General features: G+C 44.9%; 1 protein-coding gene across 1 annotated transcript; it reads right to left on the bottom strand.

The window, feature by feature from the left end:
- Positions 1 to 51,238: 51,238 nt before the first annotated feature.
- On the bottom strand, positions 51,239 to 132,302 carry LOC144798119 (maestro heat-like repeat-containing protein family member 2A). The gene is made up of 11 exons (XM_078668877.1): positions 132,200 to 132,302; positions 132,026 to 132,087; positions 130,104 to 130,223; positions 127,635 to 127,742; positions 125,678 to 125,798; positions 123,510 to 123,550; positions 123,054 to 123,195; positions 112,875 to 112,982; positions 77,824 to 77,943; positions 76,780 to 76,878; positions 51,239 to 51,322 (listed from the first exon to the last, which is right to left on the bottom strand). Exons 1-8 carry the CDS (start codon positions 132,300 to 132,302, stop codon positions 112,903 to 112,905), a joined length of 777 nt encoding a protein of 258 aa, XP_078525003.1. The 3' UTR covers positions 51,239 to 51,322; positions 76,780 to 76,878; positions 77,824 to 77,943; positions 112,875 to 112,902.
- Positions 132,303 to 144,179: the final 11,877 nt, after the last annotated feature.

Raw genomic sequence — 144,179 nt, 5'->3', positions numbered from 1 at the left:
CCATAAAATCCAGAATGCAGCAGCCAGACTGCTCCTCAACCTGCTCAAGATGGCACTTATCACCCAGCATCTGAAAGACCTTCACTGGCTCCCCATCCAGAAGAGATGCCAGTTCAAACTCCTGACCCACGCATACAAAGCCCTCCACAACCAAGGACCAGACTACATGAACCACCGCCTGATCGTCCACCAACCCCCAGAAATCCCCGCTCCACACACCTTGCGCTCACTCAGACACAGCATATCCGCCACTCTGAAGGTCACTCCTTCTCCCATCTCTCCGCCAAAGCCTGCAACACTCCCACACCTCCGCACTTCTCCCTCGCTGAACCACTTCAGGAAGGAACTCAAGACTTGGGTCTTCACCGTATACCTTCAGCACAGCACCTGGATACCCCCCAGAGGGATTAGCCGTGCTATACAAATAATTGATTGATTGATAGGCAGCAGATTTGGAGGGTCCCCAGAACTTCAGTTAATGGTCCCTAGAAGGACTATTCTTGACAGTGTGTCTTCAGTTCATCATATGCTTCTAAAATATAATAAAATACGTTAAATGAGTATGCTCCGTATTAAGCTAGAAAAGAAATGCTTTTCCTAATGTGTACTTCAACCCATATAAATGAAGCAATACTAGAAAATAAAAAAGAGTCCGTCAAGGCATGTAGGAATTTTAGTGCAGCTTTGCGGTACCTGGCATTATTTGCAATGAAAAGTGGTTTCAGATAAAATCATTGCAGTCCATCATAAAACATCAAAAAAGAATAAAGTGCTTAGTGCTCAGCTTTGAAGTGCCATCACATGGGCATGGGGGTGACATCGCTAGGTCATTGTTTCATTACTGGAAAGGGGACTAGAAAGTGCACAATTCAATTTCCGAAGCCTGGTTAGAACAAATTGGTGCTGGGAACATAAGACCATAGACTAATACAGTTGGAAGCCTTCTCCGGATGCAATTAACATGTATAGGGTGACCATATGTTTCCTACCCTCAACAAGTGTCCTATTTCCAGATCTGGAGCCTTAAAGAGCTTTTAACTCACTTTTATGCAGGTTAATCACATTGTATGGGGATTGAATTATGAGGGAGTCATTAAACTTCTTTAGCACATCATTAATATAGGAGAGCCAAGGAATGTTCAAAACATGGTCAAGTGTATGACAATCCATGATGATAGATCTAGTAAAGGTCATTTCAGGCTTAGCTCAAATTGACCGCCAAAGCAAGATCGGCTTTAGTAAGAGTAAATGTTCTAGATAGCTAAGTCCCACCTCATTATGGGTAATGTATGTTGAGACATAGGTAGGTATTCTTAGCAGATGCTCGAGGAAGGCATTCTCCTCTGTCTGTAAAGAGCCACTCAGAACATATCCTCAGATGCCTCCTCCATACAAGCCATCAGCCTGTGCTTTGGCTTCATATATATTTATCATTTCTCTAGTAGGATGACTACTGAGCTTCCTTGAAGATCTAAAGACACCCATGCAGACCCCACTTATTTTTAGCCTACCACTTTGTATGTGATTGACCCATGAGCCATTGCTGGCAAGCGATATACCCAAATAATTGAATGTATTGATCCTTGTAATCAGGGAATCTGTGATATAGATGCTTCTGCTCCTCTAGGTCTTTTTACCATATGTTCTCGTACAGGTTTTGGTAATAATGATCTTCAATTTCCTCCTCTCCATAAAATCGACAAAGGTGTCCATAGTCTGTGCAGGCCGACGGTGTTCTTGACATCAAAATTGCGCCACTGGTGGAAAGTTCCACAGGGACCAACCGGCGGGCGACAATAGGCGCGTTGGCCTGCAGAGCCCTGAGAGCATCATCAACCCCATTGATGTAACGGGCAAAAAGAAACAAGCCAGAACATAACCCTTCCTTATCCCTTCTTGACAAAGGAGTGAGTACATTCCCAGCTTGAGCCAAATCTATCAAATCAAAGGCACTACTGAGGTCAGCAAAAATAAAGATAGTGAGCCAGCTTTGACCTTTGTAGATTTCCAGAAAAGAAGGTCCAGGTTGGCAAACTGTTTTAAGGTCCCCCAACCCTTTCTTAAAACCAAACTGGGCTACTGACAGGAAAGAGTTATCGGTGGCCCACTGCTCCAATTTTTGTAGGAGAGTCCTGCTGATTAGTTTGGCAGAAGAATCCAGTAATGAAATAACGAGGAAGCACTTCGGATCTGATCTATCCCCCTTCCTAAAGATTGACACTATAATAGAGTCAGCGCAGCTAGTGGAAATCATACTCTCTGCAACTATGTCAAGAAAATGAGGGCCCCAGAGTTCTCCCACAGGCCATTTACCCCTGCACTGTGGTTGAAGGCCAAAATAACTTCCTCCAGGGATGTTTCTAGGGGACTCTTAACAACTCAGCTGCCGATCGGCTCTGTGTCACTCGCTAGAGAGCCAAAAATGTCTGAATAATGCTCAACCCATGTATGGGGGGGACATGCAGAGTGAGCTCTGGAACTGTTTCACCTTTCAGCAATGGGGCATTAACAGTATTCCAAAACAGAGTGGCATCATTGGCCTCGATTGCCTGGGTTATATTTGCCCAAGTCTTTACCCTGAGAGCCTACTTACTATTGCCTGAAGCTGAGTTGTAGTTCTTCCTAAGTATTTTGAAGACAGTTTGCTTCCTTGGTGAAATGTGCAGTGCTGTCTGCAGCACTTTAGCATCCTGAATGTATGAATGATGAAACCAATCATGCTTTGCTATGGGCCAGGTGTCTAGGCTTTTGGGTTAAGAAACATTAAGTGGCCTAGTAATAGCTTCAAATGCAAAAATGAGTAACATATCTACCTTGTCACCCAGGCAATACTTAAACTCTGCTTCATTAGTAATTAACAGCTTCTGGAGCACAGCTGGATGATCTATCCCCGTCTACTTATGGCATCCATGTTAGCAGTCTTGGAGCTAACCCTCTGCTTTTCAGTCTACCATAACAAGAGACAACTAGCGGCAAATGGTCACTTAGTGCACTTGGTATTATTCCATGATCAATAACAAGGTTCCTGGTTGAAAGGAAGACTAAAATGATCAATAATCATACTGGCTCCTCTACCAATAAACGAAGGGATCTGGTAATTTATTTAAAAAACAAACAAGTATATCCTGAGCTAAATTCCAACACCAATCAATGTTCAAAATAAATCAAAGTCGTCGCAATCTTCTCATGATTTTTATTTTTTTAATTTATTTTGAAGGTTTTATATAGCGAGAACAAGACCCTTGAAGGTATCAGAGCGCTTTACAGGCATACATAGTAAACAAACAGTTCAATGAGAGCACACAATAGAAATACAAGTGAAATACAGAGTTCATTTAATATCCTTATTCAATGGTGATCTTCAACTCCAAACCTAGCCAACACGTGTTTCGTCTTTCGTGGTAACAACCACAGACTTCGTCAAGGCTAATTCTTGTAGGATTATAGCGTAAAGCCAATTAGTAGTTTTCAAATTCATAAAATAGGGAAAATTCCAGTTGTCGTGATTTTGCACTATGTTCACTTAGCCATAAAGGTGTGTGGCCTTTCCTAATTATGTGTTAAAAGTACGATCAGCATCAAACCGATCAGAGCAACATATTCAGCGTATACGTGTGAGTCGGCGTTTCATTTCCTCTGTAATTTTCTTCAGTAATAATCAATCGTACTTAAAAATTAGGGATTTGAGAGGGTACCCATAGGAGTTAAGTGAAAAGTGAGGGACTCCGTCTCCTGCTTACGGGTTATACCACACACCAATTTAGCAGCAAGCATACATGTCTGTATATTAAAATCCCCTGTTAATAAAACAAAACAATTTGAAGAACTGGTTTGTAAAAATATATCTAAATCCGCCTCTAAATTGTAATTGTAATTGTGCTTATAAAGCGCATCATTCATCCTGGGTAGGATATCACGGCTTCTAAAGAAGTAACAACCTTACTACATGTGGAATCAAAAATATTATTATAAAAATTAATTAAAACCAGGTGAGATCTGACTGAAAAGGACAGTCAAACAAGCTTCCAATAGGGTGAGGCAGTAAAGGATCTCCTAATAACAGCAGGTAACACATTTGAAATTGGAATTTAAAGACCACCTTTTGGCCAACCTGATAATGATGGAGCAGCGGGCTTACAAATAAAAGAGAATCCTTCCACGTAGTAGGGGACTACATCCCGGGTTTCCTGAAGACAAATCACATGAGAAGTGGAGGTACTATAGACTCAGCCTGGGGTATCTAGCTTGTTTCTAAAACCAAATATGTTCCATGATGTAAAAAAGATATTCCTTTATGTCCCACTGATGCTAGTAGTGGGGATGCTAGACTAATTTTCCTAGGGAGGTATTCATTAAGTCAAAATCTATGAACATGGTACACATAGAACTCAAGTTACATCGTAAGTGTACCCCAGAAGTTTAATCTCACAGTTATTATAACAGGAACGTTCCAAAACAGAAAAGTGGGTTGCTCCAGGGGGAGTGTGGGAAATGGATTGTGCTCGTGAGAATAGAAAAGAAAAGATATATAGGGAGGGAAATCTGAGAGTAGTTAAATAAATTACACATAGTAATGTCCTTAGTAAGTCATTGTTTTAACTACTGTCTGGTTACCCCATTCCCCCTGATTGGCTGAATCCCCAATGATGTTATGTCATTCTATTACCTGTAACTCACTTAGTGCCATAAATCTTTTGGATGAGGAACCGCAGGTTGACAATCAGCCGCTGGAAATTGGGAAGGTGGATCGGGGGCTGGCACCCTGTGAGAGTGATGCATGTGGTGATAGAAATACCCCAGTGCAGAAGAGCTATGTTATTAGGATTGTTACTAGGCATGGAGACCTTGACAGATTCTCACCTGCTACATGGGGTTCTTTAACATTTATAGTAACACAGTCCCCCTCGATACTTTTCCTATTCGGTCCAATCCACTCAACCCTTCTTCTCATAATTATTAGGTCCTCCCTCACTGTATGAAAGAGACACTTAGATTGTAACCAATAGAGGACCATAGTTGGTGAGATGACTCAGCTACACCCTGGGGAAAAGGGGGTACATTAGTCATTATTGCCGCATACAGGAAACAGGCTGGGGGTAAATAATGGTAAGATTGTTAATTATCTCCCACGCGGAGCTGCTAGTCTTCCTTGTTTGCTGTGAGGCACTTCTTGGAGAGATGCCAGGTGTACACACAATGTCAAGGAGAATAAACAAATTGTCAGCTCTAGTCCGACCCAATTGAGCAAGGCATGAGTCCATAGAGGGGGCATTAGTGGTAACACTGCTGGATGATGCTCAACAAAAACACTACTGGATTTGTCAACCCCTCTTCTACTTTTTCAGAACGAGCCAGAATCGATGCCTGTACACTCGTAACACATTACCACCCCTTTCATATTTCTTCTACCTTGTTCGGCACAGTTACCCTGGGCTTACCCATATTGTGACTGCTGGGTCACAGATAGGGCTGGGTCTCGGTCACGCAGATGCAAAGATAGTAACAGGCACTAGAGCGGCATAAACCCAAATCAGTTCTCTGCAATAAGCAGTGTGCTCTTTGTTTCTCATGTGCTTTGCAGAGATGTAAGTGTCATTTATTTGGCTGCCCTTGAACTCTTTCCTTAACTTCCATTTTTCTTAGAGTTTTTAACTTGTGATATTCAGTATTTCAAATGTTCCAACTCTGATTTCTCCACAAGAGATGAAGAGCTTGAGTCGAAAGAGTGCAACTCCCTCTGGCCCATAAAAGTAAGAATGTTATGGCATGTGTTTGCAGGTCAGTGCACTGTTTGCAGTCAAGATTGCATGCAGAGGGTATTCTGTGACATGTTATGAGACCCAGAGAGGCTCTTTAGACTAGAGTCCAGCATGAACATAACATTGTCTGCGTACAGGCTAATGCGGTGCTCCCCCCTCCATGGGGATCCCCTTAATCCGGCCATGGTCTCTGATGTGCTGGGCGAATGGCTCCATGTATAAAGCAAACAAAAAGGGCGATAGGGGACATCCCTGCCTAGTGCCTCTACCAATAAGGAACTTTTCAGAACTCACCCATTGACTTTGACAGACACCTGTGCTGCCTTATAAGCACTAAAACCAAGGACCGAAAGCATTCCCCAAAACCAAAATGCTCCCGTGTGCAGTGAAAAAAGGCCAGTGGACCCGATCAAAGGCCTTTGTAAGTAACATACTGAAGCCTCATTTACGGTGATCTTTGCCGATGGCATGTAAAAGTATTTTGGTGTTGTCTGTGCAGAGTCTGTGTGGAACAAACCCGGCCTGGACGGGGTGTATGAGGCCCTGCATGAGAAGGTTAAGGCAAGATGTCAGTTTTCCTGTGAAGAGTTTAGAGTCAGAGTTAAGAAGCAAAATTGGATGATAGTCCGCACAAAGTATGGGGTCTTTCCCTGGCTATGGGATAATGGTTATGGTAGCATCCAGCAGGGACGCTGGAAGAGAGCCAGAGTCAGTTATGAAATTGAAAAAGTTGGTCAGGATTGGGGCACGGTCAGGGCAGAAGGTCTTATAAAACCCGGCGGGAAACCCATTTTGGCTAGGGGACTTCAGCAGCTTCTGTCTGGCTAATGCCGAAACGACTTCCTCCACTCTAATAGGGAAGTCGAGTGATGACGCCAAGTCATCAGTGAGCTTAGTAACAGTAGAGGTAAGCAGATAGTCAGTAATATCGTTGGATGAAGTGGTCTGTGCAGTGTATAGGGAGGAATAAAAGAGTCTAAAGTGCTCAGCAATGGAATCGTCCTCTGTAAGGTCAGTACCCCTCTCTGTCCGTAACGTTCATATTATGTTAGCTAAGCGTTGGGCATGCAATTTAGCAGACAAGAGCCTACCACTTTTGTTACCGCTAAGATAATACAAATGCTTGAGGTGAAGCAAGCTGAATTCTGCCCTGTCTAAGTCCAACCCCGCCAACTGTTTCCTGGCAGCTTCCAATTGGCGCCACACTCTTGGGGCCCCTGTGCGATGATGAATCCCCTCCAACTCCCTAACTTTAGATTGGAGTACTGCCTGTTTCCATTTCCGGTCCTTATTGTCAGCAGCTGCCAAGGAGATAAATTCTCCCCTGACAACAGCCATCATTGCGTCCCAAACAACAGCCAGAGGAACCTCCGGGTGTCATTAGTGGCTAGATAGTCAGTGATAAGTTTTCTGATCTTCCCCTGGGACTCTGGTTTGCTTAACAAGGTCTCCTGTAAGCACCACTGTCTTCTAGCCTGTTGGTGGAAGGGGTTCTGAACTCCAAAACAAGCACGGAGTGGTCAGAGAGGGTGTGCGGAACAATCTTCACTGAAGTAGAAAGCCTAAGGAAGTCCTGAGAGCCATGAAGTAATCAATTCTAGTGTAGGTCCAGTGTGCATGAGAGAAGAAGTGAAGTCCCTAGAGTTTGGGTGGTGAACCCTTCAGAGGTCTACAAGTCCAGCTGCCTTCAACCAAGAAATGCCTGCGTTCCAGAAGGCCCCCGCCCCGCACTCCCTGTGGGGCGAACGGCCCATGAGGTTGTCCATGACCAGATTGAGATCGCCACCTATTAGTATGAGGCGGTCATGCGAAAGCAGTGAATAAGCCAGAGCGTCCCAAATAAAACGTTCCTGCCCCTCATTCGGGGTATATATGGTGCCCAATGTCAAATGCCAAAAGGCGACCCTTGAGTTTTGCCAGTTTTGGACCAATGGAACCCCTAAAGGAGTGGGGAAAAAGGATAGCCACCCCGCCCTTCTTATAGCCAGAGGAGGAAAAGAATTGTTGCGGGAATTTCCTGGATTTAAGCCGGTGTGCGTCCCCGGTCAGGCGGTGAGTCTTTGGCAAGTGACAGATATCTGCCCCTGAATTCTCTAGAAACGGGAGGATGGCCCTCCATTTAACCGGATTGTTTAGGCCCTTTACGTCAAGGGAGAGAACCTTCAGCCAACCATGGGGCGCCATAGTAAGGGAAAGAGAGTATACCATGTCAAGGGGCCTAGCCCTCAGTCTGCCCTCTCAGCAAAGGTACCCCATGAGTACCCTGAAAACCACAGAGCGTAACCTGAGGTGTCTGTAGGTGTGTCAAGCACCAGTGCTCGGTGCAGAGGTACTTGGTGTGGAAACAAAAGACATAAAAAAAACCCCCACAAACATGACCAAACAGTAAGAAAAATCGAATCTCTGGGAGGATAGGCCCTGGAAAGGGGTCCCATACCACCAATGAGGAAAGGTCCGGATGGGGTCGATCATGGCCATAGTCAGTCCGAGCGCTGCTCAGCCCTCGGGCCCAAACTGCAACCAACAGGCCTCCGAGGCCCTGGAAATGGGTCCTGTAGGATCAGTCTGTCCTTCCCACCGAGGACCTTCCGGTAATGCTCTCCAGGACTGCCTTGCGTTCTTGGATGATGACCTTGGGCTAGACTTTGAAAGTTTCTTGCCCCTCCGTCTCCTCCGCTCCGTCTCCCAGCACCCACCTCCCGCCCCTGGCTCATCCAAGCTCCCAGCTTGAGATTCTGGCTGTGCGATCTTAAGGAGGGCATATGCTGCTTGGTGCGAAAGGTTCTGGCAAGTCTGACCTTCCCAGTCGAAAAGTAGATGGAAAGGGTAGCCCCAAGAATAATGGATGCCAAGGCTGCGAAGATGCAATGTCACTGGGCAGAATTGTCGCCGCTTCTGGAGGGTTACACCAGAGAGGTCCTGAAACAGTTGGAGGGAGTGACCCCAAAAGCTAATGGAATCGGACCCCCGGACAGTTCGCAGGATATGTTCCTTCATGGGGAAGCTGTGGACACAGGCCAGGATGTCCGGCGGGGGCCTGTTGGAGGCACGGGGGAGTCCGACCCGGTGCACACCGTCAAGGCGTATCTCAGAGACGGGTACATCCTCCAAGATCTGTGCATAGTGGGCCTAGACGAACTCCTCAACCTTTTGTCATGATTGCTCCCGTAGCCTGCAAAATGGCGGCTTGGCAACGCGCATGCGCGAGGAGGTCAGGCAGGCTTAAGAGCCTGACTTCCCCTTAACGCAACGCTTTGCGTTCTAGCCTTGCCGCGACCCGTCACGTCCATGTTCCTGGACTACCTGTCTTCCGACCCTCCTCATTTCTTTGGATCTACTGAATTCCTGATTCCGTTTTACCGCCGCCGTTTTTGTGTTCAGCACTGCTGTCACGCTACAGGCGCCCGGTTTTCCTAGTTATTTTCCCCGCGTTTGCAGTCTCCCCGTGGCCTGACTCCTCCCCTTTGAATCACCGCGGGGCCGGCCGGACTGTTCCCTGTCTGGTTCCGCCCGCCGGCTGGACTTGTGTTCCATCGGCCGGCTGGACTTAGGCTGGGTGGTTCCGCTGGTTCTTTGGTGGTCCTAGGGGTTCTGGAGTTCTGCCCGTTTGTTTGCTTTTCCCCCGTTTTTATTTAATTATTGCTTTCCAAGTAGGAGCGTTTTATCCTGTTCTCTGGCCATCTACGTCACAAAGCCTCCTATCCAGTCTGAACCCATCATCAAAAACTGGTAACAGCGCATAGCGCTGCTTTTGCTTATATCTTTCCACGTTAAAGCCACAATGGTTATTGGTTATTTCCCTTTTGTGTGACTTTTAGTTCTGGCGAAGAAGCCCTTTTCTGGCACAAGGACTGATCCTTTGCAATACCCCTGTATGTACTAATGGTGAGAAGATGTTTAGGAGGGGAGTTATAAGGGTATTATCCAGCTTATAAGCCTAAAGGTCTTCCTATTTTCCATGATTATAGGATCCTCCCTTCATACCTGACCCCAAGACTACAAGTCAGATTTCTCCTCGACTTATAGATTCTGCACACAGAGGAAGAGTTAGGTAGTTATTCTGTAAGCACGTTCTTCCTGTACACATTCATTTCCCTTTTTTCTACCTTTGTAATTTGTTCTTTTCCTTTCAGCTCCTGTCAAGGGCCAAACCAACCAGTGGAAGGGATTCGTGCACCGCCAGTACAGGGTATCGCTTCACAGATTCGTCCCCAACCTTTCCTTGTTTTGTTTCCCTGCTTCCCCGCAAGCACACTCGTGATCTAGTGTTTGATAGTCACGTGGGTGTTGGTGGGAAGTTGTGGACCTGTCTTCGGTTCCTGGACGCTCCTGCAGAAAACCCAGGTGAGATCCCTTACACATTTCCTGCCTCCACTGAGATCAGCACATTTTGAATCCTCACATTGTTGCGTCTGACCTGTTCTTCAGGTCTTCAGCATGTGCCTGTAAATCAATCTGTCTATCAGAGAGGCAAATTATTTTTTGGCGGAGAACTCAATTTCTTCACCCCTAGCAGTGTCGTTGGATTCCAAGGAGTCCACTCAGTCCCCAATCTCTGAGACATCCTGCGGGACGGCCTGCAAGTCCTTAGCCAGGTTGTTCTTGATCTGCTGGTGGTCCTCCTTCAGCAACAGGAAAAGTGCATCAAATACAGGAGCGAGTGATGGGGATTCCCCATCTAAGCCTCCCTTCGGGGCCGAAGGTTCCGCACAGAGCGCTCTTGGGGTGGGGGTTTAGCAAGCGTGTCCTTGATCGTACACTCCTTCTTAGCCCAGGCAGTGGTCATCTTGGAGGCTGAGTTGGGCTCCGAGAGCGCAAGGACGACGGACAGGTAATTAGTCCAAAGGGAGCATGGAGCGTTCCAACCTGTGAGGCACCAGAAGAAATCACCAGCACAGAGCTCACCTGCAGGAACCCGCAAAGCATCTGTTTCCAAGGGGAGCCCCAAAGGGAGAACCCCCTGAGCCACCACAGGCAGTGAGAGGGTGCAACAGCCTGGGCCTCAGATAAGGCGTTAGGAGCCAGTGAAGCATTAGGTCCCCTCAGAGTCCGGTCCCACCGCCGGGGCACTTCCAAGCTCGGCCACATGCCATCCTGCCACACAATGCCGCTGAATACTGGAGACCACTAAGTCAGCCCTTCCCAGGCCCTCAGCATGATTCACTAACTAGCACCTTTCTCTGGCAGTAAGGGCCAAGAGAAAGGGGGGAGGGGCAGAGCCACGATCCTGTTATAGCCCCCAAGCCACCTGGTGTAGTCACGGCGAAGTAAAGAGCCTTCGTGAATGAGGGGGGCCGGCCTCAGGTCGGGCCTCCCACTGCTGATGGACTTGGGAGTGTCTTTAGGGGGAGCACAGCGCCGCCCCCCCTGGGGGCTATGGAGCCAAGCTGCCAGATGTGCGGTAATGAGAGGGGGGGGACCGCTACCTCCAGGAGGATCCGCCATACCTTCAAAAACCGGCAAGGAAGGCCAGGCGCCGCCGCCTCTCCGACGCCTCTAGGCCCCGCAGGAGAAGGCCAGTGGCAATGCAGATGCAGGTGTTTGTTCCGACGACGACCCATCCTCCGTGGGCCGCCGTGTGAGATATGGATGGGGGCCAGCGAGCAGGCCTGGACGTCGTGGAGGCTTCACACTCAGTCGGCTGGGCCTCAGCTCCCTAGTCCCACGCCATTCGCATCCCACCGAGCCACAGCGGAGGGTGCAGCCAGCCCTGCTCACTCAGGTCCAGGCGAACCGGCTAATTAGCGCTGGTGCTTCGTCCGAGCCCCCACAACGGCCTCCAAAAACCCCTCCGGGCCGTCCAATGCAACGCAGAATATCCAGTGTCGCAGCTGTAGCAGATGGGCCCCCCCAGCACCCGGGGTTCAGCGATGTAGGTGCAAAAATCCAGGGCCGGAGCGGAACGGTTACAAAGCACTTATGCTCACAATGCCATCTTGGCCACGCCCCCCATTTACCTCCTTAGAAAAAGTACACTTCCTCACGCTAGGTAAGGTAGTACATTCCTTTAATGTAATTCTGAAAGGTGAAGCAGTACGAATAAGACTACATCATCTGGACTATTAGTCCACAAGGTGTCTGGTACATGGGACAGATCTGCTTCCCTAACAGAACCAAAAACTCTACCTGGTGTGGGCATCCTTACTTCTAATACTGTCCTCAATGGTATGTCATTTTGAAAGACGACAACTGTTTTCATGGAATCAACACAAAACAGTTGGTCATCCATTTTTCCTGCTTCAATGAAGATAACACATACCCATAAGACATGATTATGGTCACTGGCTGTTAGAGTGCCATAAGTTGGTATCACCTCTAAAGCCTCTATTTGCAGTAATAATTCAGCAATAGGCATCTAAGAGTCTTGCCAGTGTTGCCAAAATAGAAATTCTTTAGGTAACTCTTGTGTCTCTGCAATGATTGTATATACTGCCATCGTAATTGCATCCATATATGCAGGTCATGCTCTGATCTGACCTTCGGTAGAGGAATCTACTCTTAATGCCATGATACTGGAAGGTACTATTACAAGATACTGGGCTAATCCATACAAAACTCATAGGACCTGGGTAACATGTGGTATGTAAAACAGTATGGTCCTACTGGTACATGAGCAATGACCAATACAACATTTAATTTGAGCTTTAGGTGAGCACAAAACAAATTCAAACACAAAAGGCAACAACATAAATGAAATACATTTAATGAAGAGTCAAACAATGGGATTCAGTTTTTGTGTCAAGATTCATTAGTTATAATTCAGCAAAGGAATACATGAAATTTATTGTATAACGGTTGCTCCAAAAAGAAAAGATGTGTTTCAGATGGTGCTCAAGTGCGCAGTGATATGGAAAAGGTGAAGAAAGGATTAATACAAAGGTAGCCTGTCTACAGGATTTAGTACGGTCTCTTATTTCTCCTTGTTCAATAATCAGTCCCGGCTTGTTAGTCTAAAAAAGTCAACGGTTAGACCCGACTGTTGCCTAAGGTGACTTAGATCCTAGCATACCGGTCTTTATCAGGACAGAGAGAAGTGCGATGAAATGTAGGGCAACCTCACAATGGTGCAAGCGCTCCATGTGATGCGGGAGGTGTAGAATCAATGTACATTCTCCCCTAGCAATTTTCAAGAGTGGTAGGTGTTCACCTTAAGTGCTAATTAAATGTTGCATTTGTCATTGCTCACGTACCAGTAGGACCCTACTGTTTTATGATCCTGGAAGGTAGCACTCCAGGGGTAGAACAATTCATTGTACCATCAGATTCAAAATGAATAGTCATATTTAACTTGGCCTTAAGATTTCTCCCTAACAAATTGGCTAGGGCAGCTGGCGATAACAGTGAACAGCCATTGATGTACCTCCCTCCTACTTCCACCTCAACTGGTTTAGTAAAGGAACCCTCAATACTTCCCCAAAGAATTCTTGAGTGTCCAATGGGCTTTTGGAAATCAGAGTGTCTCCCTCTCTAATACAGGATCTTGTTGCTCCTGTATCTATGAGTAATACATACCTTTTGTCTTTGAGAGCTACTGTCACAGTGGGTTCCCCATCTGGCCTGTATGTCACTGACAATAATTGACACTTATAAATACTCTGTGGTTACCTTCCTTGTGTATTTCCTCACACAGAATTAATCTGGAAAGGATTCCCTCCTCTCATAATGACACATCCTTGTTCACGTTGAGGTGGAGTCACCATTGGGAGTGTTTGGTAGTTTTGCTAAGGCGGCACCTGTTGTGCTTGAGGCATTACTGGTGGCTGCATATTTTGTGATGGCGTCTGAGGTACATATATGATTTGCAGATTTGGCTGTGGCTGTACTATTGTGGTTCCTGGCTGATTGTAAACTCCTGCTCTTCTATTTTGCTCATCCCATCTCTTAGTTCTGAAGTCTCTAATGAAATGTCCATACCTCTGACAATAATGACCTACTTGATCCATCCTTTGATGCCGTAGCCTACCTCTTCCTATTCCTCCTTGTCCTCCTCTAATACTTCCCTTTATCCTTACATTATCCTGTTGTTGAGGGTACTGTTGTCGAGTAGTCACTGGGACCAATCCCACAGATATTGCAGTCATCCGAGTCGTGACTGCCACTTAAGCTCCTTCTATTGCTCCTTTCTTTGCCAACTTTTGCTGCACTAATTTAGCTGCTGATTTTTATGTCACCTCTTGTTTGTCCATTTTTCTTTCATCCTATCAAGGAACTGCGCGGGATCCTCATTTTGCTACATTGATTGAGCCATGAGAGATCTAATGTCTGGCCTATCAGGATACACTTTCCTCAGCTGATACCAAACCACTGTTCTAACCAAATCAAATGGAGACCAATCATATCTGGTGTCAGTGAGGGCAACGTTTCTCACTCCAGCTTTTCGAAAATCAATGTCTGTTTCATCTTCTATAAGCGATCTAAGAAGACACTTTATGCACCCTACTGCCAAGGTGATACCGCTAGTTTGCTGTTCCAAAGCTCAAATCCATTTCCCTGCCCCCTCTGTAAGCAGCGGTAGTCATTTCTTGGGTCCAAGGAACAGAACGAGGTGCCCCAGGTCCCCTGCTTATCAGGGCGCATCTGTAAGGGAGTGGTAGAACGCTGGGGATAGTGCTGTCTAGCATATTTCTGACATACAAAGGAACATTTCAGCATGTAGGGATAATCCCATTCTAGTTCTCCCTCACTAAAAATAATGCAATCCTCAGCATTCTCCATATCATATGGATCAAACAAGCCTTCCCTTCTGTGGTCATGGATTCATCTGTGAGGCTAACTTTTCAGTCCCATCTACTAAATTATCCCCATATGGCACACCACTGTGCCAGCTATTTTCTTCTCCTTCAGCGACTATCTCACTAGGGGTGGATCTGTGCTGTGCAAAACTGATTTAAAATGAATTTGCTGTACTGGTCAATCATGTAGTGTAAATCCTGCAATGGCCCCACAAGATCCCATCCTGAGCTCTGGGTGGCCATGTGTTCCCTGAAACTGCAATTGCTCGAGCTCTGTTGCTCAAGTTTTCCTAACTCTAGAAAGCATTTTCTGCACTCCTTCTTTAATATCAAGATGATTAGGCAATGGCCTTGCACTCTTTGTGTGATCCAAAGCAATAAGGGTTTTTTTCTTGAATATTAACATCATAGGTAAAGTGCCTAGCCTTTGGTGGTTGAAGCATTTCATCCATTCATGTTTAACGCCCCTCATTAATTAATGCCCCTCATTCATTTCTGCAAGGTACCTCTGTCAAGCAATTTCTATTCTGGTCTCTAGCGCTTGGACGCCTCTGGGCAGCAACCGCGCTCTACGAATTTAGTTTTCATTTCATTCATTTCATTCATTTCATTCATTTCATTTCATTTCCATACTATCCACACGCTTATGTATATACTCTTCCATTTGTTATTCGCCCAAGTCTTCCCTGAATCTGTCCTAAAAAATTATTGTGATATCCCTCTCTCCTCACTTCCCTTGCCTCTCTTCTACTCTCACTTCGTGATATTCATTCTTAAACACTTTATGGTGAAACTATTACGTTCCTCTTCTGCCAAGTAAGTAGACTACCTTCAGTCCTATTCCTTTCTTGGGATACTGCCCATTGCACCTTACCTACAGCCCTATGCACTAGTCACTATATCGAACATCATCTCCATCTCTTTGCTGTGGATGGACATCTTCTTCCTAACTGCCCTTCCTTTTGTGTCTCTTCTGTGCAACAAAAGCAATGTTGCTGATGAAACATGTAACTGGTCATCACTATCTCATGGTCTTTGCTATTCGCTTCTGTCTTCCTGGGGAGAAGCTGGATCTAAATGTATGTTAACTGTGTTTCTAGGTGTCCTGAAAACTGGTAGTCACCTACCCTTACTTGCTGCCTAGATATACTTGCATGTTTTTGCTTTGGCATTTGTAGAGTAACATTAGAGGTAACTTTTAGAGATTGTAAAGGGGTCTCAATGTCGGGGTTCTCAAATACCACTGAGGTTTCCTGGAGCTGCACCAGTGAATAAATAGCAGGTACCTTGGGAGAGGTGTTCATAGGATCATATAGGGGTGGGGGAATAGACGGGGTACTATGGATATCAACTTTCGAGGGGTTCTTAGGCTTCTCACAAAAATCTTGCCATAAAGCTAAAGTGGCTTCTCGCTTCTGTAATTTGGCTCCTGCATATTTACTTCTGAGATGTGTACCAATATGCTCTAGTATTTTGTCGTCAAGTCTCCCTTCTTTTGGCCTGGGATTTGTATGTTTCTGGGAGGCTTTAAACCGTTCTAAATAATATTTTTGCAATTTTCTCTGATCATTTGGAAATATCTTTTCTATATGCACTAAGGGAGTCTCCATGATTATTCGTATTTCAAATTCTTCTACAATGTAATTTTTTTTATCTTTCTGGTCAAATATTACTCTTACTTTAAAAATTACACACGTTTTTTAAAAACAAGAACGTTCATAACTTTGCCTTTATCAATTGTGCAATACACATGAAAATAACATTATGCAACATTACACATCATACTGAGGCCACATTTTATTTATATACACACACACGCACTCACCAACAGCATAAGAAATATGAACACTTCAACTACTTCTAAATGTTAATCAGCATTATTGTACTCTAAACGATAAATACACCTAGCAACCACCGGTCATTTGCCTCTGCGCTCAGAGAGGATAATCTTTTCAAACCATGTATCTCTTTCGAATGACTTCTGGACTTAAGGTCCAGGGCAGTAATTTGCGTGTTCAGATCGTACCTGCAGGTAAAGTGTGGCTACATCAGCTTTGCATCTGTCCCTGTATGTCAAACATTGGAACACATATTGGCACCTTCCAATTTCAAATTTCCCATATTGACCAATTCCAACTTTATATTGGGACTAACAAGGTAACCAGTTATGTAGCGCCTTTCCTGACATTGTGCAACACATGTACACAACCTTGCATGCAATACCCTTATGTCTCTTATAACCTTATATCTCGTATATCTACATCTGTGTTTACTATTGCCAAGGGAAACTACTGATACAATATATACAAAAACAAGGACCATTGTCTGCATTGTCCTCACCTTAAAAAGATGGCACTCTCTGGATACTACCAGTCCCCCATGTACAGCCAGGAATTCAAAGAACACGGTGGCTGCTTTCCTTATCAAAAGGTGTGCAATAATCTATGCAGCAGGGGTAGGTGGTCTTACGGCTTTAGCAGTCAGGTGAGGGCAAGAGGGACTTCCAGGCTGGCTTGCTAACTGTTGCAGGGTGACTTTAAAACTTAACAAAATTAAAAAAAGACAGACTCCTCTTTTACAATGTAAAGACAGCTTTTTACTGTTGTGACCTGGGAATCGACCCTCCTCACACAGGCAGGCAGCCGGTCTCAATTTGCTGGTTCACAATCAGCTTCTTATATACAAAATAAGAAAGTACTTTATTACAGACCAGCAAATAATAATTGACTTAGGGCCATATGTAAAATTGACTTCGCAAATGCCGAAATTGACAGAATTTCGGCGTTTGCGAATGCAATTTGGACTAATGGTATGTATCAAGCAAATCTGCTTGAAAAATAAGGAATCGCAAAAATTGCGATTCCTTATCTTGCGATTGCATTTAAGGAATCGCAAATTTTGCGATTCCTTAAATGCAATGTAAGAAGCCCAAAAAAATAGCTAATTGGCCTTAAGGAATCGCAAATTACCACCAACTTCTAGTTGGTGGTAAGTTGCGAATTCCTTTCAAAATGCATATTTTTTAATTTTTCAAAGTGCCATGTGATGCACATACATGCCCTTAGGGCATGTATGTGCGCCACATGTGCACCCATGCAGATTTCAGGGGTGCAACAGGGTGTCCTTTGGACACCCCTGCACCCTTGAAAATATTCTCAATTTGCGATTCGCAAATTGCGAATCGCAAATTTCCCCTTCATTCCTATGGGCCTCCTCCTTCCTTTATTGCGATTAGCAATTTGCTAATCGCAATTAAGGAATTTTAAGGAATCGCTAAAAAAAGCGATTTTCTACATACATACCATTTTGCGATTTCTAAATAGCGATTCCTTAAAAATCGCTATTTAGAAATCGCAAAACGGAATGTTGATACATATGGCCCTTAGTAGTTACAGATTGAAAGTAGAAAGCATTGAAATGCACGTGGCCCCGTAACCTCAAACTCAAAACTAATTCTCTACCCAGTCTTTATTGCAGTTCCCAACAATGCTTAACAAAGTAACCAGTCTTCATTCTTGAATGCATGTATATTTGTGGTAAATACAATTTTAGTGGTATGTGTGCTTTATCATCGTGCCCCTAAGACCTTAGTATATATTTTTTAAGAAATTTTATCTCCTGCTCTTACTGTCTAGTCAAGCTTCAATCTATTTGGAAATACAAAATAAGTGCCAATAAACCAATGTGCTAAAGCCATACAGTTCTTTAAGCTTGTTAAATACGAGTTGCCTTTTAACTGCATCGCTTTCAAGTTATTTATTATATTATGTCCTCAAGTGAACTCTTCGAATATATTCTTTTACTTCGCATGCGTTACATCGCATGCCTTTACAACGCGGTCGTTACAACAACCGCGTTGTTACAACACCAACTATTACATCACTAGTCATTTCAACGACTTGCTGTGGGGGCGGGCTGGACTTAGGAATAGTATAATTTACTATTCCTACTTCAGTTTGTGCAACAGCAGGGAAGGTGTTGGATTCTAAATCCAACACCAGTGCGCCCCCTACAGCAAGTCGTTGAAACAATTTGCGATGTAATGGTTCACGTTGTAACATTGTAAAGGAATGCGATGTAAGGCATGCGTTGTTATGGCTGTTTCCCAAACTCTTCACCTCTCTCTTGTCTGTACAACATTTTGGCCCACACTGTTCTCTCACTATGTATGACTGTGCAATGCTTTCTGCTGGTGTTTGTTGTTTCGCTATGTTTTCATATTTCACATTTTCCACAACAGTTGTCTCAAAGTGGTTGTAGTGGTGAACCCCGATCGAGAACATCATGACCCATTCCCACACATAGCATTTGACAAATTGCCACTTAACTCACTATGAGAGAATCATTTTGGCAGCAGAAAATGTTTCCATCAAGAGATGTAACACACTAAACCCATATTATCTTTTGCTGAATCCAGAGGGAGATGATGAGGGCAAATGTTACCACAACTGTGCTAGCATTACCAAGTTTTTGCACAAAACCGAGACCCGACAAACTAGATGTACCTCTTCCCGAATCTGACCGCACTCCTTTTGTTGATGGGTCCTGCCTAAGAGACCGACATGGTATCTTAAGAGCCGCTTATGGTGTATGTACCCTAGGTGGCGTCTTGGAAGAGTCCTACCTGTGCCATGTAACTTCTCCACAAGTAGCCAAACTGATTGCCCTGACAAGAGCTTGCTGTAATTCAGAAGGTTCACGAGTCACCATTTACTCTGACAGTTACTATGGGTTCAGGGTGTGTATGACTTAGGATGTCTGTGGTCACAGCGAGGTTTCATGACCTCTTCTGGTTCTCCTGTTTTGGCACTGCATAAGTACTTTACACTTTACCCTAAAGTATGCGCGCCTGCTCTGTGCCACAACTACCAGGGGGTTGAGTTCAGGTTTATTTAGGGACTTTATGGTTTACCCTAGCCAGTTACTGTCATTATTCCTTGAAATGGGCAGCTGCCCTCCTCAAATAATAATCCACTTCTTATACTAGTCTCCTGAGGTGATGGAGCATCAGAAACGTCTCTTTTAAGGTCGTGCAAGTGTACATACATAGTATGGTAAGAGCTTGTCAGTGGCGGTTAGGAGTAATAATGCATTCTTACAAGGGAAGGGAGAGGATCAGCTCATCTGACCACTTTCAGTTCCAATTTATTAAACAAAATGTGGGGTCCATCAGATTTATTAAACCACTACCTGACATCTTGTCTGCCTTCTCAACTTCCCTCTGGGCATCCCTCTGCATACCTCCCAAAGAAAAGAGAGCTTGTACCACTTTCTTCTCTTTGTGGTAGGTCTGTAGAGTTCTGCCCATTGTTGGACAACTATTATGTACATAGGTCTACAGTTGAGAGGGGTCTTACTTACAAGGATACTGGCACATTAAGAGCCCACTCAAAATGGTCTCTGTGCAACAACATATGTTTAAAACAAAATTATGGGCATGTGTGGAATTCTGCATGTGCAAGCTGAGACTAAGAACGGATGTATGACGTTACAACGCAGGCTATTACAACGCCTGTCTTTACAACACGGTTTTTACATCGCATACCATTACAACGCATATCGCTTTTGGGTGCTGGATAGTGAATAGTTTAAATTACTATTCCAACTCCAGTCCCCGTGGACACTAGGGAAGGTGTTGGATAGTAAATTAAACTTATTCCCTATCCTAGAGCGCCCCCCAGCGCAATGCGTTGTAATAGTTTGCGTTGTAATGACCGCGTTGTAATGGTAGTGCGTTGTCAATCAATCAATCAATCAGGTCATTTGTAGAGCGCACTACTCACCCGTAGGGTCTCAAGGCGCTGGGAGGGGGGGGGGTGCCGCTACTGCTCGAACAGCCAGGTCTTGAGCTTCCTCCTGAAGGAGAGGTGGTCTTGGGTCAGGCGCAGATTGGTCGGAAGTGAGTTCCAGGTCTTGGCGGCCAGGTAGGAAAAGGATCTTCCTCCTGTTGTCGCTCTTCGGATGCGGGGGACGGCGGCGAGGGCGTGGTTGGTTGATCTGAGGAGGCGCTTGGGAGTGTAGAAGTTGATCCGGTTGTTGAGGTAGCTCGGGCCTTGGTCGTGTAGGGCTTTGTGCGCGTGGGTGAGGAGCCGGAAGGTGATTCTCTTGTTGACCGGGAGCCAGTGCAGATCTCTCAGGTGTCCGGAGATGTGGCTGCGTCGGGGGATGTCGAGGATGAGTCTCGCCGAGGCGTTCTGGATCCGCTGGAGTCTCTTCTGGAGTTTGGCCGTGGTTCCGGCGTAGAGGGCGTTGCCGTAGTCCAGTCGGCTGGTGACGAGGGCTTGGGTGACCGTCTTCCTCGTCTCGGTGGGGATCCACCGGAAGATCTTACGTAGCATGCGCAGGATGTTGAAGCATGACGAGGAGACGGCGTTGACTTGTCTGGTCATGGAGAGGGAGGAGTCCAGGATGAAGCCCAGGTTGCGTGCGTGGTCCGTCGGTTTGGGTGCGGTGCCCAGGGCGGGGGGCCACCAGGAGTCGTCCCAGGCGGAGGGCGTGGAGCCCAGGATGAGGACCTCCGTCTTGTCTGAGTTCAGTTTCAGGCGGCTGGTCGTCATCCATTCGGCTACGTCTCTCATCCCTTCGTGCAGGTTGGCTCTGGCGGTGGCGGGGTCGTTGGTCAGGGAGAGGATCAGCTGGGTGTCGTCGGCGTAGGAGATGATGTTCAGGTTGTGTTGGCGTGCGATGGCCGCGAGGGGGCTCATGTAGACGTTGAAGAGGGTTGGGCTCAGCGAGGATCCTTGGGGTACGCCGCAGATGACTTTGGTGGCCTCTGACTTGTACGGTGGTAGGCGGACTCTTTGTGTTCTTCCGTCGAGGAAGGAGGTGATCCATTCCAGTGCCTTCTCCTGGATTCCGATGTTGCTGAGGCGCTGTACTAGGGTGCGGTGGCAGACAGTGTCGAAAGCCGCGGAGAGGTCCAGGAGGATGAGGGCCGCTGTTTCTCCGTTGTCCATCAGAGTTCGAAGGTCGTCGGTGGCGGCGATGAGGGCGGTCTCGGTGCTGTGGTTCGCTCGGAAGCCGGACTGTGAGGGGTCGAGGGATCCATTCGTCTCGAGGAAGGCGGCCAGCTGTTTGTTGACGGTCTTCTCGATGACTTTGGCCGGGAACGGGAGGAGCGAGATGGGACGGTAGTTCTTGAGGTCGGTGGGGTCTGCTGTGGGTTTCTTGAGGAGAGCGCTGAGTTCGGCGTGCTTCCAGCTCTCAGGGAAGGTGGCGGAGTCGAAGGAGGTGTTGATGATGTCCCGCAGGTGGGGTGCGAGGACAGCGTCGGCCTTGTTGAAGACGTGGTGAGGGCAGGGGTCAGTCGGAGATCCTGAATGGATGGAGTTCATGGTGCGGATGGTGTCTTCGGTGCTGATCGGAGTCCAGGTGCGGAGGGTGGTGGTGGGTGGCGTCGTTGCGGTTGTGGCTTGCGTTGGTTGGTTGTTGAAGCTGTTGTGTATGTCCGTGATCTTGTTGTGGAAGTAGGACGCGAGGGAGTTGCAGAGGTCTTGCGACGGTGTGATGTCGTTGTTTCCGGCGTTGGGGTTGGAGAGCTCTTTCACGATGTTGAAGAGTTCCTTGCAGTTGTGTGCGTTGTTGTCCAGCCGGTCCTTGTATTCATTTTTCTTGGTGGCGCGGATCAGTTGGTGGTGTTTCCGGGTGGCGAGCTTGAGGGTGGTCATGTTGTCCGTCGTTGGTTCCCTTCTCCAGGCTTTCTCGAGGGCTCGACAGTTCTTCTTGGAGCTCTTGAGTTCGTCGGTGAACCATGGTGTTTTTCTGCTGCAGGATCTGCTGGGCGGGGTCCTTAGAGGGGCGAGTTCGTCCGCGCAGTTGCTGATCCACTTCGTGAGGTTGTCGGCGGCCTGGCTGGGGTTCGCTGAGTTGGCGGGAGGGTGCTGGCTCAGGGAGGCGGTGAGCTGGTCGGCTGTGATCTTGTTCCAGCTTCTTCGAGCAACCTGTTGCTGGCGGTGGTGGATCGTCGTTCTTCTGAAGGTGAAGTGGACGCAGCTGTGGTCCGTCCAGTGGAGTCCTGTTGCGTGGCTGAAGGTGACGTCTTTGCTGGATGAGAAGACGGCGTCGAGTGTGTGTCCGGCGAGGTGGGTGGGGGTGGTCACCAGTTGCTTGAGTCCGAGGTTGTCGAGGTTGTCGAGCAGGGTGATGGTGTTGCGGTCGTTGTTGTTCTCCAGGTGGAAGTTGAGTTGTAAAAGTTTCGTTGTAAGTGATGTTTACCACTAAGAACCTGTGTGATCTTGTGCTGTAATATGCTGTCAACCTATGAAACCCATGACCATGGTAAAGTATTAGAACCCAAAGCTGTTGACAAGGATACCAAATTGATCTTGTGGGTGCTCGCTCCTTCTAGGCGCAGAACACCACCAGTTGCTAATTTTTTGTTCTTGGATTGGGAGTCCCACTCAGATTACATGGTTGGACCAGGCTTTCCTGTGAATGATAACAGCAGCAATCAAAGCAAAGGGGATGCGGCTAACACATCAGAAGTGCCAAGGCACAACCTGCAGTCATGTCTGATTTTCCCTATAAGGGGGAGGAGGTACTGGATGCCACGGTGATTCTCAGCTACACTTGGCTTTTCTCCTCTATTCATCTCACTATCTGATATGTGATGAACATCTGTTTTCCCTAGGTGAGACTGCAGCTGGGCCAATTGTTCTCCGATCATAGAACCGGAAGTAACACTGGGAACAGGTGCAAACATGGAGAATCTAATACTTGTTTTTGGCTGTGTTTCTTGCTACTGTTTGAGTTTTTGCTTCTTTTACGACTGACGTGACTTGCTCAAAGCTAGTAAAACAAGCACTGAGAGACATTCTCGAGGGACGAGTCTCAGTCATGACATCCAAGACCAAAGAGGGAGCATTTCTATTGTCTTCTCGCGTACTTCAGCCAACAATTGGCACTCCAGAATTGAAAGCATGTTGAACAGTGCAGATATGATGATCCAGCCTTTTGACATACTCTCTTACTGGAACATCTCGATAGCTCATTTTAAAAATTACCTATCGGCTAATAAAGAGAAAGATCTATCCAATAGGCCTATTCTACCACCAAAAGGCCTATTCCATTTCACCTGGTGGGGGAGAAATGCATGAATGTTCTTCACTCTTCCAAACAAACGCTGGGGTAATAATTACAATGCCACAATAGCAGCCATAAATGGGCAGCACAGCACACAGTCAAAATCCGACTGCGAGAGGTTCATTGTCAAACTAAGCAAGGTCTGGACAAAACTATAATCTCATTCTCAATCTCTTCATGGAGAAGTGTGGCTCACTGGTTAGAGAGGAAGACTCTGAAGCAGAGATCAGGCCCAGGACCAGGGTTCAAGTCCCGACGCGGCAGGGTCTTGAGCTCAATGTCCGCGGACTCGATAATTCTCGCCTCGGTGCCTACTCTAATCATGGGTCCCACGCTGCAACTCTGGCAATAGCTTGCTTAATCTCCACAACGGCCCCATCAACACTGGGATGCCTGGCTTCACCTCGGGGGTGCCCAGGAGGGGCTTCTCACAGGGAGAGCCAGGAAGGGTTCCACAGCGTTATACAGCGCCGGGACGCCCCGTTGGGGCAGCTGTGCGCTTTACAAAATACACTACATACATACATACATACTTTCTATGTTCGCCTGTGCAATCCTGCCAGCACACCTGAGCTAGACCACACAGATGAAGAAATTCGAGCTGGAATAATCCAGGTCTGCTGATCGCAAAAACTAAGGAGAGAATTCTACACCAAGTGAAAATGACACTACTGGCTATGCTCACTCTAGAGCATTCTCTTGAATTATCAGAGGTGGGTGCTGCTTACGTGGTAGCCTCTCTAGCCACTGCCCCATCAAAATAGAACTGGTTAATCAGTGAGCAAAGAAAGTGATGTTTTAGTCAAGATGCCTATCAAGTAACCTAATATATTCTGCAGTAAATATAGCAACCCTGAATATAGGATGTTAACTGCCAGCAAAAGGAAAAACTGTTTGCCAAAGCCTGCCGATCATCAAGTGACAGCAAAGTTGAGATGGACTTTGTGTGTTTGCCTTTGCTGGTGGTTTATTGTTTTCTGGTTTGTTTATATTTTTATTGGATGGGGGGTCCTCTCTCCGGTGAGCTTTTTACTTGTGGCCCTTTTGGGAGGGTCCATCCAGTCACATCTGTCTGTGTGGTCCCTTCCATGGTCTGTCCCCCTATCTCGGCTCCATAGCATAAGACATATATCCCCATGGTTCTTTACAACCTGATGGAAGTTAAGGTAGTAGCTATAATGTCGGAGGCCTTATCAATCCTACCAAGCGGAGGGCAGTGCTCTCCTTACTCGAGCATTCGGAGGAGGATATATTTTTACTTCAAGAAACCCACCTGCTTCACAAAGATAGACAGCGTATGCAATCCAGGGGGTTACCCTTGCAGTTCTGGTCTTCAGGAAAGAGTAAGAAGGGTGGGGTGGCCATCCTGTTTTTCAAATGCTTTAGAGGTTCCATAGAGGGCTCAGTTGCAGAGATTAAGGGGCACCTCTTTGCGATGAGGATACAAATCAGCACCTACAACCTCACAATAGCCTCAATCTATTCCCCAAACGAACATCAGGAGAAGTTCCTGACTGAGGACCTGGCCGAGGTTCTCCACACGCCCGACTCCTTGGTTGTGGTGGGTGGCAATTTAAAATTGGTCATGGATGCAAGGAGGACCGCTCTAACCCGAGGACTGGGGGGCAGGATCTATGTCAGGGAGTGGTAGGGAGTGGTAGGAGGATTGTGGGATCAGGGACGTATGGCGGAGCCACCACCCCAGTGATAGAGACTATACACATTACTCGATAGCTCATAAGTCTTACGCCTGATTGGACCACTTTCTTGAAACCCAGGCCGCATGGGTATGCACATCTTTTCTGCACCTCAAAAATTATTTTTTACTTGAAGTTTGGGGCTGCTGAATGCCAGCTACCCTTTGTCATGTGTGGAAATATGGAAATTGGTGCTCTGTGATCTGTCAGGAAAAGAGATGCTGGAGCCTGCCTTGAAGAATGCAGCTGGCTGACTGCTGAGGAAGAGTGCTAGAGGTACTCTTGCCTGAAGAAGATCATACCTATAAGGAGTGAACTGTGAGGAACTGGGAGTGGAGCAACTTGGAGATGTGTGCTGCTAAACAGAGAAGTATCTGCACCTCAGGCTGTGTGGAGAGGTTTCGAGACCCCAGCATTACTGCTTTGTGTCCAGGAAAGTATCTCCTGTAGATGAGACATGCCCAGGGATACCACAAATGTATTTTGTGGTATCCCTCCCATGAAGACATAGAGCCTGTGATTAATTGGACGGAGAAAATCGTGATCACATTTGACAGCCTTATCTGAAAGTGCCCTAGGCAGCTTAGCACTAGGTCAGACCCCTCTCCAGAATCAGTGGTGGCCTCAGTCTCTATCTCCTGGTCACTGCTGCGACATATGGTGGGCTGGTTGTTTGGGTGGCTGGGTTGTGTTTGGGTCCGAGAAAGATTGCCCCAGTGAAAATTCAATGGAACACAACCAGAGAGCAGAGTGCAAACTCCTCATCGTTGATGGTGGTGCTGCCTGTCTTTGTCAGGAAGGGGCAGGTGCACCACATGCAGAAGGCTTGGTCTGAGGAAACATCAACTGGGCTGAGGCAGAGCAACTGTGATCGCACTTGTTGGGTTGGTAGGAAACACAACATTCAATAAGGTCTCATGTTCTACTGGCACTCACAGCCTTGGTCTGCCTGAGGAACAACAAAGATAGAAATTTAATGTCACCCAGGGAGAATTTCATTGGGTACTATCCACGATCCACCTTACCACAGTTACTTGAGGACGAACAGATGGACTTAAAAGAGTACAAATAAGAATTGTACCCACCACTTATTCAATGAGGGCTAATGCCCTAACTTTCATTTTAGAACTATGTTATACCTTTCTCAGAGGAGCGGCATAGATTAGTTCTATGAGTCTCAGCACACAGCGATTATTGCTTTCACAACTTTGTATTATTTGTTTGCTCTCAATTGTTTGAACTGTTTAGATTTCTTTGTTAGAACTAGGACTTTTCATGTGCGCCCACTGCTACTTTGCCAGCCACGGCACAAGGACCAGCACACCAACCAGCCCTACCCCGAACACATCACAGACACCACCTGTACAAAAACCAATTCGCATGTGCCCTTCTCAACCCACGCTTACTATGCAAGCATTCTTTTGAATTATGTGACCTCATCGCCTCCCTCACACTGGGCATCCATTCTCCACAACAAAACCATACAGTGTACTAGCACCACCGACAAAACCACCACTCCCATGGAACATCTCAATTTCATGCTCCACATGGATGACAAGACAACTATCAGAGGTACCCTCACATTCTGACCCATGGCCCTGCCTCCAGTTTCTGCAGCACCATCGCCGACTACAATGAACCCCTCTTCTTCGGCGACCTAAATTTCCACGACTCCAATGACAAAAACACTGCACCCCCCCGAAATATGAGCAGCCTCTGATTGACCCAGAATGTCCACCACCCTACACACACTGCTGGACACACACTGGACCCAATTTTCACCTTCAGCAACCGTATCAAATACAGCCATGTCATAAAATTCACATGGACCGCTCACTCCATCATCCACTTCAGCATCTCCAGCCCCCGCACCATCACCCCCAAGATGACCAACACCATCCACTGGAGGTAGAACAAAATCTCTGAGACCCGCTGTGCAAATGCCCTCAACACCTCCAAGCTTACTACCGACACCAACCTCGCACAGTGAGTGAAAAACATTAATGCATGGATCACACATTCCACAGACAGAATCATCCCTCTCAAGAGTAACATCCGGAGAAAAGGCCAGATGGTATATCCAAGAAGTCAGGACAGTGAACTGAGACAGCAAACAGTTGGAGAGAAGATGGTTCAAGGACACCTCGGACAGGGCAGCCTTCAAGCCCTCCCTCAACCTCTACCACCACCTCCTGGGGGCAACAAAGGAGACAGCTCTTGCCGCACACATGGAAACCAGCATCAACAACACCAAGGAATCTTTCAACATTATTAAGGAATTCTCCTACCTGTCTGCCAGCAAAAAACAACATCACATCATCACAGGAGCTGTGCAACAACCTCGACCACTTCTTCATTGACAAGATCGCAACCTTATACAGGAACTTCAAACCCAAACCCACACCTACGGACTTCCTTGACAGATACAACACCACCGTAACTGACACAAACCACACACTGACCATCTGGAATATCCTCTCAACCCATGACACCACCTCCACCATGAAATCCATCCACTCAGGAGCTCCTACAGACTCATGCCTGCACCAAACCTTCAACCTCATAAACCAAAGGTTTAGCCAGGAACTCACCATCTTACTCAATACCTCTATCACTTCTGCAACATTTCCCGACACCTGAAAACACGCAGATGTCAGCCACTACTCAAAAAACCCTCCGCTGACCCCAGCAAACTCAAAAACCTCTGGACAATCTCTCCCATCCCATTCCCAGTGAAGGTACTGGAAAGGATTATCAACAATCAACTCTTGACACACCTGCTACTCGACTCCTTCCAATCTGGCTTCCGCAGCAATCACAGCACAATCGCAAGCACTGATGACAATCAAACCCTGCTCAACTATTGAGAAACAGCTGCTTTGATCCTCCTTGACCTCTCAGCAGCATTCTTCACCGTATCCCACCACACTCTGATCGAAAGGATCTAACATATCGGCATCTAAGGGGACGCGCTCAGATGGATCATCTCCTTCTTCACAAAAAGAACCCAGAGGATCCACTTCTCACCTTTCGCCTATGAACAATGTTTGCACCCCATATGTTTTTAAGGAAAAAGCGCCCTCTCAGAGGCTATTTGAGATAACCAAGCAGCCATATTAAGATAACAAACATTGTGTTTTATTGAAAAAAAAATGTGTTTTTCACCAAATTGTTTCGGTTTATTCCTTGATGTGTTTATCACAAATTTGTTTTGGTTTATTGCTTGATTTGCCTTACTTCTTTGTTGGTGTAAACAGCATGATTTATTTTCATTTTGTTTTCATTAGCAGATCTTTTTTTTCTAAGTTAGTTTAAGAATGATTACTTAAGTCACATGGTTCTCACACGTTAGGATAGTTGTACGGCAGGTTTGAAAAGGTTGCACGTGCGGTGTTCACAATGGGGCTTTGGGGGGGTGGCTGTCCAGCAGGGAGGCTCACACTCTTGGTTTTGTTTTGCCATGGGTGCAGCCCGGGCCCAATTTTGCTCTCTTTGGGCTGCATTTGGGCTTCGGGCTTGGGTTTTAGGCCAGACATATTAGGGGCTGTGTAACCATTTTGTAAGCTGACACTGCAGCCAGCAGTTAGGGACAGTTTTCAATCACAGTTTCCAAACATTGAGATCTACCGTTTAGTTTTATGGTAGTGAGGCAGAGTGAAATCAAGAGTTTCTGGTAAGGTTATATGAGCGTATGGGTCAAAAGTAGGGGCCTCAGGCAAACAGGAGGGGGTACTCTGCGGGAACGAGTAGAGGAGGTTTTAGGCAGACGGTTTGGGGGGGCACTGACACTTACCTGAAGAACAGTACAGGTCCAGGGGGTATTAGCAGTTGTGCCCAACCCAATGGGAGACAGGGACGGATAGGGATATTAAACCCTGCCCGCCGGACCTTGCCATTTCATTGTAGGATCAATGGGTGCAAGAGGCACACACCTCGGGTGAGCCAGATGCTGCTCCGCAGTACCAAGTGGAAGTGATGGCAGGGTCTTGGAAGGCCAGCCGGACCACAGCCAGGGACTACGGACTCAGTGATAAGTGGAGGTTTGATATGGTCACGTTGTGGTGACAGCCCGGTTGGGCCGATGCGGCCTCTAGCTCCGCGGTGACATGGTCAATGCAGAGACAGAAAGAGGTGGCAGAACGGCAGCGAAAGCTCCCGCCACATGTGGAGCACAATTTGGAGGAATTTATTCAGCGTATGCGACAGTGTGCTGAAGCACATTTGGGGGAGGAAATAGAGCAAGATGGGGGCTATGGGAAGAAATACCATTGGATTATGAAGAAGATAGCATAGAGGAGGGGGAGATAGTAGATGAAGAAAGGAGGGGACAAGTAATTTTGCGCCTAGTATGTTGCAGGACACAGAGCAGGAAGTGGTTGTCCCGGCCAAGCCTCATGCAACTCAACCCTCTGCAGGACTGGTTAGGCAGCGTGATCCAGTGAGGATGACAACCTTGAAGCCTGTTAAGAAAGTGGGCAAAAGGCTGGCCAGTTAGTCCAAGGTGGAAGGTGTCCACGGGAACTGAGGCATGAGGGGAGGACGGGGAGATCAATCTGCGCAAAGGACAATGTGTACAGGACGCAGGGGTAGGTACAGAAGGGCGTAAGACAGAGGGGGAGACAGGGTCTAGTGGAAACACAAGGAAGTGAGCTTTCCCGCTCACTGCTGTCTGAGCGGGAAAGCTCAGACAGCAGTGACAGAGATGGATGACACAGGAGATGGCAAAACAGATGGAGGAAACTGCCAAGCGATGGGGGCCAAAGAGAGCAAAAAGGTATTTTTGCCTAAAATCAACTAAACCAATGAAACCAACTAAACGTTTGGGAGCATACATCATGTTAGCCACAAAAGAAAATATTTGGAAGGGAGAATATGTGGATATGTTGAAGCTCCTGCATAGGGAATTGCGGCCCAAAGAGAGATCGAAAGAGGATCATAGAAAACTGGACAGCAGCTTTTCTGATTTTCGCTAGTGTATATTGCGAGAAATACCCAGACAGGTGTGTGTCCTTGTTTAAATACATGGACGTGGGTAGGAGGGCACAGGTGACATATGGGGTTATGCATGGTCGCACTACTACAAAGAGTTCCGAGCCAGACTAGTTTGGGATCCCGAGGCAAATTAGGAAGGTATTGTATCACCAGATGATGGAGGCAGTCAACTTTGGGAAGACAACGTATACGGCCAGTGGGCTACATTTAGTTTTACCGCCCTTTTCAAAAATCACCCCACCAGGGGAGGGGTAGGATACACACCGAAGGAGGTGGGGGGGTCCAGGGGTATGTTGGGATTACAATAAAGGAACCTGTACGCGGGGATATTATAGATTTCGTCATGAATGCTCAAAATGCGCAGGAAGGCTCCCATTGGTGCAATGCTTCGGGCAGGATTGCAGGAAGGGGACAGCAAGGGCGGGCAAGGTTTCCAACAACAGACTGCTTATAGTGGACAGCAGGGACAACAGGGGGCTGAGAGGCAGCGGAGGAAGAGGGGCGCAGGGTTACATGGGCAAATGCTCATACATCCATTAAGAATGACTGCATGGATGCCTGGCTGACATTCTACCCACAGGAGCAGGATGCATAGTTACTGAGTAAGGGTTTCAGGGAAGGTTTTAAATTGGGGTATGAGGCCCCTCGGACAGCAAGATGGGCAGGGAATCTGAAGTCAGTGGTGGCTCATACATCAGTGGTTTGGGGAAAATTGAAAAAGGAAGTTGAAGCATGGCGCATGGAGGGCTCATTCGCTGTTAGCCCGATAACGGATTTGATTATTTCTCCGGTGGTAGTGGTGCCAAAGAAAGAACCAGGCTAGTATTGGTTGATTCAGAAATTGTCATGGCCACAGGAAGGGTTAGTGAATGATTTCATATCGAGAACCTGACATTAGTTTCCTATTCATCAGGGGACAAATCGAGGGACCTAGTGGAACACGTTGGCAGGGATGCCTAAAAGGCAAAATGTGACATTAAGGCTGCCTTCCATCTGATGCCAGTATACCCAGAGGATTTTCAGCTGCTGGGCATCCAAGTGGATGGGAACATATTTGTGGATAAGGAGTTTCTCATGTGCTGTTCAATATCATGTGCCTTGTTCGAGAAGTTTAGTTCCTTCTTGCAATGGGTCTTCCTTTGGAAAACGGGCAAAGAGAAGGTGACACACTACCTTGATGACATCTTCCTGGTGGGATGGCCTGGTTCGTTGCACTGTCGGCAACAGTTGGCATATTTCCAAGAGCTCAATGGGGCACTAGCTGAGCTCCTGGCACCAGAGAAGACGCAGGGTCCAAGCATGGTGTTGTCATTTCTAGGTATTGAGTTGGATTCGGTGGCCATGGAAGCGAGGTTCCGGCGGATAAGAAAATGCATGTGAGATTGATTATTGATGACATGTTGGCCAAGACAAAAGGGATGGTGAGGATGGTACACGTGCTGCTAGGGCATCTGAACTTTGCATGCAGGGTAGTTAGGTCAGGAAGGGCATTTTTCAGGAGATTGAGCAGGTCATTAGCGGGATTCATGTTGCAACACCATCACATGTGACTGTCCGCAGGGACGAAAGAGGATTTACACATGTGAGGCAAGTTCTTAGAAGAATTCAATGGCATTCCCATGTCCGCACCAGAGGAGTGCGAATGGGACGTGCAGATATTTTCCGACGCTGTAAGAGCATGCCGGTTTGGGATGTACTGGCAGGGCAGGTGGTGCCCAGAGGTATGCCCGGTGCTCAGTTGGTTTCGTTCTTTTCTAGCCAACCGCCGACAAACGGTCTGGGTCTCCCCTGGATCCGCTGAGATGTCGCCTTTGGGAGTCGGAGTTCCTCAGGGCTCGGTATTGAGCCCTACTCTATTTAACATCTTTATGACCCCTTTGGCGGCATTGGCGGAGTCCTTCGGGGCCCAGATCGTTTCATACGCCGATGACACCCAGCTTCTCTTTACCTGCCGGAAGGGTGAAGAATTTGATGGTGAAAGTATCTGGGATTGCCTTGGGGCTGTTTTTAATTGGTTCCAACTGAACAGCCTCAAGTGCAACTCAGACAAATCGGAGATACTTTTCTTCGGATGTCCATCTGTTCCGGATTGGCACGGGTGGTGGCCCGCCGACATGTTCCCCCCAGCTCATCCATCCCAGTCAGCTAAGAACCTGGGAGTTAAAATTGATAATGGGGTGACACTTAAACCCCAGGTGCTGGCTCTCACTGGAACATGTTTTGGCATCCTCAAGATGCTCCAGAAGTTCCTTCCGTTACGTTCGGAGGAACATAGAAGAACAACAGTTCAGGCCCTCATTGGATCCAGATTGGATTATGCTAACATCTTATACCTTGGCCTCCCGGAGTACCTCCTACAACACCTACAGGTGGCCCAGAATGCTGCCGCGCGAGCCATCTGCGGCCTCCATAGGCGAGCCAGTGCTTCGAGCTTATTGCAAGTTCTTCATTGGCTCCCCATCCGGAAGCGGATAATATTCAAGGCTATGACGCTGGCCCACAAAGCCATGCATGCCACGGGAGCTCAATACTTGCAAAGGAGGATGGCTTTTTACCATCCAGCACGATCCTTGAGATCGGAGTCTCTTTCGTTTGCGGTAGTTCCCCGAATAAAAAAAGCCCGCATTGGAGGACGGTCATTTAGGCTGTAGGCCCCTCAGCTGTGGAACTCCCTACCTCTGACCCTGCGTTCTACGCCTAACTTATTAGCGTTTAGGAAGGGTTTAAAGACCTGGCTCTTTACCTGTTAGAGACTACCCGCCTTGTTCTAGGATCTGCGACTGCTGGTCTCTATTTTCATTGTTATGTTTTGTCTGCTCCTTTCTAGGTCTGATAGTACAAAGCGCCGGGACACTCCTTGGAGTAGCCGTGCGCTATAGAAGCCCTATAATAACATAACATAACAATGGAAGAATGGGGGCAGGAGTATTGCTTTCTTGGAGATGTTTCCTTTAGTCATAGCGGTCACAGTGTGGATGCAGAGCCTAGCGCATAGAAACGTCATTTTCGGGGTGGTTAACGTGGCAGTGGTGCAGGTGGTCAACAAGCAGTCAGCAAGAGATGAGCAGGTCTTGAAGTTGATGAGAGTATTCATTCTAAGTTGTCTGAAGTGTGATATACAGTTGCGGCCGAAGCACATCCCGGGAGTGGATAATGACATTGCAGATGCTTTGTCTCGTTCGCAGTGGGGGAGGTTCCAGGATTGGCCACGGAGAGGGAGTTTCAGAAGACCCTGGTGCCTGCGGGGATGTGGTCCGTAGGAGACAAAGGATGCTGCAACTGGTGGTAGGGTCATTAGGAGTTTTTACGAGACGGGCATATGGCCAGGATCTGGCAGGCCTTTATAACAGTAGGGGCAAGGAGGAGGACAGGGACTTGGGCCGGACAGGAGGATGTCATACAGTTCATTATGTCTCTGATAGGGGTTTGGTGAAGTTCACTGTTGCTGCCAAGCTAGCGGGGATAGCACTCATGGACAAGTTGTGGTGGGGATATGGCCCTTCGGCAGGTGAATCAGGAAAGTGTATGCTGGAAGGTTGGGCCAGGTAAGCAGGGAAAGGACAGCGGGCCAGGATGCCGGTGTCAAAAGCATTATTAGGCAGGATGATAGAGGAGCTACCCAGGATATGCATTAGCTTATAGGAAGCAGATTTATTTGCTGCCTTAATGTAATGGCTGTATTTCAGAGCATTCAGAGTATCAGAGTTGTTGGGGAGGAAATGGATTGCAGGCCTTCATTGAGGGAAGTACACGAAGTGAAGCGGTCATGATCCTCCTCACACACTCGAAGACGGACCAAAGGGGTGTGTAGAAGACAGTATTACTAGGGGCCAATGAAGAGGCTTTGATATGTCCCGTTCGATGGGGGTACGTATTACAAACATGGACATGTGTCTTTTCAGGTGCAGTAGCAGGGCCAGAGTCGGAGGCGCTAGCCATTTGCATAGTCTAAAGATCTTAAGGACTGTCTTGCAGCAACTTTTAATTGGATGACGAACAACCATTTAAAGTGCAACACCGGAAAAACCGAAATCCTACCCATAGGGAACCACAATCTTTTTTCCCCAACAGCGTGTTGGCCAGTGGATGCCGAAGTGCCCCCCAATACAATTGCATCCGCCCGCAATTTGGGCATCAAATTCGACAACCATTTATCCTTCAAACCCCAGGCTGTAGCAGTGGCATGCATGTGCTTTCAGATCATAAAAGCACTAAGGAAGTTCTTTGATCTTCTCCCGCTATCGGCGAGGAAAACAGTCGCAGTGGCCTTAATAAGTTCTAGGCTGGACTATTGTAATGGACTATATGTTGGAGCTAACAAAATCGTTCTCCATAAATTACAGATGGTCCAAAATGCGGCAGCCCGCCTTGTATTGCGCCTGCCCCGTAAGTCATCAGCCTCAGCAGCTTTAAACACCCTTCACTGGCTGCCAATAGGTAAAAGAATCTTGTTTAAACTTCTTTTAATCACCTTTAGGGCTTTTCACCAGCGAGGCCCAACCTATTTATGTAACGGGTTTAAAAGATACCATCCAACGCGCTGTCTGAGATCTGCGAGCCAGAACTTACTTACTCCTCCTCACTTCAAGTTGGCCACAAAAGGTGGCAAATCCCTTTTCGTATTGGGAACTAAAGCCTGGAACAAACTTCCCCTTTTCTTGCGGTCTTTTTCTCAAGAAGCTCCCTTCCAGAAGGCTTTAAAAACGCGGATTTTTTCTTTGCCTGACGTTATCTGTAGGACCCTAGTGTAATGTTTGTGTAGAATTCAGGACACCCTTTTTCCTTCCAACTCCTCCATCTGAGTTGTGTGAGCGCCAAGATACTCCTTGGAGTGAAAGTTGCGCGTTAGAAATGTCCCTTACATTACATTACATTACATTACATTACATTAGTCGGGCATTCATTCGTCAAGTTGGCAGAGAGACACTAGCTTCAAAAAGGGAAAGGTGTTAACTTAGGATTGGAACCTGCCTTGTTTAAAATATGTTGGCATGGGAAAGGGGGTTTGCGCTGGCACAAGCTCAATCCCAGTTTGAATAAATTGATGCCAGAATGTTCTAATAATTAATTTCGGGGAGAATGATTTAGTGGTTTGCAAGGGATTGGCCCTACTAAAGCAAATGAAAAGGGACTTGAGGGAGATTAGGCAGCAGTGGTCGGGATGCTTTGTCGTTTGGACTGAATTCTTTCCTGGAAGACAATGGAGGGCGCCGCCATTGATAAAGCCAGGAGGAAGATAAAAAGGGACATGAGGGTCTTTTGTGGTGAGTCAGGTTTCGGTAGAGTGGAACAACCAGAACTAAGATATGCTGCAGTGTACTTTTTCAGGGTTGATGGCGTTCATTTGTCTCACTACGGGATGGAGATTTACCTGATATACAAATAAAGGAGGTTTTAGACAAAGCACTATACATACGAAGATACCCAAGAATAGCCTAGGTGATGGGGGGGGGGGGTTGGCAGGAAAGTTATAGGGACTGTTTCTGAGTGGCGTCTGGTAGCTGGTTCTGTACAGTTTTCCTGTTCACTTTATGGTTGGGAACAGGTTACTCCAGGAGCAGATAATAAGGGTAGGATAGGAGTTACTTAGGGGCCCGTTATGATAGCGGATAATCCGCATCCTCCGGGCCGTCGGAAGCCACCGCCGGCCCGGAGGATGCGGATTATCCGCTGCGGACTGAGAAAAGACCCCCCGCCAGATTAGGATGGCTGGGGCATCTTTGTTCAGTCCACCGCTTTTCCGCCGCGGTCGCCTTCCGACCACAGCGGAAAAGCTCTAACATGGCTGGCGGTGTCTATCAGACACCGCCAGCCATATTAGGATGGCTGTGCTCCTATGCCTTTCCACGGCGGCATTTCCGCCGTGGAAAGGCATACGGTGTTTACTTTGGGGGCCCTTTGTGGGCCCCCATTGGTGAAGGGGGGTGGGGGGTACCTATGGTACCCCTCTGCCTTTGCTTTCACAAAGTGGCAGGCACCACGCGGTGCCTGCAGCTTTGTGCATGCAAAGGTAAACATGCCTTTTTTAACATTGCGGCGTGTGCTGCTTCAAGCAGCACCCGCCGCAATGTTAAATATTCAGGATGTGACCGCCAGGGTGGCGGTCACATCCTAATTAGCACGGAGGGACCGCCGCTGCCCCTGCGCACGGTCCCTCCTCCTCTGGGGTGGCGGATGGACGTAGGTCCGTCCGCCATCCTAATAGGCCCCTTAGTTAGGTAGATATTTAGACAGGTAGAGAAGATGTTACAGGATTTAAAGGAAACAACAGTGGTCCCATGCATATGTAATAAAACACAACCAATAAATATAGATGAAATCGCTTCTATATTTTCAGAAGGACATGTCCAGCCGGACAGAGGTCTTTCAGGTTTACTTAATAAACAAGATTCATCAGAAATTAGAAGTTAGGAATACCTTCCACGATGCCCCTATGTGGTACACAAGCCTGTGCCCAACACTCACGGGGTGATTACAGTTGGAGAAAACAGGAAAGGTTCAAGGCAAAACAAACGTTTTTCTGTTTACATACAAATTACACAGAAAATATCAAGCTGCACCATTACATAAAATCAATCAATCAGATTTGTATCGGGTGCATGAGCAAGTCGACGGCGTTTCGGTTCCATTAAGGAATCATAGGAACCATCATCAGGACAATTAAATACTTTGCCTTTACACTAAACCTCAATTTTGCCTATAAGAAGAGATAAAAAGTATACTTTAGGTACAAAATACATAAAAGAATAAGTAAAGTGACTCTTTGTGCACAGTGCACATGCTCATTCGTCAGGAAGTGAGGTACTACTCATAACAAGGTTGTCGCGGCAGTGACCTTAATCTCAGCTATAAAGCATGCGTCCAGAGTTGCTATAATGTGTCTAAGGGGCATTAGTGGTTGCGTAAGAATTTTGAGCGGAGTGTCCGTGAGCTAAAATTGTGGTAAATGTGTACTTAACACTCGCCGATAAGTGGGACTATTTCAGAATAAGTGGGAGGCCCGCACTGCTTACCGAGGCAGAACGCGTTAGGGCACAGATAGATCAATACTTCTTGATGCCCGGACCAGTCACCCTGAAAACGGATAACGCATGTTAAAACAACCAAGGGCTTAAGACATACCGGCGGTCGGTAGGGAAGACCATGCAAACAATCTTACCACAGTATGGCGTCAGGTTAGCCAGTTTACGCGATCGTAACCGGACGACGCCAGGGCAAGCCTAAGTGAAATAAAGTCCATTTTAGAAACGGAACAGCGGGCTAAAATATAGAGTTACTCCTCAGTCACGGTGATAAACTTACCGATTGCTTCGGTCATGGAGTGTTTCCCTGGCGTGCTCGTGTACTGAGACCAGGAAGTGAAAAGGGGTTGGGTGCGCTGTGATTGGGCAGTGCACGGGAAATGGGGGCATAAGAATAAAGGAAGGACTAAGCTCCAGGGGCCATCTTGAGGTGAACCTTACGTGAGTAACATGCAGAGTGACTTTAAAATACAGATTCATTTCAAGGAAACATTATCAGTGAATCGCTCGTTTTTGAACAGCGTCAGGAAAAGATTAGGTCAATTCAGATTAATGATGTCCACTCCTCTTGCAGGTTCAAGCCGGAATTCAGGCTATCCGTCTTCAGTATCCACTTTAACTCCTCTTTGTTGAGCATCCGACTCAGGTCACCACCTCTAGGTGGTATAATGATCTGTGTGATGACAGTCCAACGGATCTCATTTTCAGTGTGTCCCTTGTCCAAAAAATGTTCAACCAAGGGAGCGTTGGGGGTTTTGCACCTAATGCGACTGCGGTGCTGGGATATCCGCAATTTAATTTTTTGTTTTGTCTGTCCGACATAAATGCAATCGCAAGGGCATAAGATCGCATAAACAAGATTACAACTGTTACAGTTAGTAAAGGTGCATAAATCATTTTTTACATCCCTGTACAAAAATTCTTTTCCCTCTATTGTAAAATCACAAACTACACATGAGCCACATTTAAAATGACCCCTTACGGGTGGTAATGACCAATGGTCATGCAGTGTAACATTCTTCCCCGGTGTAGCTGGTAATGCTGCCCTCACTAGTTGATCTTTCAAACTTTTGTTTTTCTTGAAGGCAAAGAGAGGAACTTCCCAGTTAAGGGGGCCTGAATTCAGAATATGCCAGTTTTTCCTTATGCATTGCGTTACCCGATGAGAAATGGCAGAGAAAGTGGTTACACATACTGTTTTCACATCAGTAATTTTTGGTTTAGGCTCTAGCAAAGTGTCACGAGGACAGTACCAGGCCCTTTTCATAGAGTTCTTGACCAGGCGTTTGGGGTAACCTCTGAACCTGAGTTTCTCTGACAGGGTGTTCGCCTCTAGGAAATAGTCCTCTTTCTTATAACAGTTCCTTCTAAGCCTTAGGAACTGTGAGTAGGGAAGGCTATCCCTTAGAGCTCTTGGGTGACAGCTCCTATAACTAAGCAGGGTATTCCTCTCTGTGGGCTTACGAAATAGGGATGTGTATAAAGCCCCCTCCTGATGTTGAATGTTTAAATCCAGGAAAGGGATACAATTTTTATCAGAGGTTAAGGTAAATGTCAGCCCATTGCAATTGTTATTAAGCCAGTGCGTCAGTCCTGAAAGATCTTCAATAGAGCCACCCCAAATTAAAAAGATGTCGTCTATATAACGTTTCCAGAGTAGTAACCCTTGATGGAATGGGTTACTGCTAGAAAGAATAATGTGAGTTTACAACCAATCCATATAAAGAATTGCCAGAGTTGGTGCAAAAATGGCTCCCATGGAGCAGCCCCGTACCTGCTGGTAAAATTCTGAGTCATAGAGAAAGAAATTTTGAGTCAAACAAATTTCCAGAAGCTGTATAATGAATAGGGTGGGGACCCTATGGGGACGTACCCTGGTATCCAGAATGCTTTTCATTACAAATAATGAGTCTTTTTGGGGGATATTCGTATACAGCGACTCTACGTCTAATGTACATAGAGTCTCGTGTATAGGATCAAAGGGATAGTTCTCAATCAAGCTGATCACATGCATGCTGTCCCTAATATAGCAAACAGTAGTCGGCACAAAATCCCTCAAAAAGTAGTTTACATAGTGGCCCAGTGGTTCCAGAACCACTATGTAAACTACTTTTTGAGGGATTTTCTTTCTCTATGACTCAGAATTTTACCAGCAGGTACAGGGCTGCTCCATGGGAGCCATTTTTGCACCGACTCTGGCAATTCTTTATATGGATTGGTTGGAAACTCACATTATTCTTTCTAGCAGTAACCCATTCCATCAAGGGTTACTGCTCTGGAAACGTTATATAGACGACATCTTTTTAATTTGGGGTGGCTCTATTGAAGATCTTTCAGGACTGACGCACTGGCTTAATAACAATTGCAATGGGCTGACATTTACCTTAACCTCTGATAAAAATTGTATCCCTTTCCTGGATTTAAACATTCAACATCAGGAGGGGGCTTTATACACATCCCTATTTCGTAAGCCCACAGAGAGGAATACCCTGCTTAGTTATAGGAGCTGTCACCCAAGAGCTCTAAGGGATAGCCTTCCCTACTCACAGTTCCTAAGGCTTAGAAGGAACTGTTATAAGAAAGAGGACTATTTCCTAGAGGCGAACACCCTGTCAGAGAAACTCAGGTTCAGAGGTTACCCCAAACGCCTGGTCAAGAACTCTATGAAAAGGGCCTGGTACTGTCCTCGTGACACTTTGCTAGAGCCTAAACCAAAAATTACTGATGTGAAAACAGTATGTGTAACCACTTTCTCTGCCATTTCTCATCGGGTAACGCAATGCATAAGGAAAAACTGGCATATTCTGAATTCAGGCCCCCTTAACTGGGAAGTTCCTCTCTTTGCCTTCAAGAAAAACAAAAGTTTGAAAGATCAACTAGTGAGGGCAGCATTACCAGCTACACCGGGGAAGAATGTTACACTGCATGACCATTGGTCATTACCACCCGTAAGGGGTCATTTTAAATGTGGCTCATGTGTAGTTTGTGATTTTACAATAGAGAGAAAAGAATTTTTGTACAGGGATGTAAAAAATAATTTATGCACCTTTACTAACTGTAACAGTTGTAATCTTGTTTATGCGATCTTATGCCCTTGCGATTGCATTTATGTCGGACAGACAAAACAAAAAATTAAATTGCGGATATCCCAGCACCGCAGTCGCATTAGGTGCAAAACCCCCAACGCTCCCTTGGTTGAACATTTTTTGGACAAGGGACACACTGAAAATGAGATCCGTTGGACTGTCATCACACAGATCATTATACCACCTAGAGGTGGTGACCTGAGTCGGATGCTCAACAAAGAGGAGTTAAAGTGGATACTGAAGACGGATAGCCTGAATTCCGGCTTGAACCTGCAAGAGGAGTGGACATCATTAATCTGAATTGACCTAATCTTTTCCTGACGCTGTTCAAAAACGAGCGATTCACTGATAATGTTTCCTTGAAATGAATCTGTATTTTAAAGTCACTCTGCATGTTACTCACGTAAGGTTCACCTCAAGATGGCCCCTGGAGCTTAGTCCTTCCTTTATTCTTATGCCCCCATTTCCCGTGCACTGCCCAATCACAGCGCACCCAACCCCTTTTCACTTCCTGGTCTCAGTACACGAGCACGCCAGGGAAACACTCCATGACCGAAGCAATCGGTAAGTTTATCACCGTGACTGAGGAGTAACTCTATATTTTAGCCCGCTGTTCCGTTTCTAAAATGGACTTTATTTCACTTAGGCTTGCCCTGGCGTCGTCCGGTTACGATCGCGTAAACTGGCTAACCTGACGCCATACTGTGGTAAGATTGTTTGCATGGTCTTCCCTACCGACCGCCGGTATGTCTTAAGCCCTTGGTTGTTTTAACATGCGTTATCCGTTTTCAGGGTGACTGGTCCGGGCATCAAGAAGTATTGATCTATCTGTGCCCTAACGCGCTCTGCCTCGGTAAGCAGTGCGGGCCTCCCACTTATTCTGAAATAGTCCCACTTATCGGCGAGTGTTAAGTACACATTTACCACAATTTTAGCTCACGGACACTCCGCTCAAAATTCTTACGCAACCACTAATGCCCCTTAGACACATTATAGCAACTCTGGACGCATGCTTTATAGCTGAGATTAAGGTCACTGCCGCGACAACCTTGTTATGAGTAGTACCTCACTTCCTGACGAATGAGCATGTGCACTGTGCACAAAGAGTCACTTTACTTATTCTTTTATGTATTTTGTACCTAAAGTATACTTTTTATCTCTTCTTATAGGCAAAATTGAGGTTTAGTGTAAAGGCAAAGTATTTAATTGTCCTGATGATGGTTCCTATGATTCCTTAATGGAACCGAAACGCCGTCGACTTGCTCATGCACCCGATACAAATCTGATTGATTGATTTTATGTAATGGTGCAGCTTGATATTTTCTGTGTAATTTGTATGTAAACAGAAAAACGTTTGTTTTGCCTTGAACCTTTCCTGTTTTCTCCAACTGTAATCACCCCGTGAGTGTTGGGCACAGGCTTGTGTACCACATAGGGGCATTGTGGAAGGTATTCCTAACTTCTAATTTCTGATGAATCTTGTTTATTAAGTAAACCTGAAAGACCTCTGTCCGGCTGGACATGTCCTTCTGAAAATATAGAAGCGATTTCATCTATATTTATTGGTTGTGTTTTATTACATATGCATGGGACCACTGTTGTTTCCATAAAATTGTTCCCCGAGGTCCCTGCCTGACTGAATTGGGGTCCCTTGTTGTTAAAAAGGTACAGGATTTAAAGGGTCACCAGTTATTGACTGAGTTGGGGTTGTTAAATAGTTGCGAAGAAAGGAGAAGGGCGGGGAAACTTTAGGGGTGGGGGTGGAGGATATGTAGATGAAAGATTTATAGCGGGGTTTAGTCTTGTGAGGCATAGGACAAGGTTATGTTTTTTGTAAGATGCACCTGTTTTCAATAAAGTGTCCTTTTTCACACACCTTGAGATTTGATTGTGGTCCATTCTGGGCATGTGGCCCAATGGGGCTTTGGGGAGGCTCGCACCCCCAGGGTTTTTGGGCCAGTGGTGCAGCCTGCGACAAAATGGTTTCTCTATGGGCTGCACTTGGGCTATGTGCTTGGGTGTTTTAACTGGAAGTTTTAGAGGCTGTGTTACCATTTTGTAAGGTGACATGGCAGCCGGAAGTTGGGACAGTTTCTGATCCCCTCCTACCAACCCTTTAGAAGGTAAGATGGGGGGTTATTTTGGTTATTATGGGATGGATGGCCGAATGAATTTGTTGGGTACAGGTGCATCGGGGGAGTGAAAATGCATTGTAATTGGTTGTCACTTGAAGCAGTTTCATGGCGTCTGGAAGCTAGTTCTGTTCAATTTTACAGTTCACTTTATAGTTGGGAACAAGTTACTCCAGGAGCCAATAATAAGTGTAGGATAGGAGATACTTAGTTAGGTAGATCTTTTGACAGGTAGAGAAGAGGTTACAGGGTTTAAAGGGACAACCGTTATTGACTGAGTTGGGGTTGCTAAATAGTTACAAAGACAGGAGAAGGGAGTGGAAACCTTAGGGGTGGTCGAGGGGGATACGTAGATGAAGCATGTATAGAGAGGTTTAGTTTTGGGAGGCAAAGGCCAAGGTTATGTTTTTAGTAAGATGCACCTGTTTTCAATAAAGCAGCCTTTTTCACACAGCTTGAGAGTTCACTGTGGTCCGTTCTGCGCTTGTGACCCAAAGGTTATTCTTTCAATGCGTTACAGGCATGTACTATTTAACAAGCGGCTCCACTGAAGGTTGTAAGGCTGAGTCAGAGATGACTAAAAACAACGTTCATAGAATTCTTGAGCTGGGTGTTTGGGTTAGGTTTTTTATAAATAGTGTTTGATTTTAACACAGGGTTTATTCACTTTTTGTTTCATTCACTTTTTGGTGCTTTATTCATTTTGCGGTGTAAAGGCACATATGCATAAATGAACAGCATGGGTAATTTTTCACTAATTTTCAATTTTAAGTAATTGATAATAGGCACACATATTTTGATAAAATATATGTTTGAGTACAATATGCATAACATTTTACATTAATTTTGAAGAGTCTAACAATTTATACATGGTTCCTGATGGGTTGTTCTAAATTTCCAGTTACCCCTGACGAAGGGCCTGTAGCACAAAATGCATTGGGTGGACTTTAAATCTGGTTACTCAAATTGAAATGTGATACACGGAGCTGTTGGACTAAGCCCAGACGGGCATTCTTGGAGCATTGAAAGATTTTAAATCACATTCTCCCTGTCTGAGCTTTAAATTGAACACAGATAAAAATAAATGAAAAGGATTACTCATAAGATTACTGGATTTTTTACTGAGACAATTGATTGTCTGTATGCAGTGCAGCTGTAAACTGGTGCATGCCGATGCCGCAGGTACTCTTTGTAATTGAATTTGTGACTCCTGAAAATCTCATTGTATCCTGTAACCGTTATAGTCAATGAATTAATCGGGGTAGGAGTAACAAGTGAAGTAGGCCTGCTGAAGTCTTAGTTCATGAATACATATGGTCTCAGCTGTCAGTAAACATGTATAACCTCTTGTAGAATGTTCTTGCTGACCACTAATTACTGTTGGTCTCTTGCTAGGTGAGAGGTGTATTCCACTAAAGCTGGTCATTGCTGCCTGCTAGCATTAATAGACTCACCCACCATGGCTCCATGATATGTGGTAACCCTCCCTGGTATTACTTTGTGAGCTCTGAATATGCTAAGAGAAGCTCTTTGCATTAGTAAGGATGATTTTGGGCAGGTGTAATAGCAAGTGATTTTTTTTTCATCAGGTGTTACTGTCAGCTGCAGCTACAGTTACTCATTAATGATAGATTTAACAAGTGAAGATGTCCCTATAATGAATGAGACCTTTTCTTCTGTCAGCAGGATCTCTATTCCCTGTCAAGTAGATAGTAACCACAGGATACATTTTCTGTGGAATATTTACTTCATCAGCCACAATTTAGTAACATTCAGGTACTGGTTCTTATCCCAGGTTTCTTTTGTATCTGTTACACTTAAAAAGCCCTAAGGGATAAGGGGACTTGAATCTATGGAAGATTTATAAGTACACATGGGTCTTCCAAACACATTAGTATGTCACTCAAATTTGAAATTTGTAGCAACCAGTGAACTGGCCAATATAGGGTACCACTGGTTCATATCACTCCTTTCTAAAGGCACACCTGGCTAGGTTTTGCTAGTACCCAGAGCAGTAGGAATATGTGTGCGTTACTGCAGGTAAGGGAAAGCACACAGTCATCTCATACCCGTCCCCGAGGACCATACACATTAGAAGAAAGCCCATTTGTGAGCACACCTAAACGAGTAGTTGGAGGAACCATGATGTGCCTACCCCAATTGTTTCTACTCAATTCATTATATAGGCAATAGATAATTAATATAATGGGTTTTTATTAAATCCTATCCTATAGTATTATCTAAGTATTACAACAGTCATCTCAACAAGATCAGTACTAACAATGTCACAATAAATTTGGGATAAAAGAACAAAAATACTAAATATTATATTTTGTTAGTGAATTCAAGCCTACCATGGTTGTCAGATCAGCAAAGCTATGTAAAACCACCTGCACTCCTTTTTACGACCCAAGAATGGCCTCTACCTCATCAGATGGGATGTCCTATGAACAAGTACTGCTCCCAGTTTTCTAGAAGCCTTTCTCCCTCTCCTTTCGCCTGGTTATGGCTGTTTCCTCTTTGAACGGCATGCAAACCCATTGTTTGGTGAGTGAGCCTGGCAACCTGTTGTTGGGTGAAGCACTTTCTTTTCAGTTTTATATAGGGCACACTTGAGCCAAAGGTATCAGAGCTCCTCACATGAACACCAGTTGCATTACAGAGGGACACATTCATTTTTTAAGGCACATGGAGATTAGGGGCCAGATGTAGGAGCCGATTTCGGCCGTTACCGACCGGTATATAAGAATTGGCATGTAGGGGCATTTATTTTACAGAATCGGTAAAATTACCGAATCGGTAAATTTACCGATTCTGTAAAATACCGAATCGGTAATTTTACCAATTCGGTAAATCCAAATGTAGGTGGAACTCTTCTGAGTCCCAAAGGCCATACAGATTCGGTATTTTACCACCCAATTCAATTGGGTGGTAAAATACCGAATCCAGGTGTGCATGCACATGTGTGCATGCACACCTATGCCATGTGACAGACAGACATGCCCTTAGGGCATGTCTGTGTGCCACATGGCACACATGCCTGTATTTGGGGTGCTAGAGGGTGTCAAAGTGACACCCCCTGCACCCTGGCAGGAAACGGTATTTACCGATTCGGTAATTACCGAATCGGTATTTCCCATTGATTCCTATGGGCTTCACAGCCCATAGGAATCAATAGGAAATACCCATTCGGTATTTACCGAATCGGTAAATACCGAATATTAAAGATTCGATATTTCAATTTCTAGAAATACCTACATCTCCCCCCTTCATATTTACCGATTCATAAATACTGAATCGGTAAATTTCGGTATTTATGAATCGGTAAATACGAATTACCTACATCTAGCCCCAAGTGAATAAAAGTAGCACTATCATATTGTTATGACAATTTTCACACAATCAAATCTCCTTAGGCCTTCAAGACTTGTACCCCAAGAGTCAGTTAGTAAAGGCCTTTAGTGAGGCACTATACCATATGACATGAGTTTTCATGTATCAAGTAAAGACGAAGTAATAAGGGGCATCATGAGGAAGGAAATCCCTCCAGAGATTGTAGTATTAAGCCTGCCATAAAAAGTACCAAACCCTCATCCTGCTTATCTGATCCCATCCCTTCCACTTTTGCTAAACAACAAGCAAATTCTCTCTCACAAAGGACATTTTGAGACACACAGTGGCAGGGGTTTGTTTTCTAAATATCTCGTCTCTGACCTGTGACAGAGAAGTCATGTGACCCTGAGGTATATATCTTCCTTGTTAGAATGAGTTAGGAGTAGAAAAAATAATTTGGGGTAAAGTTCTCAATCAAGTTAGGGGCTTGTGCACAGATTCACATTTTTTAGTTTTGTCCTTTATTTATTTCTTTAAGAAAGATGTATGTTTAAATAGTAAGATTCTTTTTGTCCGTTGAACACCCCAAATTACAATGATCATTGAGAATAGCCAAAGAAGATTCCTAAATGTGATCAACATGGAATTTATTTTTATAGTGGTTTGTGTAAATGCGGTTTCCTAGATTCTTAATGGCTGGCATAAGCGTTTTCGTAAACAAGGGACAAAGTAGCAGGCCTGGCCAGAGTTTGCGGAGTGACCAAAATACTCTCCACGGAGTTCCGCAAGCGATGGAGTGAGGTAAGTTGCACTGCTGATTTTTTGCTCAAAAGGGTACATCCTTCTGCTACTTGAGATGTTCTACTCGAGTGGCAGCTTCGTCAATGCAAGTGGCAGGTTTCTCAACATGAGCAGTAATGACCTATCGCGACCCCTCGCAATGAGAAATCTCGCCGGGAGATAGTCTAGCATTGGATTTTCCTAGCTCGCTCTTGCTAACTCAATATTGGCGAGCCATGAGAGAGGAAAGAATCTGCTGCACACCAATATGCTGAGATTTTAGAAGCTCCGCGGTCCATGCGGAGTGCAGAGTTAGAATAATTCCACAAACTCCTCAAGGGGAGCAGAGTTTACCGCCCAGGCCTACAAATTGGTCTAATGAACAGAATTGCTTTTTTCATATTGCTTCCCCTGCACAGATCTGAGCCAAGCGAACTAATAGACAAAGACCAGTGGGTCTCTGTGTTTCAAACTTTTGAATGTGATTGAAGAAGCATGTTCCATCCAAATCCTAAATTCTGCTTAGAAAAACATTGCTGAGAGTGATTTTTCAAGAGTGACGCATTGTGATGCAACATGCCCCACACCTACTTAGTTTTGAAACTCTGTCTTGAAGGATTATGCCAGTCATGTAGCCAAGAATATATGAGAGTCATCATTAAAGACGAGAGTGATTTAATTTTTAAAAATTTTTATTTACTGCCAAGGGCCCTTAAATTAAATCAAATTACATAAAATAATGTACAATGTTCACATTCCGAGAGTTTGCACAAGAGCATTTGCAATACAAACATGTTAAACAGTAAGATTTACATTACAAATAGTAAGCAATTTAAAATTCACCATGGCTGTACAGTGTCTATTGAACAATTGCTTAATATTGCTCAAGTTATTATGAGCTAACATGTTATGGATGATATTGGTGAATGATTTGATGTAGGAGCACCAGACCAGGGGGAAGTAGTACTTCGTCATCATTCGAAGTGATCCTCAGCCATACTCCTGAGATGCGGTTGTCGTCCTTCGCCAAATCACAAAAGTCAAATCTTCATGTTTCTCTATGGCTGGTATAGCTTTACTGTTCAATGATTTCTAATGGTTCTCGGGATGTCCTCTGGTGGGATATTGTGTTTCAGCAATGAATGTTTATGAGAAAGGGAGATGGTTAGGTATCCTCAATACATTTTGTCAGTGGTATCAGTCGCAGTGGTCGAATCAAAGACCAAAGAAATGGTAAGTAGGTTGAAACCTGAAAGTTGAAAAGTACAAGGTCAGATAGGTCAAGTAGGCAATTGCCCATCCTCACAGTCCAGCAAGCAATGGAGGCACCAGGAGCTCATAAAATATATTTTGCTCTGTGTTCAACTTTGGCTTACAAAGAATTTGAATAACGTTAACCAAGGTGACGGGGGAGTCAGCACTGAAGAGATTGTGACTCTTCAAACACGACGAGAGGTAAGGCAGTTTATAAAAATGTCTGCCATGCAATATTGTACAGGTGCCTCTTGTCTTCTCCAGTGTCACACCCTGTTGTTTTGAAATCATACAGATTATTTTTAACAATGTGAAACAGGCCTGATAAGTGTCAGTCCTAGGGGTCGATTACGATCTCGGTCGAAACGGAAGCTTTCCGACCAAGATGGTTGGTTTCACTATTGACCCCCTAAATACAATTTCGGTTGTCGGAAATGAAACTGGCCAGTTATTCCAGCTGGCTTCCAAAAGGCTCAAGGAGCCCGTCGGCCTGTCGGAGTCTGGCCCGTAATTCATATGGACGCATTTTTATACCGTCCATATTATGATTAGGGTTCCCTGATTTCCGCTTTGTCTGATTTTTACAGATAACCACAGGCAGAAAACACTGTCTCCCCTGTCTGTATTTATTTTTGAATTTGGAAAAATACAGATAATTTAGCTTCTTTTGAGTGATTCATCATGCTGAGATTAATCACTTTCAGGCCATTAGCTGTACATAATGACAGCAAGGGGAGCTACAAAACTCAATGATATGTCCTTAAATTACTGCATATCTCAACATGTATATGTGTTATTACACTATTTCTTTAATGTGGGTTTATTATGTTTATATTTTTTACTGTGTAATGTGCTAAAACCTGACAGGCATTTAAGTATGAGTCCACATTTATCTGTTAAATAAATGCAGAAATACACGAATTATCACCTCATCTATTTAAACAACACAAATTAAATATGGATAAATACCAATAGGCTGGCCAAAAAATAAATATGGACAAATACAGACGGGAATGTTCAAATAATAAATACCATAAAACCGTGAGACCTAATTATGATGTACGGTTTCCGGGGCAGACTTTCCATGCCGGCTTCCGACAAGGAAAGCCTGTTGGAAAGCGTGTTTGGGGGCCTCTAGCAGGGCCTCTTCTGTTGCGGCCTCCGGTTGGGGTCCAATGGGGCACGTTGATCCCAGCACTGTGTGGCAGGCACCTTGAGGTGCCTGCCACGTGGTGCAGGGAGGAACACAGCCTCCCATTTCGCTATGGGAGCTTGTGCTACAGCTGATTTAGAGCCACAACACATGCTCCCATAGGGAAATGTAAGTATTTGACCGCACCATGTGTGGTTGCATCATAATTAGGCGGTCGGGACTGCCAACTAGAGGTCAGTCGGTCCATGTTTCCTTGACAGTGTTGGGCGGACTCAAGGGGGCAGATAACGATGCTTACTCATGGGCCTCCCCTTTGCATCTGTACCACATTTGCAGAATTATTTTGCTCTTCTGTGCAATCACAAAGCATCCATAGAGGAATTACAGCCAAGCTCTTGGTGGCTCTATTCTCATATGATGAATCTCTGAATTGGTAAAGTAGTTCTCTTCTAAAAGGTTTTACACCCAATCTTCCCCAAAATAGAGGTGTTTCTTTTATGATGATGAGTGATTTGGACAACCCTAACCCGAAATCTCTCCTCCTCCAGCACCAATGGTATGTGATCGCTCAGTCTCGCTAGTTCCATTGTTGGTTACATATTTTCCTAGGCTCTTGAAAACCTATGTATTTCGTTCCTTTTCAACCCTCATAACTATAATGTAATTTAAAACAGTAACCAAAGGCCTTATATTATAAGTGGCTCTGGAATTATGAGACTAAGAAGGGCCGATTGTACTCTTGAACGTCTAGTACAAGAATATCGTGGCACAGTAATACTGTGGACAAAATATCGAGGGACAAAATATCAAAGGGTAAATGCACAAAGGGACATATACATTTGCCATTCTTAACTCCAAATAAATAAAGATATATGTATATGTATTTTGGTACACATATGTTGAATTAGGTACAGAAAATCTTTACATACTTACCTTTTGATATTTTGTCTCTTGATTTTTTTATCAATGATATTAGTGTCCCACAATATTGTTATTCATGAGACACATAGGAAGGCCAAATTATGGAACACAGTGCAATTTATGCAGCATAATGTAGTACATTATTTGACAATACTATTTTGCTGTTTTATCAAATAATAATGCTGTTCTCGCAAAATGTTTTGCCTCTCTAGTGCCAGTATAACACATGGGTGATAAATTCAGGTGAGTACTTAACGTTTGCCACAGAGCAACACCATGTGTAATTTTTGATTCTTCTAAACTAGCAAAACATTTATTTGTAAAAAAACTGTAAACTATGTAGCATAGGGTGGATTGTTTGGCAAGAATAGTAAACCCATTATTGTATGGAAGAAGTGCCTGGAGACCCTCACGGGTGACAAGCAGCTCTCTACAAATCTACCCTACATTTACATTATATTCCAGTGACCCCCATCAATAAGTGATGGTTTGTTGTGTGATTCTTTTAGTCTGATAGTACTCACACTCTCACTCACATTGACAGGAAAAAAGCATCAAAATCTTACCTCACCCTACTTAGAAAGTATGAACTCGCACAACCTGAGAGTGCTTTTCATCATTTTGATCATGTCCTCAAGCTGGTAGATAGAGAGAATGGAAACAAGAAGGCTATTTAGACATGACAACATGTATAACAGTTGACTTATTTTTCTCAAAAAACGCAAATTGTGGGCATTGCCAGTAAATGTTTGACCCCAGGAATAGGAGCTTTTTTCTCCATTGATTCAAGCCAAGGCCAGCCAAATTCTTTGTCTAGTCTAGAAGTGGGGATAGAAAAAGCTAAATTTGCTCCTATTGTGAAAGGGAATTTTTAGCCCATAGATCCTTGCTCGCCCACAAATTGGATCAACCCCAGTGTATTTTATTTCGCAGAAGAGGTTAGTCTAATAGTCAGAAGGGTAATTGTTTTAAATAATCTCTTTTTCCTTCAGGAGATAAATTCCACCTCTGTACATTTACACTGTGCACTAAAACCAGCTTTGAAGTTAAGACATCAGCTCTAGCTCTCTAAGGGTACCAGTGGATGAGAGACGGATTGAGTTGCTACACCATTCACTCCTTGTTAATAACGTAAAGAATTCCTTGTGTTTCTGAGAATGGAGTATAGTTTCCATGGGAAGTTATTCGAGTGATATCATGTGGATGTACTTTGTTTGTGAAGATGGTATGGAAGAAACAGAATTCGAGAGAGAAGGCACATGAACATGATGGTATTGTATTTTAAAGAAAACTCACATGTTTCTCAGGTGAAAAGTTGGGGATGTGGAAGTCATCCCTGTATTCTGGTGGTGGTACTTCTTCAAGCAGATTGTCTGGATCCTGAAAATATAATAAAAAAGATCAGCAATACCAAGACCGTTGTAAACAAATGTAGACTGTCATGAGTCTTGAAGATGAAAGTCGTGAAAGGCTGCACACTTCAAGCAAATAAAAAACATATGTACAAGAAACAGCATACTATGTTCACTCCTATTTTGGCATTTCACATCCTTAGCACCTTGTACTCATCACCTAAAAGCAGAACATATGTGTGAGTGAAATATTGCTTTTATGAGTAATGGATCAAAGATACAGTAACAGTGAATAATAGTGATTTAAAAATTGGTTCTGTCGGAGAATGAACAATTTCTTAGTTACACAACATATATTCCTATAACTTTTTTTACTTAGTTATACTTGGAAATATTTGAATAAGAAAATCACACACCACACATTTTATATAGATATCAAAAAAAGAGAAAGGTTGTTATTCATCAATCCCTTTACAAAAATAAATTTTTAACATTTAAAAAATGGTTGTCCATACAATAGAATGTCGAAACAAAGTGCACAAGTGAATAAATTGTGATCAAGTGATTTAAGTGTATAATACAGTGAAACAATTTAAGGCTAAAATTAAAAGAAATACAGGTCCAACATTAGTTTCAATTTCCACAGACAGTACAATTATTTCTATTTTTCTGCTGGGATATAACAAGGACCAATTGGTGAATTAACGTCGACGTTTCGACCCTGGGGTACGGTGCTGTCTTATTAGCGACCAGTTCGGGTCTTCATCAGGACGGAAGAAAGGAAGGGACAACCTGAAAATTCGTTTTTTGGGGGGGTGGGGCGTCCTATTTCTGCCTCTACGCAGGTTATTCTTGTGTTCTAGCGTTGGTTCTCAAGGATTTGTCACCATCCGGTGGACAAATTGGATCTGGAAGCTGCAGATCGGTTAATATCTTTTTGGAGGTTAGATCACGTAATCTAGGATTGAAACTGAGTCAGACGCGAGTCGGCAGTAAGGATTGGCTCGCGGGATACAGACAGACGGCTGCTGTTACTGCTCTTCAAGTGATCGCGGCTGCGGCACTACAGACCCGAAACTTTCACCGGACGGTGGCGTTTCATACCAAAAGATCCAACGTCCTGAAAAACCTCCAAAAAGATATTAACCGATCTGCAGCTTCCAGATCCAATTTGTCCACCGGATGGTGACAAATCCTTGAGAACCAACGCTAGAACACAAGAATAACCTGCGTAGAGGCAGAAATAGGACGCCCCACCCCCCCAAAAAACGAATTTTCAGGTTGTCCCTTCCTTTCTTCCGTCCTGATGAAGACCCGAACTGGTCGCTAATAAGACAGCACCGTACCCCAGGGTCGAAACGTCGACGTTAATTCACCAATTGGTCCTTGTTATATCCCAGCAGAAAAATAGAAATAATTATACTGTCTGTGGAAATTGAAACTAATGTTGGACCTGTATTTCTTTTAATTTTAGCCTTAAATTGTTTCACTGTATTATACACTTAAATCACTTGATCACAATTTATTCACTTGTGCACTTTGTTTCGACATTCTATTGTATGGACAACCATTTTTTTAAATGTTAAAAAATAATTTTTGTAAAGGGATTGATGAATAACAACCTTTCTCTTTTTTTGATATCTATATAAAATGTGTGGTGTGTGATTTTCTTATTCAAATATTTCCAAGTATAACTAAGTAAAAAAAAGTTATAGGAATATATGTTGTGTAACTAAGAAATTGTTCATTCTCCGACAGAACCAATTTTTATTTAACATTGTCTACCCAGGTTCTGAGGGTTACTGGGTTACCCCATTACAAGTAATGAATAATAGTGATTTGGCAGTGTATACGTGTGCTGCTACCATAAGTGCTCACTCTGCTCTTTACCTAAGAAATCTTGTATGGCTCTTTCTAAACAATACAGTTTCTACCTTATCTGATAAATACCATCCTGGCTCCCAAAGGGCTCGCCTGCCATTGACAGATCACTCACCTCCACTACATTGTAAAGAAATCAAGAAAGAAATTACTGGGGGGCGTGGCCAAGCAGCCTAAAATGGTAGCCGCATTGTGAGCGAGCTACATGCCAGCTCCTAGAACCTTGCTGAATCCGAACCTTAGGTGACCTATTTTCAGTTGCAGGCACCAGTGCAGTGGCCCTATAATCACCCCCTTTGGCCCACCCGAACCTATCCAGGGAGCCCTGGATGGGAGAGCCAATTTCTGCAATCGACGGCCTGGGTGTGCATACGGCCTTCCTGTAGATGGGCCTGCCAGAGGCAAACACCACCTGGAGCTGTGAACCCACAGTGGCAAACCCTCTCTGCATCGACTCCTGGAGCGTGAGAGGGAGAGAAGACAGGCGCGTGGCTGAGGTGTGGCACATTGCTGCTTTCACTTCCAGGTGGTGTCCCGTAACAATGTAACAGGCACCTTAGAGAGGAGGAGATGGACTGGTCACCACACGTGGCTAGGACTGAAACTGCAGCCTGGTTGAGCCAACTATGGGGCAACCTTTTTTTGGATGCAAACATCCATGTGGTGCCCGCTACACTTGTGCTCTTTGGCCAACCTAAGCCCATGTAGGGAGTCGGGGATGAGAGAAACTTATTAGGCAAACAACGACCTGCCAGGAGATGGACATGCCGCCAACAGACACAACCTGGAGCTGCAATCTCACTGCAGCGACTTACCTCTAACTCTGCATTGACTCTTGACTCACAAGGGAGAGGATACAGCCACATGGGAGGGGAGTGGTAGGGACCACCTTTCATTTTAAGCACCCCCATCGGCTTGTGACAGCCCAGCTGATTTGGTGGCCCAGAGTAGAAAAGAGGGGGTGGGCAACATGAGAGAAATTAACCACAGAATACTTCAGAACCTGCATCATGGATTGTGAGCTATCCTCCTACTTCATTCTGGAAAGGGCGCACAGGGCACTGGCCCTAAGGCCACAGCCAGGGAGACCGCAGAGAGGCATTACCATCAGTATACTCTACCTTATGGACAGACTATATTCTGCGGCAGGCACAACAACGTCCATTGCACCAACTCTATGGTTACGCTCTCCCCCGATTACGCAGGTAAAGTGCAGCCCCTTCTTACATCTTTCTTAGAGGTTAAGTGAAAAGTTAGGGCTAAGGACATTCAATATATGCTGATGTACCCTGCCAAACTGAAAGTAATGTATCAGTGGAGAACCATTTTGTTTAAGAGTCCGGAAGAGCTCTGGGACTGAGCGGCGGAGAGGAAATAACTGCCCATATCAACTAAGGAGCCAATGACAATTTGGGAGGCCGAAGGGGGTCAACCATACCACTCTAGGAGGAAACTCAGCAGACTGATAGGAGGCCAACTGTGGTCACAACTGGAGGACAGACATAGGGCATCCTCCTCAGAGAGCTCTGGTGATCATGGGGGAGGGGACGCTACCAGTGGATGATGAGATGTTATTCAGTGGTATAGAGTTTGGTCCCTTTCCTTCCTTTCTTCCATGTAGAGCTACAATTTTATTCTCATTTGCTGACAAAGAAGAGACACATTGCATCTGTAAAGAGGGGCTGTCTTGGGGCAAATCACTCCCTGCTACACAAGACTATGGTGATTACTTTATTTTGATAGAGTACTATGTTGTCTTGTATGTTGTTCCTATTCAGGTTGCTTGTTTTTGGGGTGACAGATGCTTCCTCTTTAGAAGTGTTGATTAGAGGGTTGTTGGGGGAAAAGTTGGGTACTTTAGGGTTGAGTTAGGTCACAATACTACGTCTCATGCAAGACACATTGCACAGGCCCTATGTCATACAAGCTCTTTTTAGGCTCTATTTATTTACAGCACTATTAGAAAGTAGACATTGCACTTACTGCTTTTTGTGCGTGACAGCCCGTCTCTAATATACGTCTGGGGTGGGTGACAGCTACACTTTGTGTATTCAAGCAAGACCGCCACAACACATAAAGGATAGATGGATCTGAGTACCCATCTAAATATATCTGCATTCTGATGGCCTTGCTTGGGCGGGGTGGAAGGGAGGGTTTAACACGTCACTTGAATAGGCAGTGTCCTGTCCTCACAAAAAGGACAGATTATCCATGATGGACAGGACTGAGTTGAAAGGAGAACCTATGCACTTCAGAGGGCTGCTTTGAAGTCACACCCTCACATCAAAGGCACTTTTGGGTATAAGTACTGGGTCTTTAACCCCCACCCCGAAAATCAGACACTTCTAGATCTTGAATTGAATCTATCAGAAGGACTGTTGTGGTGCTCAAATGACTCATTTTTAGACTGCAAGCTTGAAAGGCCTGCTTCTATCTTGCAATGCCCTGCTGTCTGCTGCTCTCGGACTCTGCTGAAGGAGAGCTTGACTCTGCCTTACCGCCAAGAGATCCCCAGGTGCTTGTGGCTTGCCTCCTGTTGCTTGAGACTCAGGGATAACAAAGTCCTTACCCCTGCTCCTGTGCCTGAACTTACTGGAAGTGGTCCGGTTAGAGGCTACACGCAGGTATCGAACGGGTGCCAGGCGTTGCGGGCGGTGTGCCATTTTCCCCCCTCCCGAGACCTATGGGGCGTGGATCTTTTATTTTTCAAACTATACCGGTTCCTCTGATTATGAGGTAATTTTCCCACAACTTGTTGGTTTGTTCATTTTGCACCTTTTTTACACTGATTTTTAACTTTCACGTCCTCTGGTCAGGGTGGGCCTTAGCGTGCCCATACCGCCGAGGTACACTCCCCATGGTCGTGACGAATGCCCAGTAAATCACACATCAAGGGCAGAAACATGTTGACTCCACTTTAAGTGGAAATAGCCAAACAATTAACTTGGCAGTTTCCTAAACACATTGCTTTTAATATGTCAGATTGGTCACAGAATTAAGTTTTTATGTGAGACACAATCTGGACATTTTTAAACCCTTTTCACATTTACATAATCTTCACAACTAACCAGCTCCGCAGTAATCCTGGCGTTGTAGCACACCAGGAAGGCATTTGGCTTCTCCCGGTGGGCCCGATGATGAAGCATGTCACCAACCAGGGTGGTGAGTGAGGGCTTTCTATACAAATCTAATAAGACATGCATACTCATCTTCTCTCCTTTTGTGCTTCTGTACATTTATTGATTTACACTCTTTCGTTGTTTGAAGCTTACTGGAAGTGGCCCAGATACTTGCAACATGGAATTTGGCGCATCTCCTGTCTGTGTGTAATAGAACCGGCGATCAACAGTGTTACTGGAGTTTAATTGCCACATCACATTTGAACCAGCACTTTGCCTCTAGAGATCAATGCATCGGACAGCGCATCTCCGCCACTGCAGCTTGGTGAGATCGAGGCATCCCCTCGACTGTGTGGCAGAATCTGGTGAGGCACATCACTCAACACCTCTCAACTCAAGCACCCATCTTCCGAACTGACACATCGCCATCACTACGTGGAACAGATCAACCCATCTCACTGTTTGTGACCAGGAAAGGTACTTTGATCAATTGGTCCTGCATGGGTCCTGTAGCTGGCCTGCCCTTCCACGCGGTCAGCCTGAACGTTGACTTTGACCCGGTCCAGCACGATGTAAAGTAACTTTTTTAATGCTACTTGCTTCTAAGCGTTTTACTGCATGTATTCCTTTAACATTTAATATCTCAACTTCTATACATTGGATTTTTGTCATTTTGGTCATGTTTTGTTTATAATAGTGTTAGTATTTCTAAACCTGTATGGGGCATTCTTTCTGTTGCTGTGTGTTTGTGTGTTGCACAAACACTTTACACGTTGCCTCTTTATATAAGCCTCACTGCTCTGTGCCAAGCTACCAGAGGGTGAACACAGGTTATCTTTTAGTGTGGATCTAGCTTACCCTGACTAGGATTACCGCTTCTGCTTGGACAGGCTGCATTATTTTGCCAACCAGAAACCCAATTTCTAACACATGAGACTCATAGGAAAGCTGGGACAGGAATATGACCCCGTTGACACGCAAAATTAAGGGAAATAGGGTGAGATAGATCTCCCCTCGATCATGATGAAGTATAGAGCCAGTCAAGTCAAGAATAACTTTATTTCAGCTCAGAGAACCATGAAAAGATTTACAAATTAATATGATTAAAATACAATTCATACACAATTCATCATAAAAAAGTTAAAATCTCTGTACACATTTTACTCCTAAGGCTATCTGATCGCAATGGAGTCTCTTATGTAATTAGCTAATGCAAAACAGATTTCAGCCGTAGTCAAAGACGGTAAGAAGTTAAAACCATCAATACGAGCAAGAGTGAGTATTTCTTAGTAATGGGAGCAGAAATCTAGTTCTCTCTGATTTATACAATGTGCAAAATAATACAAAGTCCATAGTTCTTTAAAATGAGACATTATCACATGGGCAGAGCATAACCTTGTTTGACCACCCTCCTTGGCGAGGAAATGCCGGCAACAAAGTGCACAGTGCATAAACAGGGAGGGTGGAGCCTGACAGACCAGGGAGAGACTAGTTTAACCGATTAAACCAGACCTCAATCATCGATTATATTTTTATTGAGGCTAGGCACTGGGATAGGCTGCATGAATTTAGGGTTATTGAAAGGCTTGACAGTGACCACAATGCCTTAGTTTTGTCTCTAAAACCGGGGAATTTTGGTCTGAAAGCCTCAACTTCGGTTGAGTACTGTCTAACTGTGCCACTAATAATAACAAATTGTAGGCGTAGGGTTAAATGGCCTGATTTACAAGCGTCGATTACTAAACATGCTGAATTATACGAGACCATTATCCCGCTCATTGAAGAGATGGGGAAATCTGGCCATTTGGGCAGGGCAACTGAGATACATAACCAACTGGTTGCCATATTGAAAGATATCCTTTACCCTGTTAGAAGGGCAAACAATCCCCTGACTTTGACTTCCCAATGGTTTAACGCTTCCTGTCGGAAGGCCAAAAAGGCCTTGCTCATAGCACTAAAACTAATGATAGTGAGGCCATTAAGGTGCATCGCACTACATATAAAAAGGCAATCTGTGAGGCGAAAAGGGAATGGGAATCCACAATGTGGGAGGAGATGGGATCTGCACTTAGGTGCAAAGATTCCAAATTATTCTGGTCCATAGTTGCAACTGGACTCAGTGGGCATACTCAGGCGCTCGCTCCCAACATTGCTCCCACAATTTGGGAAAGTCACTTTGCTGCTCTATATGGTATACCTGACCTCGATGCCCTGCTTGTTAATACTCCTGAACCCCAGCAATTGCATGGTGTCGATGGGGCTGAGGAGTGTGGGCGGTTGATTGAAGCCCCTACGCTTCTCGCTCCAATCGAGCCCTTCACTTTGCTCGAGGTTGAGACGGCCATAGGTAAATTGCTCCCTAATAAGGCCCCAGGATTGGATAAACTTCCTGGGGATCTATTTAGGACACAACCTAAAATCTGGGCTCCTTATTTGGTCGTTTTATTTAATGGCATTTTGCAGGGAGATGATCTGCCCCCCACTTGGTTAGGAGCAGAAATTGTCCCTATATTAAAAAAGGGCTGCCCGTTAACCCCCTCTAATTATAGACCCATCAGTTTAATTGATACATCACAAAAGCTGATGGGGCGGGTCATCCTTGATAGGATTCTTGGATGGATCGAAGAGAATGGGATCCTTTCTATATTGCAGGCAGGCGTTAGGTCCGGCATATCTACCCTAGACCAGATATTTCGCCTGCAGGTTCTGCACTGGAAAACAGCAAATTTAGAGGGTGGCAGCCTCTACCTTGTGTTTGTGGACCTGCGGGCGGCATTTCATCTGGTTCCGCGTGATAAACTGTGGAAGGTGCTGGCAGACTTGGGACTTCCCCCATACCTATTAAATGTACTATCTAGGCTTCATGTAAGCAACTGTGCCCAGGTCAGGTGTGGTAAGCACGGCGAACTCACAGACCAATTTCCTGTCCAAAAAGGAGTTCGCCAAGGGTGCGTGTTGGCACCCACACTATTCAGCCTCTACATCAATGGCCTTGTGGAACATTTGAATGGTGTGGTTAATAACGATGCCCCCAAGTTGGCCACGGGTAGAGTGCCTGCTCTGATGTTCACAGATGACACTTTGTTGTTGTCTAGAACATCATCGGGCATTCAAAAAACACTGGATGGGTTTGTGGAGTTCTGTGAGCTTCAGGGACTGGAAATCAATTTGGGAAAAAACAAGTTTATGATTTTTAATCCCCCTAAGCGGGTACGCCCAAATCCGGTTTTACATGGCACTCCCCTTGAAAGGGTTAAAACATTCGTTTATCTGGGTGTTACCCTAACTGAGAATTTTGATTGGGACGTGCAGACTGCTAAGTCTGCACTTAAGTTATCCCAGCTTGCCGGAGGTATAAGCAAAGTTTTTAGGGAGTCAACCTTTAAGCAGGTGTCCCATGCTCTGGAAATATATTGCCGCCAGGCTAGAATGGCGGCAATCTATGGGGCTGAACTTTGGGGGCATAAGCAGATAATGAATCTTAAAACGGTAGAGAACTCTTTTGTGAGAAATCTAGTTGGGTTACCGCCTAGTACGCCCCTGATCCCTCTTAGATTGGACCTTGGCATGGTCCCAATAGAAGAGATCATCAGTGCAAGGCCAATTATGTACTGGAAGAGGTTGTGGTCAGTCCCTGAACTGGCCGCCTACAGAGCGGAGTTCTCTGAGATTTTGCCTATATATATGTATATATATATATATATATATATATATATATATATATATATATATATATATATATATATATACTTGAAGATGAAGGATCACAAGAAAACAACAGTCAGCCAGGGCAAAAATCTGGATCCCAAAGGATACAATGAGTCACATCTCAAGAACTCTCAGGACTGCATTGATTCCACATTCCAAATGGAATCTTCACTCATGATGCTTTTTGAAAATTCAGCTGTGTCATCTGTGCAGCCACTGAGCTTACCATCTTGAAACTACCTGAGGAAGGCGGAAGCTGAAACGTTGTAGTGGAAATATATTTTTGTTCTTTGGTGAATATATCTGTTTGAGTCACTTCTTTCTTGGATATATATATATATATATATATATATATATATATATATATATATATATATATATATATATATATATATATATATATATATATATATATATATATATATACATATATATATATACATATATATATATATGTGTATATATATATATATATATATATATATATTCTCGCTCTCTGTCCCACTTAGTAATCAGGGCACTCGCGGGTGGGTGCGGTATGCGGTAATGGGCCACCGCAATAACACAGCGCTCAACTCCAGAATCGTTATTTTCCAAAGAACCGCACTCGTGGAGTCAAAGTTTCTCGTGCTCACACCATCAAAATTTAATCACACAGATTAACAGACGCGTTTCAGCGTAAAGCCTTCGTCAGTGTCAATTACATTGCGAGGGTTAGCATGGGTATTGTAGCAAAACATTCATAGACATGGGTGACGGACTATGTGTTTTCTAGGTCGCGCCATCTTGAAGTGTGTTTAATACATTAATGCATTATAATACGCTGCGCGGTCTATATTACCTCAAGTATTCCTTGAATAACTCTAATATTGCCGTGTATCGGCCTAGCTCCCCATGATAATCGTGGGGAGATAAAAAAGGGGGGGGGGAAATTGTGAAGCCTCGCAATCCCCAATCTCAAGGTTCATACTTGTCCATCATGCCATGTATTGGCAATAATATAGTTGTGCACAGCAGCTCATTATCACCCGGTGCAAGATCACCCTCCACCCGTGCAAACTTATAAATTCAAAGTTCTTGATCAGCCAAAGTACGTCCAATGAATATATCACGTAGTTATCCAGAGAAGAAAGATTCCCTAGTTAGACTGTCTCAACTCATTGATTCCTCCCATTCATTCCTGAAAATTTCAGTGTGATTAAATTTTGATGGTGTGAGCACGAGAAACTTTGACTCCACGAGTGCGGTTCTTTGGAAAATAACGATTCTGGAGTTGAGCGCTGTATATATATATATATATATATATATATATATATGTATGTATATATACATATATATATATATATATATATATATATATATATAAACAGAACCTGGTTAGATAAAATCAGAACTGGAACTTAGTAGAAATAAATACATAACATTGTGCAGGGGCAGGAAGCAAACAGGGGACTCCAATATTGTAATGTTGGTAACTAATAAGCCTATTGCCCCTGGTACAGTATGCCTCCTTGAAAACTCCTTTGGCATTTAGGGGAATTCCTTCAGGGTTTTCAATAAAGTATTCCAGACCAATCTCATGGTAAATCCTCTCCAAATATTGAAACCATGGAACCTTTAAAACATTGTCTGATTTTTGGGAATCTTTAATAACATCACATGAAAATATTAAATCCTCAGAGGTCCCTATCTTGGCCTATAGAAGAAAAGGGGCTCTGCCTATACCGTCTTCCATAAATTCTAGTTAAGTTCTGTATGGCAAAAGAGGTAGGAACACTTTTTGGGAGCATCAGTCATCTTTTCATGAATTTATTTTCGATTCCTACAAACTGTTGGTTTTTAGCGTATCCCCAAACCCCAGCTCCATACCTGGCAATAGAGAGACATTTGGCTATAAAGGGTAATTAGTTCCTTCACAGGCTTGTGCCCCAATGTATGGTTTAAATCTTTTATTAATTTTCAAACAGGAAAAAAGACAAGACCCCCAGCTCCCTAGGGACAATGCAATAAAGACAAAAAGTTGTCCCCAATTTAGAAGCAAAACGGGATAGTGCATCCATCACCCTACTTGTCTGCTGTGCTCTTATGGTTAAAAGAGGTTCCCATCTCAACAGTTTGCTAAACAGATTGCCCAAGTATGAGAAGTTACTGACCTTTTCTGTGTAATGTGCTAAAATCTGACAGGCATCCAAGTATGTGTTTTTTCCTCTTTACTGCCATATCTTACTATGACTGTGTTACCGGAGTGACGACTGGGGAGTAGGGTTACTAATGCTTTTTCCACACCCATATGTTCCAACATAGCCCATAATTTATCTCGGTTAACAGTGTCAAAAGCACCAGATAGGTCCATGAAGGCCAGATGGATAGAACTCTTCAATGACCTTCTGTGCTTATTAATGATTAAAGATGAATTAAGATATTGTTCAGTTGTACCCCGCCCCCTCCTAAAACCATATTGAGTATTGGACAGAATCCAATTTTTTGATGCCCAATCTTTCAAGCGTGCAAGGAGGACTCTGCCCAAAACCTTATCTGTGGCATCTATCAACTAAATGGGCCTTTGGCATGCCAGGTCACGTTTTGCACCTTTCTTTAAAGATTGAGACCACTGTTGCTTCCTTCCATGATGAGGTTGTATAGCCCTCTTCAAAATGGTGGCATTGCCACAGCTGTTGCATGTTTTGCCACACTAGCTCCAGAAAATCCTTACCCATTGGTTTACAACCCTACAGTTCAACATCAATAGCTACAAGTAGGGAGGACCGGTGCCATTAATCTCTCATAAGGAGTGCATTCAATCCTTTGCGATGGCGGACTAGGGGCAGTTGAACAAGTTACTTACCTTCGGTAACGCTTTTTCTGGTAGACACAATATCTGCCTGTGGATTCCTCACCTTGTGAATATCCCCTTGCGTCAGCAACATTCGGAAATTCTTTTCGTAGCTTCACGTCGACGTGGACTTGGACGTCATAGAGGCACGGCATCGCTCGCGACTCCGCTGACGTCACCGACGCCTATAATAGGCCCACGCCGATGTGATGACATCAGTTCCGCCCTTTTTTCCGTGCCTTCGAGGCACACGGACGGACCAATGACAGTAGACATATACACAGTATACGCAGTACAAATATCAAGGTAACACACACAGTGTGAAGCAAATGCAATAAAATAAAATAAGTACATAATAGAAAACTCTGGCATAGAAGAGTGGACAATGGGGAGGCGGGTAGGTCAGTGAGAATTCCGCAGGCAGATATTGTATCTACCAGAAAAAGCGTTACCGAAGGTAAGTAACTTGTTCTTCTGATAGATACATCTGCCGTGTGGATTCCTCACCTTGTGAATAGAGTCCCACAGCAGTCCCCACTCCTGGAGGAGGGTGTCCACTCTTCTAGACCAGGAAATCCTGGAGAACAGAGCGTGCAAAGTGACCGTCCCTCCTCACCTCGGAATCCAAGCAGTAATGCTTCGCGAAAGTGTGGAGGGAAGACCAAGTTGCCGCCCTACAAATATCCTCTACAGGAACACCTCTAGCCAATGCAGAGGTGGACGACTTAGCTCTAGTAGAATGAGCCTTTATACACTCTGGAGGTTCCTTATCGGCCAAAGAGTAGCAGATCTTTATACAGAGGACGATCCATCTTGATAAAGTCCTTTTATTAACCGCTCTTCCTCTCTTGTAGCCAGCAAAGCCAAAGAAGAGCTGGTCATCCAACCGACAGTCTTTAGATCTGTCCAGATAAAAAGACACCGCCCTCTTGGGGTCCAGACGGTGTAATCTCTCCTCCTCCTTGGAAGGGTGAGGGGGAGGATAAAAGGTAGGGAGGGTAATGGATTGTCCTAGGTGAAAGGGAGTCACCACCTTAGGCAGAAAAGCAGCCCTGGTCCTAAGAACCATTCGATCAGCATGAATGGACAAGAAAGGGTGCTTGGAACTAAGAGCTTGAAGCTCACTTACCCTCCTTGCCGAGGTTATTGCAAAGAGGAAAACTGTCTTAAGAGCGAAAAGCCTCATAGGACTTTTGTGAAGAGGCTCAAAGGGAGCACCCATCAGAAAGGTCAAAACAAGATTTAAGTCCCACTGAGGCACAATAAAAGGAGTAGGAGGGAACTTATTCGTGAGGCCCTTCAAAAACCTTAAAACCACAGGAGATTTAAAAAGAGATGGCTGGTAAGGCAAATAGAGAAATGCCGACAGTGCTGAAAGATAGCCCTTCACTGTGGCAACAGCAAGCCCTTGTTGCGCCAGAGAAAGGGCAAACTGGAGAACATCAGACAAATGGGCTCTCAAAGGGTCAATAGATTTCTCCCCACACCAAGTGACAAATTTCGACCACCTATAAGAATAGATGGACTTAGTGGAGTCACGCCTGGCTGACAAGATGACATCCACCACGTCAGGTGGGAGAGAAAAAGAACTCAGGTTGCCCCGTTCAATCTCCAGGCATGAAGGTGTAAGGTCTGGAGGTGGGGGTGTAGAACCTGCCCCTCCATCTGGGAGAGGAGATCTGCCCTGTGAGGGAGACGGAGTGGCGGGTGAGAGGAGAGGTAGAGAAGGTCTGAGTACCACACCCTTCTTGGCCAATCCGGGGCGATCAATATAACTTGGACCCGGTCTTGGCGAATTTTCCTCAGAACCCGAGGAATCAAGGGTATGGGAGGAAACGCGTAAAGGAGTTGAGAGCTCCAACTCAACTGAAACGCGTCCCCCAAAGCTCCTTGCATCGGATACTGGAGACTGCAGAATACGGGCAGTGAGCATTCTCTTGAGTGGCAAAAAGGTCCACCTGAGGAGTTCCCCGCGCCCGGAAGACATGACGAACTACCTCCAGATGAAGCCTCCACTCGTGGTCGGCAGAGAACTGCCGACTGAGACTGTCTGCACGAACGTTCTGAACACCGGCCAGATGATTTACCATCAGACAAATCTGATGGTCCTGAACCCAGGACCAGAGACGCAGAGCCTCTCTGCAGAGACACTGCGACCCCACTCCTCCCTGCTTGTTGATGTACCACATCGCGGTCGTGTTGTCCATCAGGACTTGAACCGACCGACCGCGAAGGGAAGGGAGGAAGGCCTTGAGCGCCACACGTATCGCCCTCAACTCTAGAAGGTTGATATGACGCAACCTTTCCTCTGGAGACCAAAGACCCTTGACCTCCAGGTCCCCCAGATGAGCACCCCACCCTAGAGTGGATGCATCCGTTATTACCGTGGCCACCGATGGAGGAAGTTGAAAAGGCTTTCCTTGCGACAGATTGCCTTCCACGCTCCACCAAGACAGAACCGCTGCAGTTTCTCTGGAGATCCTCACTGACTCCCTGAGATCTCCGTTGTGTTGATACCACTGCCTGCGGAGGCACCACTGGAGTGCCCTCATGTGCCAGCGTGCATGGTTGACCAACAGAATGCAAGAAGCCATCAGACCGAGCAGGCGTAGGACCTTCAGGACTGGAACAACCGCTCCATTGAAGAATAAAGGAATCATTTCCTGTATGTCGCGAATCCTTTGAGGAGGAGGGAATGCACGACATACAGTAGTGTCCAGTACCGCACCTATGAACAGGTTGCGCTGGGAGGGCACCAGGTGAGACTTGGGTACATTTATCTAAAAACCCAACCTGTGCAATAAATGAGTTGTCTCTTGCAGATGATGGAGCACCTTCTCTGGCGAATCCGCTTTGATCAGCCAGTCGTCCAGATACGGGAATACAGGAATACCCGACCTCCTGAGATGTGCTGCCACCACTGCCATCACCTTGGTGAAGACTCGAGGCGCAGTAGTAAGACCAAACCGAAGGACCACAAACTGGTAGTGTTGCGACCCAACTGTAAAACGGAGATACTTTCTGTGCGACTTCAAGATGGGAATATGAAAATACGCATCCTGCAAGTCGATCGACACCATCCAGTCCTCTTCCAGCAGCGCTTGAAGAACCTGTGCAAGAGTGAGCATGTTGAACTTTTCCTGTTTCAGGTAAAGGTTCAAGATCCTGAGATCCAGGATTGGCCGAAGTCTGCCATCCTTCTTGGGGATCAGAAAATACCGGCAGTAGCATCCCTGACCCCTCTCCTGCTCCGGAACCACCTCTATCGTACCCTTTCTGAACAGTGCCAGGACTTCTTCCTGCAGGAGAAGCAGGTGGTCCTCCGAACAAAAACCCTGGCAAGGAGGGTAATTTGGGGGAAACTCCCGAAAGGGAAGAGCATACCCATTCCCCATGAGATTGAGAACGCAAAGATCCGATGTTATCAATTCCCAATCTCGTAGGAAATGGGTACGCCGGCACCCCACTGGGCCCACATGATACGGAATGGCGGATTTAGGGCTCTGCTTTGCTGCGTTGGCAGGGGGCTGGGAAGGGGAAGAGGGGGAAGAGGAGGAGATTTGATGGCCTCGAGAACGGCCTCTTTGTCTGCTCCTATAAGACCTGTACAGCGTGTTTTGCTGCTGTTGCGGCTGCTGCTGCGTAGATTTGTAGGATCGAAAGGAAGATCTGCTAAATCCTCTAGTACGCCTTCCAAAAGTGCCCCTGGTCTGAAGGCCCAATGACTTGGCTGTCGCCCTGCTGTCTTTAAAGCGTTCTAAAGCAGCGTCTGCCTTCTTGCCAAACAAACCAGGTTCGTCGAAGGGGAGATCCAACAAAGTAGATTGGACATCTGAAGAAAACTCACTCGACTTGAGCCACACAGCTCTCCTCGTAGCTACAGAAGAGCCCATGACCCTTGCCACAGAGTCCGCCGTGTCCAACCCACTTTGAATCACCTGCCTTGCTGCAGCCTGAGTGTCAGAGATAACCTCCTGGAAATCCTTTCTATCCTCCTCAGGTAATTTGAGTACCAACTGTTTTACAGTGTCCATAAGGGCGTGAATATAACGTCCCATCAGGCAGGTCGCATTTGTGGACTTCAGTGCCATACTAGCAGAGGAGAAAATATTTTTAGCAGCCTGATCCTGCATTCTCGACTCTTTTTCAGCTGGAACCTGAGGAAAAGCTCCTGTTGATCGTTTGGAACAGGCAGCCTGCACCACCAAACTATCAGGCAGAGGGTGAGTGGATAAAAACTCTGGGTCATCTGGAGCAGTCCTGTACCTTCTGGCAACAGCTCTAGACACAGCAGGAGCTGACCAGGGTTTCTTCCAAACCTCTAAAATAGGATCCCTAAGGGCATCATTAAAGGGCAGCAATGGTTCAGTCACAGATGATGGAGAGTGAAGAACCTCCGTGAGCAGATTTGACTTGCACTCAGCCGTAGGTAAAGCAATGTTCAACAAATTTGCCGCTTTTTTAATCACAACGTGGTAAGGAGCCACATCTTTAGAGGGTTCGTCTGTTACTGAAACCAAATCCCACTCAGGGGACAGTTCAAGACCATTGGCCACTGAAAGATCCTCATAAGGGTCCTCAGGATCCTGTAGCTCACCCTCCTCCAAATACTCCTCACGATAGCTCTCTTCTTCCATCAGTCTCTGGGCTTCACGCCTCGACCTGTGACCGACGCCAGACGAGGAAGAATACCACAACGTCGTTCGGGGTTCGGCATCAGAGATGATGGAATCGGCGTCGAAGGATTCGGCGTCGTCGACTTCGGCGTCGATGGTTTCAGAGTCGAAGGCCTCGCCGGTGTCGGAAAATGCCAATGCGGCGTCGGAGCCGGCATAAAGGGCATAAAGGGCGCAGGGGTATAGGATTGGGGGACACCCAAACCAAATGCCATCGGACCCGAGGGACCAACAGGAACCCCAGAGGGGTACATAGCCCTGGAGTAGATACCATACATCGCATTTAGAAAATGCGTCGGATCCTGACCTGGAGCCGGGAAGGTTGGGTATGAACCCCCAGGTGGTTCTTGAGGGCGCGGAGTCGATACGACGTCGACCTCCTCTTCAGGCTAGTGCACCGGAGTCGACAGACCTTCAGGCAACGGAGCCTCTCCCTCTCCAATTATCTCCTCCTCACCTTCATCCTCCTGATCCATAGAATGGGATGGAACCGGAGATGGATTCGCTGTCTGCTTCGGCGAACCAGGCGAATTCGGATGCGACGCCTCACCTCCGGTGTCCTGTTCTACCGAAGCCGAAGAAACCACTTCTCTCTCGACTAGCTTCACCTGTGACTTCGGCTTAGAACTCGAATATTTCTTCGAATGATGTCGGGATTCATGAGATCTTTTCTTATGCTTCTTTTTAGAAGACCTCGAAGCATGGGCCGAGGACGAATCCGAACGCGACCTCGAGCGAGATTTTGATCTCGAGCGTCGAGTCCGTGACCTCGATTTCTTCTTCTCCTTACTTCCTTTAAGCTTTGCGACAATAAGCTTAGCTTCTCTTTCCCGGAGGGCCTTAGGAGTCATCTTCTTACAGGATCTGCAGTCTTTGACATCGTGGTCGGAGCTAAGACACCATAAACAGCATTCATGCGGATCCGTAATGGACATGGTTCTGCCGCATTCTCCACAGGCTTTAAAACCCGTCTTCTTCGAAGACATGTTGAAAGAGGAGATAAAGTAACAAAGTCACTGTAAAAGCTACGGATGATCCCTGGAAAACCGTTAGCGTCGACGACGCGGAAAAAAGGGAACTGATGTCATCACGCCGGTGTGGGCCTATTGTAGGCGTCGGTGATGTCAGCGGAGTCGCGAGTGATGCCGTGCCTCTATGACGTCCAAGTCCACGTCGGCGCGAAGCTACGAAAAGAATTTCCAAATGTTGCTGACGCAAGGGGATATTCACAAGGTGAGGAATCCACACGGCAGATGTATCTATCAGAAGACATCAGACTATAATACTGGGCAGCTCAGCTCAGCTGCTGGCGGTTAACTCCTACAGCGCTACCGCGTTTTCCCGCTGTGCGCTGAAGAAGTAGAAAAAGGCTTGTTCATGACAAAGCCAGCTCGTCATGAGCGCAGCATAGGTAACGCCCATGACGAGCTGGCTTTGTCATTAGCGTGGAAGTGGTTAATGACTGGATCTTTGGGGACCGGGGGGACCCAGCCACGAAACTTAAACAGACTCCCTTTACCGGGTAAGCACCAGGGTTTTGGCTGTATGGGGAGTTTCTCCTGCCCACTCCATTGATTAACTGGAGGTTGCCTACTAGGAAGAAGCTGCTGTGCATGGGTACATGCCCAATGGAAACGCTAGGGCTGCAGGGCACTGAGATAAGTTTGGGATCTGTAAATAGGAAGACATCTGGCAGACATACCATATGATGTTCTATGACCAACTTGAAGCTAAAGAGGATTTACAGAGATCCCAGTTGTGTATTTACCTACTGTGCGGACATGCACTGGTTAGGCACACGGGCCACATAACAGCGCTCACAAGAGTACAGTCCATTAGAAATCTGACTCATGATGTTAGCTATTGGTAGGAAAGGCAGATCTTGCTTATAAAGAATTCCGGTGCTAAATGTCCCAGACCGGCTAAACAAATTGCAGGAAAGATATGAGTCAGACCTGCAGCCCTTGGATGATGACAAATGGATTAAGGCAAACAATGGCAGCCGAAAATGGGTAATATTGCCTCACCTGAGATTAGACCAGGTTAAAGAATATATTAAACCCCTGAGAGGCTATGAAGGATGGGGAGGGACAGCTGCCCTGAATATTTTCGTTATGGACAGGCCAGAAGCTCCTTCATGCATGTGGTATGGAAATGCCAGGTGATTCAGGTGTATTGGATCCTGCTATACCCTAACCTACAAAGGGAATGCCGATTTCTGATAGAACACAATCCCACGTTGGCTATCATGGGAGTATTTCTGGGATGGGATGGGTAAGGGGACAAAAACTGATGATTGGGACCGGTTGTGTTTTTGCTAAACGTCACAAAGCAGGCCATTGGAAATGCAGGCCCCCCACAATCTCAAAGTAGCCAAGAGGGATGGTATAACTGCTGTTTAGCTGCGGAAGCAGTGTACAGATCCAGAGGGTAACCACAAAAGTATGATAGAATCTGGGGACAGTGGAAAGTACAGCACAAAACACCCAGAGCTGGCCACCCATAGGAAGTTCTTGGTGGAAAGTGCACAGTTGTCCATGGCACATATCCATCTATAGTGAACCGGATTGGTAGCAGCAGACTTAACTGACGTCTACTTCATGGTATTCCAGAACTAAATGGGATGTTGTGCAAGGGGGGCATGGGATGGAGTGCTATGCAGTGATACAGTAGTGTGATCTTAAATGTGTTGAAAACTCAATAAAAAGAATTTTCAAAAAATAAAGAAATTACTATCCAGCTACAGGAAAACTCAACAAGAATTTCCTCTTGCGCAATAACTGCTCTTGAACTAGGGTGAAATTGCAGCAATGAAACTCAACCAATCTGTTCACTTCGCTGTCAAAGCTGACCCTGCAGTTGTGTCAGCTGGACTTTTCCCCAACTTTTAATATTATTGACTGAAGTCCTACAACCTATCATGGGATTTTCAGGCTGTCAGAAATCCCTCAATACGGTGAGCTGTATGGCTACCAGGTCAGTGGAGTACATGCTTCCACTGCCCTGCCCAAATGGAGTTCATTATTTGATGGGCTGGCCCATCTATCAACACTCCAATATTTCTGAACTTCAGATTATAGAAATATCTATGCATACATACATGCAATACCAGTGTAAAGTGTCAGAGTGACTAGCTAGAGCTGGGGCTGCTGTTGTGACTGACATATTCTAAGACACCTTTCTTCCCCCTTTTTTGGTGCTTTTGCATTTCTCTAAACTATTCATCTAATCTGAGCCTTTCATTGTCTTGCTTTTGTTAGCCACTGATCATCTTAATCACCATTGTCATACCCCCAGCCAATGAGCAGAGAGCTTCACATATATTAGCTTGCATGATTTTACAATAGGTCTCGAATTTGCACGGGTTAGAGCTATAGACGTAAATGACAATGTCTTTTACTTATGTTTTTTGGTTTGGAGGGTAGTGGATGTATGTGGTGTCCAGTGGAATTATGTCGGTTGTATTCAAGTTGTTAGTTTTGAAATTGTGTAGGGTGGAAGTGTGTGGTGTATTTGAGTAGTGGAATTGCAGTGCATTGTGAATAGATAGGGGTGAGAGCTGCACAAAATAGATAGAAATGGATGATAGAGAGGGATAGGTAGTTTTTGCAGGAAATGGTGATTGAATTTGAGATAGAAGAGCAGAAAGAGTATGTGAGAAAGAAGGGGAGAGCAGGCCACAGATGCATAAAGGGGAGCACATGTGTATGCGGAAAACACCTGAAGAATAAGAGAAGAGTGTGGGTTTTAGGGACAGAAATTTGAGATAGAGGAGCAGAAAGTGTATGTGAGAAAGAAGGGGAGAGAAGGCCATAGATACATAAAGTGGGGGCACATATGTGTGCAGGAAAGTAAAACACTTAAAGAATAAGAGGAGAGTGTGGGTTTGAGGGATAGAAATTTGTGAAAAGGCATGGTATGGAAACTGTGAGAGAGAGTAAGAGAGAGAGAGATAGAGGTACAAGTGGAAGGGGCACCAATAATAGGGGGGGAGGCGAGAGGTGGACCAGTGAAGAGCGTGAGGAGGTACAGGAAGGTAGCGGATGTGACCAGGCAGTATAGAAAGAAGACAGGGAGCGTGAGGGAGGGATGGGAGAGATCAGCGGTATTGTAAGATGAGAGGGGGTACTGGGAGTCTGAGGGAGAGATGAGAGAGGCAGTGGGTGTGTAGGGAAGTGATGACAGGGTTGATGATAGTGCAAGACAGTAAGTGATGTGTTAGATTGGAATTGTTTGTTGTGGAATTGTATGGCATGGTGTGAAGCTGTGTAGAGGAAATATGTGGCATGGTGTGCTCTGGAATATGTGGATATAACTGAAAAGTGATGATGGTGGCAGCAAATGGGAAGCCCATGGGCAGGCTAAAGCCTATCCAGTAGATGCAACATGTCTCGGTTTGAGACAGCCCATATGCTCCGTCTAGAGCTGAGGCCTAAAAAACATGACTTTATCCAGCTGCGTGGTTTACAATCAGAGAGATACCAAATAGCGCTGCAATGCTTTGCCTGTACAAGCGCATATGTGTTCTCTTCCGTGTTCTCAGAGTGAGACAGAGAGCAAAATTAAATGAGCAAGCAGACATTGTAGTTTATGAATTGGTGGTAGCAGCATTCCCGACAAACAAAATGGCTGTGTGTGTTTTGACCACGGTGTGGGGGCAGTTGACAGATTTGTAGATGCAGAAAATATGGGTGTCACTAAATGTTCACTATGTCATCCTGCCCTTGGAAGAATGCCCACGAAGGTAATCCTAGAAAAATCACATGTACATGCAATTACGTTATAATCAATATAATAACAGAAACATATGTAACAGGTTTTATTAGATCAGATAATGAGTGTAAAATGACTTTGACATTTCCCAAAATGTTTATTGTGTAGTACCTTACAGTTTGCCACTCATTTCCATACACATACTAACCGTTTGACCTACATTTACTTTCTGAGAAAAATAGGCAATGTTCATGTTTTATTGACCAGGCAGTGCACGGAGTGGAAGGGCCACTTCAGTGCGGGCCACACTTTGCAGGAAAAAGCCCTACCTGCAGAGCATAGGTGGGTGGTGGAAAGGGACAATTGAATGCTCACACTTTCAATTCCACTGCAGTGTGAGGGGTGCAAGGCCACAGGAGTTAGATTCATAGAATGATGAACAAGACTAGCCTCAAAAGAATTGAAACAAAGATTCCAGCAATTTGCGGCAGCCCCGGCTGCCAGGGCGTGTTACACAAATTTCCAACATGATACGACTAATGCTGAATTACCATAAACATAGAAGTCTACCACAGTTGGCAGCTCATCATGCTCAGAAAGAAAACAAATTAAATGTAGCAAGTTACTGTTTGTAGCATGCTTCATTAAATAAACCCTGGCCTACGACGAAAGGCCAATTCAGGGTTTCAAGTGGTATGAAAAACTGGTGGGTCCCTCAAAGGGGCGTGGCAAGAAGATTACGGATGTGGCTTAAAACATGTAAGCTAACAATATGTGCTTCTGTATAGTGTGCCTCCCCACTAGTATTTTGGAGCTGCTGTCATTGCACCCAGATATATAATACAGCAAGTTACATGGCTGATACAACAAGCCCAGGTTGTCAGCTTTGTCAATGGTGTGTATTTCCATTGGCTATATCTGAGGGTGAACATTTCCATGCCCTTTTCAAATAATTTGTTTCCTTTTAAGTCTTTTCTCTCTCAATGGGGGCTGGTTATCAAAGGGAGGATTTGAAAAGGTTAGCTTAAATAGGCCATCTTCTCTTTTTCCTGAGTTTAACGCAGGATATCCAAGTAAAGCCTTTGCCTTTCTCTGAAAACTTTTTTTCCTGCACAACTTATTTTTAACAACCTTGGTGTTTAACAAAATATATGCTTCAATACCTTGATTACACACTCAAAGCATTTCTTCCTGCAGAACAGTTGTCATGTAAAAATATATGGTTTACATGTAGCCCTTTAGTGCCCTAGGGCCAAGTTTACACTATATAAACTGCCAGAAAAAAAAGAAAGAAAAAAGCATAACATGACCTTGGTGTGGCCTGGCAAGTTATATGTCCTTTTGTGCAACAACAGCATGTAAGCATAATCGTTGCCTTAATTGCAGAAGTATACAAGCACATGAAGGGCAGAAATCTTCCCTAGTAGAGGACAATGACAGTTAATGTCATTTTTAGTGAACACTGTAATAATGTACTCTGCATTATATTGCTGTTCTGCAGACTATGTTGCAATGGTAAAAGACCCATGCTTCCCTGTAGCAAGGAACTTCCCCTAAGCAGCTGGATCAGGGTAGACATTCCAGCAAAAAAGAGGAATCAGATAAAACTGAGGTTTCTGCCTGGAGGGTGTGGGCAAAAATGGAGACCCCGTTAAGGACCCGTCTCAGCACTTGCTTTTTAGAACTGCTGGTGCACCAGCAAGACCCAGCCCACTTAAAGCCCTCAGCCTATGTGATATCTATTTGTGCCTGGGTTGTTAAAAACATTATGTGCAAGACGTGCGGCAATGCTATGAAACTACAAAAATGCAGTTACATGAGCTATAAATGAAAACATACATTATTATTATTACGGTGTTCAGGCTGTTAAACATGAACATATGCGCAGAGTCAGAAGGAGGAGAGCAGAAAGAAAGTATACGAGTAAATTGAATGTTTCTGCTGGGTGAGAACGAAACCTGCAGAGAAGACTGCAGCCCTATGCAGGGTGTACCCCATGTTTTCACATCTTGCTTGGTCTCATCTATGATCTTACTGCCAGGTCCTATAGGCAGGCTTGCTTCCAATGTGATCTGACTGAGTGCTCCTATTTGATTTTCACAATTTAGAAGCGGTGTTTTAACCAACACATCATTGGACATTGTCAGAATTATGCTCTCACTACAGAAAAACAGCTTTTTACCCGACAGGCATTGTGTGCTGTTGAAATTCGAATTTCTTTGCGATACACCTCAGATCAATGAAGCAGCAGCCATAAAGGGGCACCTGCTGAACCACGGAAACACCACAAACAGAAAACAAACCTGACCCAATAATGTGTTGAGATAAAAGCACAAGATAACAATAAAAAAATAAGCATTTTCAAGATCAACGAGAGAGTGCGCCTGTAACCACCGTGCACAGTAGTTCTAACCAATGGAAAAAGTATTCCCAAAATGAGTACCTAAAATGGCCACTGTGTTAACACATAAGTAATTGGCTGGTGCTTTCAGGGGGGGGTTCAAGACAGGAAGAGGCATGATGTATTCATGCCACGGACGAATGGAGTGACGATTGGGGCAGCTAAAGGGAAGCCTATGGGCAGGCTGGTTAGAGCAGCGCACACGCGCTGTCTAGAGCAAAGACCTATGAAGTAACCTCTTTTGTAAGTTAAGAGCTTTGCCAGAAAGCGGATCTTTAACCTGTCGGAAAAAGTAATTTCATCCATCTATTGACGACTTCTTGCAGCTTCTGGGCACTGCTAAACTTCAAAGGAAAACCTAAATTTCAGATATCGATCCATCACACTTAATATCATTTATAAACTTATACAGCTTATTTTTATTTCATTTAAAGGGTGCAGCTCATAGGTTTCATGCCTTAACAAACACATTTTTTTCATAGCTATTGGCGCATTTATTGGAGTGCAGCTTCCACTTGCCCTGGTACGCAATGTACTGTGAAATAAGTGAGGGATGTGTAATGGCTGTTGGTTATGATAAAGTTTAAACACAATTCTTTTTCTGTGCTAGACAATTGTGTTGGCACAGGCAACATAAATTATTCACTCAAAGTTGAATTATGGTGTCAAAGAACTTTTGGGCAGCACTACCTCATGCACCTGTCTGCTCAAAAGACACTTGTCCCCTGCCAGTGGTATTTAGGTTAAAATTTAGAAATTAAATATTGAGGAAAAAAATACAAAAAGAAAAGGGAGAAACTGATATTTCAAATGTTAATGCTGTATAAGTATCTGAAAATGATTGTATAGGATTTTATTCTTGTTGTAAGGTACACAAATCCAAAATCCTATGCATAACCATAATGCTATCACTATCACTTGCTCATTACTATTATGTACTATAACCGAAACCCAAACCCCCTAACACTAGGAGGATAATATATCCACCACTTTTCATAGACCTGAACCTAGTTCATTCCAGCAAAGTATGCTGAACAAAATTCTTTACCCTAAACCTGCATCATGCCCATACTTCATCTCTAGCCATAAAGTTATCCCTAAGACTAACATTAAACAAGAACTGTTCCGTAACTGGCACAATATACGCAACCTGAAGTCAATCTCTATCCTTTATGCTTACATTAACTCTATACCTAACTTTAATGTGTACCATTACCCTTACCCTAACTCTTATTCACACAACCACACACACACACACACACACACAACCTCAAAGGCGGCAGGAAGGCCATGAAGAAAATGCCCTGCAAAACCAATGATCCAGTGAATATTGCCTTACCCGGCTGCCTAAATCAACCCTGGCCTCAGTGTCACCCAGCCCCCAAATACAATGATCCTCCCTGGCCTTGTCCTAGGCATAGGGGATATGTGTGGTTCCCTGCCCCTACAACGCAATCACACTGCCTTACCCATGTGTCAGGGTGGGTTGTTCACGTTGGCCTCATGAAGTCCCATCCTCAGACAGGAGAGGTAGTCCTGTAACACAACACACTAGTGCTGGTGCCGGTTGCCTTCTGGCCCGGGCCAGTCACCATTTCAGTAGGAGTTTAGAACACAGTAAGCTGTGTGCTATAGAATATGGACTCAGCCGCACACCTTTCCTCAATGTAACTGTATTCTGTAGATACAGAGCCCAGCCTTTACCCAGGCCTGTTGTTTGATATCGAGTACCACTACCCCCTTGAGTCCAGGGCCTGGTCTTAGACCTGGTCTTGTATTGAACACCCACATTCCTAAATGTAAGTTGTCTTGGAGGGTGGCATTTCCATTGGTGCTCTATTACTTCTGAAGTCATGAGTAAATCAAAGGAGAAAGTAAAGGTTGAATGACTTGTTTTTATGGTAAATTTAAGAGATTGTTGCATTTGGAATCATAAGCCCCTTCAAAATAAATTTTCTAAAATAATTTCTAAATTTCTTCAACAAATGTTATATACAGATGAGGAATGGAAGCTGCACTGGCCATTTATTTGATACAGTTTTGTTTTCGGAATTGTAAACTTTTATCTAATTGTAAAATACATTTAAGAAATGTGAACCGCCGCTGCTGAGGAAAGTTTGAAATATGAGACAGAAAGAGATGCATAGTTCTTACCAGCTCAATATCAGAAAGACAACCCATGTACGCTTCAAGTACCTGCCGGCATGCGAAAGGATGAACCTTGGCACATGTTTGGAAACCAATTACTATGCCCTGCAAATAGGGAAAGACAACTCACAGCCTCAGGGAGACAATAGACATTAACCAAACACAGACATTTAGTACAAGAGATTTCATATTAGAAAGAAAGGATAAAGCTGGTTCTTGATTTCACATTCGGTGTTTACAGCTGGTATTGGTGAATGATTGTCAACTAGTAAAGCAAATATATTCAGTGGCCTGAAAGCATGATTTAAGGATACCTTTATACAGCTATGCTGGAGGGCCTTTACCATGCTACTTAAAAAGCATCTTTGGATAATAAGATGAGAGTTTCGTCACTATTTGTTTTCTGTCACTTTGTTCTCCCTGGTGTTTCACATAGAGGAACTGCAAGGACAGTTCAATACAGAAGCCTTATTTACAACAAAGGAGTGTGATTTCTTTAGAAGGGGTGCTTATCCTTTCTTCCTCATGTCTACTGTTGTCTATTTTGAAGGCCTTTCTGAGAGAGTCATTTCAAAGCCTTCACATAGCTTTATGTCTTTCACAGCTTTATCTGCTACATTGATTAAACTTGATTTATCGTGTTCAAACACTGGCTTCTATCAAGAGAGATCACCTAAAGAGGCTCCTAACTTTCCCTGATTAAATGCATTATTAGTCACCTGAAAAAAGGAGCTCTACATTTAGTTTCTGCTAACTTAGTCCTCATCTACTCTGTAGAGGGGTTTCACTCTAATATAATTTGGCTATGCACGGAGTACAAAATCACACTTTTGGGTGAGAGGAAGTACTGAGTGAGGAATGTTTCACCGGTCATCAATAATTTACCATCAAGCTCTATGAATGAAGTAACAAACCTACACAGTGTACATCCATATGCTCCACAGCCCCATATGACTACCTTCTCAACTTGTTTTTGTTGTGGTCGTACAGGGTAAAATACCCTAGGGAAATAAATCTATGATAATTGTAAGAAATGCACTTGATACTTACTGCATGGTGAGGCGTAGCGATGAACCTAGTAGATTCGAACATGCTTCGAAGGAAGGGTAAGATCAGTGCAGTATCATCACAGCTGGCCATGCACTTACCAAGGCACTGGAAAATAAAACCCTAATATGGGAGTGAATTAAAGACAGTCTGAGTTAAGAATAAACAGCATCTCCTGCTCACTCTATGAAAGTCTTACTTATATTGGAGTATTCATCTTTGATTCACTCTACACACATATTTGTCTCCCACTTTCAAATAGCACCTAATAAGTTGAGTGAAATGTTTGTTATCTTATGTATAGTATAGTTATATTTTCTGGACATTGTAGAGATTTGTATATGGCCCTAAATATGACTCAAAACAAGGAAGTGAGGGGTAATGTGAGCCAATGAAGGTCCAGTACCTAGGCTCTGAAAGTGCTAATGCAGAAACCAGTGGAAATACTGCTCCTTTCAGAAAGCAAAGTAGAAAGAAAGGCGTACAAAGAAAGGGGAATCCTAAGGATTTTTTCTTGGTGCCTTCACAAATCCATGAGCATGTAATGTCTCATCATCAAGGGTGTTCTTCATAGGGCTGGCAATGCAATGCCCTATGGGCCCCACGAAGGGAGATCTTTTTATTTTTGCCATCTGATGAAAGTGCCAGTGTGAGGGCGTTTTGAATGTGTGAGGTTGAGTGAATGTGTATAGTGAAATGAAGAGAGAGTAAAAAGAGGTATTCAACTGGACTTTAGACTGATGGTTTACTTGGCAGGTTTAAAAAATACATAATTTGGTACGGGCGACTACAGGGAGATAATGTATCCAAGTAGCCTAAATCTGTGAATGTGGTCAGGTCAATGTGTTTCTTGCCTGTTGGCCCAAAAAGTATCTGTACCACTTCTTTAGGACCTAAAAAAGGGAGAGCTAAGCCTACCCCACATCTAAGATGTGATATAAAGTGTAGGTAATCCCCTAAAAGAAAATACCTTTGTTCAAAAAGTTTAAAATTGATCGTCCAACTTAGAAAAAAAATGAAAAAATGAAGAAAACACACAGTAAACAAATGTTTTGCATGTATGGGCCAATGTGTCTCCAGGATCGCTTTTCCGGGACATTGTATGTGCATGCTATTGTTATGGCTGATCAGTCGCCACAATGTGAAGGAAGTAAAAAACACACTAGTACATGCAATATAACAGAACAGGCAAGTGGTCATACAGGTAACAGATAACATAAAACTAATCTGTGTTGATGTTACAAAGTGTATCAGAAGTTGTCCTCAGGAGTGAGTGAAGGGTCTTACCCTTTGGATCAGTGACCCATAGGTCAAAAGCAGAGTGTAGCACTCAGCTGCTAACTGTGGAAAGAACAATGATAGTCAACATAAAGAACCAGCAAGTCAAGGGGACCCAAATTGCCTTGGGGTGAGAAAAAAAAGAAAAACAGAGAGTTTTCAAGAGATGCAACCTTTCTCATGTGGTTTCTGTGCAGAGAGCACAGGAGACCTACCATCCTCTGTTCATCTGGATTGAGACTGAGCAGGGGAAAAGACCCGTCTTTTAAGGTGCAGGTAATTGTAGTGATTGTCCTTGGGTGGGGTGCATGCGACCGTGGGAAGGAGTGATGACGCACTGGGCCCCTTGAGATTCCAGAGCCATGATTCGCTTTTAAGTGAACCCAGAAACAGAAGGACCTCCTGGTAAACACCAGAAATCATATTCAACAGTCCCACATGCAGAACACCTTGTGGGCCTTACCACCTGTCACAGGGCACTATCCCTGTGGGTCCTACGGGATATGCCCACTGACTAAACATTCCTAAGAGGTCAGGTTGGGTCCCCAATTCGCCTGGAAACAGAGAAATCACAGTCACTGCAGTACAAAAGAACAAGTTACTTACCTTCGGTGACGCTTTTTCTGGTAGATACAATATTTGCCTGTGGATTCCTCACCTTGTGAATATCCCCTTGCGTCAGCAACATCTGGAAATTCTTTTCGTAGCCTCGAGTCGACGTGGGCTTGGACGTCATAGAGACACGGCATCGCTCGCGACTCCGCTGACATCACTGATGCCTATAATAGGCCCACGCCGGCGTGATGACATCAGTTCTGACCTTTTTTCCGTGCCTTTGAGGCACACGGACGGACCAATGACAGTAGTAATGTACATAGCATACACAGTACACGATAGTCAAAATAACACATACAGTGTGAAGCAAATGTAAGCAAACATATACTTGACCATAAAATAAATACAATACAGATATACTGGTATAGAAGAGTGGACAACGGGGAGGCGGGTGGGTCAGTGAGGAATCCACAGGCAGATATTGTATCTACCAGAAAAAGCATTACCGAAGGTAAGTAACTTGTTCTTCTGATAGATACATCTGCCGTGTGGATTCCTCACCTTGTGAATAGAGTCCCACAGCAGTTCCCACTCCCGGAGGAGGGTGTCCACTCTTCTAAACCAGGAAATCCTGAAGGACAGAACACGCAAAGTGGCCGTCCCTCCTCACTTCGGAATCCAAGCAGTAATGCTTCGCGAAAGTGTGGAGGGAAGACCAAGTTGCCGCCCTACAAATGACCTCTACTGGAACACCTCTAGCCAATGCTGAGGTTGAAGATTTAGCTCTTGTAGAATGAGCCCTTATACCCTCTGGTGGTTCCTTACCGGCCAAAGAGTAGCAGATCTTTATACAGAGGACGATCCATCTTGACAAAGTTATTTTATGGACCGCGCTTCCTCTTTTGCAGTCAGCAAACCCAACGAAGAGCTGGTCATCCAATCGACAGTCTTTAGATCTGTCCAGGTAAAAAGACACCGCCCTTTTGGGGTCCAGACGGTGTAACCTCTGCTCCTCCTTGGAAGGGTGCGGGGGAGGATAAAAGGTAGGGAGGGTAATGGATTGACCAAGGTGGAAAGGAGTCACCACCTTTGGGAGAAAAGCAGCCCTGGTCCTAAGAACCATTCGATCAGCATGAATGGTCAAGAATGGGGGCTTGGAACTAAGAGCTTGAAGCTCACTTACCCTCCTTGCCGAGGTTATTGCAACGAGGAAGACTGTCTTAAGAGTCAAAAGCCTCATAGGACATTTGTGAAGAGGCGCAAAGGGAGCACCCATTAAAAAGGTCAAGACAAGATTTAAGTCCCACTGAGGCACAATAAAATGAGTAGGAGGGAACTTATTTGTGAGGCCCTTCAAAAACCTTAAAACTACAGGAGATTTAAAAAGAGATGGCTGCTCAGGCAAGCTGAGAAATGCCGACAGCGCAGAAAGATAGCCCTTAACTGTGGCAACAGCAAGCCCTTGCTGCGCCAGAGAGAGGGCAAATTGGAGAACATGAAACAAATGGGCTCTCAAAGGGTCAATAGATTTCTCCCCACACCACGTGACAAATTTTGACCATCTATATGAATAGATGGACTTAGTGGAGTCAAGCCTGGCTGAAAAGATGACATCCACCAAGTCAGGCGGGAGAGAAAAGGATTTCAGGTTGCCCCGTTCAATCTCCAGGCATGAAGGTGCAATGTCTGGAGGTGGGGGTGTAGAACCTGCCCCTCCATCTGAGAGAGGAGGTCTACCCTGTGAGGATGACGGAGCGGCGGGTGAGAGGAGAGGTGGAGAAGATCTGTATACCACACCCTTCTTGGCCAGTCCGGGGCGACCAATATGACTTGAGCCCGATCTTGGGGAATCTTCCTCAGAACCCGAGAAATCAAAGGTATGGGAGGAAACGCGTAAAGGAGCTGACTACCCCAATTCCACTGAAACGCATCCCCCAAGGCTCCTTGCATCGGATACTGGAGACTGCAGAATGACAGGCAGTGAGCATTCTCACGAGTGGCGAACAGGTCCACCTGAGGAGTCCCCCTTGTCCGAAAGACGTGACGAACCACCTCCGGGTGAAGCCTCCACTCGTGGTCGGCCGAGAACTGCCGACTGAGACTGCCTGCACACACGTTCAGAACTCCGGCCAGATAATTCGCAATCAGACAAATCAGATGGTCCTGAACCCAGGACAAGAGACGCATTGCCTCTCTGCAGAGACACTGCGATCCCACTCCTCCCTGCTTCTTGATGTACCACATCGCGGTCGTGTTGTCCATCAGAACCTGGACCGACCGACCGCGAAGGGAAGGGAGGAAGGCCTTGAGCGCCAAACGAATCGCCCGCAATTCTAGAAGGTTGATATGAAGCAACCTTTCCTCTGGAGACCAAAGATCCTTGATCTCCAGATCCCCCAGATGAGCACCCCACCCTAGAGTGGATGCATCCGTTATTACTGTGGCCACCGGAGGAGGCAGATGAAAAGGCTTCCCCTGAGACAGGTTGCCTTCCACGCCCCACCAAGACAGATCCGCCGCAGCTTCTCTGGAGATCCTCACTGACTCCCTGAGATCTCCTTTGTGTTGATACCACTGCGGAGGCACCACTGGAGTGCCCTCATGTGCCAGCGTTCATGGTTGACCAACAGAATGCAGGAAGCCATCAGACCGAGCAGATGAAGGACCTTCAGGACTGGAACGACCGCTCCGTTGTGAAATAAAGGAATCATTTCCTGTATGTCGTGAATCCTTTGAGGAGGAGTTGTGTCCAGTACAGCACCTATGAACAGGTTGCGCTGGGAGGGCACCAGGTGAGACTTGGGTAAATTTATCGAAAAACCCAACCTGTATAACAACTGGGTTGTCTCCTGCAGATGATGGAGCACTCTCTCTGACGACTCTGCTTTGATCAGCCAGTCGTCCAAATAGGGGAATACTGGAATCCCCGACTTTCTGAGATGCGCCTCCACCACCGCCATCACCTTGGTGAAGATTCGAGGCGCAATAGTAAGTCCAAAAGGAAGGACCACAAACTGATAGTGTTGCGATCCCACCGTAAAACGGAGATACTTCCTGTGCGACTTCAGGATTGGGATGTGAAAGTACGCATCCTGCAAGTCGAGCGACACCATCTGTAGTGTAGTTCCTATTATCCCAATAGGCTCTGCGCATTGGAATAATATCTTCAATAGTATAGATCTAGGGCAGAGGTTAACTAGGTCTTCTACTGACGATATTAGACTTAAAGTTTTTGGTTTTGCGAGCTAGCTCAGAGTTCACTAGAAACTTTCTCGAATAGACAAGGAGGAGTTTAACTTCCCTGGATAGACAAGAAGGGATTTAGTTTCTGACAACCATAGAACATGACAACTTTGCTCTCCCCCAATCAAGAGTGTATCTCTAGAGTCGTGTTGAGGTTCCGTAAAAATCGTTACGACGTTTTGGGCACCGCCGAATATGGACGAATGGGGTATCAATGAACCGTAAATGACGAGTTGTGTAAGTGTACGCGTTTTCGCCATACTACTCAGAAGAGTTCCTTACAATTACAGGTTTCTTCAAATGGACGCTCGGGTTCCATTTTAGATACGGCACCCATTTTGTTTCTTGCCCTCACGTAGTCAGCGAACAGGCAACTGTCCGCATCGTGACCCCTTTTGTTCCCAAGCTTCACGGAAGAAGCATATGCCTTTTCATGCGTCTTTTATGAGCAGGGGGAGGACACTGCTAAAGCAGTTGTCTCCGCCCGGAGGTGATCCTGCCGTGCCGGTCTATTGTTTCAGCCTCGCACGTGCTGGGATCAAGTCCTTTTAGGCTACGATTACGCATCCAATATTATCCTCACACTCCCTCTTCCCTGTTGTCTGACTTCCTCGCAGCTGTTCTTGTTTCTTTCTCTTGTTTATTTACAACTCAAGTGGAATGTACCTAATGGTGGGAAGATGTGCTTTTACAGTTGGAACTGGTGATGTTAATGTAATTATGTTCTGGTGCTCTGAATACATGAAAGCGATCCTTTGAACTTTACTGTGGGAAATGAGTTGTAACCTTTTGCTTACATATTGTGCAATGACAAAATCCTGTATAAAAGAGAGCGACTCACATATGCAAAGAGAGCAGACTCTCAGAACCTACACTCTGTTGTACTTGTGACTTTTGCCTCCCTGCAGTAATAAACCCTGATCTTTGACGCACAAGGAAGTGTCCCGTGTCTCTGTCTTTAGTGCGCCAGAACAGGTATCCCACGAAGGTTCTAGGTGTTGTCCCCTGGCACCGCTGGGCCTTAAATAGCCCAGTCCTTCAGTTGGCGCCCCACGTTTAAGTTAAGTTTGTTTTGCCAAGTGACTGACTCAGGAATTCTCTGCAAGGGGTTGTTCAGTTCTGTACCTGAGATCTAGAATGGTTGAGGGCTGGTATCTCTCGTCTCTGGTCTTGATATTCCAGCTGCCTGCGAGGGCTGCTTGGAAGCACCGGAGCTGGATTTCTCGGCAGGAGAAAAGCAGTGTCTCGTTCTCAGCGCGTCAGGAAGGCGGGGCAGCGCGTGTGGGCTTCGCTCTCTGCTGGGCTCCTCAGCGCGTCTCGCTGCTCCGATCTCGTCACCACCGCGTGTGTTTGCTTAAGGCAATGTCGGTAATATTTATACCTGTAAGGTGTCGAGATTGACATAAGGATGGACATGGATACGTCAATAAGGATGTCATACGAACGGGCTTGTTCGCACATTCTTTTGCTGAAGTTCTCGGTGAAATCAAAACAATGGCCGCAGGGATTTTCCCAGGTTGTCATAGGTTTGATTTGTTTTGAGAACTCCGTATGCCTTATCAGGGGCTGGAGGAATAGTGCTTGTCTAATTAGATGGCATGCGTTATTACCTAATCAGATAACACGTTTCTGTGCCGTGGTGTGGCAATCAGATAACGGTTTTGCACCGTGGGTCGGCTGCTAGTTAAGTATTAACCAGAACAGGGCCGGGAATAGGGGAATCGATACAGAACCTATAGGAATACATCACACCCACTCCACGCTGACTATGTCCATATTTACAAGATCTAGGCATAGCAAATACACTAGTAGAGCATGTGTATACCGTACCACCCCAAAATACATCCATATGCATTTTGAAACATGAAATATACGAAACGATATATATATACATTATATGCACTCAAGCAGTATATTAATGCTAAATATCACGCATATTCATACATCATAACTAATAAAATATGAAAATTACACATGAAATGGCTCTTAAGACAGAAAAAAAAAATGCGAGACCATTTCATCACAAAATAAAATATTTATGAACAGGCTAGAGGGCAGCTAATGATTCTAAAGTTCCTAAAATAGAAATATAGTTCTCTAAGAATAGTCTCTACTTTAAGCAGAAGATGAGTGTCCCGAAAAATTGTAAATAATTTTTGGGGCCGCTGAAAAATAATGTTCCGCTGTCCGTAAACTGGAGAAAATTGTTCATGATACTTTATTATCAAAGTTGAAGGCCAAATTCATGGTGTTGGGAACGCCGTGTGCTAGCCTGCTCAAAAGCCATTATTTCTGCTCTGGTGAGAACATCATATCATTTAGACTCTCGAAAAAGCTGTCAACAGCTTCCTGTGAAAGTTCCATTAACTCGGAAAAAGATGTTACCATGCATTCGTGAGCATGATTGCCTTCATTGATGTTTGGATCAGCATAGCTGACAGAAGGTCGTACCTGATCGATGCTGCTTTCATCTTGAACCTCACTACCCCTTAATCGTAGTGGTGAAGTCTCCACGAATGCCGTCATCAGGATTGGTAGCCGCTGGGGACAGCACAATGCATGAGCAGTGACCGGACCCAACAAAGTTTCTGCATCCATTGGCGCATCCGATTGTAGCGTCAGACAGGCGTCCAACACGCATTCTTCTCCGCATAGCAAGCACCTTAATACAGGTAAAACACAGCTTTGCCACATTGGTCTAAATGAAAGAAACCAAGTCATGTTCAGGTCTCTAAGCCGGGACAGTCCAAGGATTTTAGATATCTGGTCCCGGTATCCAATGGCTAGGATTGTTTCTTCCTTTGTCGCAGGTGTTTTGTCTGTGACACGGTTTGCCATAGCGAAATAACAGGATCAAAAATAGGATTCCTGCCACTAGTCCCAAAAGGAGAGGAAGTCCACCAAAGACGGAATGGACAAAGTCTGGAAAAATACCCAGAATGGCTTTAAATGGTGTTAGAGCCCCTGAAAACACTGTCTTAAATACATTTGAGACCCCACTGGTATCAGAAATATTTAAGATTTCGTTCAGGATTTCTGCGAAATGTATGGGGGAATTAGTTGATAACAATGAATGAATCTCTGCCGTTGTCCTTGCAACTTGGAGATCATACGTTTCTTTTGATGACGTGAGCCTGGTCGGCGTCTGAAGGAGCACTGTTTTCATTCTGCTTAAAGTATCAACTCTAATGGAAGAAATTTTCAAATTCGGCCATAACCTTGCCTCCCTGTCTGGCATTGCGCTGGGGAACAATACTCGTTCACAGCACATGACCTTCGCAGTCGTACTTATGAGATAAGCTACTCCGGGCACCAAGCTACAACATCTGCGGTCTACGATTATAATGTAACTCCCGTTCGATAGTCTCCTAAAGATTGGTTCTATTTGTGTCGCAGGTGTGCCTAGCTGGTGACATGAAAGGTTATTTGAGGACCCTTCACAGGCTCCGTGTAAACTAATACCATTACACAGAAGTGTACCGCTTAGTGACATGGCACAATTATTCCCACTAAGAAACACTTTCCGGCCTTTATTACTGACACAAACATGTGAATAGGGCAAGTTCCATGTTGACTTAATGTACCCTTTACCCACTTTTTCGTACATGCCAGCCTGTATATATTTTTGGCAGTATTGAAACCTGAAAGTAGATATTGGAATATTAATTATTCCATGTATTATCCACTCACTGACAGGTCGTTCTGACATTGTCAATGGTAATCTCTCGAGTTTCTCAATGCTCAGGATTGTATAATCAGCACCCTTCTGTGCCATACTGATTTGTTTATCAGTAAGGTTAAAGATATTGAACAGTGACGTTGTGTTGATTAAACGCCAAGGCACATAGCCTGAACGCAGATTTTGTAACGTCCAGCCAAGTTGTACAATAGAACGCAATTGGGACTGACCGTGTTGTAACAACAGTAAGTCTTGCGATATTATGTCGATTGCTGAAGACACAATGCTGTCCAAAGAGTATATTCTGGAGGACAGAGTCATTAACCCATTGTCCACTACAGAAAGTGATTTTTCCAAATTAATACGGTCAATTTCCCGTATTCTCTCTGATGTTTCAATTTGAGTTATTTTCCAGGCTTCGTTATAAGCTGCATATACAGAGGCTGCTATGAAGCGTTTTTGACGCTGTTTGCGTGGTCCCATAATGAAATCACGCAAGTCAGCACCATCAGTAAGTAAAGTTAGGTGTTGCTTAATTTCTGCCAGTGTGGATGTTTGTAGCCATTGAAGGCAGAGCTTGCCCACACTGTACGTGGTAATTATCCCTGGGTGTTGTCTTTGGGAATATCTAGGGTCTGGCCTGGTCAATTTGAACCCCTGGATTTTGTTCAGGAATCTGTCTTGACAGTTATTAGTATCTGTGGGCTAGATCAACCACTTTTTCCAATCTGGATGTGTTCTGTTTTGGCTTAATATATGGTTTACGTCTATCTCCTCATCTGTCGAGCTATTACTGTTTATCGTTGGCTTTGGAATAGACGGTTTGTTTAAATCTTTGATTTTGGCTAGGCCAAGACAGGTAGTTTGTTGAATAGTGTCATTCAAAAATATCATTTGTTCTGGGATCATGCAGGCTCTAAACAATGATTCTATACCTTGTACTTGCCATTCCCTTGTACCCCAAACACTTTTTATTTCAACATTTTTGTCCCAGTATTCAAAACCAAATGTACTCATTTGCTCAAAAAATGAGTCTGAATATATCAATTTAGTGTTTGTAAGCATGGTCTTTGTACTTGTCTTGTTTGATAATTTGAAATAAAACGTTTCTGCATTACTTGTGTTGAACCCTGAAAAATATGAATATTTGTCATAAAAAGTTCTTGAGCTACCTTTTGGAGGGGTTGCACAGTGTTCCCATTGATTATAATTTAAAACATTTCTAGGTTGTGCAGATTTATGCAGATAATGATTACTATAGTGATTATAGCAGAACATTTTATCATAATTAGATGAACCCTGCAAATAATCATGTTCTGTAAATTTAGCAGACATCACTAGGTCAGACATCATATTATTAATGCTTTCCACGTCCCAATCATCAGCAACTGAGCTTGGTTTTACAAAGTCACTCAATGAGATCTTGATTTGGTGTGGATATTTCAGGATTTCAACCGGACCATAGATTTCATAGTCAGTATTGTCCCATGCTGCCCCACCGGGTATAGGATTGGCTGTGAAGTTGACTGAAGAAAGTTCTCTTTTCTCGACGTGTGAAGACGTGTGTGGTTTGAGGACCAAGTTGATTTTCTGGCTTGCTGTGTCCATTTTAGCATATTTTCCCTCAATGAAGTGTCCCAAACATAGTACCATGATGAGCCAAAGTATGAGGATAAGTGCACCTAAGGCCACCCAGAATTCAATCCATGGAGAAATCAGATAGGTTTCTTTCAGTTGTTGAAAAAGTTCCTTAGCTTTGTCTTTAAAGGTTTTTGTTGATGTTTTTTCCTTTGATTCACTCAGGTTTTCAGATGAATCGCTGAAGTTGATGAAGTAGCCGGATGCCGTTCTGTCTATTGTTCCAATAGTTTCAGGATTGATATTTGCTTTATCCGTGTGTTTTGTTGCAGCAGCATAGTCATTTATTACTTCATTGTAGATTGGTGTGTCTCTGCTAAATGTTTTTATTTGGGTTTGTAGAGGTTTAAGTTCCATAGCATTGTTGCATAGACCTTGTTGTTGTTCTTTTGGCATTTCAAACGTGAGTAGCCTCTTAGATTGAACCTCTGTGTTTGTAGCAAACCTTGGTGTTCTACTACTTATCGGGAGTCCACTTGGCCTACTGTTTGTTATCGGTCACATGATTGTGGTTTAACCAGGTCGATGGATACAACTCGGTTCTCCTTTTTACCAGCAAGGGGCGGTAGTACTACTGATCTTGTCCCGTTGATAGACAAGACAGGAACTGCTTTTCTGTAAGAAGGCCCAAATTCCTTCTTTACCGCGATCTTTTCTCTGACTAGATCCCCGACTTTTGGAATCCAGACAGGTCTTGCTGGGACAGGTGGTTTTTCTTCAGTGGTCGTTGGCTGTTGTTTCAACCTTATGTTGCTCTGGTCTTTCCTTGTTTCGTTTAAGTCCTGTAAAATAGCCAAACGATCTTTGATATCAAAGCTTTTTTCTTTAACCACTGAAGTCTGACTGTCAAGATCTAAGACCATCATTCTAGTTCCAAACAATAGTTCGTACGGACTGAATCCCCTCAGAGAATTTCTTGGCAGGTTATTTAGACTACGTTGGACACTTATTAGATGTTTGACCCACCCAGCTCCCGAACCTAATACCTTTGCTGTTATAGATTGCTTTATGCCTTTGGTTTTTTCTTTACACCATCCCGTTCCCTCAGGTAGGAAGTGAGAAGAGTCCCGCTATGCTATGCTCATTTGGCAATGTTTTTCATACGCTTTAGGGCAAGAAGAAAAAACATTCAGCCAAACGTAGTATGCTTCTAGCGTATATGCCATTATAGACTCGCAAATCTTTTTCTAACAGTCCAGACGTCAGCCGAGTGCTGGGGTCTACATCACAAGTGGAAACTAGTCTTTATATGTTAATTGGACGCTTTAGTTTTTATTGTTGATCAACTCTGGAGTGAAACGCCATGCTAATATACCGTTTCTCTCGCCAATGCGATCTCTATTGCAGTCTGGGCAGTTCTTTACAAAGATGTGATGATGCAGGCTCATACCTGGCCACCAGTACACTGATTGTAATTCTTCCAGAGAATCTTTTTGTTTAAGGTGTCTGAGACCCTTACCCATATGTGCGTCTGCTATTAACAAACCTCTCCTGTCCATGTTTGGAATCACTCTGTCCCCCACTCCAGGGATTCGAGCAAAAGGAACGGAGTTTGCATCGATTATGTATGTATAATTGAGTGGATAGTTGATCGGTAGTGCTGAGCAGTCGCCTTTTGATGACGTTTTCACCGCCAGCATAGTTTCACCGTCAATGTGTTTTACTGTACGCTTTTTCTTGACTACGGAAGCCGATTCAGTTGCTGCCGTTGTGGCTTTCTCAGCCAATGAATTCCCTCCAACGTGAACGCCATCACGCTGATGACTCACTGAATGTATCACGTGAGTTTTTGGTAGTTTTTTCTGTGAAAGAGCTACTTGTTCCCAAAGCACTTTTTGCTTTATTGTTGCACCTGTGTCATCTTTGTAACCGTTTTGAATCCATTTCTGTAAATCGTTATTGTATGATTTGACGCAGTAATACGAATCGCACACAATAAGTGTCGAGAATTCGCGATCGGCATTATCTAGCGCCATTTTTAACGCTATTATTTCAGTTTGTTGTTCTGAATTATTTCCACTGAGTGTGTTTTTGTAAGTAGAGGTCTTAATTTACCTCCGCGCCACACTTCTTTTACAATTTCGCATGTGGCCTTGTAAGCCAGCTCTCCCCAAACTGAGGGTTGAGCATGCCCGTCTGTATGTATTACACAGGCGTACTGTCGTAAAGGCAGAATGTCGATTGGCAGAGGGTATTTTATTTCATATTCTAGATATTTTAATTCCTTTAATTCTGGATCAAAGTAGTATTTTACTTTGTCCGTTGCAATTGAATTCACCCATTGTATCCATTCTGGATTCAACGCTGTTGTTGGTAAATTACATGGGGTTGTTAATGCCTCAAAGGCTGACTCCGCTGTTCTGACTGTGATACGTCTACCGTCAGCGTTGTCTTTTTCTCTTGCTATAGCAGTTTGAACTGCATGAACAATGTTGTCTTTAATACTGAACTTCTTTTCAGCTTCTGTGTACAAGTGTGATTTGTATGCAATTGGTACCTTTTCTCCCTCATTAGAGGTCAGGTATGTGAATCCGCATCTTCCTGGGATGACTCGAATCACAAGATTGCGTGAGTTATCACGAGTTTCTAATTTTGTTTTAATTAGCATGTCTGTTTGTAAAGATCTCAAAATTTCTGTGTGTTTTTGAGTCCAATTGATTCTTTTAAAATCTGGTTTTATTAGATCATAAAGGGGTTTGATCCTTTCTGCGTAATTTGCAATGTATGTTCTTCCGAAATTTAGGAAGCCTAGAATTGATTGTAAGTTTTTTAGTGTTCTAGGAGCTTGGAGTACTGCACATTTCTCTAGGAAATTGTCAGCCAGGCTTTTGCCTTCACTTGATAATTCATATCCTAAAAACAGGACTGTTAGATGGGCAATTCTTGATTTTTTAAAGTTGAATTTGTAACCCTCTGATGCGAACCCAAGTATTATGGTGTTCACTTTCTTCAAGTGAGTATCCAAGTCATCATCTGTTAGGTAAATGTCGTCGACATATGATAATGCCTCGTCATCGTATGTTTGTAGTAATTCTGTTACTCTCTTTGAGAATAATCCTGGGCTATTCTTGTGCCCCTGGGGTAAACGGCAGAAACTTTTTTGTGAGCCATTTACCGAGAACGCAGTCAAATATCTGCTTTCTGGTGCTATATTTTGACAAAAGAATCCATTAGAGATGTCTAATGTTGTTTTGTATTTTTTGCGTACTATGTTATTCATTAGTGCAGCACTATGTGAGTTTTGCACTGCAAAAGTTTTGCAACATGAGTTAAGGTGTCTGTAATCCAAAACTAGACGATATGAGTTGTCTGGTTTGGAGACAGGAAACAAAGGATTGTTCATTTGTGAGGTGCAAGTTTCAATCACCCCCTGGTATTCAAGTTGATCTAGGATCTCTTTTACCTGTTTTTTAGCTTCTTGCTTAATTGGGTACTGCCTCTGTGCAGTAGGTTGTGATTTTAACTGGATTTTGTGAGGAGGAGAGTCCTCATCCCATCCTACATGATTTTTATATAAAGCAGGAGCTTGAGCTACTGCCCACTTTCTAGCAAGTGTATATTTTTTATGAATTGGAATGTGATTTGAGAAGGCAGGCATAATTATTTCTTCGCCATGAGGGCACTCTCTGACGAACTCGGGTGGCCAGTCTTTTTCAGCTAGAAGGATGTCATAGCCCTGGGAGAGATTATCCCAAAATAGTCCCCTTATTTTTCTAGTCTTATCCCCCTCCATACGCAATGTAATTTCATATATTTTGTGAGGTTTGCTAACTCTGGTGTCGGCAGTTTCCACTTGAATATATTCATTCGTGTCCACTGTCTCCAGATGATTCATAAGGGCTTTGCGAGCTATGCTCACTTCTGCTGCGCTGTCTAGCATTGTCTGAGCCCATTCTCCGTTTTTCAGCTGTGTCCTCAGTATTCTCGGCATCTTTGATTACTTTAATACTGGCTACCTTCTTTTTTGGAAATTGTAACTTTTTATTCGGATGAGCAGGTTCCTTGTTTTTGGACTTGACGTGCTCTTCCCTGTGTTCTGATCGTCCTCTTCTTTCCGATTTCTGCGAGGAAGTCTGAAAAGATTGAGAGGGACGTGTATCATTATCTTGATATCTATCAGGTTTCTTTATATTATCCCTATTTCTAAGGTTGTATTTTTTCCCAGAGGGCTCACTTTGGGGAGACCTGCGTCCTTGGTTCGGAGATCTTTCTCTCCGCCGAGGAGACCTTCCTCTGGACTGGAATCTTTTTTCTTTAGGATTGGATTGTTTGTTTCCATCCCAGCTCTTTTTTTGAGTGTTTAAATTATTTTTAATAAATATCTTTTCAGGACTTTCAATCAATTGAGGTTTTACCGGTATTCCACCCAGACTATCTCTTCCTAGTTCTTCATAGGATTTCTCTATGATTCTGGGAATTTCAGTTGGTTGGTCTGCTATATCTGTCTCTTTTAACCTTTGGCGGATCGCCACGTTTGCTGCTTCTCCCTTTATGTTGGCTAATAATATTGCAGAGACCTGCTTGAAATCTTTCAGTAGTTTCATACCCAGAGTTAAAGCAGGTTCTGGACCATATTCATCTTGAATTTGTTTTAGCACATCTGGTATTACTGACATGGATGGTACACCATGTGTTTTTGTGTATATGGAAGCAAAGACTGTACCCCAGGTGTCATAGTCCTCCACGTGTGGTGCGATTCCCATTGGAAGACAGATAGTCAGAATCCTGTGTTTTTCTACCGGGGTGGTGTCTGGAAACACCGCCTCTATTTGAGTGATTTTTTGTGCTAGCCAGAAAGGTATTTATTCCTGTTTTGCGGGTACTTTACCCAGACAGGACTGTATGTTCTGTGGTGTAATTTTATTTGTGTTACCCTGATGAGGGGTCAGCTGTGGAATTTTATTTGCTGGTTGGATTGTTGAAGTCCGCATTACATATTGGACTAATTGTCTATGTATTTTGATTAGTTGTTTTAGCTGTGCTAAAAGATCTGGTGCAGACATTTCTTCAATGTCTGGATGTGGTGTATATCCGGCTAGGACCGGCCACGTTGCTCCTGGTCTACCGAGTGGACCGAGCCTGGTGATGTGATTAATATGTTTTAGGGCGCCATTAAACAAGAGCAGGTGCTCTTGGAATTTGAGTGGTACTTCCACCTCCTCGAAAGGAGTGTAGGTATCCGGTGGTTCCTCTATTTTATAATAGTGGAACTCTTTTGTTACAGCGTTTGCTGCTGGAAAGTTTATCCATGAATAGAATACCTCTGTCTGCCGATATTCGTGTGCCTCAATTACGAATATGACTGTACCACCTCTCGATGTCAGTCCATTTTCTATAAGTTTTAAAGTTATAGATTTTCTTATGTTGACCGGGATGAGTTTTGCCTCCGGGTCATTTTGCAGCAGAGTATTGTCTGCTACTAGGAGTTCAGCTGCTAATCTAACTGTCTCCCTTTCTTCATCACTGTCTATCATTTTACCGACAGGAAGGTTATTCTGTTTGTTCGCAGATCAGGTTTCTATGGAAACAAAGATTAGATGCACAATATTTTTGAACAGTGTATCCTTCAACGTTGAATAAACCAAGAACCATACATAGGAGTCTCCTCCTGCGAGGTTTGGCAGATATGACCTTTTACCCACTCCAGACGTCTTTGGAGTATTATGGGAAAAAAGGGGTTCTGTGTGAAAAAGCACGACTGAGTTACTCTAATGTCTTGCGTTAGTTTTATCGCCTATCCAAACGTTGGGCGCCATGTAGTATAGTTCCTATTATCCCAATAGGCTCTGCGCATTGGAATAATATCTTCAATAGTATAGATCTAGGGCAGAGGTTAACTAGGTCTTCTACTGACGATATTAGACTTAAAGTTTTTGGTTTTGCCAGCTAGCTCAGAGTTCACTAGAAACTTTCTCGAATAGAAAAGGAGGAGTTTAACTTCCCTGGATAGACAAGAAGGGATTTAGTTTCTGACAACCATAGAACATGACAACTTTGCTCTCCCCCAATCAAGAGTGTATCTCTAGAGTCGTGTGAAAACAAAAGACAACTTATTTTACTCAGTCAGTACGTGCATTCTTAGTTTCACCAGTTTGTAGAGAAAAGGAAGAGACGGGCGTGTTCAATAAAAGATGTTATTTATTGATCAGTCTCTTTTCTCGTACAAGAGAAATGAATCGATATTATTGCGATACTTATGGTTAAGTAAAGTGCATACAATAAAAGCAGAAGTATAAAATAATACTGCAGAAGCATTGATATGGTTTCTAAGCCATATGATAGTTAAAATTGATAAAATAGATACATACATATATACATTTGACTAACCGTACTCAACTGGTGCTTCTAACCACGCCTACCCCAGTGTACCTGACCTAAGCCTAATACGTGGGCGGGAGTAGATAAGTAGCAGTTTAAGTTAAGTTTGTTTTGCCAAGTGACTGACTCAGGAATTCTCTGCAAGGGGTTGTTCAGTTCTGTACCTGAGATCTAGAATGGTTGAGGGCTGGTATCTCTCGTCTCTGGTCTTGATATTCCAGCTGCCTGCGAGGGCTGCTTGGAAGCGCCGGAGCTGGATTTCTCGGCAGGAGAAAAGCAGCGTCTCGTTCTCAGCGCGTCAGGAAGGCGGGGCAGCGCGTGTGGGCTTCGCTCTCTGCTGGGCTCCTCAGCGTGTCTCGCTGCTCCGATCTCGTCACCACCGCGTGTGTTTGCTTAAGGCAATGTCGGTAATATTTATACCTGTAAGGTGTCGAGATTGACGTAAGGATGGACATGGATACGTCAATAAGGATGTCATACGAACGGGCTTGTTCGCACATTCTTTTGCTGAAGTTCTCGGTGAAATCAAAACAATGGCCGCAGGGATTTTCCCAGGTTGTCATAGGTTTGATTTGTTTTGAGAACTCCGCATGCCTTATCAGGGGCTGGAGGAATAGTGCTTGTCTAATTAGATGGCATGCGTTATTACCTAATCAGATAACACGTTTCTGTGCCGTGGTGTGGCTTAATCAGATAACGGTTTTGCACCGTGGGTCGGCTGCTAGTTAAGTATTAACCAGAACAGGGCCGGGAATAGGGGAATCGATACAAAACCTATAGGAATACATCACACATCCAGTCTTCTTCTAGCAGCGCTTGAAGAACCTGAGCAAGGGTGAGCATCTTGAATTTCTCTTGTTTCAGATAGAGATTCAAGATCCTGAGATCCAGGATTGGACGAAGTCTGCCATCATTCTTGGGAATCAGGAAATACCGGGGGTAGCATCCCTGACCCCTTTCCTGCTCTGGGACCACACCTATCGCACCCTTTCTTAACAGAGTCAACACTTCCTCCTGAAGAAGCAACAGATATTCCTCCGTGCAATAACCTTGGCAAGGAGGGTAATTGGGAGGGAATTCCCAAAAGGGAAGGGCATACCCATTTTCTACAAGATTAAGAACCCAAAGATCTGATGTAACCGATTCCCAATCCTGTAGAAAATGGGTAAGCCGACCCCCCACCGGACCCACATGATCCTGAATGGTGGATCAAGGGCTGCTTTTCTGTGGTTGAAGGGTTGGAGGAAGTGGAGGAGGAAGAGGCTTGACGTCCACGAGGACGACTTTGCTTTCCCCTGTAAGATCTGTACATGGAATTTTGCTGCTGCTGCTGCTGCTGCTGCTGCTGATGACCTTGTTGGTAATTCCGAAAGGAAGAGCGACCGAAACCCCTGAATCTCTTGTTGGTCGAAGAGCCTCTGATCTGGAGACCTAAAGACTTAGCAGTCGCCCTACTGTCTTTAAATCTCTCCAGGGCCGTATCAGCTTTCTTCCCAAACAGACCAGATCCATCAAACGGAAAATCCAGCAAAGTCGCTTGAACATCCGCCGAAAAGTCTGAGGATTTCAACCAAGCTGATCTTCTAGTGGCGACAGCAGTGCCCATGATACGCGCCACAGAGTCTGCAGTGTCCAGACCACTCTGTATCACTTGGCGAGCCGCTGCCTGTGCATCCAAAATTACTTCCTCAAAATCCTTCCTGTTGGCATCAGGAATCTTAGGAGCTAGAATACGCAAAGAATCCATAAGGGCATGCACATACCTCCCCATCAGACAAGTGGCATTAGTCGACTTCAACGCCGTGCTTGCAGAGGAGAAGGTCTTTTTAGCAACCTGATCCTGTTTCTTTGCCTCTTTTTCACAGGGTACCTGGGGAAAGGCACTCACATTCTTTTTGGAGCAGGCTGCTTGAATGAATAGGCTCTCTGGTGAAGGATGAGACGTCAAAAAAGCAGGGTCTTCAGGTGCAACCCTGCAACTTCTTGCCACACTCTTAGAAACTGCAGGAGCTGACAGTGGTTTCTTCCACACCTCCAAAATGGGCTCTGTCAAGGCATCATTAAACGGAAGCAATGGCTCTACCACAGAACTAGGTGAATGTAAAACCTCAGTGAGAAGATTGGATTTAAATTCCACCATTGGCAAAGTTAATTGTAGAAATTCTGCAGCCTTCCTCATCACCATATGATAAGGCTGGACATCTTTAGAAGGTGTATCAGAGCCTGAAGGCAACTCCCACTCCGGAGAGAAATCCAGGCTACCAGCGTCAGCCAGTTCCTCAAAACAGTCCTCATCCAATTCACCTTCCTCAATATCAGGATGTGACTCCATATACCTTCGCTCTTCCAAAAGGCGTTGAGCCTCCCTTCTGGACCTCTCCTTCACACGCCTTGCAGCCGGATCCACCAACGGCTCCGATGGAGTCGGGATCGACGTCGGTATCGAATCCGAAGGCCCAGCTGGATGCTCTCGAGGCCGTTCTGGAGCGTGCGATGCCGAAACCGGCGTTGACGGCTTCGGCGGAGCCGGAAACTGCCATGGCGGCGTCGGAGCCGGCATATAGGGCATAAATGGAGCAGGAGGATAGGAGTGAGGGACTCCTAGATTGAAAGCCAGAGGACCCATGGGACCCGAAGGTGCGCCGGAGGGGTACCACGCCCTTGAAAAGACGCCATACATAGCATTCAGAAACGCCGATGGGTCCTGGCCTGTGGTTGGAAAGGGTGGCTGGAAACCCTCAGGCTGGCCTTGTGGAGGGTTCGGATTCGGCTCTTCGGTAGGCGCGGAATACACATCCACCTGAACCTCTTCCTCTTCTCGGGCCTGGGATGGCGCCAGAGACGGATTCGAAGCCGGAGTCGGCGACTGCACACACGACTCCGAAGGCGAGGCCTCACCTTCAGGTTCAGAGACATCCAGCATAACCACCTTAGAACGTACCTTCTTCGGTGACCTCGACCTCGAGCCCGACTCCTTACCGGAACGACGTCAGGACTCATGTCTTCTCTTCTTATGCTTCCTCTTCGACTTTGAAGCATGGTCTGAAGCGAACCTCGAAGACGACTCCTCTCGAGATCCAGATCTTGACTTCGACCTCGACCTCGACCTCGCCCTTTGAGAACGAGACCTCGACGATTTTCCTTTTCCAGCCTTCAGCTTCGCTACCAGGAGTTTGGTCTCTCTTTCCCTCAGGGCCTTCGGGTTCATCTTTCGACAAGAGGAACATCCATCCACATCGTGGTCAGAGCTCAAACACCAGATGCAGTCCTTGTGCGGGTCAGTTATAGACATCATTTTTCCGCACTCCCTGCAGGGCTTGAAGCCGGTCTTCTTTGTCGACATCGTCGAAGAGACAAGAAACAAAGAAGCAGAAAGTGGTAACAAAAAGGCAACAAAGTACCAGTTGGCTACTGAGATTCCCGAAACCGTTAGCGTCGATGACGCGGAAAACAAGGGAACTGATGTCATCACGCCGGTGTGGGCCTATTATAGGCGTCGGTGACGTAAGCGGAGTCGCGAGCGATGCCGTGTCTCTATGACGTCCAAGTACACGTCGGCGCAAGGCTAAGAAAAGAATTTCCGGATGTTGCTGACGCAAGGGGATATTCACAAGGTGAGGAATCCACACAGCAGATGTATCTATCAGAAAACTGTGTTTACCTGATCACCTGCCTTTGTGGCCTTCATTATGCGGGAATGACCACAAGCGCTATTGAACCAAGAATAATGGAGCACTGGAGCAACATATGCTGCAGACACAGCACTACAAAAATGTGCCATCACTTTTCCAACTCCAACCACTCTCCAGATGACCTCCGGCAGATACATTTGGAAGCTATTAATTCACTTGACCACATATCTAGAAAAAACAGGTTTGCTTGACATCTCCCAGCATGGGTTCCGTGCTGCTCATAACACTGAGTCCACCCTCACGGTTGTGGCTAATAACATCCGCACTGAGGTGGACAGAGGTCGGACAACTCTGTTGGCGCTCCTCGATCTCACGGCAGCTTTTGATACCCTATCCCCTCCTATCCTAGTAGACCGGTTGAAGAGGATAGGGGTGAGGGGAAGTGCCCTGAATCTTCTGTCTTCTTTTCTCTCGCAGAGACAGCAAAGGGTCCAGCTTGGTGGCTTTCTGTCCTCCTCCCAAGATGTGCAATGTGGGGTTCCTCAGGGCTCTGCCCTGAGTCCCCTGTTATTCAACATCTATGTAACCCCACTTGCCGAGGTGATAAGATCTTTTGGGTACCAAATATTGTCTTATGCAGACGATACCCAAATTGTCATCTCTAATACCTCACCGACCACTGAGGCCGCTTTCAAATTTCGAACCTGTATGGAGGCGGTCTCCAAGTGGATGGTGCGCAATTATTTGAAGCTCAACGGTGAGAAGACGGAGGTCCTAGTCTTTGGAGGAAATCCCTACATCTGGTCCAAGGACTGGTGGCCTCCCTCTTTAGGAGACTGTCCCCAACCTACCAATTCGGCCAGGAACCTTGGTGTTCTCTTTGACTCGGCCCTCTCCTTTGAACTTCAGGTAAATAGAATTGTATCCACCTGCTGCAATACCATCCGCATGCTAAAAAAGATTGCTCCCTATTTGTCATCTGACGCTCGCAAGCAGTCAACTGTTGCCCTGGTATATTCCAGGCTTGACTATTGCAATGCGCTGTATGGGGGAATAAACAAGAAAGCCCTCCATCGTCTTCAGATGGTTCAACACTGCTGCTAGGATGGTCCTAAACCTCCCAAAGCTATCATCCGCTACTCAGGCCAGAAAGGATCTCCACTGGCTACCCATACATGCCATGATTTCCTTTAAACTTATATGTCTGGCACACAGAGCCGTGTTCTGCTCTGGTTCCGATGGTATAAAGGCTCTGGTCAGTCCCTCCGCTCCCAAGAGAACCCTTCGATCATCCTCAAGAAATCTGATGGCGGGTCCCAGATTTAAAAATGTGAAATGGGGAGGAAGAGCCTTTTCCACTCTGGCCCCTAAATTGTGGAATAACCTCCCCCCGAGCTTTCCAATCAACCTTCCCTGACTATGTTTCGGAAGCTCTTGAAGACTTGGCTCTTCTCTCAAGCCTATTACTGAATTTTTTAATCCGTTGTCTGTTTTTTGTAATTGTTCATATATACTTTATGTTTTAGTTTGCGCCTTGATGCCCTTTGGGCTAAGTTCGCGCATTATAAATAATCCTTCATTCATTCATTCATGGAGCCCTTTAAACCTTTTCAGAATGGAGCATGGGTGGATTTTATGCCTCTCCACCAACAGCAAAGGTTTGAAAGATGAAATCCTCTAGTGCAAGGTGTAATTCAGTCCCCTGTGAAATCAGATACTCTCTTACTATGGCTGGATTGACATTTTCTTCATACATGGGACCTGATATACCATATCACCATTGACACCCTGTCACATATGGAATGCCCGGCTATGTTGTCCCAGTCACCACACTAAGCAGTGCTTATGATAAGCATTTTGCGACTTGGCATTGGTCTCTTCTTCAGTAACACAAATGATTCTGTTGATACCAGTGAGGTGGTACCCTCCAATAAGAAACCATTTAACTGTCTTAGTCTACTGTTTGAGATGAACAAGTTACTTACCTTCGGTAACGCTTTTTCTGGTGGATACAGTATCTGCCTGTGGTTTCCTCACCTTGTGAATATCCCCCTGCGTCAGCAACGTTCGGAAAATTCTTTGTACCTCGCCGGCGTGGACGACGTCACAGGAACGCACGACATCGCGCGCGGCTCCGCTGACGTCCCCGACTCCATAATAGGCCTAAGCCGGCGTGATGACATCAGTTCCGCCCTTTTTTCCGTGCCTTCGAGGCACACGGACGGACCAACAACAATAGATATATACACAGTATAGACAGTACAAACTAGTCAAGTTAACACACATAGTGTGAATATAACATAGTAAATCATGTACAAGAACACACTTCCTTTGAGGATAACATGTATACATTAAAAAAAATTACCAGAAATTCAGGTATAGAAGAGTGGACAACGGGGAGGCGGGTGGGCATGTGAGGAATCCACAGGCAGATACTGTATCCACCAGAAAAAGCGTTACCGAAGGTAACTAACTTGTTCTTCTCATGGATACATCTGCCAGTGCATTACTCACCTTGTGAATAGATTTCCACAGCAGTCCCCATTCCCGGAGGAGGGTGTCCACTCCTCTATACCAGAAAGTCATGAAGGACAGAACGCGCAAAGTGGCCATCCCTCCTCACTTCGGTATCCAAGCAGTAATGCTTCGCGAAAATGTGGAGGGAGGCCCAAGTTGCCTCTCTACAAATGTCCTCTACAGGAACACCCCTAGACAAAGCAGATGTTGATTACTTTGCTCTAGTAGAGTGAGCTCTTATACCCTCTGGAGGTTCCTTACCAGCCAGGCGTAGCAGATCTTGATGCATAAGAATAATCCATCTCGGAGAGGAGGAGCCAAGATGGCGATCGGGATGGTTGTGTAAACGCTTCGCTCCGTGCGCCCTCCCGCCTTGCACGCATATCCTGATGCATATCCTGAGCAGCGTCTGTGATTTCGAATAAGTGAAGGGATACTCTCACTTACCGTCTGCTTCTGCAGCCCCTCCTTGCAGTAGAACCGAAGAACTGTCCCTTGTGGTTTGGTGGTCTCCGAGGTGTCGAGACCGGTATCCCAAGTGAGGAGAGCGTCCGACCGGAAGTGATTCGTCAACGGCCTCGAGTTCCGCTGAGACACCGGTCGTAGAGATTCCGAGATCCGTGAACCGAAAGAGAAGAGATCCACCCACTTCCCATAGTGGGCTACCCGGCGGGAGGCGTGATATGGCTGTGCCGGAAAGAAATTTGTGAGACCCAGCTCCCCCTTGGTGAGATCCCCGGTCATATTCATAGCCCGCCCCGGGAGCCTCTGGGTGGCCCCCGAGAGGACGCGGAGGCTGGTTTAGCCTTTTGGTGCCTCTCCTTTCTGCCGCCTGCCCCGACCTGAGATCCTATTTAGAACCCTGCAGTGGCCGGGTGCAGGACTCGAACACACGGCGAGATGGAGGAACGGGAAACCGAAACGGCTAAAATGGCGGATGATGCCCTCCTGTGTGCCCTTCACCTGGGCGGGGAACCCAGTGCACAAGAGACTCCCGGGGTTTGGCACTGTGAGAGACCACCCACCCCCACAGATGTCTTGGCCGCATTAACAACTTTGCACGCTACCCTGATCCGTGAGGCCCGAGACTTGGGGGAAAATGTGGATGCCGTCTTTGTTCCGCCATTTTGGGATGGCACGAACTGCTCTCATGGTGGCGCCGCTGTGTCTACCTTTGATACATTGACCCCGAGTGAATCTGCTCTCGTGGAGTCGAAGACAGTTGTGGATCATGAGCTGGCTGTGGCTGCATCGTTTATGCATGTGGTTGTTTCCTTGGGGCATATCTTTCAATTGCATGTGGAGGAACACCACCGGTCCATTGAGTGGGCGGCTTTGGCGTGGTATCGGCGCTTTCTGCTTCATGTGACTTTTTGTTCAGGGATGGCGGGACTGTATTCTGATATAAGACTGCTGGCACTGTTGATATCGTCCCGTTCCGTCTCCCGACTTGCATCATTGACGAGACTCCGGTGGCTTGTGACCTATGGCACGACGGCATTGCCAAATCCTCCTGGTGTGATCGAACCTTTAGTGTTATTTGATGTCCTATCTGAAGACTGGTTCGACGTTGGTGCTATCGACAGAAGAGGCCAAGGGTGACTTTGATTGGGACGTGGAGGGATTCATAGATGGTTTATGGTGATTTAAGGGGTGCTTGCAGAGCTATAATTGATTGCGTTTTTACATGATTGCTGCCACTTGTACTTTTCGTTCGCTGCTGTTTATATTTTTAGCATGCGAAGGTGGGAGGGGCCGGAACGTTAGATCGAGGGCCCTCCTCCTGTATATTTTCCTTTTCTTTTCTCTTTTCTTCTCTGTATTTCGGGTCTCTTATTTAGGGCGACAGGCACGCTGCTGGGGGGGGGTAGGCCGTAGCCATCCGCAGGGGTGCAGGGTGGGGGGTTGGGGGATGGGTCTGTTGTGTTGTTTTTCTTTTGTTTCTATGGCCCTTTGCCCTTTTCCTTTTTTTGATGTCGTTATCTTTCGTGTCACCCTTAGTGTGTTTCGCCATGTAGGATGGGTCTTGTTCGCCATGATTATTTAGTGATTGTCGCGTCTCTCCTTCCGTGATGCCCCCTTCCCCTCATTCGCAATTTATGTCTATCGTTGGTGTAATTTCTTGCTTCTAGCCTAGCTGTAATGGGGGTGTATATGATAGTGCGACATTGATACCACTTAACTTTTTTGTTATTGCAAAATGAACCGTCATTGATCCTTTTGCTTATGTGTTACTTTAAATGTATGACATGTCCTGACTGTTGACCTGCCTTCGACCCCCGGACCGCTGAGACTTGTATATTATGTTGTTCCTTTATCCTGATATACGTAGCGGCCGGACGGATTGGTTGTTGGCCCGTGATTGTCTATCGATGCTGATACAATAAAGGTTCTTTAAAAAAAAATAACAAAAAAAATAATAATCCATCTCGAAAGTGTGCACTTGTGCACAGCTCTTCCTTTTCTACAGCCAGCAAATCCATCAAACAACTGGTCATCCACATCCTTTGTCTTATCAAGATAAAAGCTCACCGCCCTCTTAGGGTCCAGACGGTAAAGCCGTTCCTCCTCCTTGGAAGGGTGAGGGGGAGGATCGAAGGTAGGAAGGGTAATAGACTGTCCTAGATGGAAGGGAGTTACCACCTTAGGCAGAAAAGCAGCCCTGGTCCTAAGAACCATTCGTTCAGCATGAATGGTCAAGAATGTGGTCTTCGAACTAAGAGCTTAAAGCTCACTTACCCTCCTTGCCGAGGTAATAGCAACCAGGAAGACCGTCTTAAAAGACAAAAGTCTCAAGGGACACTTGTGCAAAGGTTCGAAAGGAGAACCCAGTAAGCACCAGATTCAAGTCCCATTGAGGTACAATAAAGGGAGTAGGAGGAAATGTATTCGTAAGGCCCTTTAGAAATCATAAAACAACAGGAGACTTAAATAAGGACGGCTGATCCGGCAGGCAGAGAAATGCTGACAAAGCCGAAAGATAACCTTTGACTGTAGCAACAGCAAATCCTTGCTGCGCTAAAGAAAGAACAAATTGAAGTACAGCTGATAAACGAGCCCTCAAAGGATCGATGGATTTCTCCCCACACCAGGAAACAAACCGAGACCACCTATAAGAATAGATAGACTTGGTGGAGTCACGTCTGGCCGATAGAATGACATCCACCACATCATGTGGGAGAGAAAAGGAATTCAGGTTGCCCCGTTCAATCTCCAGGCATGAAGGTGTAAGGTCTGGAGGTGGGGGTGTAGAACCTGCCCCTCCATCTGAGAGAGGAGATCTCCCCTGAGAGGGAGACGGAGCGGCGGGCACGAGGAGAGGTGGAGAAGAACAAGTTACTTACCTTCGGTAACGCTTTTTCTGGTAGATACAATATCTGCCTGTGGATTCCTCACCTTGTGAATATCCCCCTTGCGTCAGCAACATTCGGAAATTCTTTTTGTAGCCTCGCGCCGACGTGGACTCGGACATCATAGAGACACGACATCGCTCGCGACTCCGCTGACGTCACCGACGCCTACAACAGGCCCACGCCGGCGTGATGACATCAGTTCCGCCCTTTTTTCCGTGCCATCGAGGCACACGGACGGACCAATGACAGTAGAAAGGCATACAGTATACACAGTATACAATAGAAATGGCAAAACACACAGTGTAAAGCAAATGCAGGAAAGCAAATGAAACATTTCCCTGACAACAATATATATACACATTACATTATAATTACTCTGGCATAGAAGAGTGGACAACAGGGAGGCGGGTGGGTCAGTGAGGAATCCACAGGCAGATATTGTATCTACCAGAAAAAGCGTTACCGAAGGTAAGTAACTTGTTCTTCTGATAGATATATCTGCCGTGTGGATTCCTCACCTTGTGAATAGAGTCCCACAGCAGTCCCCACTCCCGGAGGAGGGTGTCCACTCTTCTAGACCAGGAAATCCTGGAGAACAGAGCGTGCAAAATGACCATCCCTCCTCACTTCGGAATCCAAGCAGTAATGCTTCGCGAAAGTGTGGAGGGAAGACCAAGTTGCCGCTCTACAAATATCCTCCACAGGAACACCTCTGGCCAATGCCGAGGTTAAAGACTTAGCCCTTGTAGAATGAGCCCTTATACCCTCTGGTGGTTCCTTACCGGCCAAAGAGTAGCAGATCTTAATGCAGAGGACGATCCATCTTGACAAGGTTCTTTTATGGACCGCTCTCCCTTTCTTGCAGCCAGCAAAACCAATGAAGAGCTGGTCTTCCAAACGAAAGTCCTTGGATCTGTCCAAGTAAAAGGACACCGCCCTCTTAGGGTCCAGACGGTGCAGTCTCTCTTCCTCCTTAGAAGGGTGAGGGGGAGGATAGAAGGTAGGTAGGGTAATGGACTGCCCCAGATGGAAGGGAGTTACCACCTTAGGCAGAAAAGCAGCCCTGGTCCTGAGAACCATTCGATCAGCATGAATGGTCAAGAAAGGGGGCTTGGAACTAAGAGCTTGAAGCTCACTTACCCTCGTTGCCGAGGTTATTGCCACGAGGAAGACTGTTTTAAGGGTAAGAAGTCTCAAGGGACATTTGTGAAGAGGCTCAAAGGGAGCACCCATCAAAAAAGTCAATACAAGATTTAAGTCCCACTGAGGCACAATAAAGGGAGAAGGAGGAACTTATTTGTGAGGCCCTTCAAAAATCTTAAAACCACAGGAGACTTAAAAAGAGAAGGCTGGTCAGGCAAACAGAGAAATGCAGACAGCGCCGAAAGGTAACCCTTCACTGTGGCAACCGCAAGTCCCTGCTGCACCAGAGAAAGGGCAAACTGGAGAACATCAGACAAGTGGGCTCTCAAAGGGTCAATAGACTTTTCCCCACACCACGTGACAAATTTTGACCATCTATAAGAATAGATAGACTTAGTGGAGTCACGCCTGGCAGATAAAATGACATCCACAACGTCAGGCGGGAGGGAAAAGGAATTCAGGTTGCACCGTTCAATATCCAGGCATGAAGGTGTAATGTCTGGAGGTGGGGGTGTAGAACCTGCCCCTCCATCTGAGAGAGGAGGTCTGCCCTGAGAGGGAGACGAACGGCGGGTGAGAGGAGAGGTGGAGAAGATCTGTATACCACACCCTTCTTGGCCAGTCCGGGGCGACCAATATGACTTGGGCCCGGTCTTGGCGAATCTTCCTCAGAACCCGAGGAATCAAAGGTATGGGAGGAAACGCGTAAAGGAGTTGGTTTCCCCAACTCAACTGAAACGCGTCCCCCAAGGCTCCTTGCATCGGATACTGGAAACTGCAGAACGACAGGCAGTGAGCATTCTCGCGAGTGGCGAACAGGTCCACCCGAGGAGTCCCCCACATCTGAAAGATGTCGTGAACCACCTCCGGGTGAAGCCTCCACTCGTGGTGGGCAGAGAACTGCCGACTGAGACTGTCTGCACGAACGTTCAGAACCCCGGCCAGATTATTTGCCATCAGACAAATCTGATGGTCCTGAACCCAGGACCAGAGACGCAGAGCCTCTCTGCAGAGACACTGCGACCCCACTCCTCCCTGTTTGTTGACATACCACATCGCGGTGGTGTTGTCCGTCAGGACTTGAACCGACCACCCGCGAAGGGAAGGGAGAAAGGCCTTGAGTGCTAGAAGTATTGCCTGCAACTCTAGAAGGTTGATGTGAAGCAACCCTTCCTCTGGAGACCAAAGACCCTTGATCTCCAGATCCCCCAGATGAGCACCCCACCCTAGAGTGGATGCATCCGTTATCACTGTGGCAACCGATGGAGGTAGATGGAAAGGCTTTCCTTGAGACAGATTGCCTTCTACGCTCCACCAGGATACATCCGCTGCAGCTTCTCTGGAGATCCTCACAGACTCCCTGAGATCTCCGTTGTGTTGATACCACTGCCTGCGGAGACACCACTGGAGTGCCCTCATGTGCCAGCGTGCATGGTTGACCAACAGAATGCAGGAAGGCATCAGACGGAGCAGGCGAAGGAGCTTCAGGACTGGAACGACCGCTCCATTGTGAAATAAAGGAATCACTCCCTGTATGTCGAGAATCCTTTGAGGTGGAGGGAATGCTTGACATACAGTTGTGTCCAGTACCGCACCTATGAACAGGTTGCGCTGGGAGGGCACCAGGTGAGATGTGGGTACATTTATTGAAAAACCCAACCTGTACAACAACTGAGTTGTGACTTGCAGATGATGGAGCACTGTCTCTGGAGATTCTGCTTTGATCAACCAATCGTCCAGATACGGGAATACAGGTATCCCCGACTTTCTGAGATATGCTGCCACTACAGCTTTCACCTTGGTGAAAACTCGAGGTGCAGTAGTAAGACCAAACGGAAGGACCGCAAACTGGTAATGTTGCGATCCCACCGTGAAACGGAGATACTTTCTGTGCGACTTCAGGATAGGAATATGGAAATAAGCATCCTGCAAGTCGATCGACACCATTCAGTCCTCTTCCAGCAGCGCCTGAAGAACCTGAGCAAGGGTGAGCATCTTGAACTTCTCCTGTTTCAGGTAAAGGTTCAAGATCCCAAGATCCAAGATTGGACGAAGTCTGCCACCCTTCTTGGGAATCAGGAAATACCGGGAGTAGCATCCCTAACCCGTTTCCTGCTCCGGAACCACCTGTATTGCACCCTTTCGTAGCATTGACAGGACTTCCTCCTGCAGGAGAAGTAGGTGGTCCTCTGAGCAAAGTCCTTGGCAAGGAGGGTAATCTGGAGGAAATTCCCGAAAGGGAAGAGCATACCCATTCTCTACAAGATTGAGAACCCAAAGATCAGATGTAACTGATTCCCAATCCCGTAGAAAATGGGTAAGCCGACCCCCTACAGGACCCGCATGATCCGAAATTGCGGATCTAGGGCTGCTTTGCTGATGGTGAAGGGTGTTAGAAAGAGGAGGAGGAGGCTTGACGTCCTCGAGGACGAGCTCTTTGTTTGGCCCTGTAGGATTTATATAGTGGAATTTGCTGTTGCTGCTGCTGTTGAGTTTGACGGTAGGGATGAAAGGACGAACGTCCAAAACCTCTATACCTCTTAGTCGCAGAGCCTCTGGACTGCAGCCCCAATGATCTGGCAGTATCCCTACTGTCCTTAAATCTTTCCAAAGCTGCATCAGATTTTTTTGCCAAATAGTCCAGCACCATCAAATGGCAAATCCAACAAGGCTGCCTGAACGTCCGCAGAAAAGTCAGATGACTTCAGCCAGGCAGCCCTTTTAGAGGCAACAGAAGTTCCCATAATGTGAGCAACTGAATCAGCAGTGTCAGGACAACTTTGAATCACTTGACGTGCAGCCGCCTGTGTATCGGCCAACACCTCATTAAAATCCTTCCTGCTGTCCTCAGGAATTTTATGAGCCAACTGCCATACAGAGTTCATCAGGGCATGTATATATCTCCCCAAGAGACATGTGGCATTGGTTGATTTTAGAGCCATACTTGCCGAAGAGAAAATCTTCTTCGCAGTCTGATCCTGTTTCTTGGACTCCTTATCCCCAGGCACTTGAGGGAAAGCACCAACAGTCTTCTTCGAACAGGCTGCCTGTATAACCAAACTTTCAGGCAAAGGATGCGAGGATAGAAACTCAGGATCACCAAGTGCTACCCTATACCTCCTTACAACACCTTTAGCCACTACAGGAGCTGTAAGAGGCCTGTTCCAAACCTCCAATATAGGCTCAGTCAAAGCCTCATTAAAAGGAAGCAATGGTTCCACAACTGAAGATGGGGAATTGAGGACCTAAGTCAAAAGATTAGACTTGTATTCAGCTGTAGGCAAAGTCAAATTTAAAAGATCCGCAGCTTTTTTGATGACCACATGGTATGGTGCAACGTCCTTTGAAGGGGCATCAGATACAGAGGACAGCTCCCATTCAGGGGAAAGCTCCAAACCACTAGCATCCCTCAAATCATCAAAATAGTCCTCCTGAAGCTCACCTTCTTCCACCTCAGCCTCAGCCTCTCTAAATCTTTGCTCCTCTATAAGGCGCTGAGCTTCTCGCCTCAATCTCTCCTTCAAAATCGACAACACCCTTTCGCTGAAAGCACAGATCATTGGTCTCCCCAGCACCTGCTTCGGTCTGCTAAAAATGCTGCGAAAATTCCTTCCTCTGCTTCCTCTAGTTCATAGGAAGCTGACAGTACAGGCTCTGATTTGCTCGAGGATTGATTACTCGAATGTTCTATACCTGGGTTTACCTGATTATCTCCTGCATAAACTTCAGGTAGTTCAAAACTCCGCGGCCAGGGCTATTTTTGGCCTACCTCGGCAAGCCAGGGCATCAGAGCTGCTTTTTTCCCTTCCTTGGCTTCCTGTCAAGAAGCGGATTACTTTCAAGGCTCTCACATTGACTCACAAGGCACTCCATTCGGTCGGGGCTTCGTATATTCAAAAACAGCTTGTTTTTTACAAACCCACCAGATCTCTCCGATCGGAAAGTCTTGGCCTGGCAACGGTTCCCCCCATCAGGAGGGCCAGGATAGGAGGACGTTCCTTTAAACATCTTGCCCCTAAACTTTGGAACTCTCTTCCTGTTGATCTCCGTCGCACCTCCAATCTTTTTGCATTCAGAAAAGCTTTGAAGACTTGGCTTTATAATCAGTAAGATGTTATGCTCTGTTTCCCCTTTTTCAGTTGCGGGTTAGAAAGCGCCGGGACACTCCTCGGAGTAGCCGTGCGCTATATAAGCAACCCCATTAACATAACATAACAAGAGTCGCGCCGTCGGATCCGTGACCGACTCCGACGGAGCCGGTGCTGGCATCGAGATCGAATCCGGAAGCCCAGGTTGCTGCTCACGAGGTCGAGTCGGAGCCGGCGACGATGGAATCGGCATCGGCGACCTCGGAGGCGCTGAGAAATGCCAAGGCGGAGCCGGCACCGGCATAAATGGCATAAAAGGAGCTGGAATAAAATGAATGTGTGTGAGAACCGCACTCGTGTTGAAAGATTCAAACAAGGTATTCTGATAAGTGTGCTTTGTCAGATTAGTGCCTGCTAGCATATGTATGAATTATGAAAGTGGCCTAGCCACTTTCATAAAAGGAGCTGGAGCATAGGAGTGGGGAACTACTAAATTATATGCCAATGGACCCATGGGACCCGAAGGTGCACCAGAGGGGTACAAAGCTCTCGAGTAGACTCCATACATTGCGTTTAAAAACGAAGAATGGTTTTGACCTGGAGCTGGGAAGGGCGGGTAAGGACCCTCAGGATGCTCGATAACGGAGCCGGAGACGCACTGGCGACTCCAAGGGCGAAGCCTAACCTTCTGGAACACCAGGTGAAGGAGACACCTCATCTTTTTTATGCCTCCTCTTAGGCGACTTCGGTCTTGACTCCGAGTCCTTACCGGAGTGAAGTCGAGATCCATGCCTTCGCTTCTTATGCTTCTTCTTCATTGACCTCGAAGCATGACCAGATGACGACCTCGAAGGCGATGCCGTACGGGACCTCGACCTCGACCTCGACTTTGACCTCGCCCTACTCGAACGCGATCTCGAAGTCTTCTTCTCCTTTCTACCTTTCAACTTTGCCACCAGAAGTTTTGCTTCCCTCTCCCGAAGAGCCTTCGGGTTCATCTTCTTACACCAAGAACAGCCTTTGACATCGTGGTCCGAACTCAGGCACCAGATACAATCCTCGCGCGGGTCCGTAATCGACATCATCTTGCCGCACTCCCCACATGGCTTGAACCCGGTATTCTTAGACGACATCTTCAGCGAGAAACAAAGAAGCAAGAAGACAACAAACAGAGAAAAACAGTAACAAAGTTACTAACAGCTACAGAGGTTCCCCGAAACCGTTAACGTCGATGATGTGGAAAAAAGGGAACTGATGTCATCACGCCGGCGTAGGCCTATTATGGAGTCGGTGATGTCAGAGGAGCCGCGCGCGATGTCGTGCGTTCCTGTAACGTCGTCCACGCCGGCGAGCGACAAAGAATTTTCCGAAAGTTGCAGACGCAGGGGGATATTCACAAGGTGAGGAATCCACTGGCAGTTGTATCCATCAGAAGCCGCCTTACTAATACCATTGACAACTTTGGTCGGCCTGCATTTGACCGCTACACACTCCAAGATGTCCACCACGGAGGGATGATACTTTTGCTACACAAGCACATGAGGGGCTTGCTCTTATTGGCTCCAGCCTACCTCTTCTCTTTCCTCTTCTCCTCATTTGACATTTCCCAATAGTGCTCACCAAGCATCCTAATCCATTGGGAATAGACCACTTGGCCGCCTCGTGTTACTTATTACATGAGGTGGCCTAGATTTCCAACATGAACACAGATGGCAATATGCCTAGATTCCACCATGAGGGATCGCTAGGATTTATGTGCACCTGATTTGCTCTCCATTACTGTATATGCAAGAGTACTTAGGTTTACTATACTTTTCTCTTACCCTTGATTAACAAAACATTCAACTGTCTTAGTTTACTACTTAGAGGCCACCTTACAAAAACCATGGATGACTTTGGGATGCCCAACTTTTAACCACTGCACACTCTGAGATAGGCGCCACAGAGGCATGATACCTCTGTTACATCAGCACGTGAGAAACTCACTCCTTTTGGCTCAAGCTCGCCCCTCCCCTCCTCTCCTCTCCTCATTGTCCACTAGGTCATCACTCCTTCCAGCTGCTGCCCACACCATACCTGAGGACAATCGCTCCAATTGCCCGTACCTTCAATGACAGGTCTTCTCCTCTGTTCAGTCTCGAGCCAGGCGAGCAGAGGAGGGTAGGTCTCTTGTGCTCTCCGTGCAGAAACCATGTGAGTATGGTTGCTTCTCTTGAAAACTTTTTCTTTTTCTTTTAATACTAAGTCATTTGGGTCCCCTTGATTTACTGTTTCTTTTTACTGACCATCATAGCTCTTTCCACTGTCAGCCGCTGAGCACTACCCTCTGCTTTTGACCTATAGGGCATAATTAATTGATCCAAAGGGTAAGAACCGTCACTCACAATGGAGGACAACCAATCACTTATGATACACTGAGTAACACGAACACAGATTGGTTTATTTTGTCTGTTCCATGTATGTTCACTTGCTTATTCTGTTATATTATATGTACTTGTGTGTTTTTCACTTCTTTCACGTTGTGGTGACTGGTCAGCGCCAAAAATAGCATGTGCATGTCTACCTTTAGAGACACTATGATAGAGTGAGTTGGAAAATCGATTCTGGTGACACATTGAACCAAATATACAAAACATTTGTTTACTGAGTGTTTTCTTTATTTTTTCATTTATTTTCTAGGTTAGATGATCAATTCTAAACATTTTGAACCAGGTATTTTCTTCTAAAGGAATACCTTAGCCGCATATCATGTCTTAGGTGTGGGGTCGGACTATCCCCCATATTTTTGGTCCTGACGAATCATTGTGGAACCTTTTTAGGCCATCGAAACCTGACCACACTCACAGATTTAGTCTACTTGGGTACATCACGCCCCTGTATTAGCCCCAACCAAATTATATTTTTTTAATCCTACCAAGGGAACCATCACACTACAGTTCAGTTTGGTATCTCTTAGATAGTTTTAGTCTCCCTTTACTTCACTGTACACATTTACATCACCCCTCACATGCAAAATGCCCTTACACAAGCACTTCTCATCAGACATCAAAAATAAAAAGATCTCCCCTAAAGTCACCCTTCTTGGGGCCCGTAGGGCATTATAGCGCTGGACCTATGAGAAGCAAGCCCACTAGGAAGCATTTCATCCTCAGTGATGAGTGAGGGCACCAAGAAATAATCCTTAAGATTACCCCTTCTTTGCCCGCCTTCCTTTCTTCTTTGCTTTTTGATAGGAACAATACCTCCACTGCTTTTTGCATGAATATGGCCTCACATCCCCTGAATGGGGATTGGCTCTAACATGACGACTACCTATTGGCTAAAGGAGATCCATCAGGGAAATGAGTATAGCCCTGAAAGGTTGTGGCTTTTATTGATTCAAGTGGAGAGGATTACCTCAGGGAGTTCATCTCCATCTGCTTCTTAGTAGGTCAGTCCTTCCAGGGAGTGGGAGAACCATACCTGATTTTCCCAACAGGCTAAGCCCAATGCTGTGTACCCATATTATAAAAATTACCTTTACTAATGGAATACACAGTTCTACCCTTCTCCGACTTTGTGTTAAATTGACTTCCCCAATGGTTCAATACTGACCCTTGAGAGCACTAACCTCCTCATTCACATGATGGGCAAAACTGTCAATCTGTTCGGTGAGTTCTTCCATAAAAGAGACATGCCATTCTCTGTATGGGGCTTGTTTTAGGATAGTCCCCAGGAACTGCAAGGAAAACAGTGAGAGACTTTAATGCAGTAATAGAAACGTAAATGCAGTATCCACGGCTGACGTCTGCAGTGATTTTGAAAAGATAAGGGTAAACAAACTTCAGCTAACAACCTCTGTAATGACAAAATTATATTTGGACAGAAGAACCAGAGAACACATACAGCAATGCTTAAATAGTGTGGTGTGATATCAGTGCTCAGAAGAAACAGGAGGCCTTGACAGTGACCGTGATTTACACAGAAACACATGCAACAAAACCATGCTGCCCACAAATTATTGTGAAAAGAGCAACAGTGCAGCCATCCAGACAGAAAACACATTGGGACTATGCAACAATATCACATACTTAGAAGCAGAATGCATAAACATTTTAGGTATCCAGGATGGGGGCAGAATGTAAATTTTGTGTTAACAAGGGTGAATACTGAACACAAGGAACATAAAATTGCATCTCAGGAGCACAATAGAAGCTCAGTGGAGTGTGATGGCCTGGCAAAACATACAGTGACAGAGTGACAATTCAAATGAAGATAGGGAGCATGGATCATGTGCCTATCCGATTGCAGAACATGAATTTACTGATAATGTGGAATGCAGTGGGAAGAGTGATAGTGTGACAATCCAGGGAAATAAGAACGGTGTGCTAGGGTGACTATCCTGGGGGATAAAAAAGAGTCGGAGGAAACAATTACCAGTAAGGGGCTACATTTGTAGCCCTGTGCAACAACAGTCAGATTTATGAGTAATGCAATGATCACTGTAGAGCCTGTAATTTACCTGGGTAAAACATGAAGATAAACTCTGATACATGTAGGACTAGGTGTTGTAAGCATGCAATTTCCAGTTTTATGAATGTCAACTTGGGCCAATAAGGTTTTTAATGCTTCTGGTAAATATTGCATATTAGGGAAATGTTATGTACCGAGTACAGCTGCTCCCCCTCTGTGCCCAATCATAATCAACATCATAGTAACAATCATAATCCATAGAAATAATAGGGATATGGTGAGAATATTGCAACCTCATAGCAGAACAGCACTATGATGGGGTGAATTTAATATCTGCATATATTCACGCTGAATGAGTGGCTATGGAAAACAAAGAGACAAGCGTCATGTGTGACATTCATTAGCAATTCATCCTTACTGAAACAAGCGTGCATTTCCACTTTGCCAAGTCAAAGGTTCTTTCTGTGGAAGCTGAAATAGTAGTTGGTAAAAAAGAAATATATGTAAGTAAAAGTAAATAGCAAGCAACATTTCAAAGGCAATGTGCTTACATACCAAGCACTAGCAGAAGTAGATTCACACAATTCAAAGTGTGCAAAATGTGTTTGTTGGCGCAGCCTGTCCTGGGAATTGAGTCCAAGGTCATTAGTTGTTCATGTGCCCTTGATGTCACTCTTAGCTCCTTATATCTGGTTGTAATTTTAGGTTTATATATTCTGGTTTCCTTTCTTATATAACAGAAAGGTCACCACACCACTTGTTTGCAGAGCTACTGCCAATAAGCATTTCAGCTGTCAGATGAAGCCTTGATCACATAGGGGATCGCCGTTGTGGTTCAGAGTAAAAAAGTGCATATGTGCTCTAAAATTACATACACATAGAAAAATACTCCTTTATTATATCAAAGACCAAAATATTTTGTAACACTTCTTAATTTGCTATAATACCCAATGTACCCCAATATTGTCCTAGGTAGTCGCACAAGCTTTTACCGACATTTGTCCTATCTTGCTCTACATAACAGTTCTGGCCCTGACCTTTTACCTAGTTAGGTGCTGCATAAATGTTGTGCAGTTTTCTCAAAAAACTAGCCTAATTTATTATGCATGAGGATTCTTAGTATCACAGCAGGATTACAATCTTGTGCATAATAACTCTGTAAAAGGGTCACCACTATTGTCATCCTTGGATGGCATGCCCACAGTACCATGGCACATCTAGGTAGAACCCCTGATGGTACCTTTCAGGTATATAAGTAGAACGTCTTTGCTGGGCAAGCCGGAGGAGAAAAAGATTCTATGCTGACATGCTGACACGAGACGCTGCAGTCCCTGCATGCAGACACTCCAGTTAGCAGTCGTCTGACATTACTTGTGGGTTGTCCACTCGAGACCAAGATGGGGTCCTTTGCTTTCTCACATCAGGTATTGAGGTTTGCTCTTTCCTAGGAGGTTCTTGGCTATACACCAACATACATGCTAGGTACACTTAGGTACATCTAGTTAGGGTTTGCATCGTAGGAGTACGCACTATTAACTTCATGTATTTATATGTCTGCTTATATTCACTATTTTAGCACCATGGTAGAATTCTACTTTTTATTTACTCTATTGGTGCTTGTAATCGTCTATATCTGTTTCTGTCTCGTGGTTGTTGCAGCACATGTATTTTATGCTAGAATGACTCTGGTTCAATAAATACTTATTGAAAACGCCCCCACCATTTAGTCTGTGTATCTCTCGGAGATAAAGTGAGCACAAGTGACCAAGCAAAAAGTATTGTACTGTTTCCATGATCCCTGAGGGGTCAGACTTCTCATGTTCGATAGTTGCCAGTAACTATTCTCTCCTTGGTAAGGTTGTGGGCCTTATAGTGGCACTGTGAGCTAGCTGGTCTACATACTAACATATCCTTTGGGGGTGTCTGGAATCAGTCTGGACACCAATCCCTTAGTTTATGTTGTCTAAAACGTGGAGATCCTTTATAGATTTGTAGGAACTTATAATTTGCAATTAATTCTACCTTAAAAACAAAATAAAACACTTCCGCATGATATCTGCTACACAGGCTGAAATATAAATCTTGTTTTTCAGAAAACAAGGGTGTCTAACCTTACAGAAATATGTATCAATCAATTTATTAACAACATAATATCACCAACTTTTCTAAATGTTCCTCCATGTGAACTTCTCACATAGTAGGATTCAATTATGCAACATTTAAAACATTACTTTTAACTGCAACATATGGTTGTACCAGAGTTCTAACGAACAAGTTACTTACCTTCAGTAACGCTTTTTCTGGTAGATACAGTATCTGCCTGTGGTTTCCTCACCTTGTGAATATCCCCCTTGCGTCAGCAACATTTGGAATTTTTCTTCGTAGCACGCCGGCGTGGACGACGTCACAGGAGCACGGCATCGCGCGCAACTCCGACTGATGTCACCGACTCCTTATTAGACCCACGTCGGCGTGATGACGTCAGTTCCGCCCTTTTTTCCGTGCCTTCGAGGCACCCGGACGGACCAACGACAGCAAATATACAAATACACACTGTACACAGTAGATACAAATCAAAATCGCACACAAAGCGCGCAGTAAAATTAGCAGAATAGCAGAAAATATACACACATAAAACCAGGTATAGCAGAGTGTACAACGGGGAGGCGGGTGGGCATGTGAGGAATCCACAGGCAGATACTGTATCTACCAGAAAAAGCGTTACCGAAGGTAAGTAACTTGTTCTTCTGATAGATACATCTGCCGTGTGGATTCCTCACCTTGTGAATAGAGTCCCACAGCAGTCCCCACTCCCGGAGGAGGGTGTCCACTCCGCTATACCAGGAAAACTTGGAGGACAGAACCTCACCTCGGAATGCAAGCATTAGTGCTTCGCGAAAGTGTGGAGGGAGGCCCAAGTCGCGGCTCGGCAAATGTCCTCAACAGGTACACCTCTAGACAAAGCAGATGCTGCAGACTTTGCTCTAGTTGAATGTGCTCTAATACCCTCGGGAGGGTCCTTACCCGCCAAGGAGTAGCAAATCTTGATGCACAGGATTATCCACCTGGAAAGTGTGCGCTTGTGCACCGCTCTGCCCTTCTTACAGCCAGCAAAACCAATAAACAGCTGGTCGTCCATCCGGAAGTCTTTAGATCTGTCCAGATAAAAAGACACCGCCCTCTTAGGGTCCAGCTGGTGCAGTCTCTCTTCCTCCTTAGACGGGTGAGGGGGAGGATAGAAGGTAGGAAGGGTGATGGACTGTCCTAGATGGAAGGGAGTTACCACCTTAGGCAGAAAAGCAGCCCTGGTCCTAAGAACCAATCTTTCAGCATGAATGGTCAGGAATGGGGGCTTAGAACTAAGAGCCTGAAGCTCACCCACCCTCCTTGCCGAGGTGATTGCAAACAAGAAGACTATTTTAAAAGAAAGAAGTCTCATGGGACACTTGTGCAAGGGTTCGAAGGGAGAACCCATCAAATAAGTCAGCACAAGATTCAAATCCCAATGAGGAACAACAAAAGGAGTAGGAGGGAATCTATTAGTAAGTCCCTTCAAAAATCTTAAAACCACAGGAGACTTAAAAAGAGAAGGCTGATCCGGCAAACAGAGAAATGCCTACAAAGCCGAAAGATACCCCTTGACCGTGGCAACAGCAAATCCTTGCTGCGCCAGAGAAAGAGCAAACTGTAAAATGTCAGACAAGCGAGCCTTTAAAGGGTCAACATCCCTCTCCCTACACCAAGAGACAAATTTAGACCACCTATACGAATAAATGGACTTAGTGGAGTCACGCCTGGCAGAGAGAATGACATCCACCACATCGTGAGGGAGAGAAAAATAATTCAAGTTGCCCCGTTCAATCTCCAGGCATGAAGGTGTAATGTCTGGAGGTGCGGGTGTAGAACCTGCCCCTCCATCTGAGAGAGGAGGTCTGCCCTGTGAGGGAGATGGAGCGGTGGGTGAGAGGAGAGGTGGAGAAGGTTTGAGTACCACACCCTTCTTGGCCAATCCGGGGCGATCAATATAACTTGGGCCCGGTTCTGGCGAATCTTCCTCAGAACCCGAGGAATCAAGGGTATAGGAGGAAACGCGTAAAGGAGCTGATTTTCCCAACTCAACTGAAACGCGTCCCCCAAAGCTCCTTGCATCGGAAACCGGAGACTGCAGAATGACGGGCAGTGAGCATTCTCGTGAGTGGCGAAAAGGTCCACCTGAGGAGTCCCCCACATCTGAAAGATGTCGTGAACCACCTCCGGGTGAAGCCTCCACTCATGGTCGGCAGAGAACTGCCGACTGAGACTGTCTGCACGAACGTTCAGAACTCCGGCCAGATGATTTGCCATCAGACAAATCTGGTGGTCCTGCACCCAGGACCAGAGACGCAGAGCCTCTCTGCAAAGACACCGCGACCCTACACCTCCCTGCTTGTTGATGTACCACATCGCGGTCGTGTTGTCCGTCAGGACCTGAACCAACTGACCGCAAAGGGAAGGGAGGAAGGCCTTGAGCGCCAGACGTATCGCCCGCAATTCCAATAGGTTGATGTGAAGCAACCTTTCCTCTGGAGACCAAAGACCTTTGACCTCCAGGTCCCCCAGATGAGCACCCCACCCGAGAGTGGAAGCATCCGTTATTACTGTGGCCACCGATGGAGGAAGTTGAAAAGGCTTTCCTTGTGACAGATTGCCTTCCACGCTCCACCAAGACAGATCCGCCGCCGCTTCTCTGGAGATCCTCACTGACTCCCTGAGATCTCCGTTGTGCTGATACCACTGCCTGCGGAGGCACCACTGGAGTGCCCTCATGTGCCAGCGTGCATGGTTGACCAACAGAATGCAAGAAGCCATCAGACCGAGCAGACGAAGGACCTTCAGGACTGAAACAACCGCTCCATTGTAGAATAAAGGAATCATTTCCTGTATGTCGTGAATCCTTTGAGGTGGAGGGAATGCACGACATACAGTAGTGTCCAGTAACGCACCTATGAACAGGTTGCGCTGGGAGGGCACCAGGTGAGACTTGGGTACATTTATCGAAAAACCCGATCTGTGCAACAACTGGGTTGTCTCTTGCAGATGATGAAGCACATTCTCCGGCGACTCCGCTTTGATCAGCCAGTCGTCCAGATACGGAAATACAGGTATTCCCGACCTTCTGAGATGTGCCGCCACCACTGCCATCACCTTGGTGAAAACTCGAGGCGCAGTCGTAAGTCCAAATGGAAGGACTGCAAACTGGTAGTGTTGCGATCCCACCGTAAAACGGAGATACTTTCTGTGCGACTTCAGAATGGGGATGTGAAAATACACATCCTGCAAGTCGATCGACACCATCCAGTCTTCTTCCATCAGCGCTTGAAGAACCTGTGCAAGTGTGAGCATTTTGAACTTCTCCTGTTTGAGATAGAGGTTCAAAATCCTGAGGTCCAGTATTGGCCGAAGCCTGCCATCCTTCTTGGGTATCAGGAAGTACCGGGAGTAGCATCCCTGACCCCTCTCCTGCTCCGGAACCACCTCTATCGCACCCTTTCTGAACAGTGCCAGGACTTCTTCCTGCAGGAGAAGAAGGTGGTCCTCCGAACAATAACCTTGGCAAGGAGGGTAATTGGGATGGAACTCCTGAAAAGGAAGTGCATACCCATTTTCTACGAGATTGAGAACCCAAAGATCTGATGTAACCGATTCCCAATCCCGTAGAAAATGAGTAAGCCGACCCCCTACCGGACCCGCATGATCCAGAATGGTGGATCTAGGGCTGCTTTGCTGATGTTGGTGGGGGGTTGGTATTAATGGAGGAAGTAGAGGAAGAGGAGACTTGATGTCCACGTCCACGACCCTTCTGTCTACCTCTTTAAGACTTGTACAGAGGGTTCTGTTGCTGTTGCTGTTGTTGCTGGCCTTGTCTGAAAGGACGAAAGGAGGATCTACCAAATCCTCTAAACTTCTTTGCGGTAGAACCTCTTGTCTGGAGACCCAAAGATCTTGCAGTAGCCCGGCTATCTTTGAATCTTTCCAAAGCTACATCAGCCTTCTTCCCAAAGAGGCCCGTCCCATCAAAAGGCAAGTCCATCAAAGTGGATTGAACATCTGCTGAAAAGTCAGAAGATTTTAACCATGCAGCCCTTCTGGTGGCAACAGTAGAACACATAAATCTGGCAACAGAGTGCGCCGTATCCATGCCACTCTGAATGATTAAGCGGGCAGCAGCTTGAGTGTCGGAGATTACCTCATTAAAGTTTTTCCTATCATCCTCAGGAAGCTTAGATGATAGTTGCTTCACAGAGTCCATCAAAGCATGTACATACCTCCCCAGCAGACAAGTAGCATTAGTAGATTTCAAAGCCATGCAACTTGATGAGAAAATCTTTTTAGCAGATTGGTCTACTTTCTTTGAGTCCTTGTCTGCTGGTACTTGAGGAAATGAACCTGCCGACCTGTTGGAACAAGCGGCCTGTACTACCAAGCTCTCAGGAGAAGGATGTGAAGAGAGGAACTCAGGGTCACCAGGGGCCACTCTGTAACGTCTCGCTACAGATCTGGAAACCGCAGGAGCAGTTAAAGGTCTTTTCCAAACCTCCATTATCGGCTCAGTCAAAGCCTCAGTAAATGGAAGTGTAGGCTCAATAATGGATGATGGAGAATGTAAAACCTCTGTAAGAATATTAGGTTTGTATTCAACAGTAGGTAAGGTTAGATTAAGTAGATCTGCAGCTTTTCTAATTACAATGTGGTAAGGTGCCACGTCCTTAGATGGAGCATCAGAAACTTAAGGCAAACCCCACTCAGGAGAAAGTTCTAGACCACTGGCACTATGAAGGTCGTCAAACCAGTCTCCTTGATCCAGAAGTTCAGCTTCTTCTACTTCAGGATCATCGTACTCCTTCTCTTCCAAAAGACGCTGAGCTTTGCGCCTCGACCATTCCATACGAATCAAAGTCGATGGATCCGGTAATGACTCCGATGGAGCCGAAACCGACGTCGAGCGAGGAGCCGGAGCAGCAGGCAGATGAGACTCACGAATCGGCGTGGCACTTCGATTGGATTCACGAGGTCGATCCGGAGTCGGCAAAGCCGTATGCGGAGTCGATGACCTCGGCGGAGCCGTACCGAGCCAAGGTGCATAAGGCGTTGGCATAAACGGCATAAAAGGAGCCGGGCGTAAGATTGAGGAATGCCCAAATTGAAAGACAATGGACCCACGGGACCAACTGGTGTGCTGGTGGGGTACATAGCTCTAGAATAGACCCCAAACATCGCATTAAGAAAATGTGATGGGTCTTGTCCCGGACCAGGAAAGAGAGGATACGAACCAATTGGTTGATCCAGAGGAGGTCGTTCCGGCATCGGCTCATTCTGGTCTTCGAGATTTACAGGGACTTCCAAAGGAGTCTGAGCTCGAGGAACTTCTTCTTCAACCTCATGATCCGAAGAGTGGTGTGAATCCGGATCAGGTTCTTGTTCTGGAGTCGGGGAACCTTGAGGAGATTGCAAAGGAGAAGGAGAAATAAAGTCCTTATGATGTCTTCGGGACTTTTCCTTTGAATCCGAAGAGTCTTTACCAGAATGATGTCTCGAGCTATGTTTCCTCCTCTTGTGCTTCTTCCTCGAGGAACTCGAAGCATGACCCGAAGCCAAATTGGATCCGGATCTCGATCTTTCTCTAGACCTCGACCTTGCTCTGGATCTCGACCTCGAAGCCGACTTCGACCCCGACTTCGAACGCGACTTCTGTCTTGACTTCGAGCGTCTCGACGTCGACCTCGATAATCTATCAGCTTCTCTTCCCTTTACCTTCGCTAGAAGAAGTTTAGCTTCTCGTTCTCTCAAAGCTTTAGGATTCATTTTGAAGCAGGATCGACAGTTTTTAACATCATGGTCTGATCCAAGACACCATAAACAATCACCATGTGGATCGGTGATTGACATCATGCGAGCGCATGATCCACACTGTTTGAACCCTGTCTTCCTCGACGACATTCTCGACGAAGAAGAAATAATCAAGGATGAAATAGTAACACTAAAACAGTAGAAGATACTAAGTATCGCAGAAGATCCCAGAAACCGTTAGCGTCGACGACGCGGAAAAAAGGGAACTGACATCATCACGCCGACGTGGGTCTAATAAGGAGTCGGTGATGTCAGTCGGAGTCGCGCGCGATGCCGTGCTCCTGTGACGTCGTCCACGCCGGCGTGCTACGAAGAAAAATTCCGAATGTTGCTGACGCAAGGGGGATATTCACAAGGTGAGGAATCCACACGGCAGATGTATCTATCAGAAATTTTCTTTCATATTAATTGCTGTGAAATACCCTGTTCATCCTTAATCCTCACACAAACAATGTTATGCCCGAGTAGACTAATCTAACCTACCATGTACCCTGACTAATACCTACTTCTAATACAAATGCAGAGAGAGCGTTTGGTGTTTATAAATGTTTGTGCAAAATCTGTATTGAGGCCACCAGGGGTCTTTGTTTCAAGTTTAGTCATTAGAAGAGTTGGTGCTACTGAGTTGTTACAATAAGTCACAATTGAAATAAAAGAAAAGGTGCCAAAACAGGTAGTGCTCTAAAATAATGTTGACCTTGGATATACTGAAGAAATATTTTTTTCTATGTTTATGGAATTTTTTGGCACATATGTACTTTAAAACACTGAATCAAGATGCCGCATTCTTATGTGATCAAGGCTGCGTCTGACAGATGAAGCGCTTCGTGGCAGAAGCTTTGTATTAAACTGATTTTTTCGGCAAACCAATGTGTCAACTGCCTTTCTGTTATATGCGGAAGTAACCCAGAACTTGCAAGAAGATACCTGACTCCGTTTCTGTTAATGCCTCATTCGGTTTGCAGTATGGCATCGGCCAGCTACAAAGAAAGACTGTGACTATTTCTTTTTTTGCTTACTTATACAAGCCTTCAGCCAGACCTCCTCATCTGCTGGTCTTACGTGTCCTAACATTCACATTCTCTTCTGTCCTCCACACCATACATCATGGGCCAATTCTGTTGTTGGCTAACTTCATTGTGAACAATGGCGTTCTGCTTTTTCACAAGGAGCACATCCACACACAAATTATTTTCATTTAGTTCCAGGGACAACAATAAGAATGTAACCTTTTGAGACCAAAACAGTATTTTTTATCTTGGCATGTACCTGGCATCACCTCCCACAATACAAGTTTATAAAAACCGTGAAAAAAACATGAGTGGACAAGGTCTAAAAGCTAGCAGCCAACACCAGACTTAATGGCTTTGTCATTGGTCAATGGTTGTTTGAAATGCCATTAATACTTGTTTAAATTGTGAGCTCACTGGTTCATGCTTTGGGGTCTCACCTTCTAAATATGTTATCAGCGGGGGGATCTTCATTCTGAGGAGTTTTGCTAGAAATGGGTAATTTGCTGGAATCAGGCGCTCGAGAAGAGCCAATACTGAAGTTCCCCTTTTGACATCCCAGCAAGGATATGAAGAAATTACCTGAAAACCCACAACAAAGAATTCAGAAAGTGATCATTTCATGAGTTCCTATTCTCTAGCCTTTAAAACTTCTGGAAATGCTACCTCGTTCTCTACGCAGTACTTAGTACCAACCACATTTTGGCTGTTTCTGTAGAATGTAAGTAGCATGTCGTACTGATAACCAATTTACTGGAAATAAAACCATCAAATTCAAAAGGATAAAAGCTGAGTTGAATTTAAGATCTCTATTAGCAGGTTGCATAGAAATGGCAGCAAACAACTTGGGAAGAGGGATCTGGTGGAATATGATGGGGGTGGAATGTGATACTCACCAGCAATCTTATGAAGAGTCTGTGTATTGGAATTTCTTTAGCTGTTTAGGTACAAAAGAACGAAGACATGTCACACTCAATCCATAAATTACTGAGCATTACTTGCCAAAGGAAGACATATGGCTGACACACACACTTAAGACACCCAGTAGTACCTGTAAAGAAGATGATGGGTGATGGGTGGCATTTAAATGAGCCTCTAGCGGTCATGAGGATGCTTTGAAATTCCTGCAAATACTGGCAAAGGCACCCCTACCACTAAGGAGCGCCCAGGGGTGTACAGTACCTTGACAGCCTATGCTGCAATTCTCTTCCTCCCTCCCTTAGCGGTTGCTGTCAAGGAATGAAAGCTGGCGGAGGAGCTACCTAAGCTGCCATGCACAGGTTCCTGCTACAGCTTTCATTGAGGGATAGAAGACTCCAGTGGGATAAGAGAGGATGCGTCATGAGCCGTGGACGTGCTTTACATCCTGAAGGACCATGGAAAAATGGGAGACATTTTCTGACAGCGGATACCCCAGAAGAAAAGAGGACTCCAGAACATGTTCTTGCATATCTATTTTCTAATAAGGTTAACGACTGGGGCAAGCAAGAACAAGCACATATTTTGCCTGTTCGATTCTGCTCAGGACTCCTAACATGAGTGACAAATAAATAGACTATGATACCATCTGCCCAGGTCACTTGCACTTTATCAATACATCCATTGGAAAGTTGAGCGGGGAGAGCTAATTGGAACCCTGGAATTATAGCAATTACAGGTATTCACCACCAGATGCGAATCTCCTTCGTAACCTTGGAGTCATTATCAAAATATTTATTTTCACTTACCATCATTGAGCATGCATCCCTGCTTACAAGTGAGGGCCAATAACTAGCATTTTAGTATGGAGCTGAAGTCCAAAATGTTGAACCAGAAACATTGCAGAGACAAATATCATAACTAAAAGTAACTCCATGGAGAAATAAAATACATCCCTGTTGCGGTCGGCAAAAGTAACAACACATCAATAGGTACCATACCCAGCAGGGCATGATCAACATACTAGACAGAAGTAACAATGTGGAGAGCAAGAATACTCCAAGGTTTGAAGAGGAGCATTAGAGCCCTGAGTAGCCTCATGGTGTGTGGAAACCTGGGACAGTTAGTACATTGCATTTAGGGGTAGGAGCATTAACCAGACTAAGAGCTGAAACAAACAGGAAAGTCACTTTATGTCTGGCAAACTACAAAAAGTATATAGGGATTATTTACAAGCCCCTTGTGCCACCTGTGCATCACTTTTTGAGACACACCAGCAGTGCAACCTGCTGCTCCATATTTACAAGGACAGGTACAGCCACACTGCGTGGCTTTTAATGCCCTTGTAAATATGGCCCCTTTACACGCAACACTTTGTGTGGAACAGTTGTGCCATGGGTTTTGCTGTGAGATTTCCTGCGCAACACCCAAGGCTTCTGCCGCATTTCCAGATTTACAAGAAATAGTACACCTGGAAATGTGTCAGAATGCTACACCTCCCCAGTGGGAGGTATAGGGAGGTGCAACAAGAACAAATATTTTATTTCTCCTCATTGTTTACCTCTTTCTACGCATACTGCATACTGCAGCACATTTAGGAAGAGGAAATTACCTATTGTGATTGTTTTTGTGCACAAAGGTATGCCTAACTGCATAAAAACAAAGATATGCCTTACTGCACAAAAACAATCATCCCTGTGATGCAGCCACCCTTGCACCATGGTACAAGGGTGCCTTCATAGGTGCATGGCAGCTAATTATGCACCAGCACTGGGAGAGCAAAGGGATCCATTATATCATTGTAGATATGAAGCATCCCGGTGCTTCGGAATTAACGCAGCATGGCACAGCCAAATGGCTTGAGGCACAGCAATTAGTTAATTCCTTGTGAATAAGGCTCACAGCGAGCAGCAACATCAGCACAGACACTTATATATCTAAAAGGAGAACAATACATGTTATTTGAAATATTGACACCCACATTCTATAGTAACTCAACCAAAACATCCTGAGCTAATGGACTGGTTCTTCAACTCATGCCTGATCATGACAAAGTAAGAGGGGATCTGGGGAGTGGAGGAGAAAGCATTAACCACCTTCAATGGTAGATCCCACTGTGTCAATGAGTAGGATGCTTAAGACTCACCACATTCATGAAAGTTGATGCTTGCTTTCTTATCTACAACAAGTAGCATCTGGCACAGTGCTGGCACAGATGAAGTATAGTCATCTTCCAGCATGTAGCTCAAAATCTCTTTCCAAAATCCCTGCAAGAAAGAGCAGGCAATGTGTTATTAGTATCATTAGCATTTAATAAGGCTGCATTCCCACAGATAAACAGTCATAGCCGGTGGGAGGGTTTCTGGTGGGTCTTCTAGAGATGGGGCTACATTTGAATTATCCCCTTCCTGATACCATTCCTTGCTGATGGGGTCCAAGACAGATTGCTGGTATTACACTGATGTAGCACCAACCCTGTTCAATGCTACAATCCGTGATTCTATATCCGAGCAATTATTTGCAGAGAATGAGTGCAACATTTATTCTCCAAAAACCCTGTGAGTGAGATGCTTTGTAAATTATCTCATTATCTGCTGTTATCCTCATAACAATCACAAAACAGAACTATCTTTATAAATGTGCTAGAGTGTGCAAAGCTATGGCTGGGAATGAACGACCCTGTTGATATGAAATATTGGTGCTTGATGTATCATCGGGCAAGTAGCAAATAGGAGATGCAGATTGAGTAGCTATGTTTTGCAATGTGACTGATGTGCCATTCAATCTTGTTTCAAAGTGGCTATTTAGAATAATTTGGAAAACCTCCTGCCTCATTAAAAAAAATTAGGTAGGATTCGACAATCTTCTATGAATGCCGGAAATGCTGGGAATGAGGACTGCATGGGACAGCAGACCTCTATCCCTGCAGCAGAGGAAACAGACTTTACATCGCGTCTCAAATCACGCTGTGCCTTAACAACTTGGTCCAAACCACTAATAATAATAATAATAATACTAATGAGATTTATAAAGCACATAGCTGGGTCAGCTGCGTGTCCCAGCACTGGGGTATCAGTCCTATTATACAGAGTAAGAATATGAATTCCCCTAATCTATGTTAGCGTGAAAAAACATGTTTTTAAATTCTTGCGATATTGTATTTCAGATTTTTCTTGCCTAAGCCAAAGTGGTAGGGAGTTCCACATGTTGCCTGCCAAGTAGTTGAAAGAATGGCCTCCAATGTGAGCACTTTTGATTCTGGGGATAGATGCAAGAGAGGTATCAGCTGATCTCAGATTTCTTTTAGGAAGATAAGGTGTGATCAGAGGTGAAGATATTTAGGGCATTTATGATTGAGAATCTTGTGACAATAGAACATGGCTTTGAAATATACCCAATGCCTTAACGGAAGCCAGGGCAGCATTGGTAGAGCTGGGGCTGATGGTGAGTGTCTAGGCAGATGAAATAGCAGCCAAGCTGCCATATTCTGCACCCACTGTCGTCTTCTTCATTATGTCTGTGACACTCCGAGATACAGAACAATGCAGTAATACAGTCTCAACATGATTAAAGACTGGACCACTGTCTTTCTGGCAGCTTCTGGCAGGAAGACAAGATGTTTTTAAGGTATTTAAGATCCCAACACATTGCCCTGCAAGACACGTAATTGCTGTACGTGCCCTAATGTGTCTTTTCAATGCATTCCTTTATCAAGCAAGCCAATACAACCACTTCCCTGAAGGAAAGCATTGTTGGACTAATGTTGTACTTTAAGTCCAACTCTTTCCCTACAGTTGCACCGACTGGAGTTGGAATAGTAAATACTATTCCAAAGTCCAGTGCTTTCCCGAAGGCAAATCATGGTAACGACTTGGGTGGAAAAGGAATGCATTTTAAACATGCATTCATGGTTCAGATCACTATGTGCATATTTCCCACATACAAACCTGCAGCAGAGAGAGCTTTACTAAAACATGCTATTATGTGAGTTAGAGGATAATGAAGATAACCTGGGAATTGAGGAGTCTTTGGACATTCTGCAATTTATATTTTGTACACTTCTAGCTTATTGACCCACCTTAGTTCACATCCTTCTCACTTACCTCGTCAGTATTTTTATGGCGTAATGCAATTTTATTGAGGAGCTGAGAGATTTGGATGTGGATGGTCTCCTCTTCAACATCAGATTCAGGATCCATGTGACTAGTGCCCTGTGAAAATGTGGAAAAGCAAGAGAAGTAAAGTAACATATATTTTCACATCATTTTCACTGTGTTTTCTCTCCTCATGGAGGTTCAAGAGATTTGAGAGTGAAAACACCACAATTTTCAAATCACGGTTGTAAGCACAGAGAGAACCTCTTGACTTAAATTCAAATGTGAAATTAAAACCACTAGCCGCAAACAAGTAAATAAAAATGTATAAATGAGGTTATGCACCCATGCTCCGCTCTACAGAGAATAAAAGTATATGGTCATTTGGCGGAGAAGTGTATAGCATTCATATACAGTCAAAATACCGATGGACTCACTTATAATATGTAAGGTTCTGATGCACTGGGCACTACATCTGAGACATGGCACCTCTGGCACCACAAGGTAGTCTCTCTTGCTCACTACAAAGATTGTGATGCCCCATGAGCCCTCCCCTTGCTGCTTGATTGGGAAGTATGTGCTACATTATGGTACTTCTTACACTCAATAAGACAAAACCGGGAACTGCATTTTTGGGAGGCAGTGTTGATATGAAATACTGATTTGAAGTATGTTTGTGCTACTTTGTGTAGGATTTGGTAGTTTGCCCTGTTAGGCATTTCAACGATAAAGCGGGGTATGTAACAGAAAGGAGACCACTAGATAATGTATTATCAGTGAAAAACACAGCTTATCGGTGCATTCGCTGAATGCCCATGTGCCTTGCCCAATCACCCAAGAAATTTCCCAGTTAGCCCCGGCAAAGTCTAATGGCCAGTTGTCTCACATAGGCTGGATTGTGTGGTAGGCCTATGTACTGCATGGGACAATGTACTGTTGAGACGTGTATGGAGCGAGTCCCATTCTCACAGTGTCTGAGCATCTTAGTTCTTTGCACTCATGCCAGTCAACATGTGCATCTGGTTACTAAGATGGGATCTAGGTATTCAAGCACCATTTTTACAATGCGATGCAACATAAGGACAGGCATCTGAATTGTTCCTGGCATGATGCCTCTGGCCTGTGGTAAAAAAAACTATGGAGAGTGTCTGGCTCATCTATTAGTTGAGCTTAATGGGAACCCAAGAGTAAGACTAAGCATGGACTGCAGACAGTCTGGATTATGGTCAGGCCCCAAGGAGATGAATATCAGACGTCATCAGTGGTACCCAATCCCCACACATATTACTGAGCATGGACTTGAGTTGTGCATCTTGGTACAACTACTCTGTAACAAGGATGCATTGGCCAAGCTTGAGGAAGTCCTACCTGGTTCACCGTGATCAAGAAGGTCATGGCACCTCTGCTGTTATGGAGGAATTGGTGAGACCATAAACCACTGTGGCCTACTCTCCCAGAGACACTGACAAAGCCAAGAATACTGCAGTTTTCAGACACCATGCCACCTGCCATTGCCCATGCTGCCACATTTCACCTGCAGTCCCACAAGCACCAGTGAAGAGCACTGATCCAATACCCATTCCTGGCCCCTAGTCAGATGACAGGTGTTTCCTCCAGCTACTAGAGATAGGATCAAAGTGTAAGTGCCCAAAGGACTTGAGATGGTCCAAGAAAAGAGAAGAAACAGAAGAAGTGCCCAATACAAAATCATACATGAGGCCTGTGGAAGAGGAGGGCAATGAAGGAGAAAGAGAATAACTAAAGGATATTATCAGACCACTTTCTGAAACTCGTTGTTCACAACAGTGGACGATTGTGCACAACATAAGAGCAGGTTAAAAGTTATAAGATTGCCAGAAGTGCCACAGTATGAATCAAACCAGCTGCAATAGTTGAACTAAGGGACAACGACTCCACTTGCATTTGACATCACTAACTCAGACCCCACAATAGTAAGGGTACACTAGGTTAAACTTTTCACAATAATGGAAAAACCATAGATTGGGTGTACTGGAAGAATGACTCTTGAAGTGAAAACTATAAGTAAATTCACTTTAGTGGTTTGATTCACATCATGGGCACCCTGGAATAACAAGACATGAAGAAAAGGCATGTACAGTGTTGGCACTGATGGGCAGCTGCTGAATTTCAGGTGCAAATGTAAGCAGACAAATGGATAAGGGACACCCATAAAAGTGACGGAGGGAGAACGATGCACTGGAGTGGAAGTAGGGAACATCAAGCTCAAATGAAGAACATAGAATGTCAAGGTGAGACTATGGGAACTAACGAGAGGGACATGAGGTCTATATTCCACCACCAGGGGCAAATATGTGACACTGCCGATGTATATTATATGGCAAAGTAACTACATTGGGGCACAAGGGGGCTAAAAGGTCCACTTATTTCTTGTGTGCTGACTACTGTTGCTGTTCCCCAACACATTCACCTACCCAAATATGTACATCTGCCACTTACCTGCTCTTTGATAAGGAGGCTGGTTTGTTTAAGCACATAATCCATCACAGCTCTTCCGTTGACATCATAAAAACCTTTGGCTGTTAAACTGGACATTAAACTTAAAGTGGCAAGAATAACCTGTAATTGAGAAAAAAGGTAAGCATGGTAGTGAGAAACCCTTTTGGTGTATGAATATGAGAAAATCACACATTCCAGTGAGAAAGTAGCAAGGGAGTGTGAGAAAACCATGCATTCTCTCCTTCCTTTTGTCCACAGAGTAGACAGATATGCATTTTTATGTGTGGAAAGCCAGTACCTGGATACAACCTTTTAAAGTATGTTGCAAAAAGGGCCACTATGACACTCTGAGAATGAAACTAGAGTCAATTTAATTAAACTGTTTTTACAGAGTGTCTGACTGAAGTGTGATTGAGGGAATATTAAAATATTCCAGGTGGGCTACACCTTCTATAGGTGCCTGAGATTTGATAAAAGATTTTAAAAAACATTGCAAAATATGCCTAGGTAGGTTACAACCAACAAAAAAGCTCTCTGGACCTGATATTGATTACAAAAATGCAAATGAGAATACAATAGGCTGTGGATTCCACTGCTGAGGGAATTAAAACAAAACTAGAGTCGTCTGTGGGAAGAATGATGGCCGCTGTCTAACTCCACCTGTAAGATTGAGCAGACATCCCAATACGGACAGCAGATAACAAATGAGTTGCAGTACTTCGAGTTCATTGTGCCACACCTTGTTGTTTGGTTGATCCATATCACTTTCAAGAAGTCGTTTTGGCTCAAGACCGTAAATAGTCACAGTCTCCTGTATCCAGTATTGAGTTAAAATTCACATCCCTAACATGGTTCTGTACGCTGTATATTTGCACAATCTGGCCACAATGGCTTCAACTGCCAAAGAATACATCCATGCTTGATTTCTGTGATTCTAACATTCCTAACAGAGTCCTGTCTCTGATGTTCCTGGTTTAATCTGAAAAATATCTAAGGATAACTTGGTTTATATCGTGCCCTGAGGTTAAAAATGACAAACCCAATACACCTCTCAAAGAGAATCCAATAGAGACAAAGTTATCGCAATACAGCCTTTTGTTTGTTATCAAAAGAAAGCAGCTTTGTTGATTTTCCTTTGTGCCTATGTCCTGTGCTTACTAACATGCTGAACATGGTGATTCTGATTCTGAGTTTCTTGCTTTCTCCATGGCACTGAAGTCAGGCACCTTGTGGACATACATGGCATCAAGAAAGTCACATATATTCCAATTTCTACATAAAATACATCTTTTATATCACAATCAGACTTTTCAAACGTGCACATTGAATATTATCCTGTATTATCGATCCACGTTTGGTGAGATTTCGCTGAGACATAGCCCAAATAATATTCTTGGTAGAGACATTTGAAATACCTTACACCACGGTTGTTAAAGATTTGAGGAGATATTAATATTCTGAACTTCAAAACCCCTTATTTGATCATCAACATTCTCCTCCTCAGTGAGGGGTATTACAGATCAACTCAATGTGAAATACAGACCAAATATGTTAACAGCATACACAAACTTTCTTTTAACACACATTTATTAAACAATTAGGGATCAGCAACCTCTGGGACTGGATCTGAAAATAATGCATTGACACAGACTAGGGCAGGAAAACTGGGATATGTCCACTTGGACAGGGAGACAATGGAACACAAGACACATTGAACTGACAGAAATGGCTGGAGGTTGCATGACCCAACACCTCCACTGAAGACTTACCTTGGAGAAAATCAACAGATTGTGGTGTGCATACCACAGCTCTGAGTCCATATAAGTAGGACTACTGCACTATGCAAAAACTGCATAACTTTAAATAGATTGAGTTGCTAATTATGAAAGTGCTTTAACACACGTATAATAGCTTGATGGTACCTTTCGATTGTCATCCTCAAGCACGTGACGGACAGCATCCAGATAAAAGGTACCTTCTGAATCTATTAAATAAAGCCATACACCAAATGTTCATAACACATAGATATTGACTTTGTCTAGTAAGATCAAGATTAATACATAAGTAGTGAAGTTTCCACTATCAACTGTGATTACCACCCTGAGGGTCCTGTCTTTCAGTTTTGCTTTGTGAGTCTGTGACTGCGAGCCCCATGGGGCTATCAATGCCTTCCTGTTTCGCCGTGCATGTCTGTGTCATCATGTACCACTGAGCGTGTCTGTGTCGACCTGCTCCATATTTTATTTCCCTTTTTGTTCCTGTCCAGTGTCTATGTCAGGATCGGTTTTCACAGTGTCCCTGTCCCATTAATGGCTCACAATGGGAACAATTAACCGAAAAGAAAACAGTGGCACTCCTTTATTTCTTCACCATGATTCACATAATTGAAGTTGATATAAGCAAGACTTTATTCGTAAATTGCAGTGCTCTACCAGGAAAAGTTGGCAGTTAATTTAGCTGAAGAATATAAAATTGAAGTATTTTGCTTATAGCTGCACCATGTTGGACAAGTAAGGGAGTAAGTTGGGAATACAATTTAGGGCTCCGGATTCTATGACAAGCATTATATCCCTTTAACTATTTTCCCTGCCTAAATCACACACTGCCACCCACCCACTGACAGTCTTACCAGTTTCCGAAAGGAGCTTGCAGAGCAGCTGTAATGTTGTGGCACGGGACTCTGCACCTATCTGCATCAAGCTACTTTCAAAGTATTTAAGGACCTCACTAGAGTGAGAATGGGCTGCAAGAGTAAAGTGAAAAGAAAAAATAGACATAATTGAAAAATAAGACAACATAAAACTATGCAAGAAGGAACTCAACGCCGGGAGCAGCCCATCAAGGCCATTCTTCAACGCATGTCCAGGAGGAATGTTATCAATGGTCTGCAACATTTAATGATGATCTTACGAGCACATGGTACTCACGTGACTACTATAGCTGTATATAGTAAACTGGGCACCATATTCCAGTAGCAAGCCAACCATTGTACTGGGGGGGAGAAAAATACTTAAGCAATAGTAGCTTTTAAGACGATCAAGTTACGTGCAGGGCAGTGTACAGAAATTAATGTTACAGAGGACCTGATCCCTAGTAAAGGCCAATATATACTTGCAGTATCACAAATATATACATACATACATTTATGACCAACTCACCCAGTGACAGGATAATAGCCGTGGACAACTTGAGTGGCTCTTCTGTTTCATCGGAAACCCCACTTGAGGGTGTGCAGATCTGCCAATAACAAAGCCATAATAAATAATAATGGAAGCTAGGCTATCTGAAAGCCAATCCCATACATCCAGACAGCAAATAACTTCCAGTGGGGGAATGACAGTATAGGAGTTTGTCAGGACTTGTGGGGCCATGATCCATACCACGCTACAGAAAAATTAATTGTGTGGAATACAGCATATTCAGGGTGCCCGATATTGGTGGAAGTGCAAATTCTCAGTTACCACTCTAAGATGGATGCCTTAGTTTCCTATGGGTTTGGATAGTTTGTAGACTCAGAAGTCTGGCGAGATTGCAGAAGGTAGTGGTACTTAATGCTTTTAACAAAGCTGGCACTAGTGGCGGCTATTCAACGTAATCAAGATGAAGGCTGTTGTTACACTTCATCTTGGTTTATCTCTGGGGACGGTAAAGCTGTTCCCCTTTTGCGTCCTACGGTGTCTGGCCAGCATAGTGGGTTGCATGCTTTTCAGAGCAGGCCTTTTTTGCTTCACTTTTTGCCCATTTTGCGTCCCAGGTCTCTAGTCAGCAGAGTGGGGAGCGAGTGTTTCTGTCGGTGGCTTCATTAGGGCCTTTTTCTGTTCTCACCGCCACTTGCTGTTTCTGCTGCACCACTTCATTTTTTTTTCTTTACCGGCATTCAGTTCTCGCACTTTGGTCCTCATCAGAGATGCTTGTCTTTTGTTTCCCATTCATTCCAGATTCCACGTGCCAGCATTGCTATTTGGAATTTCATGCTTATGGCTGTCAAGTTGTGCACCTGTTTTCAGAGGGCCTTCTTATATGTGGACTGGGGTCTTGAATGCTTCAAGTTTGGATTGTGAGGATATTCCAGAAATGTTGTGTATTTGGATTATTTGAACTAAATTGTGGGGTAGTTTCTGCACATATTGACTTTAGGAACCTTAGTGGGATAAATACTGAATTTCCTTTGATTGATGGCATTAATCAAATGTATATGATATAGCCTTAATATTATTAAATATATAGATTTAAGATTGGGTGTACTGTTGTTGGGAATGTCATGAAGAGTCCAGTATATGTTATATAGTAAAGTCTAACTCGACAATTGAACCTCAGAGATAAGCTTTGTTAGTATTATGTCTCTGTTGTAAACCATTGTTATTGGGTACAGCTTTTTTCTTTCAGGTCTCCATCCTTGGTGTTCCCCCTGGGTCCCTTCCCTTTCCCTGTCACTCTGTTCCTCTGTTACCTATTATCTGAGTTAGAGCTGCCGGGAGGCAGACTTATAGGGGGTTCTTGCAGAGGAGCTCTCAACACTGACAGATTTATATCTATTGTCTTCTTTCTTTGCATCCTAGAAGCAAATTGGTTCATATAGGATTTTTATGGATTATAATGTAATATTTTATGCAAGAGAGTTCCCAAATGTTGCCCTTTAAAAACACTCCTACTATTAATTGGATTAAGGTAGAAACTTTATTTGTTACAATATGTTAATCAGGAAATGTCTGTCGCCTCCCACTGAAATACTTTATTTGTCCTCATGTATATACTTACCAGGTGATGCAGGACGGCAAGCACGGTTGGCACAGTTCCATTCAGCGCTCTGCAACTCTTAGTAACAGCTGCCTTGATGCATAACTCAAGGGTCTGCAAGGAGATAAGAAAATTGAGATGAGGCCAAAGGGCAGTTTGTGCAAATGATGATGGTCAGTGGTGAATTATAAACTTCAAAGTGTAAATTCTGTCTGAATGCAAGAGTGAGTTTGTGTGTGAATGAGCTCTCTTGTGTACTAATTCTAAATACATATGACCACAAGTAGATTTTGACAGATGACCGTGCTTATGTCCATTTTTTTCTTTCCTGGTTGTTCTGTTTTCTTGACTCACAGTGCCTTAAGATCTCTCAGATCCATATAGTGATTTCTGTAGAGGTTATCTGTTGGAGTCAGATGTTGGATTTTAGTCCATCAAGGAACCAGAAGAGAACATGTTCAGCATTTAATTGGGGCATGCCTTAACACATGTAGGCTAGACTCACTTGTCATCGTAGGCCCTGTATTCTTAGCCACTGTTGATGATGGCCCTTGCCTTGGTTGTCCTAGTTCTCTTGGTTGTTCTAGTTCTCTTGGTTGTCTGCTACTCCTTCTTCTTATGGCACTGTCTAGATCCTCTTGGCCATCTTAGTCCCTTCCTTCATGTCCTTGGTCTTCCTGCTCCTGGTCTTCCTGCTGGTCTTGGTCTTAATGGTACCCATCAGTTTTGTTGATCTCTCTTTCCTTTTCAAATCATCATTCTGCCTTTGCTTTTCCTGTCCCTAGTTCTCCTGATGCGTGTCCCGTTGTGATTCCCTTAATAGTTGTGTCCTCTTGGTGGACCTGGTAATCCTAGTGCTCCTGGACTTCCTGGTAGCCCTGGTCCCTCTACTCCTCTTGGTCATTCTCCTCTTCCTGGTCTTCCACCTATAGGTTTTCCTCTTCATGCTCCTGGTTTACCAGGTCTTCCTTTTCATAGTTCTCCTAATCTTGGTATTGATTTTCATGTTCTCCTTTTTCTAGGTCTCTTCCTCCTGATCATCCTCTTATTCTTCTTTCCCTTCTGTCAACTCATATTTTCCTCAAAATCATCCTCCTGGTCTTCATCTACATATTCTTGGTCCTGGTCTTCTAGGTATTGGTCATTGGCCATAAGTAGCCCTTATCCTCCTGAGATCCTACTTCTGTTAAAAGGATTATCTTTACCATGGTGCTTATTGCTGTGTCCCTCCTAGTTGTTCTTCTGGTGCTCTTGCCCTGGTGTTCTTCAATCTTTTCGTTCTTCTGGTCCCAGTCCTGCTGGTCCTCATGATCTTCATTGTCCTTATGTTCATGCTCCAGCTTATCTTGGTCATCCTCTTCCAAGGTCCTCTGGATCCTCTGGTGCTGTTACTCCTAGAAATCCTGGTGTTGGCCCTCAGGTTTTTCATGGTGGTCATGGTGGTGGCTGCTGTTCTGGACCTCCTAGCCTCATCTTTCTCTTCATGGTCTTCTTCCTCTTACTGGTCTCCCTCCTCCTGGTTGTCCTCCTTTTTTTCCTAGTCCTCTTAGAAATCCTTTTCCTATTCTTCCTGGTCTTGATCCTCTTGGTTTTCCTAGTTTTTGGACATGGTATTGGTCCCCTGTTGGTTCAAGTTTTCCAAATCCTTCTGGTGGTCCTGGAGTTTTTAAACTTCTTGGCTGTCCTGGACCCTCACCTCCCCTTCTACTCATCCTCATGGACATCTTCCTCCTCCTCATTCTGTGTAGGGTCTTCACAGTCGTGTAGGTTCTCCATGTTGACCTGCCCATCTTCTTCCTTCTTGTTCTGGTGGTACTGGTCCTCCTGATGACCCTCCCTTTCCACTTGCACATCCTTCTTCTCCATTCCATTCCATTCCAAAGTAGCTTTATTCGAAGTATACTCATAAAAGCACAAAACAAACAACATTTAGATATAGTAAAAAAATGCCTTGGCTGGATAGTTAAAAATGTTTGATAAAACTTAGATCTCAGAGCAAATGGACGAGATAAAAGGTACACCCAGTCAAAATAATCAATCACATTCAGTGGCCATGCTAGGGAAGTTCAAATTAATGCTCACCAAAAAATTATCAAGATTTAGGTTTCAGCCTTATAGCCCACGCCCATCCTAGGTATTTGGCTACCGCTATTGTGATACATGGTAAAGTGCTGGTGCGCATAAGCCTTTCCCCTTCGGCGCTCCTAAATGTGCAAAGTAGTTTGCACACTGGAGCCAGCCAAACTCGCCTAGGGAGTGCATAGGTGGGACAGGAAAAAAGGAGGTGGGCAACTGTTTCGCTATGACTCCCACAGGCAGGACAGATGTTATCACTTGTGGGAGTCCACCTGGACATAAGGGACTTTAAAGGTAAGGAGCCTGCACTGAGTTGAAAGTAAAGCTTCCTATCTCTCGGCCTGGTGATATTTCCCCAATAGGATTCTAATCTGGGTGTGAGTTTTGTTTCTAAGAAGATTCCCACAATAGAAGATGAGTCAGAGTTACCCCAAGCATTAAAAGCAGCCCACTCCCAATACTTCTCTTTTAGGATGTCTTCAGAGAGAAAAGAAGCCTCTAATGGGTTCTCCCATAGCATTCTCATTCCTAGGCCAATCAGGCTATTCATAACACCTCTTAACCAACCGATTTTGTGGAAGGCATCAGATTTTATTACATCCAGAAAACCTGAGGCATATGATGAGAGTTCAGTTGTCGTTCACAACCTGCGCCAATATAAAATCAGACGCAACTTGGCGACATCAATAATAGCTTTTCTACCCAAATCATATCTAAGGGCTTAAGAGGGGTGCTTTGTGGGAGATTGGTAATGCTACGGAGGAACTTATTTTCAGAAAGAGTTAAAGGAGCTGCTTTCTCAAACCCCCATAATTCGGTGCCATAAAGCGCGGAGCTAACAGCTTTAGATTCATAAACTTGGAGGACTGGTCTAATTGGTTTTGTTAGAGACCTTTTATGCTCCAGACTTAAAGCTCCCGTAACTTGTCGATGTTTCAGGGCTGCTAAATCTATATGGCAGTCCCACTTAAGGTTCTTCTCTAACTGTATACCCAAATAGGTAAAAGCCCTGACCAGTTCAAGTGGATTTTTATTCATAAAAACCCTCCCCTTAAAACTTCGATGAGGAATAAAAGCCATTAATTTCATTTTTGACACATTAACTTCCAGGCCTCGAGCAGCACAAAAATCTTCAAAAATTGATAGAGCTCGCTGGAGGCCATTAGGAGTCTTGGTAATAATTAACGTGTCATCTGCAAACATTAAAATCGGAATTTTTACACCTGCTAGAGAAGGGGCATCTGTATTCACTGGCAACAAACGGTCCACTATTCCATTAATATAGAAAGAGAATAACGTTGGTGCCATGGCACAGCCTTACCGTACCCCTCGTTCAACCGTAAACTGCGTGCTGACCCTACCCTGCCCTCCCCAGCGGATTCTAGCATGATTGCCCTCGTGTAGCCTCATTACGAAGGTTAGGATGTCGTCCGGAAGGCCTAATTCCCTCAACATCACCCATAAACGGGAACGGGGGACAAGGTCAAAAGCTGAACGTGGAGTCAACAAAGGCAGCATAAAGGCTGCCCTTGCCCAATGTCACAGTCCTCCACTATAAAAGAATAAAATGAATGACTTGATCAATGGTGCTAGTGTATTTACGGAAACCCTCTTGGAAAGGGGACAATATACTATTCTCTTCAATCCAGTCTAAGATATTGTTCAGGATCAACCTCCCAACTACCTTCTGAATCGTATCTATCAAGCTGATAGGTCTTTAATTCCCCGGTTGAGTTTTATCTCCTTTTTTATATACTGGAATTATCACGGCCCCTTTCCAGGAAACCGGGATCGGGCACCCTGGGCTGTTGCATTTGCCATCAACAAGATGTATCTACCCCATCATATTTTGTCGTAGAGGAACACATCCACAGGGACACCATCGGGTCCTGGCGCTCTACCTCCAGCAACTGCACTAAGAGCTGCTAAAACGTCTTTGTCATTAAAAGCCTCATCAGTATAAAAAACATAACTAACTTCTTCCATTTGAACATCTAAAGGGTTACGCGCATATTGGGGCCTAAAGTAATTAACCCATCCTTCATGAGAGACATGACTTAGGGGCTGATCAGGTTGACCCCCTCTGCCTCACTTAATGATATTCCAGAATAATTTTGTATTATTCTGCAAACTAGCTTCTTTTAGGTCCTGCCATCTAAGCTCATCCCATAGGCACTTGGCTTTATGGATAGCTTTTTTGTATTCATTTCTTGCAGTACGGACAGTACCCATTTCCCCAACCCAGATAGCATGCATTCATTGTTATACCACTGAAAGGATTTGGAGTCAGCTAGTTTCTGGCTTCAATGGTGCTTAATAAAGTGGCTACTTGTACTTCTTCTCCTCTTTGGCCTCCTGATTCTGGTCCTTCTGGTCTACTTCATTCTACTTATTCTCCTGGTTTTACTGATCCTCCTCTTTGTCTTGGGCATGCTGGGCCTTATGTCCTTGGGGTCTCAGTCATCCTGGTCGACTGAGGTCTTTGGCTGCCTGATCCTCCAGGTTTTTCCCGTGGTCCTCCTGCTATCGCTTTCTCTTCATTATCTTGGAAATCCAGTTCCTTGTGTTCCTAATCCTGCTAGTGATCTTGGTCCTCCTCCTCCTCCTCCATTCAGTTGTACTGAACTTTTTGGAGAGTCTTGTTCCCTTGTACTCCTCCTCTGTTCGACCTCCCTTTCACCCTCCTGTTTCTCCCTGTTCATCCTACAAGTCCTCTAGTTATCTGCCTGCTTCTCCAAGTGATCCACACTCCACTAATGTAGTCTCATCCAAAGTCAGCAAAATACACCCTCAAGCCAAAGGGCACACTTATATGTAGCATGGGTGGATGAACACTATTGGAAATACATTTTCCCCTTTTTTCCAGTTAGATAGTGAAATACAGACATAATTGGGGTGGTCCTCTAAAACCTGGATCCATGTATGCGACGCTACATCTATTTCACTATTAACAGTTGTGGACCAGGATTGTTCAATGTCTCTCTTGCACCCCTGCACACTGTGAACCATGGGAGTACAGAGGAGCCTAAGAGGATATTGTTTGCTTATGAGAATCAAAGGCAACGTGGAGGCAGGATCTGCAACACAGAAGATGGGTGACGACTAAAAGCAGTTTTAGGAACACATTTAGCTACACAGATGCTAATGAGGAGAATGATCACCTGCAATGAAGGCTTGGAAGACTCATTGGGGGAACAACCTCAAATTATGTATATGGTCAATATGCCATACAACAAAATTCTGTCATGTTTTTATGTTTGTAGCTGGTATTCAAATTTGTATTGCAAGTGGAGACTGTCAAAAGAAGGACTTGTAAGAAAATGTGAACATCCTGTCCTTTTAACTGTAAGTGCTCAGACCTGGCAGAAACTGTTCCACTTAGAGTAATAACATTAATCCACATTTGTAAAGCGCACAATCACCCGTGAGGGTCTCTAGGCGCTGGGGGCCGTGGGGAAGATTAAGCAAGCTATTGCCGAGAGTCACATGGTGCTGGGCTAATCAGCCGCTGGTGTTGGGGATCAAACTGTGATCCCCAGATTTCGGAGTCAGTCGCCCTAGCCGCGGCGCCACACCTCTTCTGCCTCTTTGAGCCTCAACATTAATCTTCAATTCTCAAGCCTCAAAAACAATAGTTCTGTGGAAATGAAAATTGGCAGATTGGAGACGTAATGATTCTAATAGTGTGTCCACCAAGGTCTACGTCACTCTTGCTTTTTCAGCTAATACAGTTCGCACGTCTCTAACTACGGACTCTTTCCTTTGCTAATATTTGTTTTTATAGCAACTAAAAGTAGTATTCTATAATTCCAACACATTATTGATTACCAACATGATACATTTCCAGTGCTCCTCTTAAGACTTCACTGTTTTACCTGTATGTTCAGTCACCAGGAGTGCAATGCAAAGTCATGGGTGGAGTAGTGTGGCTCACTGGTTAGAGGCGGCAGACCCGAGAGCAGAGGACGGCCCGGGACCAGGGTTCGATTCCCGACGCGGCAGGTTTCTGGACCAGGGTCAGCGGACTCGATAATTCTCTCGCCTCGGTGCCCACTCTGATCAGCGATCACACTCGGCAACTCTGGGCACTAGCTTGCCTCATCTTCACTAACGGCCCCACCAGACCGCCGGGGATGCCTGGTCTCACCCTGGAGATACCCATTAGGGACCATCTCTCAGGGAAGCCAGGAAGGGTTTCGCAGCGGTCGAAGCGCGGAGGTACCCCTTCGGGAGTGATTCCAGCGCTATATAAGCACATAATTAATTAATTAATTAATTAATGGGGCTCCCTAGTGAAGGTCATTTGTAAATTTACTTGTATTTCACAAGGTGTAAGCAGCCTCTCAGACTAGAGAAGATTCAATGGCACACTTTTTGTTATAAGAGGTCACCAAGGCTTTAGTAAGCCCAGTTACTGCTTGGGACCTATGTCAGGGCTCTAGTGACTGAAGATCTGCTGTTTTGTTATGATTAACGCATCAAGATGGAGCGTCAGTATGCTCAGTTTCACTTCCATAACCAACTTTTACTTACCCAGTATCGCAACAACAGGTGAAGCAAATTTCAGCACTGTTGATGTTTATTTAAATTCTAGCACAATTGCTTTGGTACACATTTCTCCTTTATTAATCCCGATTTCATATGTAACAAATACAAATGTGCATTTTGCTTCTCTGGCTGCCTTCATGGATTGTGTACTAATCACAATTGAGCTGGTTCAGTATTTGGAATTAATGTTGGAAAACTATATTCCCTGTAATCCCTTCATCTCCCAAAACAATACACCAGCTCAAAACTGAAAAAATTACCAGGCGTGAATGTGTCAAATAGTGGGGAATTACAGTCCGAATTGGTGTGGTGGTTCTATTTCTCAGGGGTACCTAAGGGGCAAACTTGGAATCATACATTTTTCCTACATCCCAAAATTTCTGATACCCACAACATTGGTACTGTCGGGAGCGGAATGCCAATATGTTGGCCCAATGTACACATGATGGAGGCCTGAACTTTCTCACAACCCCACCTGTGGTGAACTAACTCACCAATGGAATCCTGTAGTTCTGTATTCAACTCTCATTTCTCAATAATGTAGTGTTTCATTGCAGCTAATCTCTCATTATGGGATACGGTGTTCATTATGAGTGGATCATTTGGGATTGTTTGAAGTGGCAAGCATGGAGGCAAATAAAGGTCACACTCACCGTGAGCAAACGAAATGCCATATCAGCAGGCAGCTGGGGCTGGAGCCTTTCAACTTCATTGACCAACCAAGGAAGCTCCTTATCTAGTTGCTCCTCTGGCAGAACGGAGGCCAAATGTCCCAGAGTGGTGATGACCTGCCCCCAGACCTGTTAAGATAAATTACACCAGGTTTTCAGTTCCACACACTAGACATTAACTACTAAGAAAAGATGAGCCACATGTGGAAGTAGAGGGTTCCCTGGAGAGGCAGCTGCACTTGACATCTGTTCACTAGGAAGTGATTCTGTCATGCAAAGGCAGTGGTTTGTTTCACTGGCAGAATATTCCAATAGACAAAACTGATTCTCTAAAATAGAAATGTTATCCATGAATTTGTTTCGCTCTTGTCTTATTTGGATGAGGGTTCCCCATCCACTCTCTCTATTTTCTCCCTCTCCCCAGCTCTTTTTTTAAAATATATTTCCCCTGCCTCCTATTCATGGACAGGTTGTGGTAGACATAGAAAATACACTACTGCAGCTGTGATTATATTAAATTGCCCAAGAATCTAATTCTGTCACTTTCTTTTACAAAAATACTTATTGCACTTACTTTTCCCTAATACTTAAGTATTATAGCATGGTTTAGCTTTGATTTTGTTTCATATATCTGACCTGATAGGAATTTGATACTTGGTCGGGTACAATAAAGGTTATTACACATTTTATTCAGCTACATAAATAGAGATCACAAGTCTGGGTCAAGAGAATGAATTTCATATTTTTTTGTATTTCATCAAATGAAGTATAAATGCAAAGGCAGAGAAAGGGGCAGGCAATGTGTATGCATCAGTTATCTCACAAAACGTAACAGCTCTAAACCTTCATTCAATGCGCTCTGTTCTTTCCCCACTTTACCAACTCACCTCCTGGAGACTGGGGATGGTTTCAAGAAGAAATACCTTACAGGTTGAGTAGGCTTCAAAGAAAAGTGTGACTAGAGGAGTGTCTACACTGGAAGCAAACTGGCCTGATAACATCTCAATGACTGCACAAAAATAAAGAAATTACAGTTAAGTTATAAGGCTTAAGTGTTGCATTAATATAAACATGTACCACCTTGCCTGGTAGTGCATAGGACATACTGAGCAAAAGCAGTGCAATGCGTCTGCTGATAGGAAATGATTATTAGCAGGTATTAGACTCAATTCACATAGGTATTCTCAGACTCTCATAGATACTGTAACGGTATCCATTTTGATTATGCATCCTATTGCACTTTTGAAGCATTCTAAACAATCTATGGTAATAATTGCACATTACTGCAACTCATTGTATTGAACTAAAATGAAGGAAAGGCAGAATTTGTTTCACCAGAGTACTTTTTACATTCAATTAGCAACAAAGCAATTTAGTTTGTACAGTTTTGTTGTTTATGAAATAAGAGTGGAGAAATCAGATTTTGCACAAGTTATTACTGTATGACGATATTTGCCCTCTTGGCAAAATAAAAAAAGTATGTAAAAATATAAAAGATGATGCATCCGAGCATTCCTTATCAGTAATTTTGTGAATCATTTTATGTGGTTAACAAAGAAGTGCTTGTTCAGACATCACCGGAGTAAAAAGTGGTGTAATGATTTTGCACTATTCTGCTAATCAGGCAGGAAGACACTACACTGGTTTTAATCTCACATCTAAATAAACACTGATTCATTCAATTTCCTATTTTAAGCATAGCAAAACGTGTGAAACCACATTGCCCCTTTTTCTGTCCTAATATTGCAAATGTTTAGTTGGGAGCAAATCTTGCTTCCTGCATTCTCTATTTTTCAAGAGGCAAAAATGGTAAAAATATATTTACTCCATGATTTGCACCAGTCTAAATCTTTACTTAACACGGCGACTAGTTTGCAATTGTGCGAGCTCTAGGTTGCAGCAAGATGTCTGTGCCATTGAAGTGAACAATTACCTCTGGGAAATGTTGTACAATTTCTACATGTTTTAATGCTCCACTTCCTAGGGAGGTAAGTTCACAACATAAGGCCTGATTCAGGCTGTGGCAGATGGGTATCCCGTCACA

This window comes from Lissotriton helveticus, chromosome 12, assembly GCF_964261635.1.
Source record: "Lissotriton helveticus chromosome 12, aLisHel1.1, whole genome shotgun sequence".
Taxonomy (NCBI): Eukaryota; Metazoa; Chordata; class Amphibia; order Caudata; family Salamandridae; genus Lissotriton; species Lissotriton helveticus.
Note: the sequence above shows the minus strand (reverse complement) of the source record. Positions and strands in the feature narration are given on the sequence as shown.

Bases quoted from the DNA above. Each gene is read 5' to 3' on its own strand.
- LOC144798119 (XM_078668877.1), bottom strand. From the start codon at position 132,302: ATGACACAGACATGCACGGCGAAACAGGAAGGCATTGATAGCCCCATG. The intron at 125,799-127,634 runs GTAAGTGAGAAG...TCTTTCTTGCAG, and splicing joins GCCATAAAAATACTGACGAG to GGATTTTGGAAAGAGATTTT. The intron at 123,196-123,509 runs GTGAGTATCACA...GTGGGTTTTCAG, and splicing joins GACTCTTCATAAGATTGCTG to GTAATTTCTTCATATCCTTG.